Genomic DNA, 121,896 nt, shown 5'->3' on the forward strand with positions numbered 1-121,896 from the left:
GTTAATCTTTGTATTTTTAGTAGAGACAGGGTTTCACCATGTTGACCAGGCTGGTCTCAAACTCCTGACCTCATGATCCACCTGCCTCGGCCTCCCGAAGTGTTGGGATTACATGCATGAGCCACCGTGCCTGTCACATAGAATTTCTATGTTTCCACTTAATGACAATCTTTAACATTGAAAAACACAATTTAAGACATATAGTACTTTAAAATAATACTACTCAGAAAAAAGAGAAAGATGCACACATCAATCTGTTTTAACTTACAGGATCTGCATTTATAAGCCTAAAAGAAATTATACATTTTAAATACAACTCTGGATAATTGCCTTCTTCAATGGGTGCATCACTGAGAAGAAAGTTCTCTTAATACTTTATTCCATTAACAGCTTTTTCCACAAAGACTGGGTTGATCTTTAAAGATGTATTACTTTATTTTTTTATTTTTATTTTTTTTTTTTGAGACAGAGTCCCGCCGTGTCACCCAGGCTGGAGTGCAGTGGCGTGATCTTGGCTCACTGCAACTTCCGCCTCCCAGGTTCATGCCATTCTCCTGCCTCAGCCTCCCAAGTAGCTGGGACTACAGGCACCCGCCACCACACCTGGCTAATTTTTTTTGTATCTTTAGTAGAGACGGGTTTTCACCACACCATGTTAGCCAGGATGGTCTCGATCTCCTGACCTTGTGATCCGCCCGCCTCGGCCTCCCAAAGTGCTGGGATTACAGGCGTGAGCCACTGCGCCCAGCCAAGATGTATTACTTTAAGCAGCAAAGTTCAGCTCAGTGAATGGCCTACTGAAGGGCACACGAGCAAAGTGTTCAGCACTGAGACCCAGAGGCCACTGGTTTCTCTGCAAGGTTCTGTAATTACTGGTGAAGTCCTTGGGCCTGAGCTAGGCTGTCTGTGGTTTGCTTTGCATATACTGGGATGTGAATGGTAATGAAGCATATGGTTAAGGGCTGGCACTATTCTGCAGCCAGACTGCTTGTGTTCAAATACCCAGGTCCCCTACTTACTAGCTTGTGATCTTAAGTGGCCTATTTTAGTTATTTCTGCCTCTGTTGCCTTGCCTATGGATGAGGATAATATTAAAAATATCACTATATCATAAGGTTGTTGTAAGGTGTCAGTGAAGTTAATTCATGTAAAATTCTTCAGGCAATGCCTGATGCATAAAAAAGTGTAATGTAAGTATTAACTGTATTTATAAACGCAGTCAGTGTGAAGATACAAGTGAGAGAAAAATCAAGAAGGAAGTAAGAGCACTGCCGAAAATTGTCTTAGAAAAAATTACAAATGATATGAAAGTCATCTTAGAAAAAATTACAAATGATATGCATGGTTCTAAGTTATGAAGTCTCAGAGGGTTTGTTGGTTTTTTTTTTTTCTTCCTCTTCCATCTGGGTGAAAGTCTCCAAAAAATTTGAATAGAGACTTCTATATCATCATCCAAACTTTCCCATAAACAAAAAATAATCTCCCACAAGGCTGAGATAGAATTTTAAAGAAATAGCAGACACTTGTGAAACATGTTCCCCCATAAAAGTAATGACCAAAACTTGTTCTCAATTTCACGCAGAACCTATTGTGTTAAGAAGTGAATCACTGGGGGACTGAACATCAATTGCTTGCCCGTGTTCAAAATATTTTTTAATCACAGACCGCCAGTGGGAAATGGCACAGAAGAATAAGGAGGCTATCTAATGAATGGGAGGCACAATGGCAAGAGTCTAATTCAGCAGATTTTTCAAAGGCCTTTCCAACAGCTATTATAGCAGTCAAATGAAGGGGAAGGTAACAGCGGATTATTACCTTTCACTCAACACTTTTTCCTCTGCCAAGAATTTTTTAAATGTCACAGGAATATAATTCACATGCTTCACAGATTGTGAACAATTTTCTCTAAACCTTCAACCATGTATCCAGCAGCACCTAAACTCAATATAATCCGAGCACGACAGCAAATGGCCAACACACCATCTGTCCTGCCACTCCAACTCCCCAAGGTATAAATGAGAGGACTCCATGTGGCACTTGACCACAGAGGCAGAAAAACAAATGCTGCTGGGAGTGGTGTGATGTGAACATGCTGTAGCTCTGCCAAAACACGTGAAAAGCTGGGAGCCATAGCACAGAACGAGTGCAGTGGGAAACTCTTCTTGATGGTCATTTTATCAACTTGGCTGACTATAGAAAGGGAAAGATCCTCCTGAACATTGCAGCGCCAGTCATTCACGAGCTGTGAAAGCTTGCTGTATGCCAGGCACTGTGCTAAAAGCTTTACTGCAAGTATTATCTCATTTATCCTATAAACCCTATTTTACACTTAAGAAACTGAGGCACATGCAGGTTAAGTGTTTTACCCAATGTCTCCCATTAGCAATTGTGATACTGCATAATCAACACTCAATATGCACTTGAATGAGTAAGTGAATAAATGAGTGAATGCATTTCAGAGTATCTAGTTTCTCAACATACAAATTCACTAGGTATTCACATATTGCTAGATCTGAAGGGAAAGGACACCATAAAAGGGTGAGGATCTTTGAAAATGACTCAGATTCCTTAACAGAATGGCAAAGAATCATTAATTGCATACTGCAGAGAAACATAGAGACCATCACACACCCTCCTCCTCTTCCTTATCTTTTCTTCTGCTGTTGAATTTCCGATGAATATGTTTAAACTGGCTTTTCACGGTTCTGGGTAACCATTATGACTGTGGTTTTGTTTGGAGCTAGCAGTTTATTGGTCTCCCATAAATGGTGGCAATTCTCTCACAGTAGCAGTCATCTGGTAGGAAGCCAGGCACTCATTTGTTTGTTCATTTATTCTACAAGTACTCATGGACTATCTATCAAATGTCAGGCCCTGAAGATATGGTGGTGAACAAGATTCAGTCCTGCTTTCAGAGTCTTACAATCTAGCAGGAAAGCCCAGTGGTAAACAAATAACTAATTGCCCAAGAGTTAATAAATTACAGTTGACATACATGTTATCACAAAGAGGTACATCACACAGAAAGATGTAACAGTGTTGTCAGCCCAGCCTGGAGGAGTCAAGGAAGGCTTCATTGACATGACATTCAAGCTGAGACCCATGGAAAATGAATGCATGTTTGTTGAGAGGCATGGGGATCAGGTAGCGTTAGGTAAAAATATTCTAAACAGAGCATTTGCAAAGACTTTGAAACAGGAAGGAGCTGGATGCAATATGAGTGTTCATTTTAATTATTAAATAATGAACAAGTGGCTCATGCCTGTAATCCCAGCAGGGGAGGCTGAGGCGGGAGGATCACTTGAACCCAGTAGTTCAAAACCAGTCTAGGTAACATAGGAAGACCTCTTCTCTACAAAAAAATTTTAAAATTAACCAGGCATGGTGGCACTCCCCTGTGGTTCTAGCTACTCAGGAGGCGGAGGTGGGAGGTTTGCTTTAGCCCCAGAGGTCACATTCCAGCCTGGGCGATGGAGCAAGACCCTGTCTCAAAAAAAAAAAAAAAAAAAAAAAAAAATTAACTCTTTATTGATTGGCAATAGAGTAGTATCTTCTGGAAACTGCCATATAAGCTGAGCACTAAAAAATAAGATGCTACAAAACAGACCCCAAAAATGTATTCAAACCCTAAACAATCACCATTGGCAGTGGTATAGAAAATCTTTTGGAATTATTTGCTCTAGAAGCAACCTCTGAAGTATTCATGAATCCACCATGAAGATCCTATGTCCTCTCTCAGCATCTGCCTGCCCCAATCCAGCATAAGATGGCAGAGGGAAAGGGGGAGAAATAGAAAGAATTCTACAGTCTCTGTCTGTTTAAAAAACATTATTTCCAAAACATTCATTTGATGATGATTCTGCTCTTCCAGCAAAGCAAAGCAGGGTGGCAGCTGGCCCACTGCACTTCCCTGGCCCCGCCACCCCACACACTTCCTTCCCTGAATTTCTCCACCCACCTTTAAAGTTAGACGTATGCATTTGCCAAAGTAAACAGAGATGCCTTAAAAAAATATATATATATATATAGGAGGGAAATGCGGAGAAAGGGGATCATAAATCCCTCCAGGACTTCTTGCACTTCGTGATTCACACAGCAAAATCATCTGAATGCCAACCTGACTCCTGTAGCTTTTCAAAACACGTGAAAAACCCGGTTCCCCAGCTTAAGTGGCCTAAAAAGCAGGCCCCCCAACTGATCGCATTCAAGGTGTGTGGTCCAGAAAATCAATCCATTTGGAGGACAAAGCCTACACCTCTTCTTTGCAAGTTCATTTGGTTTCCTCACTCATTGTTTTCTTCAGGTAATGCCTGCAACCTAAGTAGGATTAGTAAATTAAGTAGCCCTTGATAAAGGGAACACAGGAAACATAGGAAGGAGGGAGGGAAGGAGCGGGTAGAGGGAGGTGCCGAAGAGGGAGTTGGGAGGCCTCCTTCATACTGGGACCTTAGGAAGCGATTGATCAAAGCCTTCTGATGCTTCAGGTTCTGGGTAATGCAGCAAAGAGCTAAAATTACTAAATTTTTACTTAGAAATGATTATGAAGCTGAATCACGGGTCACTCAGCATTTTCCTAATTTGGAACCCCTGGAGGCTACTCTGACTAAAACAGTCCCAATTTGGCATGGAAATGAACTAAGAGCCTCCCAGCGCACATGGGCTTTTCAATAATCTCAAACCTTTTTCAAGACGCCAGGCAGGGATTTAACTTTGCCCATCTCTCACACAAAATCACTCACAGTTTATGACTGGCTTTTAAAACTGAATTCTGAAGAAATTATGTACTGATTCAGCTTATTCTGAGTTCTGTTTTGAGTTTTAAAGCAATCCCATTGTTTTAACCAAACAAAAAAGTTTTGACTTCAGCATAATAAATAAGAAAAAAAACCATATAAGCTATAGATTGAATTCTCTTTTCTTCAGAAGATTTCCTCTCTGCCAATAGTTCTTAAAGGAAAATCAGGGCCTCAAGGCTAATGTTCTCATTTTCATTTTGTCCTCACTCAGTTTCCACAAGCACAACCACTACCTTGCCCAATTGCAGGAAACATGGTTTTTTTTGTTTTTTTTTTTTGTTTTTTTGTAAACCGTAGTGTGAATGGTACAATGTGGAATAACTGTTCCAAAAGTATATCAAGGATGGAGGTTGTAGAATATTCTAGAACACTGGCCTTACGTACGTCAGCTTCTACATTTCCACTGTGCTTCTCCCAACCACTCTCTCTCCAAAATAATTCTTTTTGTCACAAAATCCCAGTGCAAGGGAGAAAAAGAGGACTAGGGGAAGCAGGGCTGGGTGAGAAACAGGTTTATTGGAAACACACATTCAAACATCCTTCTGAGCCACTGTTGCCCTGAAGAAGCCTAAAGTCGATTTCCTTTTTGCATCTTCTTAAATTGAAGTATTTTCCACAGAGTGCCATTTCAGCCCCCCTCATTGTGAATACCACACAAAGATTCACATAACTTTTGGAACATATAACTATAGTTCATTTCACGCTTGTAATCTTGAGCTTCTTGCATCAACTTAGTTTCCTGTTGTTTCCCCCAAGCTTTTGCTCTTCACAGAGGGACATCTCTGGGCAGTGGCACAATTTTTGCTGATAAAGTTAAATTGACCCTAGTGATATAGGGCAATTTGAACTGACAAAGAATTCAGACTAGGTAGGATAAGGAAAGGTGCTTGGAAACTAATGACTTAGTTTTTGAATGCTCTGTTCCCAGGCTGTACTTCCGGGAGTATCAAACTTCTAGGACACTTAATATGTTGCTGAGGGTGTGCTACTTCAGCAATGAACTGTTTACTATATAGAGAACAAGAGAAAAAACAAATTTCCCCCAAAAGTGTTGGAGAATGCAAAGATATATTTAATAACATTTGATGGGGGTGGAGAAAGAGCTTTTTTTTCAAGAACTTTTTTTGGCACCACAAAATTAAAGGATTTTCTAACCCTGTCTTCTTTTCGTCTTTCCCAGAGAAGGAAATTGTAAAGGCCAGCCCTTGAAAAATAATATAGCAAAATCTAACTTTATTCCCTTAATCTCTTAATAATGCTGCAGCTGGCCATGATCTATTTAGCATAACACAAAAATAATGCATTTGTACCAAGCAGATTTGAAATGCTTTAAAATAATGAAAGCTATTTACTTGATTGATTAAGTTAAAGTGTTTACATAAAAGTGTCATATTTTGACATCAGTCATACAACACCACATCTGGTACTTCTAATTAAATTGTGTGAAAAAGACTACATTTTTTATTCGGTTGCAACAATATGGCTAATGGGAAGTACAAACGTATTTGTCATGCCCAGAGCCTGGGATCTGCAGTTATGGCATGTGGCTGCTAAAATCCCCAGATTTGGATTTTGCAAAGCTTTCATAGCCTCTAACACATGTTTTGCCTGAACAAAGACTGAAAAACTGAGCTACACCTCTGTGAGTCAACGGTTACTATTTTTCCTATTTTGATTTAAACCTCTCCAAGTGCCATCAGAGAACTAAAATGTAATGAGAACTAGAATAAAGTTGTCTTAAGGAATTGGTGCTCAGAGCCCAGGTAAGGCACTTTGTTTTGTTAAGCTTTAGTCCTGCAGATTAGGAAATAAACTCAAGAAACTTTAATGGGGGAACAGGGGAGTGAAATCCTATTATTCATTCAGAGCAGGAGCTCATTTATATCTTTGGTGAAGTGTAGAACTCATACATACCTCAAAAATGACCTGCTCCTTACTGAAGCACTTGATTTAAACCACGGAGATTTTTTTTCTTCCAAAGTTAGGATGAAATATTTTACATATAGCAAATAAAGGACAAAATGGCTTGGCTAGTTAAGGCATGCTTACTTCACTTTTAATATAGACAAATAATAATTCAAAATCCTCTTTTTATTTTTTTAAGTAAAATTATGTCCATCCCATGTGCAGATTCAATTTACAGACTAAGTACACAACCAAATCTAGCCTCCCTGGGAACCATCCATTCGCTTAAGAAGGTGGAGGAGACACTGCTGTATTTTCTTAAAGAGATTTCTGGCATTTTTTTTCCTCCTTCGTGTCGCCTTAAAGACTACCTTGAGAAATGTTGCCCAGCAGTAAAAGGAAAATGAGTTCAAGCTTCAAAATCAGGAAATTTGGGTAATAAAATGTACGTTATAAAGTCAATGTTGATCGAAAAATAAATCGAGCCCTTTTAAGTAGGTTGTCAGCCATGAGAAGTGAAGACCATCTGACTTCCTATAGAATTATTCAGCCTTCCTCAGGCAAAGGCTGCCTCCAGAAGGCTCGGAAGCTGCAAAAGTCTACGTTGACCCAAGATGGTAAAGCATTTGAACACACATATGGGATATGCACTTATTTACCATGTACTATGTTCAATTTAAAGAAAATAAATGCAAAGGCAGGAACCACGAACAAATAGAGGGTACGATTTTCCATAATTGCAAGGAGACTTAGGTAATGCTCTATGCGGTGTTTGATTTAAAATGTTAAAATATTAACAGAAGTTTTCTACAGCAGAGTGTTCCTATCACAGTGAAATGACTCATAAGAATGCTAAATTCAAACCAGATGGGCACAAACATTAACTGAAAAAAAAATCAGATATTTAGGGGTCAGCATGGGTCTTCATAAAAATGAAGACCTTGTCTGAGTTATTGAAAAATGAACTTTCAGTGATAAAAAAGAAAACAAGAGAAAATAGTAGTGACTTTATTTTAATTATACAAGCCACTGTCAATTAGAAGAGCTAACATTTACAAAACTTTGTATTGCCATTTTAATTTGAAAAAGATGACTATGGTGGTCTTGAGACTTCAGATAAACAGGGATGTCAGTATCTCCTTTATAGCCAGAGTCAGGGACTCATTAGTTCAACTATGTGCCATGCTAATAGTCTACCAGAATCTCCTCGCTTCTCACCGAGAAAGAACCATCATTGAAGATTTGTGTAGTAGAGAAACCTCCAACCATCAATCTGTGGCATAATGCCAGCCTTTGCTCTTCCTTCAACAGACCACAGAGGAAAATTCTCATTCCTGGGTCAGACATCCCACCAAATCTCCTCTGCTCTCTTGTTAAAAATATGTTTTCTTGCATTTCTCCTTTTTTATTTGTTCCTCCAGAGCTTTTTACCATTTGCAGATTGTCTGCAACATGTGCTGGGTTTAAATGTGTACATACCCTACAGAAAGAAAAATATGCGGGCTCAGAATTAATATTGTTTTTGACTTATAGGGAAATTCCAGTTGTGTTTAACTTGGACTGTGGGATCCAGGAACTTTACAGAGAGGAGAAACCAATGTGTTTTGAGCAAAAATGTGTATGGGGAGTTCCCTACTGTTTTGTTGCTGGAATCTTGGACAACACAGAGAAAAATGACAAGCACATAATTTAGTCTGGCAGCCATACCACTCTGTGCTGTGAGCCTGTCAGTTCTTTCTAGCTAAGTAAGTGCTGGCCTGCTTTGGTGCAAGGATGAGAGACCTCCCAGGAACAAGTAGGTACTTCAGGAGATGGTGTTTCGCATTCAGTAGGTGGCCTCTCCTCTCCGGGTCCATGTGAATCGATGCCCCGCGTGGTGTTAGGGGGCACTGTCTGCACTGAGCTGTTTACCTTTTGTATGAAACTTAAAACCACAGACCTAACCATTTGTGGTCACCAGAGATCTTATGGCAGACTTTCTAAGAGCAGTTGTGTTAACTCCAGAATCCTGGCCGGAGTCCAACTAAAGTAATTACATTCTGCCTCCCTAAAATACCCCCTGCAGTTTCAATTGAATACAATAGTCTTAGCCCTCTGTCTCAAAGCTGGGCATGATATTAGGATTCCATGCAGGAACAGCCTGTGATTCCATGCTAAAAGAAGTGATTCCCCAATCCTCACCAAGGTGTAGTGATGCTTAATTAATTAGTGCTCATAAAAGCCTGCGGAGAACCACAGTTTCAAAGTGCTCACAGTATGCAAAGTGGCAGGAATGTTCACATGTTCATCTGTCTGTAAAAGCCAGCAGTCAGTGTGGTCTCAGACTGCCTTCACAGAAGCAGAAATTCAGGACAAGGGAGGTAGGGTTGTGTCCCATTGCCCTCTGGCCTGGAAATATATCTGGAGCAGTGTGCTCAACTCTGGAGATGCACTTAAAAAGGGTACCTCATCTAGGTAGAGCAAGTCCTCAGAGGCCATCAGAATGAGGAAGGATCTAGAAATGATGTCATATGAGGGATGGTTAAAGGAACTTGGGGCGTTTAGCTAAAAAGGAAGGAAGGAAGGAAGGAAGGAAGGAAGGAAGGAAGGAAGGAAGGAAGGAAGGAATCCATTCACCAAGACCAAATTCAAGTCTATCAGATGAAATGCAGTCCTCCAAGGACTCATTTAGTCCTCACTGTCTGTAGCACTAATTTGGACCTTTTCACAGGCTCTTATTGGCTATCTAATTAATTCTGAATGTCTTCTCTCGTTCAACATGTGTCTAAGACTTCCCAGAGCAGGCACCATGCTTGATAGGTCGTATCTGTAGTAGTGGTAAGCAAAGTAAATTCAACTCAGTCCTTTGCAGGAGCTGTTTATTAAGAACCTGTGACATGTGTGCTGGGTGTACAAAGATGACTAAGATAAACCTGCCATCAAGTGTGACTTCTAACTGTATGGCATAAATTATAAAAGAACAGATAAATAAAAGAAAGAAAAAAATCCCACCAAGTTAGAAGGTTCAGGAAAGATTTTTATGAAGGAAGAACATATTTTTTAATAAGTTAACGTGTCAGGGGAAGACATTTTACAGGGAAAGAGCCTTAACCCTTTCTCCACTTAGAAAAAAAAAAGTGCAGCTTTCTGCCAGCACTCATTTAATTTTACATAAACACACTCCTTGAGGCTGAAGAAAATCTGACTGATTTTCAATGTGAAAATAAAATATAAAAACTGTTCTTGGAGTTATTTCTAAACAGAACTAACATCAGAATTGTCTGATTCATTGAAATAGTCTATTTCAGAAAAAAGTCAGATTCATCAAATTAATCTTCAGCTAACAACTGTTTGAGAACAATGTTACCACGTGTAGGAATGTCACATTTTCTAGGATTTGACATTTTCAGCAATCAAGAATTACTTTCTCTTTCTCTCTCTCTATATATATACACACACATAAATATACATATATACACATATATTATATATGCGTATTTATATATTACATATAAACATATATACACAAATATGTATATATTATATATACAATATATACACAAATATGTATATATTATATATACAATATATACACAAATATGTATATATTATATACACAATATATACACAAATATGTATATATTATATATACAATATATACACAAATATGTATATATTATATATACAATATATACACAAATATGTATATATTATATATACAATATATACACAAATATGTATATATTATATATACAATATACACACAAATATGTATATATTATATATACAATATACACACAAATATGTATATATTATATATACAATATACACACAAATATGTATATATTATATATACAATATACACACAAATATGTATATATTATATATACAATATATACACAAATATGTATATATTATATATACAATATACACACAAATATGTATATATTATATATACAATATATACACATAAATATGTATATATTATATATACAATATACACACAAATATGTATATATTATATATACAATATATACACATAAATATGTATATATTATATATACAATATATACACATAAATATGTATATATTATATATACAATATATACACATAAATATGTATATCATATATATACACATAAATATGTATATAATATATATACACATAAATATGTATATAATATATATACACATAAATATGTATATATTATATATACACATAAATATGTATATATTATATATACACATATACACATAAATATGTATATATTATATATACACATATATACACATAAATATGTATACATTATATATACACATATATACACATATGTGTATACATTATATATACACATGTGTGTATACATTATATATACACATGTGTGTATACATTATATATACACATGTGTGTATACATTATATATACACATGTGTGTATACATTATATATACACATGTGTGTATACATTATATATACACATGTGTGTATACATTATATACACATGTGTGTATATATTATATATACATGTGTGTATATATAATATATATAATATATTATATAATATATATAATGCATATATAATATATACACATGTGTATATATTCTATATACACATATATACACACATGTGTATATTATATATACACAGATGTGTATATTATATATACACAGATGTATATGTAATATATACACAGATGTATATGTAATATATACACATATATGTGTATATGTTATACATACATATGTGTATATGTAATATATACACATATGTGAATATGTAATATATACATATATGTCTATATTACATATACACATATGTGTCTATATTATATATACACATATGTGTCTATATTATATATACACATATGTGTCTATATTATATATACACATATGTGTCTATATTATATATACACATATGTATATATTATATATACACATATATGTATATTATATATACACATATATGTATATGTTATATAAACACATATATGTATATGTTATATATACACATATATGTATATGTTATATAAACACATATATGTATTAGATAACTTTGCCACAAAATATCTCACTTTCATTGTTATTATTTTTGCATTGCTCTTATATAGTGACCTTGGAAACAAAAGACATCATTCTATTTATAGCATTCTGGTTTTAGTAATCATACTTTCATTTAAAAAATATAGTAATTTTTGGCCCGGCGTGGTGGCTCATGCCCGTAATCCCAGTACTTTGGGAGGCCGAGGCGGGCTCCCAAAAGTCAGTATATTCCGAATTGACCGTTCCTTCTGTTTTCTTTTCCTTCCCTAACTATATCTTCTATTTCAAGAAACATCTTTACATAATTCACAGAAATTACTCCGTGTTTTCCCACTTTCAGGCCCTTGCACTTACACCCTCTGCCTGTTTGCCTCCTGAATACATATAGATATATACACATATATATACACATATATACATATATATGTATGTGTGTATATATAAAATAAATATATATACATATAAAATAAATATATATACATATATATATATTTTTGGATAGGGAGTTTTGCTCCTGTTGCCCAGGCTGGAGTGCAATGGTGCAATCTGAGCTTACCACAACCTCCGCCTCCCGGATTCAAGTGATTCTCCTGCCTCAGCCTCCCGAGTAGCTGGGATTACAGGCATGAGCCACCACGCCAGGCTTATTTTGTATTTTTAGTAGAGACGGGGTTTCTCCATGTTGGTCAGGCTGGTCTTGAACTCCCGACCTCAGGTGATCCGCCCGCCTCGGCCTCCCAAAGTACTGGGATTACAGGCATGAGCCACTGTGCCTGGCCAAAAATTACTATATTTTTAAAATGAAAATATGATTACTAAAACCAGAATGCTATAAATAGAATGATGTCTTTTGTTTCCAAGGTCACTATACAAGAGCGATGCAAAAATAATAACAATGAAAGTGAGATATTTTGTGGCAAAGTTATCTAAGGCCAAACACTGTGGCCACAAGCTCTGCCAGCAAGTATTCAGGGGGCAAACAGGCAGAGGGTGTAAGTGCAAGGGCCTGAAAGTGGGAAAACACGGAGTAATTTCTGGGAATTATATAAAGATGTTTCTTGAAATAGAGGATATAGTTTGGGAAGGAAAAGAAAACAGAAGGAGAGGTCAATTAGGAATATATTTTGGAGGGCTCTGAGAAATTAGTATTGGCTATGGTTTTAATGTGTCCCCCAAATTTTATATGTCGGAAACGGAATCCCAGAATTCATATGTTGATGGTATTTGGAGGTGGGGCCTTTGGGAGGTAGTTGGGATTAGATAAAGTCCTCAGGGTGGGGCCCCCATGATGGGACTGGAGGCTTTCTAAGAAGAGGAAGAGAGACCCAGGCTGACACTCGGGCTCCTACCCTCTTGCCCTGTGGCGCCTCTGCCGTGCTATGACCCCGCATGAGGCCCTTGCCAGAAGCTGACCACATGCAGCCTCTCAACCTTGGACTGCTCAGCTTCTAGAATTGTAAGGAACAAATTTCTTTTATTTGTAAATTACCCAGCCTCAGGTATTCTGTAATACGAACAGAAAACAAACTGAGATAGTGCATTACTGTTCAGCAAAAAGCAGTTAGCTATTGAAGGGGGAGCTACTGAGATGAGCCCTCCACCTCAGGATGCTGCTGTAGCAGGGCTGTGCCAGGCAGATGAGAGAGCCGAAGGCTGGAGTCCAGGTCATTTCTAGGCTAACCAGGGAGGGGGACTCTGGTGCAAAAGATGTGGGAGTGGGGGCCCCTTTCTCGATATCATAGGTAACCCCATACTGGTTACCAACTTGACTTTCTGTGAGTGGCATAGCTCACCCTCACTACTTTCCCTGCGGCCCACCACCCCCACACTGGCAGGCTAACTGCATGGTACGCCCTGGGGGGAATAGGCTGAGAATTCTGAGCCTCAACTCCACCCAGTCTTGGAAATTCTAGCCCTTTATCTCTTTGCCCCTATAACCTGTATCAGAAGCTTAGATTAATCGCTGAGGGACTGCACCCAGGGAGGGATGGGGTGTTACTGGGGAAACTGGATTTACCCTCTAGTTGCTAGGTCTGGCTCCAAGTTCTAGGTTTCCTCATTCCAAGTTCTAGGACCCTTGATATGAGCCATTCCTCTGGACCCTTTCCTCAGGGAGTTTGGTGAGGAAAGAACATGTTAGCATATCCTTAGAGACTGCTGTGGCCTAAGAATAGAAAAAGAGGAAATCACTGCATTGTGGGGGATTCCAGTCCCTCCACTTCTTGCTTCTCTTGGGCCCAGAGAGAAGCTGTTTTCCTTTACAAACAGTGCAGTGCATACATCCAGGGCATAAGAGTTTTGTTCTTTCCTGCGCTTTGAGGAGACTACAGTGTATTTTGCCTTAAATATATGCCCCAACATTTACCAGCTTCACAGTCTGCATATTTCACTTCTAACACTGAGGTTAAAACAAAAATGAATACAATATTTTTTAGACGTGAATGAAATCAACAAGTTTTGTTTTGTTTTTTAAACTTTTGCCATAAACTGTGACTAGTTTTAATGATTTCACAAATTGCTATCTCTAAATTCTAGGAATGTGTGTTTGAGGCTCCCCTATTTTGAGATTATAGACAGGCCAAAGATACAATCTGAACAAATTTTTTATCAAGATAAGGGATGGGGGCTGGTGACATAGAATAAGGGTGTTTCCAAGAGGGTTCAGGACTGGGAGGGAAAATAATCCAAAGTTGTGACCTGTGTTGGACCAACAGTGAAACAAAAACAGCATAAGCTTCCTCTTAGAGAGTTGTGGGAACCTAGAAGTTCCTCTTATGCGAACACCTTCACTTAACAAGTGAGAAACATTAAAACTGAAAGAGAAATTTTCCTAAGCCCTGTTATAAGAAATAAATGTGTAGGAACAGATTACAAGGCAGTATCTATAGTTTTAAGGGTTGGTTCATCAAGCCTATGTTTTGTTGATCTACTAACTACAAATTTGAATGCGAGAGGGACCAATATATAAAAATCCATTCCTTGTCTGAGTTCTTCAACCTGCAAACACACTCAATGATAACAGAAGAATATCAGGATGTGTCTATTGCAAGCTGTTTGTCTTATTTCAGCCTATTAGCATCCCTGGGAGGACGGCATTATCACCTAGTTGTAAAGATGAGGAAACTTGTTTGGCTAAAGTGACTCAACTTGTAAGATATCAAAGTGTGATGTGTCTGGCTTCCAAGCCTAATGTTTTCAGTTGCAACGTAACTTTTTCTATGTTGATTTCCCATTAGCGCTAGGTCTACATGTGAAAATTTCAGTTCTAATTTCCGTTTTAGGAATGGTTCACACTCTGAATCATGTGAGGTTCCTTACGTGGCTTGCGACCAACTGGCCATTACAGTTAATCCCTCGAATCTCTTCCAGGGTATCACCAAATCATTCTCCAAATAAAATTATTCAAAAATCAAATCCAAGGATAAGAAAAAAGTGAGCAGAGGGGAGTCCATTAAGTTTCATCTTCTTCCAATTAGTTCAACACTCTTCACTTATTTGGCTGTTCCAAAGATATTTTGTCCTGCTTAAAAATAGAGGTGCGGCCAGGCATGGTGGCTCACGCCTGTAATCCCAGCACTTTGGGAGGCTGAGGTGGGCGGATCACGAGGTCAGGAGATCGAGACCTTCCCGGTGAACACTGTGAAACCCGTCTCTACTAAAAACAGAAAAAAATTAGCCGGGTGTGGTGGCGGGTGCCTGTAGTCCCAGCTACTCGGGAGGCTGAGGCAGGAGAATGGCATGAACCTGGGGGGCGGAGCTTGCAGTGAGCGGAGATTGCGCCACTGCACTCCAGCCTGGGCAACAGAGCGAGACTCCATTTCAAAAAAAAAAAAAAAAAAATGAGGTGCAAGGTGCAACAACATTCCATTCAAAAAACAGCTAGCATATCTTCTGGCATTTTTAAAAAAGAAGTTTAACCCAGAAATCCTATAAGATTCTTTTTTTTTTTTTAAATTTTAGACAGAGTCTCCCTCTGTCACCCAGGCTGGAGTGTAGGAGTGTAGTGGCGCTATTTCGGCTTACTGCAACCTCCACCTCCCTGGTTCAAGTGATTCTCCTGCCTCTGCCTTCTGAGTAGCTGGGAGTACAGGTGCATGCCACCACATCTGACAATTTTTTTTTTTGTATTATCAGAAAAGTCAGGGTTTTGCCATGTTGACTAGGCTAGTCTCGAACTCTTAGCCTCAAGTGATCCTCCCACCTCAGCCTCCCAAAGTGCTGGGATTACGGGTGTGAGCCACTCACCCGGCCAATTCTGTAAGATTCTATAAGTTCTCCTGCACTTGCCAGGTGTGGCAACTCATGCCTATAATCCCAGCACTTGGGGAAGCTGAGGCAGAGGCCAGGAGTTCTAGGTTACAGAGAGCTATGATCGTGCCACTGCACTCCAGCCTAGGCAACAGAATGAGACCCTATCTCTATTTTTTAAGAAGGGAGGGTACTGGTTGAGGTGGCTTACACCTGTAATCTCAACGCTTTGGGAGGCCAAGGTGGCAGGATTGCTTGAGGCCAGGAGTTTGACACCAGCCTGGACAACATAGCAAGACCTCGTCTCTGCTAATATATATATATATATTTTTTTTAATTAAATGAGCATGGTGATGTGTGCCAGCTGAGCTTAAGTCCAGGAGTTCAAAACTGCAGTGAACTATGATCATGCCACTGCACACTCCAGCCTGGGCAACAGAACAAGACCCTGTCTCAAAACAAAACAAAACAAAAACAAACAAAAAACCACAAAGTTTTCTGCAGTTGATCATGAGAGGCAAGCTGTCTCTTAAACTGAGAGCAGAAAAGCAATGGCAAGGAATATAGGAAACTTTTCTGATATCTTCAAGGTGGTAGAAATTTTATAGTGGAAAAATACACTGCAATGCATTCTGTAGTTAATGAAACCATTTGTTCTTTAACAAATACTTATTGAGTACTTATGATGGATTAGACACTATCAAACTTGCAATATAGCCTCATAATTGAGATCTGAAATAAATAAAGATTTAGGAACTCTTACCTCACTAACCTGGAAATATGATCTTAGCAGTAAGCTGTATATTTCCATCCAGTGATGATAAAGAAAAAAGGGGAAAAATTTTGTTGTGGAAGCCATACATGTTGATAGTAGTTGCAAGGAATAACAGCACACACTTCTTATGAACTTGAAATAATGCTTCAAGCATTTCTTGCTTTCCACACAAATATATATCCGGCCACAAATGTAAACACTGTCCTCCCACATAGTCCTGGCATTGCAGAAAGAAAGAAGCATGAAACAAGGAGATCTCACCTCATGACCTCTGTATCCCAGCTCACACACGGTAACAGGACTTTCCTGATACATTTTAGTGAAAGTTCAATCAGATATCCTTGAATGATATACATACTTTTAAATACAAAGAAAAGGAAAATACTTTTATGATATTTTAAATTTGATCCTCTAGAAAGAAAATAGATTTCAGTGATTATACTATCACTATTACTATTGCTGTTACTACCTTAGACATAAATAACAGAAAACATTTTTCTTAGAAAAAGTCAGAGGGTTTCTGACACAGAAAGTGAAACACAGATTATTATTATTTTTTATTTTTTTGAGACAGAATCTTGCTCTGTCACCCAGGCTAGACTGCAGTGGTACGATCTTGGCTCACTGCAGCCTTGACCTCCTGGGTTCAAGCGATTCTCGTGCCTCAGTCTCCCGAGTAGCTGCGATTACAGGCATCCGCCACCACACCCAGCTAATTTTTGTCTTTTTAGTAGAGATGGGGTTTCACCATGTTGGCCAAGCTGGTCTCGAACTCCTGTCCTCAGATGATACACCTGCCTTGGCCTCCCAAAGTGCTGGGATCGCAGGCGTAAGCCACCATGCCCGGCCCAGATTAATTAATTTACCTAATCACACAGGTGGTTTCTAAAGGACAAAAGTAAAAACTACATACTATTTTTGGAATTGATACTACTATTTGGGGACACAGCATTCACTTCCAGAAATTTATTCTACAGATATGCTCACATGAGTGTGCAAAGTATACAAGGATGTTCATTGGTGTTAAAACAGAGAAAAATCAGAAATGAGAAACCGAGTGTCCTTCAACAGAGGATTGGTTAAATGAATTATGTTACATCCACAAATGGAAAATGAAAATTTCCTTTAAAAAATGATTTAGGCCAATATGGGATGATATGGAATAACCATAATATATAAGGTCTTTTGACTCTAAGTTTAGTGTTCAATACACTATGTTGTCCATTTTGGTTAAAGTTGGGTCAGGAAAACAGAAGTCACTCTATGGAGGAAGGGCTTTAATGGAGGGAAGTAGAGGCTTACACAAACATTGGTAGGGTTGGGGAACAAAGGTCAGGGAAGCCATCACCCATTATCCCAGTCTGCAAGACTATGTGAGCGGTTCTCAAGAGCTCTTCCGGAGGCTCTCAGCCTGCACTAAAGCAAATGACTCTCAAAAAGCCATTACCAACTACAGCAGCCACTTGCAGGACCAAAGCAGGTAATTAGCAGGAGCTCACCCAGTAGCAACCATAGACCATTCATGTGTGATCAGCCCACACGCTGGCCTGAAAATGCCTCTGGAGAGTAATAGTCTCTCCTCTTCTCCCTTCTAGGTCTCACCATGGATCTCGCACTGGCCCACTCAGGCCCAGAAACAAGTGAAGAGGGAGATTCTTGGAAATGTGTTGCAGAAGAGACTGGGGAAGCTGGGGTGGCAAAGGTGAGGATTTGACCCCAGATAGCCCATCAATTGCCATTTACAATTGAGGTTACCATTGTAACCTCATTTGTAACCATTGTAACCATTGTTACATTTTATTTATTTATTGTAACCATTGTAACCATTACAATGGCAATCTATTGCCATTTACAATAGAAGTTAGCATTAGGATCCTTTGACTGGTGGGCCAAGGCATATTTGAAATATAATTTTACAAGAAAAATTTTAACTTATACCCAATTTCTCTAAAACAGCATCTTTAGGACATGTGCTCAATTCTCTCTTGAAGGTAGAAGTCATCTCTTATTTTCAGAACTGAGAAATCAAAAAGAACTTCTGAGCTTCGAAAAATGTGCTGCCTTTTCTTTGAGTCCTTGCAGTAGAGGGAAGAATCTACAGAAAAGTTTGGCCTTTTGATTACATAATAATAGCATCAGTTAACCCTTCAACTAGTGTAGTGCTTATTTGTGCAAGTGCTGTTGCACCCAAAATGTTTTGTGTAATCCTCCAGCAATCCCTGAAGTAAGTAGTAGCAGCCTCATTTTACAGTTGAGAAAAATCAAGACTGAGAAATTTCCGCAAGATCACGCTGTACTGTTTTGTGGAACCTAGACCTGAAGTCCAGCTCACTCTAAAACCCATGTTCTAATCAACTCAAGGATCCATATCTTCATGAATTGAAAACTCTAAGAATGATGTCCTTTATGAAATATGATTTGTGAGGCTGAGGCAGAGGGAGGAAAATGCCTTATCATGAGTTGAGGCAAGTATTTAATAAACCTTGAGTTTAAATAAAAATGTTGAATCCTTTACAATCCCCTCTAAAATATTTGCACTATTGTTATTTAAGTATTGCCAGTCGTACCAAGTCGCCATTCTTCAACAGTACCATTTGCTTCAAAAGAGGCAAAATTCACAGTGCAGAAGGATGAAACTAATTTTTTTTTCTTAGAGAAAAAGAAACGGAATTTCTCTGAATGTCTTGAGTACATGGTATAAGAGAATGCACTCTGGATGGGAAAAGAATTTTCATTTTCAAGAGGAATTTGATTTTACCCATGGGCGAATAGGTGATTTTATCTGTGCCCTGAGACGTTCTCTTCCACCTCTGCTTTTGCAATATCTCTGCTTTGTTTTTGATGAGGTTAGTTTCCAATGGGTTACAGTTCTTGTACTGTCTACACAAAGCCTATTAAGCTACAGGATTTTTATGAAGATGGTCTTCAGAGCATCAGATGAGTGGCTACTTGATTAAGACAATTTGATTCAAGCATAAGGCAAGTTCAAAGAGGATCAAAACTATTAGTAACCTGGTAAATTAGTAACCTGGTAAAGTCTGGTTCTAAGAGAGCTCCAAGTTCCAAGAAGCTTTCTTAAGTTAACAGCTGTGCTAAGAATAGACCTGGGTCATTGGTTTCCCCTGGTTAGTATACCTACAATGGACCTGATTGAAAGGCTAAGCCTCAGCGAGGTCACTTTGTCCCTTTGATTCTTGATAGCCTATGCCACAGTTTGACCTTCAAAACACTCTAGAATCCCCCCCTTCTTTCTGTCTTCAGATGACAGCCTAAGCTCAACCTCTGTTCTGCCCCTCCTCTTCTTGCACTTTGTCCTATGCTTCATTTCTTCCTAAAAGGAAATGTGATGAATAATATAGTATATAAATCTCTTAGATACAAACGACAGAAACTTACTCAATTTAGCACAGGAAAAAGAAAAGATATTTAACTGGCTCATAAAAGTGATGCCTAATCTATCATCAGACATAGTTGCATCCAGGGACTCTGATAATACCAATTACATTTGTTTTCTCTACGTTTTGACTCTGGTTTTCTCAGTGTTATCTCCATTCTCCCAATTTCTGCCCTCATGTTGGCAAGAGAGCTGCCAGAACTCCATGCTTACAGCCCATCTTCTCAGCAACTTTAGTAGAAAGGGAGTTTTTTTTTTCTTAAAGCTGGTTTGTCAAAAATTATGAAATTGGGTTTACAGATCTGATTGGTTCCATGTCCACACCTAAAGCCAGGCGTGGCCCATCCCCAAAGCCAGGAGCAGAGTCAGCTCCCCACAAACTGCATGGGGTAAGAGTGGAGACAAGAAATTAGGCAGCTGTCATCAGAAAAAGGGGGAATGAACATTGAATGGATAAAACAAAAATGATATGCACTACAAAGATAGGGTCCTCCTTACCCCAGAAGTCAAGTCTTGTGAGGGAGATATATACACAAATAGATAATTACCAATCTTGTGCCATCCTGCAGGTCTTCATATTTCCCAAAGAAGTATATCTGTACAATAAGTATTGCCAAGAGTTTATTTTACTTCACTGCTATTTTTATGAATTGCTGCTGTTTTGAGGGAGAAATACTAAAACTGATTTCTTTGTATCCAATTCCATAAGAAATTCTTTTAATTTTGAAAAAAAAAATCTCATGCCTGACAACTATTTTATTTTTGTGACTTTAGGTCTTTGTTTTTATGCATACATATATTTTTTATAGTTGAAATCTTGGTGGTAAACAACATTTTGCGTTCGATTTTTTAAAAGTTATATAATTATAAAAATCTTTCCTTATTGTTATAAAAACAATCTAATTATCTGATCCAGTGGTGGCATAATATTCTCTTGAGCAAATCTCCTATGGTTTCCTTAACCATCTCCAAATATATGTGGTTTCCAAATATTTACTATTATACAATCCACTGCAGTAAACATCTGTGTATATGCAGGGTTTTTTTCTAAAAAATTACTTCCTTAGATTACATTTCCTAGAGTAGGATTATTGGGACAAAGAGGTAAAATACACAAAAAGAGTTACAAACACGGGATTTGAAATCAGATATCCCTGAGTTCGAATCCCAGCTCAGTAACCTATGTGACCTGAGACATGTCACCGATCCTGCTTTTCTGAATTTCCATATCCTATCTGTAAAATGGGCATGAAGATATCTATTTCTTAAGATTGTTGACAGACGCATGAAGATATCTATTTCTTAAGATTGTTGACAGACTCATATGGAATCATTCATATAAAGTATTTAGCATAGTATATGACACACAGTAAGCACCTCCAATTATAATTATAGTTAATATTGGGGCTGTTGTCCTATGACTCTTGATGACATATTGTGATATTGCTTTCTTAGAAAATTTTACTAATCTACACAGAAATCTACCCAGTATTATCACATTTGTAATGAATGTTTCATTATATTTGTCAATCTTACAATTTACCAATTTCAAATGGTACTACAAGGCATTTTAACTGGAAGTTTTCTGATTACTAAATAAATTAAACTTTCCCCATGTATTTCAAAACCAGTTGTTCTGAACTAAAAGGACACTATCCTTTCAAACCTCAAGAAGAGGGTCACTTAGGATTGGTTGTTCCCAAGATTTTCCTAATCAAAAAATACCCAAAGGATAGGATGTATCTCATCCACAACAGTGACACTTTATGGCAGAGTTTTTTTCACCTGAGGACCATATCCCTTGGATGTCATACTAGAATTGGAAAATACATGGTTTGAATAAGTCTCTCATTTGACTTACCTCATTCAGTTAAGAATCAGTCATCTAAATAAACATACACATTCAACTGTATCAATGGTTTAACATAGAAATATCCACACCTTTTCATCATCCTGGTTTTTCTATCTATGAATGTGAGATTGGACTGTCCATAAGATTGGAGGATTTGAGAAACAGGCAATACAGAGTGGGTGTGTGTGGAGGTCCCCCTCAAATGCGACCTCAGTCATACACTTGCTCTACTTCTTATCAATATAGAGACTCAATTCTACCCTTACCCCTGTAGCTGCAGCAAAAGCCAGCAAGTACTGGGGTGATAGGAGAGTGATGTGGTGCAGTGAGAGACAGAAGGCTCATTAACACTTGCTGACCCAATGATTGGTTTCCCCACCCCTCCCCTGACCCAGTGATAGAAAGGAAATACAACCATGAAGGACCATGGATGGCCCCAACATCAAAAGGCCTCTCTTCACACAGGGTCAGTGTTTTGGGCCCAGGCAGGACAGAGGGCATCATTCAGTAAATAAAAACAAGAAAAACAAAAACAAAAAAACAGTGAAACAAGGGAGAAGTGGGAAGAGAGGCTCCATGGGAAAGGAGAGGCAGAGAGCTAATTTATAAAGAAAAAAACGTAGTGTTGCTATCTTCTTTGCCATTTTCAGCTCAGAAAGAGAAATCAATACTGGATTTCTAAGCCCATAAATTGGCCTTATAATATGGACTTCCCAATACCACTCCCAATACTCACTGAGGGTGGGTAATATGTAGCAGTTTCTGTAGTTCATGCACACCGAAGATCAAACTGAGCAGCCCTTGATATGAAAGTGATGGAGTTATTGCTTTAAACCATGATTCCTGTCTGATAACATAGCAGGAAAGAAGCCTCCTAAACGACTGAGAAGAAATTTACATCCAGTCAAACAGGTTACAGACTGAAGCAGAATAAACTTCACCTGGGAAAGTCAGATAGGCTTCTGGCTGAAGATGGCATTAGCTTCTGCACTCTCCCAAGACTTAACTAAAGCAACAATAAAGAAAAAATTTCAAAGCGGATACCCACAAGTATAAAGAGAAAGAGAAAACAATAATAACAAAATTTTGGAAGCGAGAAAGCTGTTGGACAAATGGAAAGGCATTTGGCAGACTTGAGAGCTAAAACTTAAGCCAACAACTAGGAATGCTGACGAGCATCTTGAATTACGCTGGGGACCCACAAAAGGCTTAAATATTGGTGGCACAACATCTTTGGTAGCAGGGATGAGGATGAGACTGAAAACAGAGCTGTTGGAAATCTGTTTAAGAAGTAATTAATCCCTCAACAGATCTTTCTATTCCACTCCATGCAGTTAATTAATTGCTCTTTTTCCACCCCAGCAGAAGACAGGAGGCTCAATCTCCAGAGAATAAAACAGAGGGTCTCCAGACTGGAGGACACCAGGCTCAGTCAAGTGCAATGATGTTATGTTGAAGACATAGGGAGTAAGAGAGAAGTGACATTCTTTATGTTGAGATTACCCAGATTTCTTCTCCCATTGAGCTTCCAGAACCCTGAAATGTAAGCAAGAGACTGGAAAAGTCTTCTCCAGTTCATGTGATTAGCTTTTGAGAAAAATCCTCAACAAAATGGCCCAGCCGGCTACTAGTCCACACACTCCAAACCACTCCCACATGCACAGAGCTTCCAATCAGCAGGATAAAGTTCAAATTTAATATAAGCAGACAATAAGGATCACTAGACCTTTGAAGAAATCCTCTAATGCAAAAAACAGAGGCCCAAGCAAACAAGGAGAATAAAACAATGCAGGGGAAACAAACTATACAGTAGAAAAAAAAGTCAAAAAGTGCCCTGGAAAGCCTAAGAAAGATAAAACAGTTGTAACACAAGAATAGAAATCTATTAAAAAAAAAAAAAGAATGTTCGGAGAACAAAACAGGGATCTTGTATATTAAAACATAGAATAGCAGACATAAAAACTGAATTGAAGGAATTCAATTACATTTTTTATTAATTTATTTTTTTGAGATGGAGTCTCACTCTGTCGCCTAGGCTGGAGTGCAGTGGCGTGATCTCGGCTCACTGCAAGCTCTGCCTCCCAGGTTCACGCCATTCTCCTGCCTCAGCCTCCCAAGTAGCTGGGATTACAGGTGCCTACCACCATGCCTGGCTAATTTTTTTTTTTTTTTTTGTATTTTTAGTAGAAACGGGGTTTCACTGTGTTAGCCAGGCTGGTCTCGATCTCCTGACCTCATGATCCGCCCGCCTTGGCCTCCCAAAGTGCTGGGATTACAGGCGAAAGCCACCGTGCCCAGCCTCAATTACACTTTTTAAAGGTCAACATTAAGAACATATTTACTATTTGTCATGTCTATTAGGGTAGGGAATACCTTAAATGATTATCTAGTCATTTTGAGACATGCATTAGCAAGTAGGAGTTCATGTGGAAATGCTCTAGATGTGTACGATTACCATTAATATGTGGAGCTTTAAGAAAACTTATAGAGGCCAGGTGCAGTGACTCACACCTGTAATCCCAGCACTTTGGGAGGCCGAGGAGGGTGCATCACCTGAGAGCAGGAGTTCGAGACCAGCCTGGCCAACATGGTGAAACCTTGTCTCTACTGAAAAAAAAAAAAAATACAAAAATACAAAAATTAGCCCCAGGCATGGTGGTACACGCCTGTTATCCCAGCTACTCAGGAGGCTGAGGCAGGAAAATTGCTTTAACCCAGAAGGCAGAGGTTTCAGTGAGCCGAGATCATACCATTGCACTCCAGCCTGGGCAACAGAGTGAGACCCTGTCTCAGGAAAAAAAAAAAAAAGAAAGAAAGAAAGAAAAAGAAAACTTATAGAAACAGTTCATCGAATTTTAGCATTTGAAAGCATGGTTTCATATCACCAAATCTGTACCAAATACTTGGTACTTTACAATCACCACCACTTCATGTCAATTTATTGGAAGACCTACTTGGTAGATTCGATTACTTTTTGGATTTCCTCTCCATTCCACTGATGTTAGGCACAAACAAGTGATTTGTTTTGGTCAATGGAATGTGGGCTGAAGTAACAGGGCACCAGTTCCTAGCTTAGGCTTTAAAAACCATCACTTGTTCCACTCACTTCTCTGGGAGCTTTTGGCTTCTGCCATGGGAAAAACATGCCTCAATTCACTGTTGTTCCTCCTGCTTGGACACTAGAACCAGGCATGATAAGCAGAACTGAATTCCATTTGCATCCTAGCCAACCCATTGACATATGAGAAAAAACTACATGCTTACTGTATGTATTGCAGTTGGTTATCACACAGCAAAAGTAACTAATAAACTTACAGATTTTTCAAGCGTGCTTCCAAATTCTATTTGAAGAAAGGCCTCCCAAATTTCACACTACTTAGAAGCTATATACAGAAAAATATTTAGGCTTTATTTTCCCTTCTATGTGACATTCATATTACTCCTCATTTTTATTTAGTTTTGTTTTTATTTTATAGGTACCATTTTCTGAATTGAGCACATGTTCATACCCATTTTTAGAATCCCATTACTTACCCCTAGAGCATCAGCAATCTTCCAAACGTGGCAGAACTAAGTCACTTAAACCAATCTTTCCACTGATGCAAATTAAAAGAGTGGAAGTATCATCTTAAAAAGCATCAAGAAGCTAACAAAATAGGGTAGTATTATTGGGCCAAAATCAAGTTGAAGACAAGACCCTAGAGAGGTAAGGCTAGCATTCAAAGCTGCTTTGCCCTGAGGGCATTTGTTGATCCATTAGAAACAAGTTTTGAAACTAAACTATGCTTTGAGTGGGCTTCAAAGTTTGACAGGATGAAAGTAAAATCCTGGAGCCTACCAAAGGCAAAGACTCTGATAAACTCTCTCTTACTTTTAGATCAGAGTAAGGATGATGTGGGAGTAACCCAGCCTTCACATGGATATACAGCTAGCATCATCTGGGTAGTTCATGAAACTTCAAGCCTTGAAGGTGTATTATGGTGGTCCCATATTGTTCTTGTTCCCAGGCTCATGGTTGAAACAAAATAACGTACTGTAGAGGAAAATTGATTTGTAGGCATCAAAGAGAGAATTCAAACTAAAGTCTGTATATCTAATATATTTTTCTAAATATGATGCCCAGCACACAGCCAAAAATAACCAGGCACACAAGAAAACAGGGCACTGCAAATGACCACTAAAAGAAATAACAGATAACAGACCCACAAATACCAAAGACATAGAAAGTATCAAATGAGGACCATAAAATAATTATGCTTATTTTTTACAAGGAAATAAAAACCAAGTCAAAATATATCATTGGAGAACTAGAAACTATGAAAAGTGGCAGAGCATATTTGAAAAAAAAATTCTACACATTCAGAAATATAAAAAATCAAGATATTAGACAAATAAAAGGAACTATCTATATCAGATGCAGCAGGGCAGACTATGATATTACCCTTCTTCCAGGTTGACAAATTTCTGCAGCAATAATTCTGGCTGTTAGAAGAGAATTCATATAATTATTTTAATTTTTCTAGCTATTTCTAATAGTTGGTGTACAAGTAAGGCCGCATGAGGGAAAAGCTGTCTATGTGCCAACATGGAATGCACTCTGTTAAGTAGCAATATCTTATCTGACTTTAGTTTGAATCTCTCTCTTTGTCTCTCAAAGAATGAATTATTTCTGTTGACTGGAGTAGAAAGCCAAGTCAAAAAAATACAACAGACATTGATCTGTTCTGTGATTTAAGGCAGTGGCTGGCAAATGTTGAGCAGCCAAATACAATCATTTTAAGGAGCAGTTCCATTATAGGATGCTGGACCACAGTCCCCAATAGCTATTTGTGCCTATAAGGCAATTTGTTTCAGAATGTAGGAGGAATGGATCCAGAAGAAAATTTAGAAGATAACAAAAAGCATATAAGGAAAGTCCAACAATATGTCTCTCTCTTTCTTACTCTTTAAAATAATAATAATAATAATCCAGGCTGGGTGCAGTGGCTAACACCTGTAATCCCCACACTTTGGGAAGCTTGGGTGAGAGGATGGCCTGAGGCCAGGAGTTTGAGACCAGCATGAGCAATATAGCAAGACCCCATCTCTACAATAAAAAAATTAGCCTGCCACATGGTGGTGCACACCTGTAATCCTAGCTACTCAGGAAGCTGAGGTGGGAAGATCACTTGAGTCCAGGAGTTCCAGGTTGTAGTGAGCTATGATCACACCACTGCACTCCAGCCAGGGCAATGCATCAAGACCCTGTCTCAAACAAACAAACAAACAAACAAACCCTTTACTTTTAAATGTTTTTACCAAAGGAAGAATAACCTGTCATTAGTGGACCCTACAAATTAACTCTGGCATATTGGTTTTCTCAGCCTTTGAGGAAAATAACTTCCCTATGATACAAAGCCCTGAATCAGCATCTAGGATGTAAATACTTATGGACTTTTTAAAAAGTGAGCTGTGTTTAGAATATAGTAGGCATTCAATAAATATTTAGTAATATTAATAATATTTCTATGTTCATTACTAACATGCCTTAATCTTTAAGATAGATACAGTTGTCAAACTAAGGCTCAGAGAGGTTAAGCAACTTGCTGAAAATCACACAGGACGTATGGGAGCAACAACTCAAAACCAGCTTGAATACAAGATAGCACTAGACAATAATATTCCTTGTTGAATGAACTGAGGAAACTCCCAGGCTTTCCAATACTTTTAACTCCCCTGTGAGGTGGGGAGAATCAGACTTAGCTTGTTTTTGTCATTTAGCAGCCATTAGGCATATTTTTCTCCCTGTGCTTTCTCCTTTTAAAAGTCTTAAACATTCCTGGGGACACTACAGCAATATATTGGTCTCATGATTAACTGTTTGCTGGAACAATGGCGTGGGCCCTTTTTGTGTATTTCAGGCAATTCCTCAATAGTGTTCATATTTAGTTTTTATGGTTTGCCATTTGAAAGATCTATTTGGAAGTCTGAAAATAAAACTGCTTTTCCCACAGACTAGTTTCTGTTTCCATTTGGCAAACTTTAACACTTCTTTCTCCTCATTTTTGGAATTCAACTGAGGTCAATATGGCTTTGTTTTTGGCCTCCTTTTTACTATTTTCATCCTTGTGCGCCAGGAAGGCCAATGAGCTCATGAAAACATGGCTGCCCCAGGAAAGGATGATACAGACTCCTAAAGCTGAGGACATTTGAATCTGTGTCCCAATGCCATATACAAGGGCACTTTCCCCCATAGGTCAGCACTCCTACTGACACTAGAGACTCCATCGCTGCTAACAACAGGACTTGGGTGAAATCTGTTGACCAGGATTTCACCAGCCTGTCCTTACCTGCCACTCAACTTCTTGAAGGAGTTTCCCAAACCAACTTGCAACTCAAATAATTGAAATTCCCACAGACACCCAACACCTGCTCACCCTCTCTGGACATTCCGAGGACTTCTACTTCCCTTTGATATCCAGTTACCTCAAAGAATGAGTATTTATTTCACCATCTGCAAGATATAACTCTGTGTCAAGTGTCAAAGCTAGCAATGAAATAAACTCTGAATAAATAATGGGAGTCAATATTTGTGATTACAAAGAGATCAGTAAGTCTGTCAGTCGCTGCATACAAAAAGAAAGAGTGCCCTTGAGAAGGGCAAAGAGGCATCCTTGAGGGAGCCCTTGCACCTTCAAAGGGAGCAAAATTACAAGCAAAACACATTCATCCCAGGAAGCTCATCTTGTTCTGCCCACAAGTTGTGTGTGCCTTTAGTTTTGAGTCTTGAGTGTTCCCAGTTTCTCCTCTTATGTGTACCTCTGGAACTTTGCTATCTCTCATTAATATTCTTCTGATTATTGGTCCCCAATTTTGCTTCATGTCTCTCCTTAATGTTCTTCTGATTATTGGTCCTCAGTTTTGCTTCAGTCTCAAATAGTTTTGTCATGCAACTTGAGTCTCTGATCTTCCAATCTGTCCTTTAGTTTTTGTTTGTACTCCACCACATCTTCTTTGACCACTTACCCAGTGAGAAAATATCCACACAGAGACAGTGGAAGGTTTTGTTCAGACTTTCCACTCAAGGCAATGGTTTTTTTTGGTTAAAGGATTGCTTATCTTCCAAATACTATATCTATCACTAAATTCTAAGAGTTATTCCCTACTCTAAAACCTTTAGGTTTGAGTGTGGGCTGGAATCTGAGATAGAGTGGCATTCCTATACTAAACTATATCCATATATCTTCTCATCTTGATCTTGCTGTACGTGTTTGTGTACATAATTCCACATAGATGCATATAGCAAAATAGAAACATTTATTTCAGTTGTTCTTTAAAAACACACAAAGTATCGCACTGCATTTCTCTTTCTTCCTATGAGTGCGTTTCTTTCACAGGGGTATTTAGATAACCAAAAATATTCTCCTGAGTTTTCCTGAGCATTGGTATGACACATAACCACTAAACCTCATATTAAGAAAAAGCTGGCTTAAATAAGAAATTGAAAAATCTGCCTGCAAATAATACTGTAAAAGTTTACAGTCCATCCTAACCATCAAGGATATTTTCCATAACTTTAGGGTTTGATAGTAAAATATATACACACACATATGTATGTTTCTAATAACACAGCACTAAAGTAAAATAAACCTGCTTGTCCAAATACGGTTGCGTTTCAGTCAAAGTTTTGCTTAATGTTTTGAGAAGCGCTTTGGTGAAGATAAATATTCTCAGCCTTAGATTTTATGTCAGATGCTCAGGGTGCCATCTACTGGCCGACTCTGGATTGGGACAGTTTTGTTTTCGGTAGGAACCAAACTCCATGTTGCCACTGATCCACAGCTTCAATGGTGGCCCAATTTTAAGATAATGCCATCTGTGTTGATTTCCTTTTTCAGAGAAGGACATCCAGATTGTTGAGTTTTATTAGAATGAGAAGGCATTTTGTTTTTGAACAGCGATCTTTCTTTCTTCTTTTTTTTTTTTTTTTTTTTGACAGAATCTTGCTCTGTCCCCCAGGCTGGAGTGCAATGGCGTGATCTCTGCTCATGACAACCTCCGCCTCCTGGGTTCAAGCGATTATCCTGCCTCAGCCTCCTGAGTAGTTGGGATTACAGGCGTGTGCCACCATGCCTGGCTAATTTTTGTATTTTTAGTAGAGACCGGGTTTCACCATGTTGGCCAGGCTGGTCTTGAATTCCTGACCTCAGGTGATCCACCCGCCTCAGCCTCCCAAAGTGCTGGGATTACAGGCGTGAGCCACCGAGCCTCGTTGAACAGCGATGTTTCTAATGACACGAGGCCTGAGCTGCGTACTGCCCTGTCACATCAGATTGCTGTGTAACTGCAACCCGATGCCTTGCTCTGTCTGGGACTGTCTGAGTATCAGGTTGAGGATAGGGAGCACGACTGGCCAACTATGTCTTCATGGAAATACCATCCTGGGAGCATACAGCATTCCCAGTAAAGTGATGCCCATGAGAAACGAGGGAAGGGGTTGTGTGTTGGTGCCAACACAGCCATCTCTCTGAAAAAAGAGGCCTCCTTTCTGCCCTGCAGAAGCCAGGAGGTTACTGCAGGCTGCAGAAGATGTGCACCTTCCCAAGAGATTTTTTGGCAAGTTCTCTCTTGAGGTCCCTTCCTGGAGAGCAGGTCCAATGCCTTCCTCCTTCATGATCTGCCCAATGACTGCATGCTCATTTTATGGTATTTTATCTTTCAGAAGCCAAGCTTGTGCCGCCCGGCCCCTTTAATGTTTTCTGTGTCTCAGGTGCAAAAGGGTTCTTGTGGACATTCCACACAACAATAACGAATCCATTTATCATCCTGCCCAGCCCCCTGTGGAGCTGCTCTGAGTTCAGAGCTCCCACCGGCCTTGACGCTTTTGAAGGTGAGTCCACCTCGGCCACAGCCAGAGGGTTTCAGAGCTGCCCCAGTTGTTGTTGAAGCTGGGGACTGAGCAATCATGGCCGTTTTACCCAAGGGGGTTGTCCACAAATCAGGAAGTGTCCTGTATGTCTCTGTGTGGAGACCACCTGATCATACTTCTAAAATCTCTTTTTTATTAAAAAAAATTTATGAAGAAACCATTTTCCAAGAATTAAATTAAATTCCAAACCTGATGTGTATGTTGAGGCTAGAATCCAAGATTCAGAGGAGGATAGAGTCCCTCTTCAACCAAGTATCAAGCTAGCCCCTTTGAAATGCTGTGATTGCCTGAGGTGGCTAAAAAAAGCTTATGTAAAAAAAAAAAAATTGGTAGAAATTGGGAATCAAAGATAATGTCTTCACCCTTTACATCAAACACAGGTTTATTTGTATGTCCTTAAAAATATTCACATGAGCCCAGCACAGTGGCATGCGCCTGTCTTCCCAGATACTTGGGAGGCCGAGGCTGGAGGATCACTTGAGCCCAGGATTTCGAGGGCAGATTGGGCAACATAGCAGGGCCCCTATTCACATGACTTATGCAACAATATCAGAAGCATACTGATCATTTTAACAATTAGTCTCTCTCCCTGAGAAATAAGAATAGAAACTTGGAAAAGACCGTGGTGTTTCCAAGAGCATACAGCATAAAGTCCTGGACCCCAAAGAGAATTTTAAACAACACATTCTACAAGCATAAGTGATTTAAAAAATAAAGGTTGTTCACAAACATTGTTTTATCTTAAAGAGCCAGTCTCACTTCAGTTGGCACAGAAAAGAGACATAGAAAAAAATGGATGTGTCCCGAAAGATTTGATGATGATGAAAACACTGCTACAAACCAACTAATACTTCACATGTCAGTATGGTAGACGGAGGTTTCATTATCCAAAACAAGATGGCGGTTTTTCTGCCTAAGAAATCTGGACTAAGAAGACTTTCAGAAAATGATATGTCTTCAATAATTTAACCAAAAATGAAGGGATACAAAACAGATTTGTGAAGCTCAGAGAAAGAATACAAGATAAAATATTGACATCTTCTGTTGTGTCCATTCAGGATCCAAATCCAGCTCATATAATTTGCAACTATTTGACTGGATAAAGGAACATAATAGAGGTGCGAGTTTTAGCCTGGGGCTTTTAAAGATTATCTTTAAAGTTTTCCAAATAAAGCTAACAATTTGAAAGTACTGTTTTTACTACAAGAAGGAGCCCAGTGATTCTAGAAGAACACCAGAAACATGGCACATCCAGGAAACAAAAAATGCCTCTATTGAGTTAGAACAATGAGCTTATCTGCACAGCACAGAGAAACTAAGGTAATCTATTCAGTGCCTAAACTTCCTGCTATTCCAAGCATTCATTGGTCTTTTTCTAAAGAAAGGTACCACACGTTCTGAATTTCCTGTAACTGATTTCCTGTTATATTCCAAGGATCTGCTGGGATCTAAAGAGTACAGCAAAGGAAAATTAAGGCATGTTGAGTTCAATGAAAGAAAGAAAGGCGTGATGAAGGGAAAGAGAGAAGAAAATATCCAGAGAAGAGAGAGAGGGGAAAAGAGAGAAATCATCAGAGAGACGAGAGGAGGTGAGGGGATGAAGTCAAGAGAGAAAAAGTGGCAGAGAAAGGAAGTTGAAGGAAAGAGGAAGGAAAAAAGGAAGTGAGGAAAAGCCATAAGGGAAAAAAATCAACAGAGAAAAGATAGAGAAAGAGGGAAAGGGACGCAATTTCAAGAGGGAAAAAAATGAAAATGCCAAAGGGCAGGTTGGGAGAGGAAGATTCCTGGAGAGGAATCGAAATAATAAAATCATTATCCAGTCATTGAGAAACTCAGCAGGTCAGAGCTGGAAGGAATATTATAAGACATCTTGTGCAACCCTTCTGAATACAGATTCATAAAAAGAGGCCCAGGGAGGTTAAAAAACAAAATGGAAGCCACATAGATGAATACTGTTTTTGAAAAAAAAAATTCTTAGTAACAAAAGAAATAGGTGCCTTAAAGGCAGCTTTTTTGAAAATTGAATGTCTGACCAGTACCTCCACACCTTGTACTGATGTTGCATGTTAGTCTGAGAGCTGGGAATGGACGCAGGGTATCAGTAAGTGGTCCATATCCTGAAAGAATTCAGAAGCAATTGTTATTCAGCATTGTCTGTATCATTACTTGGCTCGAAATCAACTCCCAGTGCAACTGACAGCTCCATAATCCAAGAGAAGTACAAAAATAAAAGAGCAGTAATAACAAAAATCGAACCTGTCTGGTATTTAGAAGAGAGTAAGAGCTTGAACTCCAGGATTAGGCTGCCTCGCCGTGAAACCTCCCTGAATCACCATCTGGGTGACCTTGCAAAAGCATTTTCTTTACCTCAGTTTCCTAGTCCATAAATTGAGACTTTCTGGCCTCTCTACTATATAATAATAAGTTGGTGCAAAAGCAGTTGAGGTTTTAATATTAGGTTGGTGCAAAAGCAATTGCAATTTTGCATTACTTTTAATGGCAAAAACCACAATTCCTTTTGCACCAACCTAGTAGTATTTGGCACCCAATATTGTTGTGAGAATTAAATAATCTGTGTAGTGTGTGTTTTTTATACTTTTATTTTACATTTGGGGATACACGTGAAGGTCTGTTACATAAATACGTGTCACAGGGGTTTGTCGTGCAGATTATTTCATCACCAAGGTATTAAGCCCAGGATCCAATAGCTATCTTTTCTGCTCCTCTCCCTCCTCCCACCCTCCCACCTCACCTCAAGTAGACTCTAGGTATGTTGTTGCCTTCTTTGTGTTCATAGATTCTTTTTTTCTTTTTCTTTTTCTTTTTTTTTTTTTTTGAGATGGAATCTTGCTCTGTCGCCCAGGCTGGAGTGCAGTGGTGTGATCTCAGCTCACTGTAACCTCTGCCTCCCAGGCTCAAGTGATTCTCCTGCCTCAGCCTCCCAAGTGGCTGGGATTACAGGCGTGTGCCACCACACCTGGCTAATTTTTGTATTTTTAGTACAGATGGGGTTTTGCCATGTTGGCCAGGCTGGTCTTGAGCTCCTGACCTCAGGTGATCCAACTGCCTTGGCCTCCCGAAGTGCTGGCATTACAGGCATGAGCTACTGCACCATGCCAAATTCTTATCATTTAGCTCCCATGTAGTATGTTAAGCACAGTGCCTGGCTCCCCCAAAAAAAATAGTTCCCGAATCTTGTGGCTGGGCATGGTGGCTTACTCCTGTAATCCCAGCACTTTGGGAGGCCAAGACAAGAGGACCAGTTGAGGCCAGGAGTTCGCGACCAGCCTGGGCAACATAGTGAGACCTCGTCTCTACCAAAAAAATAAAAATAAAAATAAGAAAATTAGGCAGAACGATTGCTTGAGCCCAGGAGGTAGAGTGCCACTGCACTCCAGCCTTGGTGACAGAGTGAGACCCTGCCAAAATAAATAAATAAATAAAGTTAAAAAAAAAAAAGGCTAGGGCGTTGGCTCATGCCTGTCATCCAGCACTTTGGGAGGCCAAGGCGGGCAGATCATTTGAGGTCAGGACTTCGAGACCAGCCTGGCCAACATGGTCTCTACTAAAAATATAAAAATTAGCCAGGCATGGTGGCACATGCCTGTAGTCCCAGCTACTCAGGAGGCTGAGGCATGAGAATCGCTTGAACCCGGGAGATGGAGGTTGCAGTGAGCCAAGATCATGCCAGTACAGTCCAGCCTGGATGACAGAGTGAGACTTTGTCTCAAAAATAAATAAATAAATCAATAAATAAAAATTTAGAAAGACGAGAAAAAATTTAAAAAAAAACACAGAAGGGGAAAAAATAGTCAACATATGCCATGTCATCAGGGAAAAAAAAAAAAAGTTTCTGATTCATTGTTATTTGAGCCTCAGCACCTCCCAGGCTGTGTTTAAAGCATTGAATTTACTATGCCATTTTTATAAAATGTTTGGTTATGAAATGTCTTTGACATTTGCTATGAATGAGTAAGATGGGGTAGTTACCAGGCTGGCATCAAGCCACTTGAACCTCTCTCTGAGACAACCTGTCAGTGGGGTTTTCCCAGCACTATTTCCCTATTTTTGAGACCAGTTACCAGCCCTAGTTATGAAGGAGAAAGTTATTTTGGTGTTGGACCTGCTTGGCTCCAGACCCACTGAATGCTATTTGCTTGAAATGAAAACAGAAAGTTTAAACAAATGCAGAACTTATTAACTTACAAACATTCATGTTGATCTGTTGCTTTTACTATTAAAATAGCCTTCTATCCATTTCAGCTGAGGTGCTGATCCCTTGGTGACTGCTTCCCTGGCTTTCATGTCAATTCTGAGTGCTCTTTTATTACAGGAAGTGAAGTAAATCAGTGGGGAGGCTGATTAGAATCCCCGTTAGAGGCAAGTGGATAAAAATGAGGTTAGGGAATGTGAGTGCATCTCTAAATCACTGCACTTGACCAAACAAATTACTTTTAAGTATGCCTTCTCTTCAACCCAGAGCAGCACATAGTGATCCAGGAAAAAAAGAGATTCAAACTCAGAGAGATAAGCAAGAGGCATTGGCTTTTCATATGGATGCTCGCATCCACACACACATGCACATAAGTACAAGAGTGATTTTCTTTAGTTGAAGCGCTATTTTGCCTCTGTAAAACTTCTCCAGATGTCTTAAGTCCGCTTTTCAATAACATTAATTCCTATTTATGGTGTACTTTCTAAAGGCCAGTCACTGGGCTGGGAGTGTTACACATGTAATTTCATTTAATCTTCACAACAAGTCAGTGACATGCAAATTGTTGCCCTTTTATAGATAATGAAACCGAAGCTCAGAGAATAATAATATTAATCATAATAGTTACATTTTTTGAGTACTTATATGTGCTAAGTGGTTTTACATATGCTGCTTCATTGAATCTTTTAAACAATTCTGGGAGATAGATTTGTGTCCCTATTTTAGAGGTGAGGAAAGTGTGGCTTATAATTATTAATAGTTTGCAATAGCTACCACTTACTGCATACTAATTGTGTGCCAGGCACTGTGTCATATCTTTTAAACACAGCACATAATCTTTTGTAATTCTTACAACCTACTAGGATAAATCTTATCCCCTTCACTTTAAAATAAGTAAATGAGGGCAGAGCAAGCCAGACAACTTGCCCAGTATCATTCAACTAAGACAAGAGAGAGCCAGGATTTGAATTAAGAACCGGTGATTTCAAAGCCTGAGGAATCTATGCCAGGCAGTACACCTACTTCATTGCTTTTCTAATTTTGCTTTACTTTTTCTTTATTTATAGGAATCTAAATGGTATAAGGAAAGAATATCCAGCTCTGAAAGACATGGATTCAAACTCTATTTAGAAGGGATCCTGCTGTCCAAATATTGGACAATTTGAACATCAAAATAAGTAATGATAGTAGTAGATTACAACTTATTTTGAATCCACACTGATATGAATGAATGGATGGATGAGCGAATGAGTGAATAAAGCAGAAGAGAAACCTCTTCCTTAAAGTAGAAACCATGCCAAAAAATACAGAAAGAATGATCAAATTAGAAAGCTACCATTTGACAACCACTAAGTTATAATTAATTCTGGCAGAAAACATCAATGAATGCAAAACTAGTTGGTGAATGAAAAGTGAGGAATTAGATTTTGTATAACCTAAAAGTATCTCCCTAGAAAATATTTATTTATTTATTTGTTTGTTGTTGTTGTTTTGGTTTCTTTTATTATTATTATACTTTAAGTTCTAGGGTACATGTGCACAACGTGCAGGTTTGTTACATATGTATACATGTGCCATGTTGGTGTGCTGCACCCATTAACTCATCATTTACATTAGGTATATCTCCTAATGCTATCCCTCCCCACTCCTCCCACCCCACAACAGGTCCCAGTGTGTGATGTTCCCCTTCCTGTCCAATTGTCCTCATTGTTCAATTCCCACCTATGAGTGAGAACATGTGGTGTTTGGTTTTTTGTCCTTGCAATAGTTTGCTGAGAATGATAGTTTCCAGCATCATCCATGTCCCTACAAAGGATATGAACTCATCCTTTCTTATGGCTGCATAGTATTCCATGGTGTATATGTGCCACATTTTCTTAATCCAGTCTACCATTGATGGACATTTGGGCTGGTTCCAAGTCTTTGCTATGGTGAATAGTGCTGCAATAAACATACGTGTGCATGTGTCTTTATAGCAGCATGATTTATAGTCCTTTGGGTATATACCCAGTAATGGGATGGCTGGGGCAAATGGTATTTCTAGTTCTAGATCCTTGAAGAATCGCCACATTGTCTTCCACAATGGTTGAACTAGTTTACAGTCCCACCAACAGTGTAAAAGTGTTCCTATTTCTCCACATCCTCCCCAGCACCTGCTGTTTCCTGACTTTTTAATGATCGCCATTCTAACTGGTGTGAGATGGTATCTCATTGTGGTTTTGATTTGCATGTCTCTAATGGCCAGTGATGATGAACATTTTTTCATGTGTCTGTTGGCTGCATAAATGTCTTCTTTTAAGAAGTGTCTGTTCATATCCTTTGCCCACTTTTTGATGGGGTTGTTTGTTTTTTTCTTGTAAATTTGTTTGAGTTCATTGTAGATTCTGGATATTAGCCTGCCTTGTCAGATGAGTAGATTGCAAAAATTTTCTCCCATTCTGTAGGTTGGCTGTTCACTCTGATGGTAGTTTCTTTTGCTGTGCAGAAGCTCTTTAGTTTAATTAGATCCCGTTTGTCAATTTTGGCTTTTGTTGCCTTTGCTTTTGGTGTTTTAGACACAAAGTCCTTGCCCATGCCTATGTCCTGGATGGTATTGCCTAGGTTTTCTTCTAGGGTTTTTATTGTTTTAGGTCTAACATTTAAGTCTTTAATCCATCTTGAATTAATTTTTGTATAAGGTGTCAGGAAAGGATCCAGTTTCAGCTTTCTACATATGGCTAACCAGTTTTCCCAGCACCATTTGTTAAAAAGGGAATCCTTTCCCCATTGCTTGTTTTTGTCAGGTTTGTCAAAGATCAGATGGTTGTAGATGTGTGGTATTATTTCTGAGGACCCTGTTCCATTGTTCTATATCTCTGTTTTGGTACCAGTACCATGCTGTTTTGGTTACGGTAGCCTTGTAGTATAGTTTGAAGTCAGGTAGCGTGATGCCTCCAGCTTTGTTCTTTTGGCTTAGGATTCTCTTGGCAATGTGGGCTCATTTTTGGCTTCATATGAACTTTAAAGTAGTTTTTTCCAATTCTGTGAAGAAAGTCATTGGTAGCTTGATGGGGATGTCATTGAATCTATAAATTACCTTGGGCAGTATGGCCATTTTCACAATATTGATTCTTCCTATCCATGAGCATGGAATGTTCTTCCATTTGTTTGTGTCCTCTTTTATTTCATTGAGCAGTGGTTTGTAGTTCTCCTTGAAGAGGTCCTTCATATCCCTTGTAAGTTGGATTCCTAGGCATTTTATTCTCTTTGAAGCAATTGTGAATGGGAGTTCACTCATGATTTGGCTCTCTGTTTGTCTGTTATTGGTGTATAAGAATGCTTGTGATTTTTGTACATTGATTTTGTATCCTGAGACTTTGCTGAAGTTGCTTATCAGCTTAAGGAGATTTTGGGCTGAGACGATGGGGTTTTCTAGATATACAATCACATCATCTGCAAACAGGGACAATTTGACTTCCTCTTTTCCTAATTGAATACTCTTTATTTCTTTCTCCTGCCTGATTGCCCTGGCCAGAACTTCCAACACTATGTTGAATAGGAGTGGTGAGAGAGGGCATCCCTGTCTTGTGCCAGTTTTTAAAGGGAATGCTTCCAGTTTTTGCCCATTCAGTATGATATTGGCTGTGGGTTTGTCATAAACAGCTCTTATTATTTTGAGATACGCCCCATCAATACCTAATTTATTGAGAGTTTTTGGCATGAAGGGCCATTGAATTTTGTCAAAGGCCTTTTCTGCATCTATTGAGATAATCATGTGGTTTTTGTCATTGGTTCTGTTTATATGCTGGATTACATTTATTGATTTGCGTATGTTGAACCAGCCTTGCATCCCAGGGATGAAGCCCACTTGATCATGGTGGATAAGCTTCTCGATGTGCTGCTGGATTCGGTTTGCCAGTATTTTATTGCAGATTTTGGCATCGATGTTCATCAGGGATATTGGTCTAAAATTCTCTTTTTTTGTTGTGTCTCTGTCAGGCTTTGGTATCAGGATGATGCTGGCCTCATAAAATGAGTTAGGGAGGATTCCCTCTTTTTCTATTGATTGGAATAGTTTCAGAAAGAATGGTACCAGCTCCTCCTTGTACCTCTGGTAGAATTCGACTGTGAATCCCTCTGGTCCTGGACTTTTTTTGGTTGGTAAGCTATTAATTATTGCCTCAATTTCAGAGCCTGTTATTGGTCTATTCAGAGATTCAACTTCTTCCTGGTTTAGTCTTGGGAGGGTGTATGTGTCGAGGAATTTATCCATTTCTTCTAGATTTTCTAGTTTATTTGTGTAGAGGTGTTTCTAGTATTCTCTGATGGTAGTTTGTATTTCTGTGGGATCGGTGGTGATATCCCCTTTATCATTTTTTATTGCATCTATTTGATTCTTCTCTCTTTTCTTCTTTATTAGTCTTGCTAGTGGTCTATCAATTGTGTTGATCTTTTCTTTTTTTTTGAGACAGAGTCTTGCTCTGTCTCCCAGGCTGGAGTGCAGTGGCACGATCTTGGATCACTGCAAGCTCTGCCTCCCAGGTTCACGCCATTCTCCTGCCTCAGCCTCCTGAGTAGCTGGGACCACAGGCACCCACCACCATGCCCGGCTAATTTTTTGTAGTTTTAGTGGAGACAGGGTTTCACCGTGTTAGCCAGGGTGGTCTTGATCTCCTGACCTTGTGATCTGCCCGCCTCGGCCTCCCAAAGTGCTGGGATTACAGGCATGAGCCACTGTGTCCAGCCTGTGTTGATCTTTTCAAAAAACCAGCTCCTGGATTCAATGATTTTTTGAAGGGTTTTTGTGTCTCTATCTCCTTCAGTTCTGCTCTGATCTCAGTTATTTCTTGCCTTCTGCTAGCTTTTGAATGTGTTTGCTCTTGCTTCTCTAGTTCTTTTAATTGTGATGTTAGGGTGTCAATTTTAGACCTTTCCTGCTTTCTCTTGTGGGCATTTAGTGCTATAAATTTCCCTCTACACACTGCTTTAAATGTGTCCCAGAGATTCTGGTATGTTGTATCTTTGTTCTCATTGGTTTCAAAGAACATCTTTATTTCTGCCTTCATTTCGTTATGTACCCAGTAGTCATTCAGGAGCAGGTTGTTCAGTTTCCATGTAGTTGTGCGGTTTTGAGTGAGTTTCTTAATCCTGAGTTCTATTTTGATTGCACTGTGGTCTGAGAGACAGTTTGTTACAATTTCTGTTCTTTTACATTTGCTGAGGAGGGCTTTACTTCCAACTATGTGGTCAATTTTGGAATAGGTGCGGTGTGGTGCTGAGAATAATGTATATTCTGTTGATTTGGGGTGGAGAGTTCTGTAGATGTCTATTGGTCAACTTGGTGCTGAGCTGAATTCAATTCCTGGATATCCTTTTTAACTTTCTGTCTCGTTGATCTGTCTAATGTGGACAGGGGGTGTTAAAGTCTCCCATTATTATTGTGTGGGAGTCTAAGTCTCTTCGTGGATCTCTAAGGACTTGCTTTATGAATCTGGGTGCTCCTGTATTGGGTGCATATATATTTAGGATAGTTAGCTCTTCTTGTTGAATTGATCTCTTTACCATTATGTAATGGCCTTCTTTGTCCCTTTTGATCTTTGTTGGTTTAAAATCTGTTTTTTCAGAGACTAGGATTGCAACCCCTGCCTTTTTAGTTTTCCATTTGCTTGGTAGATCTTCCTCCATCCCTTTATTTTGAGCCTATGTGTGTCTCTGCACATGAGATGGTCTCCTGAATACAGCACACTGATGGGTCTTGACTCTTTATCCAATTTGCCAGTCTGTATCTTTTAATTGGAGCATTTAGCCCATTTACATTTAAGGTTAATATTGTTATGTGTGAATTTGATCCTGTCATTATGATGTTAGCTGGTTATTTTGCTCATTAGTTGATGCAGTTTCTTCCTAGCATCAATGGTCTTTTCAATTTGGCATGTTTTTGCAGTGGCTGGTACCAGTTGCTCCTTTCCATGTTTAGTGCTTCCTTCAGGAGCTCATGTAGGGCAGGCCTGGTGGTGACAAAATCTCAGAGCATTTGCTTGTCTGTAAAGGATTTTATTTCTCCTTCACTTATGAAGCTTAGTTTGGCTGGATATGAAATTCTGGGTTGAAAATTCTTTTCTTTAAGAATGTTGAATATTGGCCCCCACTATCTTCTGGCTTATAAGGTTTCTGCGAGAGATCCGCTGTTCGTCTGATGGGCTTCTCTTTGTGGGTAACCCGACATTTCTCTCTGGCTGCCCTTAACATTTTTTCCTTCATTTCAACTTTGGTGAATCTGACAATTATGTGTCTTGGAGTTGCTCTTCTCGAGGAGTATCTTTGTGGCGTTCTCTGTATTTCCTGAATTTGAATGTTGCTCTGCCTTGCTAGGTTGGGGAAGTTCTCCTGGATAATATCCTGCAGAGTGTTTTCCAACTTGGTTTCATTCTCCCTGTCACTTTCAGGTACACCAATCAGACGTAGATTTGGTCTTTTCACATAGTCCCATGTTTCTTGGAGGCTTTGTTTGTTTCTTTTTACTCTTTTTCTCTAAACTTCTCTTCTTGCTTCATTTCATTCATTTGATCTTCAGTCACTGATACACTTTCTTCCAGTTGATCAAATCGGCTACTAAAGCTTGTGCATTCAACATGTAGTTCTCATGCCATGATTTTCAGCTCCATCAGGTCATTTAAGGACTTCTCTACACTGGTTATTCTAGTTAGCCATTCGTCTAATCCTTTTTCAAGGTTTTTAGTTTCATTGCGATGGGTTCAAACTTCCTCCTTTAGTTCAGAGTAGTTTGATCATCTGAAGCCTTCTTCTCTCCACTTGTCAAAGTCATTCTCTGTCCAGCTTTGTTCTGTTGCTGGTGAGGAGCTGCATTCCTTTGGAGGGGGAAAGGCACTCTGATTTTTAGAATTTTCAGCTTTTCTGCTCTGTTTTTTTCCCATCTTTGTGGTTTTATCTACTTTTGGTCTTTGATGATGGTGACATACAGATGGGGTTTTGGTGTGGATGTCCTTTCTGTTTGTTAGTTTTCCTTCTAACAGTTAGGACCCTCAGCTGCAGGTCTGTTGGAGTTTGCTGGAGGTCCACTCCAGACCCTGTTTGCCTGGGTATCAGCAGCGGAGGCTGCAGAACAGTGAATATTGCTGAATGGCAAATGTTGCTGCCTGATCTTTCATCTGAAAGTTTCATCTCAGAGGGGTACCCGGCCGTGTGAGGTGTCAGTCTGCCCCTACTGGGGGGTGCCTCCCAGTTAGGCTACTCGGGGGTCAGGGACCCCCTTGAGGAGGCAGTCTGTCCTTTCTCAGATCTCAAACTCCGTGCTGGGAGAACCACTATTCTCTTCAAAACTGTCAGACAGGGACATTTAAGTCTGCAGAGGATTCTGCTGCCTTTTGTTTGGCTATGCCCTGCCCCCAGAGGTGGAGTCTACAGAGGCAGGCAGGCCTCCTTGAGCTGTGGAGGGCTCCACCCAGTTCAAGCTTCCCGGCTGCTTTGTTTACCTACTCAAGCCTCAGCAATGGTGGGCGCCCCTCCCCCAGCCTCACTGCCACCTAGCAGTTTGACCTCAGACTGCTGTGCTAGCAATGAGCAAGGCTCCATGGGCATGGGACCCTCTGAGCTAGGCATGGGATATAATCTCCTGGTGTGCCGTTTGCTAAGACCATTGGAAAAGCACAGTATTAGGGTGGGAGTGACCCGATTTTCCAGGTACCATCTGCCACAGCTTTGCTTGGCTAGGAAAGGGAATTCCCTGACCCCTTATGCTTCCTGGGTGAGGCGATGCCTCGCCCTGCTTTCGCTCACACTTGGTGCACTGCACCCACTGTCCTGCACCCACTGTCTGACAAGCCCCATGAGATGAACCCGGTACCTCAGTTGGAAATGCAGAAATCACCTGTCTTCTGCATCACTCACACTGGGAGCTGTAGACTGGAGCTGTTCCTATTCGGCCATCTTGGAACTGCCCTCCCAATATTTATTAATAACAAGGGGAAAAGTAACTTTACAGTAGAGAGGCCGGAAAGATACACCAGTCTTAATTAAGAGGTGAAGGTTAACACCACCAGTAAGAGGGAAAAAAAATCACATGCCTGTCAGTAAGATGCATTGAAAAGAACACAGCATTCATGATATCTTGTAAAAAAATGTATACCAGGGTCTCATCATGAGAAAACATTAGAAAAGCACAAATCAAGAGACATTCTACAAAATGACAGATGTATAATCTTCAAAAATGTCAAAGTCATGAACAGATTGAGGATCTGTTTCAGTATAAAGGGTGTGGAGACATCACTGAGTGCAACTTGTGTCCCTAGATTGGATTATTTGCTGGAAAAGTTTGAATGAGTTCTCTGAGAAAAAAAAAAAAAAAATATATATATATATATATAGAGAGAGAGAGAGAGCATATATATATAGAGAGAGAGAGAGGGAGAGAGAGAGCATATATATAGCATATATATATAGCATATATATAGCATATATATATATAGCAAATATATATATATATATAAAGACAGAGAGAGTGCTTTGTACCATTCTTGCAACTTCTTGTTAAGTTTAGAACTTGTAAAATTTAAAAAAAAATTTTCTTTTTCTTTTTCTTTTTTTGTAAATCCAACCACTTTCTTCGTGACCTTTGGCAAGTCATTGGACTTCTTTGAGTTTGTTTTGTTTTGTGAAAATAGGAAAATAATTGAGTAGTTTTGTTGAAATGATAAAAATGAGACAGTATATACAAAAACACTTAGCATTTATTAGATGATTAATAAATACTAGTTTCCTTTTTTCTTTTCAACCTGCTTATCTAATACTCTGAACTTGATCTGTGGGTGGCAGGAGGAATAGCATGACATGTTTTGTTTCACAAAGTGAACAAGTGTCAGTGTTAGAAACATTCCAGAAACTTCACACTCAGGGCTTTATTTTGGGTGACCTTTTAATCTGCTTAGGAATTATTTCATAGGTCAGTGTTTTCCAAAATCAGGGTCCATAGATGTATTCTTGGAGGTCCAGAGAGCTCTCTGGAGTTATCTTTGTGTGTTTTCATTTAAACTATAATAAAATTAATATTCTCTTATTAGCATGATCAGATTTAATTGACTGATGTCAGTGTCCATATGTGCAATGTCTTTGAAATTTTCAGAGCCCACATTTACAATTGCCTAAACACCAAATAGTTCTACTTTTATTATCATGGGTGAATGAGAAAAAGAAGTAGACTCTATAAGTTATTGTGCATTTGCACCAAGTGAAGGCCACTGCTAACAAATATGGAATCTTTGCATGACTACAAAAAAGATATGCCTTACCTCTGCCTTTCAAACAAACTGTCTTGCTATAAACAATAAACCTAATAAAGTAGTAAGTTATATGTTGCTTAAAGGTGATAAGTGTTATGAAAAGAGAGAAGGCAGAATAGGTTAAGGAGAATCAGGAGTACTAGAGCAGGACTGGGGAGGGGTGTCAGGTTGCAATATTAAATGTATTGGCCAGAGTTGGTCCCATTAGGAAGGCAACATTCAGCAAAGATTAGCAGGTGAGAGAGATATCTGGGGCAAATATCTGAGAGCAGCAGATACCTAGAGGACAAGTTCTTGAGAAAGAGAAAGCTATGTCACTAAAGCAAGAGTATGGCTGATATGTTTAAGAAACAGCAAGGAGTCCAGAATGGCTGGAGCAGAGTAAGTGAAGAAGAGAACAGCAGGAGATGATTGTCAGAGAAATAAAGTGTAGAAAAATGATAGGGCATTGTAAGGATTTGGGCTTTTAGTTTAGATGGAATGAGGTTTTGAGCAGAAGATAACTGGATATGAATTACATTCCAAAAGGATCGCTCTGAGTAGACAATAGGTCGGCAAAGTAAGAACAAGGAGACCTATTTGGAGGCTATCTTAGTGGTCCAGATGAGAGATGACCATGGCGTAGACAAAGATGGTAATTAGTGAGGATGCTAAAAAGTGGTAAGATGCTGATTCAGTTCTGAAAGTAGAACCAATCACATTTGTCAAGAAATTGTATAAAGATGTGAGAGAAAGAGAAGATTCAATGATGACTCCAAGGATGTTGGCCTAAATGATTGGAGGATGGATTTTCCACTTTGAGAGAAGGCTGTAGGTAGAGCAATTTTGGAAGGGACACACTTGAGTTTGAGACATCTGTTAGACATTCAAGGGGATTTTGCCTCTGGAGCTCAGGAGAGCTGGTCGGAGATGGAACCATGGGTGTCCTCAGTATTTACAGCTATGAGAGTAGTCAATGGAAAGGAATGAGCCCTGGGACTCTCCAATGGTGAGTGCTTGTGGAGAGAAGAAGGAGCCACAAAGGAAATTGAGAGGGAAGCTCCAGTGAGACAGGCAGAAAACCATGAGTGAAGTGTCTTGGAATCCAGATGAAGAGTGGCATTATAAGTCCAACTCTCCACTGGCATAGTTGGAATGTGTCCCTTCCAGTGGGATTAGGTGCCCTTATAAAGAGGCTTGACAGAAGGAGTTCATTCCTTCTTGCACTTCCACCTTCTGCCATGTGAGGACACAGCACTCTTCCCCTCTAGATAATGCAGCCCTCACCAGATACCAGATGCCAGTGCCTTGATTTTGGCTTCCCAGCCTCCAGAAGTGTGAGAAATAAATTTCTAGGATTTATAAATCACCAAGTCCCTATAAATCATCCAGGTATTTTGTTATAGCAGCACAAATGGACTAAGACATTTATTAACCTGTAAGAAGGCTATACATCCATGCCACTTGCCATGCAGCTTCACAGCGCCCTCCCACTGTGGGTGAAGGTACTTTCCCACCCCCGCACTGGGCTTGGGTATGTGACTTGTGTTGGTAGGTATGAATGAAACAGAGGCTTGAAGTGGACTTGCCTTGTTTCTTTTATCTCTTGCATTCCTGGCATTTTCCTTGAAAAGGACATGTCCTGGATAGCTGCTGATTGAGGGAGAATGAAAGACTCATGGGGCACACCTGAACCCAATGTATAGTTTAAACCTATCTGCCCTCATCTAACCAGCAGACCTGTGAGCATAAGAAAGCAATGCTTATTTTTATAAGCCACTGAGTTTGAGCTGATTGTTATAACAATAATAAGCTTGCTGGCTTATTATTATAAGCCACTGAGCTCCTCATGCAACATCATTTCAGTTAACTGTGTCCCCAGTTACACAAGTCCCCCAGAAACACTTATACCACCCAAAGAAAAGGAGAGTCTCCCTACCTTGATCCGACCTGACTTTACTTGATTTAAATAGATGTAACATTTCTTCCACCTGCATGATGTGGCAAAAATTTGTTCCTGCTGATGCATGCGTGTGTGTGTGTGTGTGTGTGTGTGTGTGTGTGTGAATATTTCTCAGTCCACGCCCATGGTCATGCTTTAGAGCCACTAGATTAGATGACCTCTAAGGTTTCTTCCAAATCTAAAATTTCATGATTCTGTATCATCCAGTTCATGCCATTTGTTCACTGCTTCACCTGTATCTCCTCCATTCTGGCAGCTTCTGCTTCAAGTTAATTGGAGGTCATTGTCTGCCCCCTCTGCTTTAGTGTCATTATTTCTGAGATCCTTTGCAACCAGAAAAGGCAAGAGGCCTCCACCCATCCAGAGGTTTGTATCACAGCCTTAAGATAAGAGGGCAAGGGACGAGTACAGAGATGGAGTGCATGTGGTGTGAATAATCCCACGGTGTGGGGAGGAGCAGTAGGAACAGTTGTTGCTGGAGGATACCAACCTTGATCCTAGACTTCCAAATCAAATTGCTGCTTGCAATGGGTTAAGTCAGCTCTGGGAAATAGGGCAAATAGATTTGCCATTTGAATAGAGAGTATACAACAAAGGAAGAAATGTACGTAACTATGTGGAATATTGGAAAGTCTCATCATCATGGATATCCCACTGACATCTTGGAAATTCCTAGACAGGGCCTGTCATTAAATACAGGTGGATATTGGGAGAATAAGTGCTGTGTGCTCTCTCTGTCTGTCTCTGTTTCCGTCTCTCTCTCTCTCTCCTCTCTCTCGCTGTCTCTCTCTCTCTCACACACACACAGACGCGCGCGTGCACGTGCACACACACACATACACAGAGAAGCTTCCTATAACTTCTGGGGAGCATACAAAGTTAATGGGATATAAATTCCATCTTTTAAGGAACTCCTGGGTCCTTTTTTAAAAAAAGAAAATTTTAGAGAGAGTCTCTCTCTGTCTCCCAGGCTGGAGTGCAGTGACGTGATCATAGCTCACTGCAGCCTCAAACTCCTTGATTCAAGCAATCCTCCAATCTCAGCCTCTTGAGTAGCTGGTAGTAAAGGTGTGCACAACCACACCTGGCTAATTTTTTTTTAAATTTTGTAGAGAACCTCGTCCATGATGAGCACTTTTAGAGTTACAATTCATAAGGTGTCAACATAGAAAGCAGACTGGCATTCACATTAGCCATGAAAAGACTCTTTCTATCTAAATAGCTTAAAGTTTACTGGATTAAAAAGGAATTTCCTTCTTTATCTATAGAGATTATAGAATTGCTTCTTTTGTGATTTCCTTCTCTGTCTCTCCCGGAAGGCTGATCTACTCCTACTTGATTCTTACTGATCCAAATCATCCTACTCCAAAGAAGCTGAGTTGAGGTTTAGACAGACCACAGACTCTGTTTTATTGTCTCACTACTATAAAAGAGGGATAAAGATCCAATAAGCACTGCTCACTTTTCTTGAACATCTTGAGACCCTGGTCTCTTTCATTGGTAACCTTTAATTCTGGTTCAAGTGGTGAGAATGTATGTGTGTGCACATGCAAATGCATATGTTAGAAATGAGAATACTTTTTAAAGCACAAAATAAACTTTTCAGAAGCTTACCCGATATTAAGTCACTCTGGGAAGCCATATGCTTATTGCAATTTTGAGGCATTCATTCATCAGCAAGGTTTTGAAGGCTGGCTACACTGAGTGGAATATGGTCATTTAACAATGTAATCTTTGTAAGGGTCATCAATCTCATTTGAATAAATATATCAGTTAAATAGATCAATTTCAGTTAAATAAAATTATGGTACATACATAAGATGGAAAGTATTTCCAACTCTGAAGCTCTTAAAGAGAATTATTTAGCCCACCTCCAAGATATGCTGTTAAGTGAAAAAAGACAGACGCAACAGTGTGTTTCGTGAGCTACCATTTATGTAAGGAAAAAAAGGATATATATGTATATGCTTATATTATAAAAGCCCAAAACGTTTCTGAAAGACTACATAGGAAACTATAACTGTGGTTGCCTGTGGGAGGGTGGCCCCAGACAAGGCATGAAACCAGAGAAATGTATTTGCGACTGTGTATTTGAATTTGTCGTACATGTATATATTTTGCCTATTCAACAACAACAAAAAACTCAAAATAATAAAAAAGAAGTCATCTTTAGTCCTATCTTTAGTAGTTATGTGGTAGAGCACTCTACTGACATGAGGCTGGGCTTTGGGATCAGACAGGTGAAAATTTGGATCCAGGAAGGGCTCCGTGGCTCACGCCTGTAATCCCAGCACCTTGGGAGGTAAGAGGGGAAGATCGCTTGAGCTCAGGAGTTTGAGACCAGCCTGGGCAACATAGTGAGACATCCATCTTTATTTCTATTAAAAAATAATAATAATAAAATAAAATAAAAATAAATAAATAAAAGATTTGAATCCACATGTTAACTGGGAGACTTCCTGGAGGTGCCTTACCTTCTCTGACTACCCATTTACTTCTATGTAAAATGAGGAAAATGATAACCACCTAAAAGGATGGCATCCAGGATTAAGAAAAATAATGAAAGGAAAGACCCAATAGGCACTCAGAAAACTTTATTCCTCTTTCCTCCCTGCATGTAGGAAGGATCCTGGATTGGTTATATGATGTCGTTAGTAATTTTTTTTTTTTTTTTTTTTTGAGACGGAGTTTCACTCTTGTTGCCCAGACTTGAGTGCAATGGCGCCATCTCGGCTCACTGCAACCTCTGCCTCCCAGATTCAAGTGATTCTCCTGTCTCAGCCTCTGAGACAGTAGCTGGGATTACAGGCACATGCTACCATGTCTGGCTAATTTTTTTGTATTTTTAGTAAAGACGGGTTTCATCATATTGGTCAGGCTGGCCTCGAACTCCTGACCTCACGTGATTCGCCCACCCTAGCCTCCCAAATTGCTGGGCGCCCGGCCTGCCCTTAGTAATTTTTAAAGAGTTAATTGATTGCAGCCTGTTTACATTCAAAAATCTTTGATAAGAAGTGCCTCCATGTGCTACAGGAACAGATCCTGGGAGCCGACCTCGGTGCCTCAAAACCAAGATCCCAGCTGAAGCATTGTCTTGGAAGGAAGGTGGGTGTGAAGAAAAAAAGGAAAGAAAGGAAAAAGCAATTTTTTCTCTTTGTCTCAGTGCATGAAATTTCACCATTAAAGTTCTCTCTTTTATATCTTGGTGGCTAGTAAATCCCTAACAGCCCTAATATAGATGATATTTAAACCTCATCTGCTAACACTTTGCAGGGAATTCGTTTAAGCAATTAAAATCTTCCCTTTCCTCAAACACCGCCATCCGTAAAACAGAGAACCGTGAAAGGGAAGGCCGATGGCCCTCTAGTCTAGTCCAAACTGCAACCTGATAAGATTTTAGAAGTCACTCCTTCCTCAAGACCCTTTACTGCCATCTGCTGGAAAAATTTGGTATTAACACACAGATTGCCCTATGACTACAAGACAATGGACCCTCTGGGATTGTGCAACAAACACACCGCTTGCAGAACTGTGAGCAATGCCCCAAAACAAGCTTCACAGTTTTGCCAAGGGCTGGCACTACTGCAGCACAGCCGCCCTTGATCGGTTGCTGTCCCTTCAGGCGTGCGTCCCATGTGAATTCTTTCCTGCCAGGACTTTCCTTGATAACTCTTGTCCATCCATGGTACTAGATGATTATAGCTCCCTTTCTCCAGAACCTCTAGAATGGAATATCTGCAGGGCCCCTTCAGACCATTTCAAAGACCCCTTTAGGTGTCCACGACCTCCCCAGGTGAAAAATTTTTTAAGGAATGTGAATTCATTTTTCCATCATTACTTGAGGCAGCACCATAAATTGTGACAGTGGAGGCCTAATGGAATGCAGCATCGCACGCGAGCCCCATGGATGGGAAACAGACCTGATTAGGTGCCATCAAAACAACACAACTGACCATTGGAAACTCTGCTGAGGTCTCAGGTGCTGAGGAGCAGGAGAGAAGAAGAGAAAGAAGTCCTGTGGGGCTCACACAGCCGGCCAGCCTCTCATCTCAAAGACAGAAACGAGGTTTGGCTTCATTCTTTTCTGCCCACTGATTGCTTTATTTCAAATTACCCTAACTACTTAGCATGGCAAATTAAGTTAAAACCCCCAAAAGTTTGCGGAGAATGTCATCTAATCTGATTAAAAGGAATAGTCCCGTCACAAGCTAGGGAGGAAATGGAAATTACTCTGAGTGCAGTGCTATTAAATAATTTGCATAGACTTGCATATGGTATACATCAGAAAAGCATATGCTCTTTAGATTTAATGAAATAATTTTCCCTTTCTAAAGACTCTTACAGTCTCTGTCCTTCCCTATCTGTCTTTTCCTCTTCCCAGCTGTCTCTTTTTGAATGCTAAAATTATTTCATGAGGAGGGTACATAGCAATGCACAAATTACATGAAATATGTTAATAATCTTCCTGCTGGCAGGGCTGGGAGGCCCTGAAACTGCATTGCCAAACTTCCCAAATGTCCCCCTTGTCAATCTCACATAATTAAAGGCTCCCTTTACAACCTTAAAAGGTTCCGTTTGATTCATTTGGGGCTTCCATTGATGGGGGAAGGGTGGTTAAAACCAATCCTTTGGCTCTACTTTCCCAAATAATGTCTTCCTAACTCTATGCAATAGCATCTAAATCAAAATGAAAATGAAAGGAAAAATTGCCATCATGCCCATGTCATCTACATCAGTTGAGTCTGTGACACTGCCATTGAGGTTGCACACATACAATAATCATCCTTGAAAGATTTTTGTGCCTGCTCTGCTTTTCAGGATTCAAAACCCTTGACAAATGTTAGCTGCTATTAAAGCATCACCCCCATTCTATCAATGGAAACAAGGAAGCCCAGATAGGGGAGTATGATGGGCTAGTGGCTATTGGCCGGGGAAGGGAAGGGGAGGGGAGATGAAATCTAACTATTTTTGTATTCTCTATGGATATTCACTAGTTTTTTAGTAATATTTTAGCAGATCTCATGTTCAGTTGTAATGTAGCCAACAGAGGAATTCTAGTGAATTCCCCAACAAAATTACATTAGGATCAAATGTGATCGTTATAAACACTATCCAGATGTTGGGGATGGACTGGATATAACTCTTTAAGCCCCAAATTACAGTATAATAAATGCAAGCATGGGGATCTGCCAATACATCTGAACTTCGTGTCGGAAACCAGGTCTGACCTTAATTTAACTCTGTAAGGACCTAAGAATTTCCCCACTTGTATAGTTAGGATGCATTCAAACATCTCCAAGTGCCATATTGTCATGAGTTTTATCACTTACTTGAAGCATGACCATATCAGATTCTGGAGTCAAGCCAATCTTAATGCAAGCATTTTATTAACACATTTAGAAAGGAAACAGAATCACAACTAGAAATAACTATTGAGGTTATGAAACAAACCTGTGAAATGAAATACAATATAATATTAAAATCACATTTGTCCTTGGTAAATCTCAGGGAGTTAAGATAGTATAATAAGCACACACTAAAATATTGTACTACGTAAACCAGCAATGCAAATTACTACAGGCCCACAGAGAAAGATATAATTTGGCAAGAAAAAATTTCATCTTCTGCTCCTGAAATCTTTTCATTATGCAGGGTTGTTAGAAATTGATAACTTTGTGTGATAGCTCAAGATCAGGACCGAATATATCATAATTAGAATATCAGTGGTTATAGGGAAGATAAATAGTTCAAATATTCTAGTGTCAAATATTTTAAAATAATAGGCCCTTTGGAAAGCTGGAATCAATAGACTAACCAATTTATTAAGTAGTAAACTATGGGATGACTGCTATCTGTGTGATATCATGTTGGGTAATGCTGGAAGAAACAGAAAGTAAAAAGAAAGATTTTAAGGAGTTCCAAATATGTATCAGGTCCTTTAAGAAATGCATGTTCTTTATCTGATTTTAATGTAGGATGTATCAAACCACAGAATGGTCTCCTCCCTGGAGAAACTTAAAATATAGTGCCAAAGTTATGAAATATACAACCCCCCAAAATTCAGAAGTTAAACCATCAAACAAAATAATAGATGTCATGGCCGAGTGTGGTGGCTCACGCCTGTAATCCCAGCACTTTGGGAGGCCGAGGTGGGCAGATCACCTGAAGTTAGGAGTTCGAGACCAGCCTGACCAACATGGCAAAACCCCATCTCTACTAAAAATACAAAAAAAATTAGCCGGGCTTGGTGCCACATGCCTGTAGTCCCAGCTACTCAGGAGGCTGAGGCAGGAGAATTGCTTGAACCCAGGATCCAGAGGTTGCAGTGAGCTGAGATTGCACCACTGCACTCCAGCTTGGGTGACAGAGCAAGACTCCATCTCAAAAATAATAATAATAATAATAATAATAATAATAATAATAATAATAGATGTCACAAGTCAGCATAAGTAAAGCATTGAGGGTCTCTGTGCATCTCCCACCACCAACTCTCCAAATGAAAAAAGCTATTTGTATCAGTTGAAAAGTATTGAAAACACCTGAAATCTGCTACCAAAAATGTGAATGCTATGTCATAATTGTTTACCAAGAGTTTTTTTAAATCATTCTTTTTTTACAAAAAAAGTAAAAATTTATCATTATCACATTCATACAGCCTGTGAATCTCCCTTTGCTCCTTCCTGCTCCCAGCCCCTTATGTTTTTGTCACTTGTTATATGACATTGAGGTAGACCAACAAAAAAAGAGTTCTCAGAATGGGAAATTTGAGTGAGCTGGCACTGTGGGCCTCAAAATCATCTCAGAGGAATAATCAGAAGAATATATATCTGTCCATTGACAGATAACCTGATACACAATGTGTGATATATGCATACAATGAGATATTCCTTGGCCTTAAAAAGGAATGAAGTACTGATGCATACTACAAGATGGATAATAGAGAACCTTGAAAACGTGATGCTGAGTGAAAGAAGCCAGACACACAAGGACAAATATTCCATGATTCCCTTTATATGAGGTATCTAGAGTAGTCAAATTCAGAGAGAGCAAGCAGAATAGTGGAGACTAGGGGTGGAGGGAGGGGAGAATGGGGGGTAATTGTTTAATGGGTGCAGAGTTTCTGTTTGAAATGATAAAAAATTCTGGAAACAGTAGTGACAGTGGTGATGATTGCACCACGCTGTGAAGGTACTTAATGCCACTGAATTGCACACTTAGAAATCGTTAAAAAGATAAATGTTTATGTTTGTATATTTTACCACAATAAAATATCTACTGTTTTCTCTCAGGAAAAAGCAGTAGAAGCCAAGATGCCCTGGCAGTGACAGCCATGGAGTGTGTGAGGAAAAGAGATTACAGAGCGTAAGTGGCATGGGTTTACCTAAGGCAGTTTCCTCCCAGGGCCGGTCAGTGTGTGTCAAACAAAAGGGACTGTCTAGCTAGAGATCACTTTAGAAGTGTCTGACCCATCTAAAGGCAACAATCTCATCAAAAAAACAAAGCAGAACACTGTACAAAGTCTCTCCAGGGCAAGGGTACCAATTTGTCACTCCTGGTATTAGACATCAATATAATGTTAGACCTGCCAGATTGCAGTGGTTGTGAAATCAACTGGAAGTGAAGAAATGGAAGAGAGTATGCTAAGAAGCTTCAATTTGGTCTTGCAGCCATGGGAAGTTTCCTAGCAGGAGAATGACTTACTGAAAGGAATGTTTTAAAAGGCTTAAATTTTACAACCCTTCAAGGGTACCCCAGACAAGCACTCACTCACTCCTGGAAGGATTACTAATTGTTTCAGCCTTTCAGGAGAGCAGTTTGGCAATACAGATAAGGAGTCTTAAAGAAAAGTTCATACTCTTCTAGAACCCTTCCTCAAGAATATAATCAGATAAGGATTAGACTTACATGTAAGGTCATTAATATTACAGAGAAGTATTTTAATAGCAAAAATAAAAAGTTTTTTCAGAAAAAAATTAAATGTCCAAAAGTAGACAAATAAAAAAATATATAGTTTATCACAAGACAGAATGAGGGAACTTTTCAAACAACACTCTTAAAAAATTTCCAGCAGCATGGGAAAAAAATCCCCATGATATAAAGTTAAGAAAGCAGAATATAAAATTATACAGTATTAAGACAATTATGAAAATATACACAGAGCTACACATTCTCTGGGTGGTTGGATTATGAATTATTTATTTCATTTATACTTTCTTGGGTTTTAAAATTTTCTCCAACATACATGTGTTACTTTTATGAGAAAAAACAACAAAAGTTATGGAAAGAAAAAGAAGTTGACAACCACACAAGATGAATTAGAAGGGAAAGAGTAGAGACAAAAACAAAAAAAATCTGGCCTTTGATGGAGGGCATGGGGGAGGGGGGAAGTTTGTTACTGCTGTTTTGTTTTGTTTCAAGTAAAAGATGTTATACTACCTGTGGAACAAAGAGGCACAGCCACCAATGGGAAAGGATTGGTTATTAACTACGGCAGAAACAGACCTACAGAAAAGATCACTAGTCACACACCATAGCTTTATTTAACAACCCCTCTTTTATAGAAAAGAATACAATTAATTTTGACATTAGTCCAAATGTTATTATTTGTGTGGTTAATTGTCACCTATTTATGGTTTTGAAAAAGATTGGTCTGTGAATACAAAGACTCTTGGGCTCCTGGTCTCTGCCATGAACTACTAACCTCTTGGGGAAATTGGCCTCAGTTTCCTCATCTGTTAAGAAGCACAAGTTAAAATAGATGATCTCTAAAACGTTTTCCAGCCTTAAATGCTATGACTATTTTAGTCCATATTAATTTCCTATTAATGAAACCAACCTGTAAGTGTATTTTCAGCTAGACCACCCACCAAATCAAACTAAATTGGAATGTCTTTACATGTGCCAGTATTCTAGGTGCCATATTAAATTAAAACAGAGTTCTTTCTCCAGCATTTAACATTTTCAAAAATTGTTTGTAGACTTAAGGGAAAAGTGAGTTATGAGATTTGTGAAAAAAGCTCTACAATGGGACAATCTTTTTTTTTTTTTAAGTCCAAAGACTAAAAGAAGCTTAGTTGAGGTGGCAGATGGGGAACACACCTAAACATACAAACAACCTTTTGGTACCACCTGCCTTGCATTGATACAGAGTGAGGGTAAGCTTGTCTATTTTTTTTTTTTTTAATACAACTGCCTTCCAATAAGAAACTTGGAGGGATTCTCCAAATATAAAATGCAACAGGATGGAAACATAAAACCAGATCCAACTCACCTGAATTTTCAAATAAAGAACAAAAGCCTTCATTTAACAAACAGAAAATATTTTATTTTTTTACTTTTCATTTTTCTTTTCAGTAGTGGTACTTCTTGCTATAGAAAATATTTTAAAGCAGCAGTCTGCAAACTTTTTCTTAAAAGGCCAAATTTTAATTTAGGCTTTGCTGATTATACAAGAATCTCTGTCACAACTATTCAGTTCTGCCTTTGTAGCACAAATTATTCACAGACAATTCATGGACATGTGGACATGGCTTTGTGCCAATAAAACTTTTTTACAAAAACAAAGGGCCAGCCCATTTGCATACTATCTTAGTCTATTTTCTGTTGCTATAACAGAATACCTGAGACTGGATAATTTATAAAGAAAAGTGATTTACTTAGCTCAGAGTTCTGGAGGCTGGAAAGTCCAAGATCAGGTTAGCGCATCTGGTGAGGGCCTCTTGCTGCTCCATAGCATGGCAGAAAAGAGGACGGGCAAGTGAGCCTGTGTACAAAGAGGTGGGCTAGCTTTATAACAACCTGCTTTTGCAGTAATTAATCCAGTCTCAGGAGAGGGAAAACTCACTCACTCGAGAATTAACTCAGCCCCTCGAGAACAGCATTAATCCCACTTAATGACCTAGTCACCTTTTCAATGCCCCACATCCCAACACTAGCAAACTGGGGACAAAATTCCCAACACATGAATTCTGAGGGACTCACTCAAACCATAGCACCTACACCTGTTGTAAAGCATTTTTTCAGTTCACATTGAATCCAGTTATTAGAAGATAAGGGTGAAAAGGAAGAGTAAGAAAAACATAATGAGTGGAAAGACTGAGGTGTATGGGAGGAATGAGTGGGAGGGAGATAGAGAGAAAATGCAAGAAGAGTAGTGACTTGAGCCCAAGGAGGAAATTAGAGTTAATACTCACACGGAAGAGGCCAATGCAGAAAGAAAAAAAAAAAAAGAGGGAAATGAAGAGGAAGAAAGAGAAAAAGTGATAAAGAGAAACAGCACAGAAGCATGAAACCTGTTTCTATTATTGTCATTGGGCCACAAAGAAAAATGCTAGGGGTTATTTATAAACAAAAAGCACTTATAACTAAATTTGGTGTTTTTTTTTTTTAATGTTTGACTTGCAGCCTTAAATCTTTTATTGTGCAATGGCTTCTATCTGTAATTCCAGTACTTTGAGAGGCCATGGCAGGAGGATCACTGGAGCCCAGGCACCTTGGGCAACATCGCAAGACTCCGTCTCTACAAAAAAATGAAAAAAATTAGCCAGGTATGGCGTCATGCCCCTGTGGTCCCAGCTAGTCAGGAGGCTGAGGTGGGAGGATCACTTGAGCCTGGGAGGTCAAGACTGTAGAGGGCTGTGATTATGCCACTGCACTCCAGTCTGGGTGACGGAGTGAGCCCCTGTCTCAAAAAAAATCAATCAAGATTTATTTTTTTTAAAAAATTTAAAAACCTATAAGAAAAACAGACTGAAGGAGAAAGGCTAAAAGTAAAGGAATCCAAAGAAAAGAATTTATAACAATTCCTGAAAGGAAAGCACCAAATGGGAGCAGGGGCAGGACACAGTGACAGGCAGGAGAAAACAAAAAGCAAAGGGTCATTTTTCCTGTCCTCTCAGTCTCTGCTTCCTGGAATTCCAGGTGCCAAGTCTGATCTGCAACTTCTAGAAATTTCCTGTTCAAAATGGCCAGTTGACACATGTCCAGCAACGGCTTGGCAGCCATCCCTCCTCAGCCCTCCACTCATCCCAAGCCCAAGTGGTCTCAGCCTACCAGTCACTTGCCTTTCCAGTAATGGCTAAATATCAAATCCCTTCCTGGCACTGTGAGTGTGTACACTGACAAGGGTGGAAAATTAAGCATAGATCCGTTTCCTCATCCATTGGTCACACCTTAGCATTTCCTTTCAAGTAAGAATTACATGGAAAGGACCTCCAGACCTAGGGGTCCTGTAGCACTTTGGTTCTAATGACTAAAGCAGACTCTTCAGTTCTGACCTTGTAAACATCATAACCTGGGGTGTGGGTGTCAGAAAGGAGAAAAAAGGCCTCGGAGCCATTGGGAAGAATTACATTTAAGCCATCTCAATTAAATGGGCATTAATCTCTCTCCCTGCCCCTTCTATTTCTTTCTCGCATGCTCCATTTGTCCTCTAGAGACAACTCAAACGACCTCTTTTCAATCCACACCTGGCTTTAAATAACACTCACATTCAGGAAGTTCTTTTTTACATTTAACCCAAATCCTTTCTGCTAAGTTAATACCTATTTCCTCAGTGGAGATTTGGAACAGCTGGTTCCCATTCTCTTTATGGCAACTCTTCTCAAAGATTCATAGGCTTATAAAGGATGTCCATACCAACCCCACGTAAGGCATACAGCTCCCTTAAGCATTTTCCAATAATATTTTCCTATGCATTTATCAATAATCAATTGCCCAGTCTGTAGAGATCTGACTCATTGAGCAAATTTCTACAGCTCAAGGAAGACAATATCCAGTAACTCAAGGGGCAAAAGGGCCTAAAGGCAATCACTTTTTACTTGAATTATTAAATACCTGCTTTTGTGAAGACACTGCTAATTTGAAGTTTGGGACAGAACAAAGACTAAAACTGAAGCAGAGTGTGTATGTCTAAGGAAGGAAGCATGTGGGAATGACCAATTCTTAGCCAACTGCCTACAGCTCTGCTCAAGAACATTATCTCTTTGTGAGAGCAAGGAGAGGCATTTTAGAATTTTAACAAATAGCACCCAATGTTGGTCTCTCAATAAGATTTGTAACTGTCTTCTCCTGATCACATATCTCAAACCATTTCTTCTCTAAAGCATTAAAAAAAATATATCCAGAATAATACAAAAGATGACTTTTAGGAGCAAACAACATATGTTCTTGAACATCTGTGCTTTTCCCATGCAATTTTTTTTCCATTATTGTCAAGAGAAAACTAGTTTAGTGGAAAGTTTCTCCACAGAGGCACAAGTCTGTAATACTCCCTGTTGATTACATATAAAAGACACAAAATATTACTTTCTTAAAAGCAGCTTCAACCACTGCTGTACAAAGCAGTTCTCTGATGGAACAGATTTATGAAGTAACAGCTGAAAGGTATGCAGATCACAAGATACATGACAAATGTACTTTATTACATGGATCAGAAATACCACATGTACTAACAGTTGCTGTACAATGATACACAACACCCAACTAAGACTATTTAAAGGTTTTGCTGATATTGAAAACTATAAAGACACAATGTGAGAGTAAGAAAGTGTTTCATAAGATAGCATAATGCCAAGACAATTCATCGCTTTAGGATATTAAATACATTCCGCATATTAAAAACTTAATGTATTATAAAGCTATGCCATTCTTTAAATGAAAACTTGAAGGACTTTACTCCATTCATTTTTCTTTACAGGACTATTGCAGTACCATTCATTGTTTAAAGCAGATGTTTATAACATTTTTCCATACTTTAAAGTGGAACTTAATGGAACGAATACCAGACCTAACATTAACAAAATTAAAGAGATTTCATATTTTATTTCCACCAAAAAGATACTTAAGTCTACAGTTATGTAGTACCAAAAAACTATGTAGAGCAAAACAAGCATGATACATTTCAAACATGACAATTTATTACGAGGCATTTTTTTTTGGCTGAAAAGAACTTTAACAGCTTTCAACCCAAATTCCAAGAACAGTTGGCCCTCTGTATCTATGAATTCTGCATTTGGGGCTTCGTCCTGAGATAAAAAATATTCAAAAGAAAACTACAGTTGCATCTGTACTGAACATGTACCGACTTTTTTTCTTATCATTATTCCCTAAATACAGTATAACAACTATTTACATAGCATTTTCATTGTATTATAAGTAATCTAGAGATGATTTAAAGTACAGTCATGCATTGCATGATGACATTTCAGTCAATATAGGCAGTGGTCCCATAAGATTACAGTAGAGCTGAAACATTCCTATGGCCCAGTGACACTGTAGCCATCTTAACATCACAGTGCAATGCATTACTCACGTGTTTGTGGTGATGCTGGTGTAAACAAACCTACTGTGCTGTCAGTCATATAAAGGTATAGCACATACAATTATGTACAGTTCATAATACTTGATAATAATGACTACGGTTTATGGCTTTACTATACTTTTTATTTTAGAGTGTACTCCTTCTACTTAAAGAAAAAGTTGACTGTGAACAGCCTCAGGCAGGTCCTCCAGAAGGTATTGCACAAGAAGGTGTTGCTCTCATAGGAGATGGCAACTCCATGCCTGTTATTGCCCCTGAAGGCCTTGCAGTGGGACAAGCTGTGGAGGTGGAAGACAGTGTAGATGGAGGCTAATGTGTTTGTGTCTTAGTTTTTAACAAAAAAACTTAAGAAGTAAAAAAAGAAATTAAAAAATTAAAAATTGTGGAAATAGAAAAAAGCTTATAAAAATATAAAATATTTGTGTACAGTTGTACAATGTATTTGTGTTTTAAGGTAAGTGTTATGATAAAAGGGTTATACAGTTTAAAAAATTAAAACGTTTATAAGGTAAAAAAGTTACAGGAAGCTAAAGTTAATTTATTATTGAAGAAAGTTTTTTATAAGTTTATGTAGCCTAAGTGCACAGTGTATATAAAGCCTACAGCAGGCCGAGTACAGTGGCTCACGCCTGTAATCGCAGCACTTTGGGAGGCTGAGGCAGGTGGATCACCTGAGGTCAGGAGTTCAAGGCCAGCCTGACCAACATGGAGAAACCTCATCTCTACCAAAAATACAAAATTAGCCGGCCGTGGTGGTGCATGCCTGTAATCCTAGCTAGTCGGGAGGTTGAGGCAGAAGAATTGCTTGAACCCAGGAGGTGGAGGTTGAGGTGAGCTGAGATTGCGCCATTGTACTCCAGCCTGGGCAACAAGAGTGAAACTCCGTCTCAAAAAAAAAAAAAAAAAATATACAGCAGTATACAGTCATGTCTGAGGCCTTCACATTCACTCATGGCTTACTCATTGACTCACCCCAAGCACGAGTCCTCCAAGCACTATTCATAAGTGGTACAGGTGTACCATTTTTTTATCTTTTATACTGTATTTTTACTGTACCTTTTCTATGTTTAGATACACAAATACTTCCCATTGTGATACAATTGCCTACAGTACTCAGTACAGTAACTTGCTTGACCAATTTGTAGCCTAGAAGCAATAGGCTATATCACATAGCCTAAGTGTAGTAGACGATACCCTCTAGATTTGTGTAAGTACAGTCTATGATATTCACACAATGATTAACGATATTACCTAGTGACACACTTCTCAGAACACATCCCAGTCATTTAGTGACATATGACTATATATGGGAGGATGGGCATGGGTTATATGCAAATATTTCACCAGTTTATGTAAGCGATTCGAGCATCTGTGGATTTTGGTATCTGTGAAGATCCTGGCACCAATCCCCGATAGATTCTGAAGGATAACTCTACAGTGTTTGAATCCATTTTGCTACATTCCAACCAAATGCCTGTCCACCTTAGACTGACACCTCAAGGATCCCAAGGTGCCCATTTCAGCTCCCAAAATCTTGGTTAGAAGGCGCTTCCTTAAATCAAATAAAAGTCTGTCTCTCTGTAGCTTTCCATCATAGGTATTCATTCTATACTCTGGGACAGGCGGCTTGCTCACTACTTAGCAGTTGCATGACTTTGGGTAAATTTAGTTAACCTTTCAAACTGTTTTCTCATCTGAAAATAGGGATAATTAAAGTATTGATCCCACAGTGTTTTAAAGATTAAATAATATACATAAAGCATTTAAGAGAGTACGCATTCTCTAAATGTTGGCTGTTGGGTTATTTTTACTGCTTGCCTACCAAATTAAGCTTATTTGGCAACACATTGTATTTTCTCCCCTGCTCTAAAATAACTGCAAAAGACTCTTGGCATTCAACTGCGGAAAATTTAGGGTTTTGTAAGCAGGCCCAAAAGTGGCCCTGGGCCTCCTGGCTACCTGACAGTCCTCTGGAAACAGCAGAGTGACCTTTGACCTGATGTAAGTATTTAACAGTCCCACCTCACCCCTAAACATTTCCTTGTAAAATTGGTATGTGTCTACTGCAACAGTGTTTTTATTAATACATGCAGGCAAATAGAGGGAAAAAGACATATATTTTGTGTTTAGCACAAATTTGAATCACTCTGCCAGATGGCATCAGAAGTTAGTCACTTAACTAGTAAGATTAGCCAACAGCTTAGCATCTGCATTTCTATTGTAGTATTTATAAATTTGGCAATGCCTTAGATTCCTCCCAATTTTATGTTGTGGTCAGCACTTCCCTAAATTACACATTGCTGCCCCTCACCATCACCACCAGTCCATTTCAGATATTTGATTCAAGTCATTTATAGCTATTTTTCTTCTCCAACTCTTAAGCCATATTCCAGAAACACGGATCCAAATTTTGAAAATATCTGAATTTCCTAATAAGCAAATATATACTGCTGCATCCTTATTTGATGTAGCATGTGAATTACATAGTGGGAAGAGATATCTACACTAATGTGACAGTAGAAAATAGGATGTGGTCAAAACCACTACTTGATTCTACCTTAGAGCTTCAACTGCAGTTTGCATTTCTTCTCTGATTAGTACCTTGGGCAACTACTGATCATGGCCTACACCTTCCCCTTTTGGATTGGTCAGCCCATTCCTAATGAAGTGTCACCTGAGGAAATCCAGTCTGCCTTAGGCCTAGAGATTTGAGGAGGGTTCTGTACATCATTATTCTACTTAAACCTGCTCTTTATCTGATCCTGAGCCCACATGAACCCAATCTATCACAGGTTGACCCAAAAATAGGTATTCTATCCTAAAATCACCTTTCTCTCTTAGCAAGAGTTTGCACATCCTTGAGAGGCAGAATGGCATTGTAAGAGTATAGGCTCTAGAGCCACACTGCCTAAATTTGAATCCCAGATTTCAGTTTTAGTTGTATGGCCTGTGTGCCTCAGTTTCCCCATGTGTAAACAGAGATTACATTAGTACCAAACTCAGATAACATTAGTACCAAACTCATGAGATTGCTGGGCAGATTAAATGAGTTAATACTTGAAGCAGTTTTGATCATCTTTAAATTATATTTTGATTTCAGACTTAATTTCTTAAAACACAAAAAGTGTTACATTCAATTCCTAATGTGATTTAGCTCACTCAATCTAATTCCAAAATGATTTGGTGCTTAGCTTGAGCTCCATCTTGTGGCTTTACAGCAATTCTCTGGAAAATGTCAGTCAAAAAGATGACAAATTTCAAAAAAATAAGCTAATTATTTAAAAGATAAAAGGACTATGCTATACTTCTCGATTTGTAATCTTTAAAAATAAAGTGCCAAAGATGTGACCATACCCCTGCACTAATTTTGAAATGCTAGTCTAAATTTCCTGCCAATATTTGGAGGTGGGGAGAATCTTGCTGGTAGTGTTCAGGAACTCAGTGCCTTAGAGGGTACTGACAACACTGTGTCAGTAAACTTCTCTTCAGCAGTCGCCTTTCCAGAGGCCATGTGACACTTGAGAACATGATTCCCAAATATGTTTTCTGGTAATGGTGCTTTGATTTTTGATTTTGTTAACTTTCAAGTTAAATCCTGAATGGACAAACTTCATGACTGGACACAATGAAGTGAAAATCCTAACATCAGAGAGGCTCTGGATGAAAGCTCAAAGCTACTATCAACAGAATCAAATTAGAGGTTATCAGCCACAGAAAACATGAACATAACCCTGGCATTGGTCTCTACCTGACAATGCTGCCAAAATGTAAATAAGTGCCAACTGTGTAATATCACGAATGTAGACTTTTTTTTTTTTTTTTTTTGAGATGGAGTTTCGCTCTTCTTGCTCAGGCTGGAGTGCAATGGTGTGGTCTTGACTCACTGCAACCTCTGCCTCCCAGGTTCAAGCGATTCTCCTTCCTCAGCCTCCCAAGTAGCTGGGATTACAGGCACCTGCCACCATGCCCAGCTAACTTTGTATTTTTAGTAGAGACAGGGTTTCACCATGTTGGTCAGGCTGGTCTCAAACTCCTGACCTCAGGTGATCCATCTGCCTCAGCCTCCCAAATTGTTAGAATTTGGTGCCTGGCCCCCTTTTCCAAAAATCATAAAAAATGTCTACATTAGGCCGGGTGTGGTGGCTCACGCATGTAATCCCACCACTTTGGGAGGCTGGGGCAGGTGGATTACTTGAGTCCAGGAGTTTGAGACCAGCCTGGGCAACATGGCGAAACCCTGTCTCTACAAAAATACAAAAATTAGCTGGGCGTGGTGGCACCCACCTGTAGTCCCAGCTACTGGGGAGGCTGAGGTGGGAGAATCGCTTCAGCCTGGGAGGTGGAGGTTGCAGCGGAGCCACACTTGTGCCAATCACTCCAGCCTGGGTGACAGAGTGAGACCCCATCTCAAAAAAAAAAAAAAAAAAAACATAAATAATTCAGCTACTGTATTTAGGCTGATATTGTCAGTGGCTTAACTGGTTGTTTGCAATTTTTTTTATTTTATGAATAAAAATGTACATATTCACTTTTCCCTCACAAATGCTAGTGTTATTCATACCTACACCAAAGGCAACAAAGATCATGAATGACATCTTTCAATTCATATCTTTCTTAGCTGTTAAGAAATTTTAAGCATTTAAAGTTATCTACCAACTTTTCAATAAACTATTGAGAAAAATAAGAAAAGTCTACTATATTTAAACAATTCCAAGAGTTTACTGGCATCAAATTTTATAAGCTTAAATTTTCTGAAACATTTGGGTCATGTCCTCTTTATTACAATACATGTCCATGTATTGTGCCCCAATTTAGCAGTGTGCCTGGCACAAAGTTTGTGACCTCATGACCAAGTGGCCTTATTCTATTTCACATTTTACTTGAGTTCTCCTGGGAAGTTAACATCTTCTTCTAAACAGATACACAGCTCTCAGCCCTATGAGAGCAGAAATCTTATCTTATTCAATCTGTCCCAAGCATCTGGAAAGTCCCTGGCCCACATACTAGGCACTCAGTAAGTATTTGGTTGTTCCAGTTAACATATGAGATGGTTAATCTGATTATAGTGAAATTCAGAGGGAATGCTAAGTTTAGATTGCTTAACTAAAAGTAAAATAAAAATGAATTTAGCAAACTGTAGTAAGACAGATTTAACTAAAAATCATTTCTCAGAAAACTAGTTTCAAAGAGTAGACGCTAAACAGGTTTCTTTGCTGCTGGAACCCTGTAGGACTATTCTAATCCTAAACTAAAATCTTTTGTAAATCTTCAAGTATGTAGCATTTCCCAAATCGATGTGAACACAATTTATTTTTTTTAACCAAGCATCCAGAGGAAACTGATACTGAAGAACACACTCCGGGGAATGCTGCATGATACTATATTAGGCCACACAATATTAACACTAAAGAACATTAAATCAGTTTCCATGAAAAACCTGAAATGTTCTAATTTCCTAAAAAGCATACTGATTTGTATATGTTAATATTCTACCTAAAATTAAGATAAGAAAACATTTAATTGAAATCTGGTCTTCTCTAGGACTAAAAAACCTTAAGCATACATGAAAGAAAAAAAAATCAGACTTGAAGATCTACACACAAAATATCTTTTATTCTGTGGAATCAAAGCTCCACACAAGTACTTTATAAGATCCATTATTTTTTTTTTTTTTGAGACAGAGTCCTACTCCATTGCCCAGGGTGGAGTGCAGTGGGGCAATCTTGGCTCACTGCAACCTCCATCTCCTGGGTTCAAGCAATTATCCTGCCTCAGCCTCCCGAGTAGCTGGAACTACAGGTGCGCGCCCCCATGCCCGGCTAATTTTGTATTTTTAGTAGAGATGGGGTTTCACTGTATTAGCCAGGCTAGTCTCGAACTGACCTCGTGATCCACCTGCCTCGGCCTCCCAAAGTGCTGGGATTACAGGTGTGAGCCACCATGCCCAGCCCTAATGTAGTATTTTTAAATGATATGATTATACAACAACTTTCTTTAAAATCTAAGTTCACAAAAATTTGTCAGTACATCATCTGTTTTATCTCTATTGACTATAATTACCAGTTGTAAGAACAATTCTAACCATATTAATACCTGACAGAACGTTGAGGCCTGATTATAACTGGATATTGGGTAGCATCCAGTTAAAGTATCAGTAGAGCTTGGATGTATCAAAGAAAATATTTTATTCAAGTTCCCAAAACAAACTTGAGGAGTTATGCTGGGTTTGAATTGAAGAAAAAAGGCCAAGTTAAAATAGGAAAACAAATGGTTTTCATTTGGTGGCAGTTGAAATCAAAGTATACATGTGTATACATTCTAATCCGTCATCTATCCCATGTGGCATTTTCCAAGGTTTTAAGAGTCTACCAGGCCAAACCCTTTGCCACTTTCACTGCTTTTGCTTTGCTTTTCCCCTTTCTTTTCTCTCGCTTTGCCTTCAGCCTTTTTCTTTGCCTTTGGTTCATCCATATTGGGTACTGTCCATGCTGGTCTAGAAGAGTCTTTTTGTTTCTCTTAATATCAGTCTCCATTTTCATGTCATCTGCATAAAAAGATGGAAAAACTATTAACACCATGTATGAAAAAAACCACCCTGTGAAAGCATATTAATGCACTGAGAACATCAGAACATTAGAACTGAAGGTAGACCGAAAATAGAGAAGAAAAAAACTTTATAAAGAATGTTGGCATGACTGTCCTTCCTTAGAATAGTAATGTTAAATAGGAAACATTTAGGATGCATGGCTCTGAGTTAGTACATTAGTAGATATATGGTTCTGAGCACATGTGAGTTACAACAACATTTCTCATATTAAGTGATTCCTTGAGTTCAGTAAGCATACCTACACTTCTAAGGGATACACCTTAGATGTAATGAACTGATTAGGAATGACTGGCCATTTCTTAAGAACTTGAACTAAATTATAATGAACTGAGAACGAACTTCTAATGAACTCGATGGAGTAGTCAGCAGCAGGGTTGTAATGGCAGAGACAGGCACTCAACAGAGAAGACCTGGACACATCCTGGGGCTGGCATACTTTTCCTAGCTAGGTAACACCCAGAGATCCAGCTCTACTGATAGGAGACTTGGCAGGAAGCTCAGTGCAAACATGCTGTGGTACACCTATCACCTTCTCCACTGTGAAGGACATGCTCAGAGTCCCTCACTGGGACCTCCTTATCAGGATACACAAAGTCTTCTATTATCTCGACTACCTGGCATTATATTAGATATTTGCCATTGTTTCCACAGTATCTAGAATAGTGTCTGGTATATAACAGCCACTCAATAACTAGGTGTTGAATGATTATTTTAGGTGCTGTTCTAGTTTATGGGGATATAGTGGTCCATATGAACTCCTAGCCCTCACGGAGTTTACAGTGTTCTGTTGACGGGAGAATAACACAGCAAACAGAAAGAAAACCTCAGCCAGGTATAGTATCTATAGGCATTTGTAGTCTCAGCTATTCGGGAGACTGGGGTGGGAGGATCATTTGAGGCCAGGAGTTCAAGGATGTTGTGGGCTTGGTCACGCCTGTGAACAGCCACTATACTCCAGCCTGGGCAACAAAGTGAGATCCTGTCTCCCCGCAAAAAAAAGAACTGGTAGGCGCTGGTAAGAACATGTTAAGATAATGAGGTTTTTAAGCATGGCAGTGATATAAACTGATTTACCTTCTGAAAAGATCACACTGGTGGATATGTAGAAGATAAATGAGAAGGGAACAAGAGCGGAAGAGAGAAGTAAAAAGGCTCCTATAATAGTACAGGCAAGAGATGACGGCCTTCTGAATCAAGGTGAAAGCAGGAAAAAAATGGATACAGATTTCTAATGTATTTTTGGGACAATCAGTAAGACTTGCTAATGGTTTAGATGTGGGGAATAAAGGAAAGAGGAATCAAGGATGACTACTAGGTTTATGGCTTAAGAAATCAGGCAGGCAGTTGAAAGAGTAGAAATAAGGAAAAACATGAACTTGAGGGTAGAGATGAGAGCCAAATTGATAACAAATAGATTACTAAATGGGGAGACTCCCTCAGTCTCAGTCTCACCACCCTTTAGCTCCTAAAATATCTAAGAATAAGGGCATCCAGAATTCCCCAGGCAGGACATAAGATAATTTCTCTCTGGGGATGATGAGGAAAAAAAAAGACTTAACAGATTCTGATACAGGAGATCTCCGAATAAAACCTCCTGGAGCCATTCCAAATCTTCTATACATCTAGCAGTTGACAGACCCTCTCCCACACCTTGTCTCCCTCCAGCTTCCAATCATCATTGTAGTGCCACACTTTTAAATACAAACAATGACCACTGATCACCAGACATTTGAGAAAAGCTTCTAATATGAAAGAAAGAGACAAAAGTAAAGGAATGGAAGGGCTTGGGAGGGAATTCCAAGAGGAAAGACAGATAATACATACCATAAATAAAAATTTCAAAAGCAAATTGTAATTAATACCCTTAGGAGAAGATATATGCCCATTAAGAACACAGAGTTGATGACTCAAGGGGCATTTACAAAACACAAAGAACACAAAGCTATGAAAAAGGAACAGTAGGCCAGGCGCAGTGGCTCACGCCTGTAATCCCAGCACTTTGGGAGGCCGAGGCGGGTGGATCACGAGGTCAGGAGATCGAGACCATCCTGGCTAACATGGTGAAACCCCGTCTCCACTAAAAATACAAAAAATTAGCCGGGTGTGATCGCAGGCGCCTGTAGTCCCAGCTACTAGGGAGGCTGAGGCAGGAGAATGGCGCGAACCCGGGAGATGGAGCTTGCAGTGAGCCGAGATCATGCCACTGCACTCCAGCCTGGGCGACAGAGTGAGAGTTCATCTCAAAAAAAAAAAGTAAAAAAAAAAAGAAAAACTTTTAGAAATTAAAAATATAAGAGAAAACCAAGTAATAAGAACCAGAATTCAAGGTCAAGGAAATTAGAGGGTATAACAAAATAAATAGAAAACAGGAGAGAAAAGAAAACAGGATCAATCCAAAAGAATCAAGAGTGGATGTGGGCATCTGGTATCTAGAACATATAAAGAACTCTTAACAACCCGATAATAAAAAGACAAACAACGTAATTGAAAAACGAGGCAAAAGACTTGAGTAGACCTTTCTCCAAAAAGATAATACAAATGGTCAATCAGCATATGAAAAAATGTTCAGCCGGGTGTGGTGGCTCACACCTGTAATCCCAGCACTTTGGGAGGCTGAGGCAGGTGGATCACTTGAGGTCAGGAGTTCAAGACCAGCCTGGCCAACATGGTGAAACCCCAACCCTACTAAAAATGCAAAATTCAGCTGGGCATGGTGGCACACGCCTGTATTCCCAGCTACTTGGGAGTCTGAGGCAGGAGAATTGCTTGAACCTGGGAGGCAGAGGTTGTGGTGAGCCGAGATCATGCCACTGCACTCCAGCCTGGGCAACAGTAAGACTCCATCTCAAAAAAAAAAAACAAAAAACAAACAAACAAAAACCAAAAAACACTTCATTCAATGTCATTAGTCATTAGGAAACTTCAAATCAAAATTACAATGAGAATCTATTTCATACCCTCGAAGATGGCTATAATCCGAAAATGGAAAACAAGTATTAGTGAGGATGTGAAGAAACTCAAATACTCAAACACTGCAGGTGGGAATGTAAAATAGTGTGGCTGATGTGGAGAACATTAAAAAGAATTACCATATGACCCAGCAATTCCACTTATCAAACAAAACCTTGTGCACCTGAATGTTCACAGCAGCACTATTCACAACACCCATAAGGGGAAAGAAATCCAAATGCCCAGCAACCGTTGAATGGATATGAAACGTGGTACATGCAATGGACTATTATTTAGCCTTAAAAAGAAAGGAAGTACTGATATATGCTACAATGTGCGTGACCTTCAAAAGCACCATGCTAAGGGAAATAAGCCAGGCACAAAGGTCTCATTATATATGATTCCATTTATAAGAAATATTCAAAACAGGTAAATTCACACATGAAAAGAGCATATTAGTGGTTGCCAGAGGCTGGGGGTAGGAGGAGGAGAGACAGACTTCTTAATGGGTATTAAGTTTCCTTTTAGGGTGAGGAAAGTGTTTTGGAACTAGAGGTGATGGTTGCACAACATGAATGTACTAAATACCACTGAACTGTACACTTTAAAATGGTTAATTTTATGTTATGTGGATTTTGCCTTAACAACAACAAAAAAGAACCAATAGGGAGGGGTGATGTGTGTGTGAGGAAATGAAAACAGCAAGTGAAGGCAAGTGTTTCAAAAAGTTTCAAGGACAGCTGAAATAAAGCAGCAGATTGAGAGAACTTGAGATCAAGGGAGAAATTTTTCTTTCTTTCTTTTGACATTGAACATCCCAGAACACATCTATGCTGTTGGCAATGACCCAGTGGAGGAGACTGATAAGGCAGATGCATGAGTACAACCCCTGAGAATGTTAACGGTGGAGAGGATTCAGAACACAAGTGGAGAAACTGGCCTTGGAGAGAACATTAATAAAAAAGGGAAAACAGACTATACAACATTTGAATTCTTATAGACTTGGGTAGTGGAAAGATGAGGATATTTCTTGGTTGGCCCCTTTTTCTCACAGAAGTTGAAGTAAAATGCTTTTTGTAATTTTTATTCATACAGAGTGGGAGAAGGATGAAATGGGAAGAAGAAAAAGTTAAAAACAGCCATTTTTAAAGGGAAAAAACCCCCTAAGGTTGGGAGATTGAGAAATACTGCTCTTTTCCTTGGGCATAAGACATCAAATACATGTATTTCTATTTTAAAGTCTGGGTATTGCAAATACTTAATTTAGTTTGCTGCCAAATTGGTGCATTAAATGTGCAAAAAGCAGCATTATATATATATCCTCCAACTTCATGATTAAGACACAAAGGTTCCTAGAATCTGTCAAAATGAAATAGTGAAACCCTGTGATTTTCAGGATAATAGTATAAGGGCATAGGACTCATAGAATGGGAATTAGATCTTACAAAGAGTAAAATGAAGACCTATGCTGCCTAGGCCCTGAGTGAACTGTGTACCCTTCCAACCAGAGTATGCCTAGATTTGTCTACTCCTGTAGAACTGTTTATTCCTGAGACATGGAGGCTATTGTATAAGCACCAAAGACCCACTCTAAATAATCCAAAACATATGTATATACATGAACAGGCTTGACAGAATTTTTTTTGTTTTTAAATGAAGCGCAGAGGGGCTGGGCACTGTGGTTCATGCCTGTAACCCAGTGCTTTGGAAGGCTGAGGTGGGAAGAATCCGCTTCAGCTCAGGAATTCAAGGCTGCAGGAAGCTATAATCACACCACTGCACTCTAGCCTAGGTGACAGAGGAAGGAGACCCTGCCTCAAAAAAAAAAAAAAAAAAAGAGAAAGAAAAAGGAGAAGCACACTCACCTTTTTCATCTTTTACCTCACATTGCATTTTCTCTTGGCAATGTTTGGGTTTGGGTACCACCACAGTTGCTATCTCTTGAACATCTTTCATTAAAACATCACCGTCTAGTTTGAGAATACTTTTAAGCCTGCTGGCCTCCTTTGGGGCATTCTTTTTTCTCTTTTCAGCACGCATCTTTCTTTTCCACTTACTCCGTAAGCTTTTAGCCATGTTTTACCTGAAGTTAACAAAAACACACATTCAAAAGCAAATCTTTAATATAAAAAAGAAAACAGGCAAATCCTTAGAAAACCAGGCCAACAGGTATCTCTACAAAACAAGTGAAAAGTAAAACTCTTCAATCTGTTCACTTTTTAGGACTTAACATGCAACTTATATGAAGATCAACATGGTACATACACAGTCACTAAATAACAAGATATCAAATCAAACTTGTGGTCATAAGCAAACTACAAATCAAACCAATTCTGAAAGCACCTTGCATGTCTTTTTTCTTTTTTTTTTTTTGAGACAGAGTCTTGTTCTGTGTCCCAGGCTGGAGTGCAGTGGCGCGATCTCAGCTCACTGCAACCTCCACCTCTCAGGTTCACGCCATTCTCCTGCCTCAGCCTCCCGAGCAGCTGGGACTACAGGCGCCCGCCACCACGCCTGGCTAATTTTTTGTATTTTTAGTAGAGACGGGTTTTCACCGTGTTAGCCAGGATAGTCTCGATCTCCTGACATTGTGATCCGCCCGCCTCGGCCTCCCAAAGTGCTGGGATTACAGGCTTGAGCCACCGCGCCCGGCTGAATTTCTTTACAAAATACAGAAATTTAATTTCCCCAGAATGCAACAGCGTCATCACCTTACATTTATGCAACAGCTTACAAATTACAAATGATTTTTATAAACACTTCACCTCATCTTCATTATCCATCCTCTCAAGCCAACTTAACGACTGTAAACTTATCTATTCCTACTCTTGTTTTCTTTCCACTCAGTTCCGCCCTAAATCCTCCACAAGGTGCTCAGTGTGATCTTTTAAAAAAGCATTCACTGCCTTTCTTCGAGTTCTTTAAAGACCTCCTCCCTCATATATATTCAAGATCTACAAGGTCATTTGTGATCTGTCCCCTGCCTCCTTCAACTCTATTTCATTTCATTCTCCATCCCCATCCCCGCAGGCACCAACTACGTCTGTAAAGAGTCCAAACTATCTCTACGTCAGTGCCTTCATATTTGCTGTCCCTATGCCTGGCAACTGCTCTTCTCAAGGCTTGCTCCTTCATTCGCTACCTCAGAAAGGACTCCTCTGACCTCCGTAAGCTCCCTTCCCTGCTTATTAAGTGTTACAACCTGAAACCATTGTTTTCTGTCACGCCCCCCGACCCTCTCCCCAGACTGTAGACTCCACGAAGGTAGAGGGAAAGGTCTTGTTCACTGCTGAATCGCACACTTTTTGCATACTTGTTGAACGAACCACTAACATTTTTTGAACGCCGGCAATCACAGTCATTCCGCTCCCTTGTCTACATAACTCAACCCTTGCGAGGGGCTAGGAAAGCGGGCGGCAAACAACCTTGAGGGCCGAAGTTAACTTCAGCGGGAGTGAACGACAGGGGTGGGCTCCACTTTATCCAGTGCACTCGGAAGCCGGAGGGCCCCCACCAAAAAGAGCAAGGGGAACCCTCGCCCTCAACAAGGCCTGCATCTCCGGACTGGAGCTCAAGTATAGCCCAGCGAGTGTCAAGAAACGAAATTCTCCAAGGGTGGCGGAATCAAGCCCCAAGTCCCATGTGTCACTGGACCGGTGAGGAACCGAACTCACCTGAGAAACGAACACCCACACCTCACGCTCACGCCGACCGGAAGTCTTTGCACTTCCGTCTTCCGGGCGGAGGCCACCCGGGGCGGACGCATTGCACGCCGGGAGACAAAATGTCTCAAGAAGCCTTGAGAGGCGGGATTTTGGAACCCGGGCGCTGACGAGCTTCCGCCATTGGTGTGATCGCGGACCTAGAAACTTGGTCCGTCCCATACAGGTGTAGAAGTCGGATTTGGAGAATGCTGACGGGTGTCCGGTCAAGGTTAGGCCCCAGGTAGGTCCGCTTTCCGGACGTGGGCAGGGTAGCCCCGAGACTAACCTATGGAGTGAACCTGGCCAGGGGACCCTACTTGTCAGATAGGGAGCTCCGAGCCGACCTTTAGATCTGACCTCAGCGTTTACATGATACTCATGTATTTCCTTAGATCAAGTCAGCCTAGATCAGGTGTTCTTCCAGAGGCCGTATTGAGATCATTTTTATTTGCAGCCTGTGCATTTTCTCATCTCGGGTGATGGCCTCACAGATGTACACATATGTAAAACCGTATCAAACTGCACACTTTAAATATGTGCAACTTATTGCATGTCAGTTATACTCAAAGCGGTTACCAAAAACAGAAAACAAGCTTTTCCTACCCCAGAGAAGAATTTAAAGGGTAAAATGATCAAAGGATTTCAGTTCTATCAATGTTTACCTGTCTGATCACTTACGTATCAGACACAATGCTAAGCCTAGGACGATTGTCTTAGCTCACGAATAACACTTACTGTACAACTATTTCTACTGGCATAGGCTTTGGAACCATATAGGTCTGTGTTGTACTCTTGCTTCCAACACTTGTGAACGATATGGGTGAGTAATTAATGTCATAAGGGCCTGAATTTCCTTGTCCCTAAAGTGAACATAATACAACCTAATTGATGCTGTAAGAGTTCAACAAATGGTACCCTTTTTACATTATAGTTTCAAAAGTATAGCTACACAGTACTATTTGTAAGCAATGTTTCTAGAGATTTACGACATATACCCAAAAAACATGTCTTTAATGATGGCCTGGTAAACTCCTGCTGGTTGCCAGAAAAAGGGGTTCTGAGGCAATCTATGGGTACCTTTTTTCTTTAAATTTGTGTCCTTTATGAAACCATGCATAGTATGGAAATTACTGAATTCAGAATATAGCAAGGTTAAAGAGGCTGAAAAAAACCTAGAACATTTGATATAAAAAAAGGAAGCATGCCTAAGAAACCTGGTTTATTTAAATGAGATTTCGTTCTTATAAAGCAAGTGAATTTCTGTTTTACAAGTTAACCATATACTGTACCTCATCTTTCAAATGAGAAGTTAGCTACCTCACCCAAAAATATAAGTGCACATTGCATTTTAGAGAAAACTTATATTCTGATAGTCCATATTTACTGTATCTTGTTTAACATACCAGGACAAGACTTTTGAATAGGCACTTGGCACCAGAAAAAATAATTTACCTATTATGAAAATGTCATGTTGTTAAAATACCATGCCATGATTTAGCATTACAAGTGCTTTAAACAGCTGAGTAAAACACCCTTTTACTCCTTTTTACTTATGTCCCCTCACCAGTTATATAAAAGCAGTTCTAGAAAAGTGGCCTTAGTATATTTAAAAGTCTAATTCATTCCTTCATTCATGCCTTTGAATATGCACTCTATTATAGGCACTATGCTGAATTTGCAAAGATGAAGGAAACTAAACTACTGTTTTTGGGAAACTTTATCTCCTAATGGACAAACAAGGCTTAAGGGTCCAACTAAACATTGCAGTGGCTCATCACAGAGCTGGAAGGAGCCTATATATAGAACTAGAGGCACAGTGGGTGGCCCTGAATACCTTACAGGAAGCAGACTGATTTTCTCATCCAAAAGGCATGCTACATGATGCAGAACAGTCAGTGGGGCCCCTGCAGTCAGGCCTCTCCCATGGAATCCCTGATCTGCACAATCAGTAAGGAACAGGAAGACTTCTGGGATTCAGATAGTGACCCCATGTTGCCCATTCCCTAGATAATGGGGACTTCAAGACAAAGCTCTAGAAAAATGAAAGGAAAAAGCAAAAAGTATCTAAGTCCTTAGCTGCTCCAAAAAAAAGGCCTGCAGCTGCAGGCTGTTGACCACTAATCCCTGGAAATGCATCAAGTAGACTGAAGCTAGGTCTGAGAAGAAATCAAGGCAGGTGTATACGGCCTACTGCATCTCTTTTCCCAAATTACGTTCAAGAAATACAGAAGTTCTCAGATATTGCTCTTTCCTCATTTTCCTCCTACCTCTTAGCTGTTCTTCCTATGGCCCTTGCACACTGAGTTGCCTGTTGCTCTGTCCAAGTCCTGCTAATTCCATGTTCTTTTTTTTTTTGAGACGGAGTCTCACTTCGTCACCAGGCTGGAGTGCAGTGGCACGATCCTGGCTCACTGCAACCTCTGCCTCCTGGATTCAAGTGATTCTTCTGGCTCAGCCTCCTGAGTAGCTGGGATTACAGGCGTGCGCCAACACGCCCAGCTAATTTTGTATATTTAGTAGAGACGGGGTTTCACCGTGTTAGCCAGGCTGATCTCGAACTCCCAACCTCAGGTGATCTGCCCGCCTCGGTCTCCCAAAGTGCTGGGATTACAGGTATGAGCCACCATGCCCAGCCCTAATTCCACTTTCTATTAATATTTCTGAAGTCTGTGTATTTTCACCTTTACTTAATGCAATGCTTTAAAATGGTCGAGGTATATTCCCTACCTAGAAGAACTCATACTTATACACAGTGGGACACATACACGGACTTACATACCACATAAAATTCATTGACAGAACACAGGAATAAACCAATGGTTGATTTATAAAATGTAATATTTTGTACCAAAGGTTTTCAAACTTCTTGGTCTTGGGATTCCTTTACACGCTTATTATATTGATCTTATCAGAAATTAAAACAATTTTTTTTGGAAAATTTAAGTCATTTAGAAAGGATAAACTTACTACATGTTAACATTTTTATGGAAAATAACTATATTTTCTAAATAAAAAATAATTTAGTGAAAAGAATGGCATTGTTTTACATTTTAAAAATGTCAGATCTACTTTTGCTTATACAGAATCTTTAGTCACAATCAGTCCATTCCACCTTTGAACTGAAAATGGTATTAATAGCGTGCAAAAATGTAAGGGGGCCTCTCCCTCTCCCTCTCCCTCTCCGTCTCCCTCTCCCTCTCCCTCTCCCTCTCCCTCTCACTCTCCCCACGGTCTCCCTCTCATGCGGAGCCGAAGCTGGACTGTACTGCTGCCATCTCGGCTCACTGCAACCTCCCTGCCTGATTCTCCTGCCTCAGCCTGCCGAGTGCCTGCGATTGCAGGCACGCGCCGCCACACCTGACTGGTCTTGGTGGAGACGGGGTTTCGCTGTGTTGGCCGGGCCGGTCTCCAGCCCCTGACCGCGAGTGATCCGCCAGCCTTGGCCTCCCGAGGTGCCAGGATTGCAGACGGAGTCTCGTTCACTCAGTGCTCAATGGTGCCCAGACTGGAGTGCAGTGGCGTGATCTCGGCTCGCTACGGCCTACACCTCCCAGCCGCCTGCCTTGGCCTCCCACGGTGCCGAGATTGCAGCCTCTGCCCGGCCGCCACCCCGTCTGGGAAGTGAGGAGCGTCTCTGCCTGGCTGCCCATCGTCTGGGATGTGAGGAGCCTCTCTGCCTGGCTGCCCAGTCTGGAAAGTGAGGAGCGTCTGCGCCCGGCCGCCATCCCATCTAGGAAGTGAGGAGCGCCTCTTCCCAGCCGCCATCACATCTAGGAAGTGAGGAGCGTCTCTGCCCGGCCGCCCATCGTCTGAGATGTGGGGAGCGCCTCTGCCCCGCCGCCCCATCTGGGATGTGAGGAGTGCCTCTGCCCGGCCGAGACCCCGTCTGGGAGGTGAGGAGCGTCTCTGCCCGGCCGCCCCGTGTGAGAAGTGAGGAGACCCTCTGCCTGGCAACCACCCCGTCTGAGAAGTGAGGAGCCCCTCCGCCCGGCAGCTGCCCCGTCTGAGAAGTGAGGAGCCTCTCCGCCCGGCAGCCACCCCATCTGGGAAGTGAGGAGCGTCTCTGCCCGGCAGCCACCCCGTCCGGGAGGGAGGTGGGGGGGTCAGCCCCTGCCCGGCCAGCCGCCCCATCCGGGAGGGAGGTCGGGGGTCAGCCCCCCGCCCGGCCAGCCGCCCCGTCCGGGAGGTGAGGGGCGCCTCTGCCCGGCCACCCCTACTGGGAAGTGAGGAGCCCCTCAGCCTGGCCAGCTGCCCTGTCCGGGAGGGAGGTGGGGGGGTCAGCCCTCCGCCCGGCCAGCCGCCCCGTCTGGGAGGTGAGGGGCGCCTCTGCCCGGCCGCCCCTACTGGGAAGTGAGGAGCCCCTCTGCCCGGCCAGCCGCCCCGTCCGGGAGGGAGGTGGGGGGGTCAGCCCCCTGCCCAGCCAGCCGCCCTGTCCAGGAGGGAGGTGGGGGGGTCAGCCCTCCGCCCGGCCAGCTGCCCCGTCTGGGAGGTGAGGGGCGCCTCTGCCCGGCCGCCCCTACTGGGAAGTGAGGAGCCCCTTTGCCCGGCCAGCCGCCCAGTCTGGGAGGGAGGTGGGGGGGTCAGCCCCCTGCCCGGCCAGCTGCCCCGTCCGGGAGGTGAGGGGCACCTCTGCCCGGCCGCCCCTACTGGGAAGTGAGGAGCCCCTCTGCCCGGCCAGCTGCCCCGTCTGGGAGGGAGGTGGGGGGGGGTCAGCCCCCCCGCCCGGCCAGCTGCCCCGTCCGGGAGGTGAGGGGCGCCTCTGCCCGGCCGCCCCTACTGGGAAGTGAGGAGCCCCTCTGCCCAGCCACCACCCCGTCTGGGAGGTGTGCCCAACAGCTCATTGAGAACGGGCCATGATGACAATGGCGGTTTTGTGGAATAGAAAAGGGGGAAAGGTGGGGAAAAGATTGAGAAATCGGATGGTTGCTGTGTCTGTGTAGAAAGAAGTAGACATGGGAGACTTTTCATTTTGTTCTGCACTAAGAAAAATTCTTCTGCCTTGGGATCCTGTTGATCTGTGACCTTACCCCCAACCCTGTGCTCTCTGAAACATGTGCTGTGTCCACTCAGGGTTAAATGGATTAAGGGCGGTGCAAGATGTGCTTTGTTAAACAGATGCTTGAAGGCAGCATGCTCGTTAAGAGTCATCACCAATCCCTAATCTCAAGTAATCAGGGACACAAACACTGCGGAAGGCTGCAGGGTCCTCTGCCTAGGAAAACCAGAGACCTTTGTTCACTTGTTTATCTGCTGACCTTCCCTCCACTATTGTCCCATGACCCTGCCAAATCCCCCTCTGTGAGAAACAACCAAGAATTATCAATAAAAAAATAAATTAAAAAAAAAAAAAAAAAAAAAAAAAGAAAATGGTATTAATACCATCAGCTGACATTAATTAAGCACTTAGTTTAGTTTATTTATCTATCTCATTTAATCCTTATAACAGCCCAATAAGCTAGACATCATTATTCCCATTATGAAGATGAGGCAGAAGACCTAAGGAAGGATAAATAATTCGCCAAATGTCACTTAAGCACCTGGTTGGACTGCAATGATTCTAATCTAGATGCTCTTACCCACCATGCTGTTAAACTTGATTGCACTGCATCATACACTTGATAATTCAACAGTTAATGATAATAAAGTCAAATTTACATCTACAAATCATGCAAGCTTAAATTGATACTACAAGTTTATTTCAACTTAATAGCTGGGAAATACTTAGGGGGTGTTATGGGCTGAGTTGTAGTCCCCCCAAAATTCACATGAAGAAATCCTAATCCCAGCACTTCAGAATGTGACTGTATTTGGAGATAGGTTTTGAAAGAGATAATTAAGGAAAAATGAGGTCCTCAGTGTGGGCCCTAATCCAGTATGACTGGTGTCCTCATAAGAAGAAGAAATTTGGGCACAGACAAGTACAGAGGGAAGGCCATTTAAAGACACAGGGAGAAGATGGCCATCTACAAATCAAAGAGAAAGGCCTCAAAGGAAACCAACCCTGCTAACACCTTGATCTTGGACTTTTAGCCTCCAGAACTGTGGGAAAACAAATTTCTTGTTGAAGCCACCCAAGCTGTAGAACTTTGTTATGGCAGCCTAACAAACTAGTACAGTGAGGGAATTTGACAAAATTTCATTGGTTACTGGTACACTGACCTAACATGCTGTGTGGACCAACACAAATGAAACCATAAGACAATACTTCCCAAATATTTTAATTTTGAAATAGATATACTTAATGGCTGATGACCCAGTATCTTTGGTGTCCTCTAACCACATTACCATTCTATAATTTCAAATGAAATCTATACTTTAAAAACAATTAATGTCAAATTTTGTCATAATATCTGACTTTCAGGCCAACTTTTAATGTTAGTACAATTTAAAATAAAAAGTCATTAACATTTTAATGTAATACTGAATAATTCTCTGTGGAATTTATCTTTTACATTTTTTTCCTTTTAAGCAAAAAGAGATTTACAGTTTATAATGGTAAAGACTCTACTACTTCAGAATCAAAGCCAAATCAATATTACTTAATAATTCAGGGAAAATTTAGATAAAATCACTAGACAACGGTAAACTGATATTCTTATCTACTCATAAAATTATTTTTGAATTGCAAACGAACTGCTATGCGTGGCTAATTTAGGAAGAAAAATTTTTTTTTTTTTTTTGAGACTGAGTCTCGCTCTGTCACCAGGCTGGAATGCAGTGGCGTGATCTTGGCTCAATGCAACCTCCACCTCCCAGGTTCAAGCGATTCTCTGGCCTCAGCCTCTTGACTAGCTGGGACTACAGGTGTGTGCCACCACATCCAGCTAATTTTTGTATTTTTAGTAGAGACGGGGTTTCACCATGTTGGCCAGGATGGTCTCAACCTCTTGACCTCGTGATCCACCTGCCTCGGTCTCCCAAAGTGGTGGGATTACAGGCGTGAGCCACTGTGCCCAGCCAGAAAAGCATTTTTAATAGAATTTTGATAGCTCTTAACTGAGATCCTAAATCAAGGATTTAGAAATGAGGTATCATAAAGAATAGTAAGATTTTAAAGCTCTCAAAATTACATATGATACAAATAAAGATTGTAACAGTATTTAATCATTGTTTCAAACTTTATTACTTAATGAAACAGTTTCTATATACTGCTTCCAATTACTTTAATCCTTTTTTCTCATTAAATTTTTTTTGTTGTTCTTCAGTTGAGCTGAGATACTTTTAATTACTTTTTATTAACTGCTTCCAGAAACCGTAACAGGTGCAGGAATAGATTGATGATATCCAAGTAGAGGCTGATGGCAGCTAATACGTACTCTTCAGGTGACAGTTTATGCATCAGTGAGTGTGTGTCATAGATGATGAATCCACAGAAAAGAAGGGCTCCTGCAGCGGCTAAGACCAACTCCATTATCTCACTATAAAAAAAAAACTATAGGGAAGAGATTAAAGAAATATGTTTATATTTGAGAACAGTATTAACAGGACTTAACTTACTTCCTCTAATGATTTACTGCTACATTATACATTTGACAATGGTGTACAACTTTGAATACAAATGTTAAAAGCAGAAAAAGGCAAGGCAAGTCCAAACTTGCCTCTGTTGGATGGAAGGATGAATGAGTGGTTATATTCCATTAAACTAAATTACCCACTTTGAAAAACAGCATTCCACATATAAATTATTTAAAAATATATTTCGTTTTTCACAATTAAATGTGCCACTGGAGCTTGGCAGTTGTAAGCAAGGGCCTCTTTCTATGTAATTTAATTCATTTATTCATTCATCTTTTTTTCAGTCAATAATAAGGACCAACACAAGACCCTGATTTTCTAAAGGGATAATTCTATAATCATTCTATATACAAATGTTCTGGATAATTATAACTAAGTGTCCTATCATAAGAGTATCTCTTATAGCTTTTTGAGGTTATTTATATTGACACAGCCAGAATTATATTTCAAATTAACCATTATAACATAACTTACCTTCAAGAATCCTGACAGGCACAATATCCACAAAAGAGCAAACAGCCTATAAAAATACAATTTTAGTAATTTGCAATATTGTTCCTTACAAAAAAACTTTGTAAACCCATTCAACACTTTCTGAAAAAAACATCCATCTGGATTTTTTGCTGAAGAATAACTAAAATGTAAGAATTTGTAAACATACAATGAATATAATGCCCATCTTGGATCTTTTTTTTAAAGAAATTGAAAGAACAGCTATTTATTCAACATTTGTCTTTATGGTATACAAACCTAGTTAACAGTATAATTTGTGAAGTTTTGGAACATAAAATACAGATAAAAGCAGAAATATCATTACAAGTATTTTAATTCAGAGATCTATAAAAACTTTTAGAAAATATATAAACAAATGAACTAGGATTGCACTTTTAAACCAAGTAATAACAAGTTATTCTGTGAACATGTCTATCGAAGTTCACAATGTACTTTCCATTTTATTCTTATGTATTATGGAACTTAATTGATGGACACATCTGACACTGCTATAATTTTATGAGTTACAATTCAATTGTTATATATAGAGAGTATAAATTATATAAGAAAGGACATCTAAGAAGTCAGTCTTTTGTTATAAAATATGGGACTTATCAGCTGCTTCAGGTCACAGGGAATTACAGAGGCCACATTTATCCTCCTTCCTTAAATAAAACCAGACAAAATATATGAAACAACAGTTCTTGGACACTGGACAGCAAACAGCACAGGACAGGGATTCCTGAGATAAAGGATACAAAGAAAGTGAAGTCTATATTTGCCCCAGCTACAGAGGGTTTCCAGGCCAGCGTGTAGGGATAAGAACCCATACAGTCACTTGCGGTCTCCTTGAGTTGAGCAGACAAGAATTCAGAGGTCAGGGAAGCCAAGGTAGCTAGAATTTGCAGGGCAGAATATCAGAAAGAAGAGAACTATCCACCAAAAGTGAGCACTCTGGTGTATGCACAGGATTCCCCTAGAGTCTGTAGCTACATTCTGATTAATACATGCATGTTAAGGAGGTGACCAAGGCTGGAGAAAGAACCACAATAGAGAAGCAGGCAGAACAATCCTCAGAGTTCACACAGGACTGGGAATAGTTTGCATTCACACAAGCTGGAGTAGAAAGACCTCGTAAGACATGCACTGAGTAGTATGCTGAAGGGTACTGTCTCAGCAGTACCCTTAGGGCCAAATGAGCCCCTAAGCTAAAAGCTGTTCTGGACCTCCTAACAGAGCCTCAAAAGGTTTACTTTCCAAGGAACTTAACTGCATCCTAGGAGAACAATGCCAAATATATTTAAAGTTAATACAACAAAATTCAGCACCCAACCATGTAAAATTTATAATGACCAGCATCCAATAAAAAATTATAAAGGCATGCAAAAGAATGAAGGAAATATGACCCATAACAAGGAGAAGAAACAATCAATAGAAACAAATCCAGAAATGACACAATGATAGAATGCATAGACAATGACATTAAAAATATACTCCCTAGTTCAAGATCGAGGAAAGAATGATCATGAGGAGGAGAGAAATGGAAGATACTATTTTTTTTCAAAAGACACAAATTGAACTGAACTTTAATTGATTAAAAATACAATATATGAAACACAAATATTCTGATTGGAATTAATAGCAGATTAGACACTGAAGAAGATTACTAAATTTGAAAACAGCAATAGAAACTAACCAAAATGAATCGCAGAGAGAAAAAGACAAAGAAAAACAAACAAACAAAAAAAACAGAACAGTGAATTAGGGGACAACATCTAGAAGTCTCACACAGATGTAACTGGAGTCTCAAGCAAAGGAGAAAGAAGGGGAGACAGATAAATGTTTGAAGAAATAATGGCCAAAAATTTCCCAGATTTGAGCTGTGCACAGTGGTGTGTGCCTGTAATCCCAGCTACTCAGGAGGTGGAGGGATCACTTGAACCCAGGAGTTCGAGTCCAGCCTAGGCAACACAGCAAGACCCCATCTCTTAAACAATTTTTTTTTCCAAATTTGAGGAAAACTTTACATTGTCAGATCCAAGAAACAGAAGAAAAGTGGAGGGGGAGGGAACCACACCAAGGAATATTTTAATCAAATTACTGCAAACCAGTGATAAAGAAAAAATGGTAAAAGTAGCTCTGTATGTGTGGAGGAAACATATACAGAGGAATAAATATAAGAAAGATGGCAGACTTCTTGTCAGAAACTACATAAGTCAGAGGACAATGGAATGACATCTTTAAAATACTGAAAGCAAGAAAAAAAACCCAAAACCTAGAATCTTACACCCAGCAAAAATAACTTTCAAAAATAAAGACAAAGGTTTTTTTCAGACACAAAAGATGACCAACAGACAATAAGAAATGTTAAAAAGAAGTCCCTTAGTCAAATGATATTAGGTGGAAATTTAGATTTACATGAAGAGATGAAGAAGAGTAGAAATGGCAAATACATTGGTGAACATAAAAGGACTTCTATTTTTAAAATCCCTTTAAAAGATAATATAATTTTTAGTGCAAAAATAATAATGTATTATGGAGTTTATAACATGTAGAACTAAAAGTTACGGCAACAATGGCACAAAGGTAGGGAAAAGGAGATACAAGGATACATAAAATGGTATATTATTTGAGGATAGACTAATAATTTAAAGTCATATATTATAAAACCTAGAGCAACCTCTAATTAAAAGAACTATAGCTAATAAGCCAATAAAGAAGATAAACACAACCATCTTAATAATCACAATAAATGTAAATGGACTAAATACACTAACTAAAAGCAGAGGTGGTCAGATTAGATTTTTAAAAACCAAGATCCAACTATGATTTCTAAAAAAAAAACCTTGTAAATATAAAGACACAAATACATTAAAAATAAAAGGATAGAAAAACATATACGATGCTAACATGCTAACACAAATTAAGAAGAAAGCTGGGGTTGCTATATTAATAACAAAATAGATTTTAGGGCAATGATATTACTAGAGCTAAAGAAGGTCACTTCATAATGATAAAGGGGTCAGTTCACCAAGAGTACGTAACAATCCTAAATGTTTCTGCATCTAAAAATGAAGTTTAAAATAATATGATGCAAAATTATAGAATTTACATAAGAAATAGACCAATCCATACTTGTAGTTGGAAATTTCAACACCCCTCTCACATTGATAAAACAAGTAGGCAGAAAATTAGTAAGCAAATAGAACACTTAACATTATGAACCAACTTTACCTAATTGACATTTATCAAATCATCCGACAGCAGCAGCAAAATACACATTCTTGTCTAGTGCACAAAGAACATTTACCAAGATACCATTAAAAAATAAATAAATAAATAAATGCAAAAGGACTGAACTCATACAAAATAAGTTCTCTCACAGTAACAGAGTTATTTATTGTAATGCTATTTGGTGAAATGAAGGCATGATGAGAATCTAGTCCTCAGCTGTCTCTCTGAAATGGCCCTAAAATTTCTCAGGATACATCTGGCATACCTAAGTGAGAATGAGGTATCATGCTACCTCACAACATAGATCCTTCAGGACTGAAAGGGACTTAGGATTTGCTTTTTCATTCTTAAAGCCTAGGGAAATTCCAACGTTCCTGCACCATGGGGTATGGGGAAGGTGATATTAAGAACTTACAGCATCCGAGATATTACCCTACTTGCAGGCTAACAAGTTAGCCTGGCACAGTTTCATGGATGCATCAAGCTCCTAGGTCTGAGATAAAGGACAGTTTACAGTAATAACAGTAGTATCAGCATTTTTATGACAGGGCCCAGGTGATGCTAAGAGGGCCACATGACACCTACACACACAGTGGGTTGTGTTACAAGAGAGGAACCTTGAATTTAGGGAAGCAAGTCTTTTTTATAATGGAAAGTAAACATGCTTGCCCTCTGCTCTAGCGAGCACTATTTCTATCTTTCCAGGCTGTTCACTATTGGAAAAAAAAAACCCTTAAAAAGATTGTCTGGAACAAAGAGCAGTCAGCACATCATTCACAAGACATTCAGAAACACGAGACCCATGAAAAATCCTCTCCAATTCTTGTGGGCTTCTAATAAGACATTAGGATAGGGCTGCCAGAGGTCACTGGACATTAATTTACTCTTATTCACTAACTGGACAAGATCCTACATTTGAGCCTGATCAGACACTATTGACAATACATATTAAAACAGATACCTTTTCTCCACTACAACATCCAAGTTGAAATCTGACACACTTAGGCTCCCTGGTTAAGCAGCATGCCCCACCCAGCAACCTAAGTGTACACACACTAAAACAGTTATTTAGGGTCACAGGCTCCATTTGGTAAGTTTCTGGTAAGAAATTCAGCCTAAGACTTGTCAGTTTATGACAGCATTCTCTGTAGATACTGTAACAGGTAAAGATTTGAAAGTCATGTCCTACAAATATTCTGCCTAAGTTGTTAGTTCACTCTACTCTGACTCACATCTCATTAAATATTTAAGCATCAAAGAGAGCAAATTTTCTGAGAATATAGATAAGATATACCATGGACATAGTGCTGATTTTGCTATTCTAACAACTCCATCTAGAAGACTGACAAATCCTACCCTCATCCCTCTCAACAAGAAGCACAGAATAAAAAATAACTTACAAACAGTGATGTACCAGTAAACTGACTTTCTAGGAAAGAAAATGAGCCCTGATTTGTAGTGCTTCTTAATTTCTGTGGTGTACATACATCCTTCATGGCCTACTTTAAACTTCCAGCAGTTTAACAACTGACTTGCAAGATGCCTCATAAGCTGGCACAAGGCAACTCTAGCACACCAATGACCAGTTGCCACAGTTATCATATGTAGTTCTGAGATTTAATTCCTTTTGTGGCAGAATTACCACAGGATAATGATGTTGTAAAAACATCACAGCTTTAAGTCAATCTATGAAGCACTGCCACCATTGCCTGATACTACCATACATCCAAACATTTAACGCACTTCTTCAGTCCCTATTATGTCCCATAAACAGGTCAGAAGGAACAGCCTATAAACTTTTTAGAAAATATTTTCACAGAAAATCTTTTCCCTCGGTCTTTATATCCATTTTGGCACTCAGCTTCCACAACCACTTTGGCTTTGAGGCGTCACAGTAAGTAGTGCCATTAAGTTTTATTTAAAATGCAATAAAGTGCTACTCTTAAGTAGCTGAATCTATGGCATACTGACCAAAGTATAATTATTATTAGGATTTTGCTAGAGAGTCATTACATGGCAATATCCAGTAACTAATAGCAGTAGATGTGATTCAGTGGAGAACTGGGCTGTATACCAAGAGCAGTAGTGAAGTGTTAGGGTTTTAAATAGGTATACTGTAATCAAGTTTCCATTTTTGTATCACCCAACTGCTTGGTGGAAAAGAGGCTGGAAACTGTTAAGACTGGAGAATAGAGAGGCTGGTTGTAGTAATACAGGTAAGAGGCAATTTTGAAAGGGTTCCGTTTCCAGTACTACAGCAAGTAAGAACTATTCCAGACTAATTACTGCCCCTGTCCCACCCCGAAAAACTACTGAAATGATGCATAAAAGAGAAAACAAAGAATACGTTCTTAAAAACATCAAATAACTGTCAAGGTAGAATGGAATTATCAAATCAAAATCTAGGTAAAAGTGGAAACCCAAAGAAGTAATCATAGTACTGTAGCTGAATTTGCCCAACTACAAGAAAAGTCATCAATGCACTAAGCAGGGGTAAATTGCGGGGTGGGGGCAGAGAAGAACCATCCCTGGGAAATTGTCACCACAAGCTATCCCTTTGCTGATTTGTAGTCTAACTGAAGAACACTTGTGTGGTTGGGAAAACATCGTAAGCCATGAATTTAGTTTCAAGTGGACCCAATCCAATAGTTTTCCCAGATGCTAGGCGAAAACCCAAATACTGTATGGAAAAGTGCACCTTCAATCAAGGCCTCAAAGAAATTCAACAAATAGTTTTTCAAGGACAATTACATAGTCAAAAATAACTGAACACTTAAAGAAAGAAAATATCATAAGAATTATCAGAAACAGCAGACACAGACAGACGCACTTCAGAAATATCTGGTCTCAGATCTATATATGATCACTGTAATACCATTTCTATCAATCAATGTAAATTTATTATGAAGAGGCTGAAATATAAGGCAAGTTTACCAGAAAAGGATTTAAGAGAGATGATACTGGAATTAATGAAAGGGAGGGAACAGTTGGAGATTGGGTTGAGAAGAGGAAGTAGAACAAAACTTTCATCATATATGCCACACAAATATGTATGAAACATCCTTCCAAAGAAGGAAAAGAAAATAGAAAATGTTACCTCTCCCTAAATCAAACTCCATTCTAATGAAACTATTTAAGCAGCTCGCGCAATTGTCAGTGTTGGCTGACCAACTATATTTTATCTCAATAGAGACTTCTGGTGTTCTGGATTACCAGAATAAAAGGGGTGGGGGAGGAAAGAAAGTTTAGCAAGAGCAGAGTTTTGTAAATAGTGTTGTAACAGGAAAAAGAAAACGGTTGGGTGACTGTGCCAACAGGAAGCCACTGTGAGCTTAGAAAAGAGTCTATGCATTCCTACCAGGTGAGGGCAATGCTGTACCATAATCCTAATATAAAAAGGATCATTCCGTATATTTGTTTGAGGAAGGATACAGGTTAATCTAGATGGATCAAAAGGTCTTAAAGTTCATGCAGACCCTTTCAATACCTGTACTAATTACAGCGCTTCTTCCAAGAAGACGTGGATGGTCTTGGTAACATTTATGCTAAGACAAAGACTGAAGTAATTTCAGTAAATTCCATAATGTTAATAAAGCATACAAGCTTAAACTCTCTGGAAAGCTTATTTTTTTTTTTAATTCACTTCCCTTTCACTATAGGAGAGAAGCAAATAAGTCAAAGCCACTTTCCATTTCTGTGTATGTTCTAGGAGTAGGACCTGGCCCTAGTACTCAAAGAGATGATCTCTTATTACCCTCCATTTTAAAAGACAGTACCCAAAAATAACAGTGTAGCACATTCCTCAAAACCACCTATAATAATTAAAGACATCTATCTATTATATCCAAGAATATATACAACTTACCCTGCTCCAAATTTGCTGAAATCCTTCTTAGATTGTAGAGTATACACAGTCAAACCAAAAAATACTGTAGTAGTCAGTATGAAAGCTTGCAGAATAATATATACATCATAGAAAGTAACTGTAAAATTAAAACACTGATTAACATGCATATAAACATGCTCAATACAAAACAGCTTTTTCTGGCATTTTATAGAAATGCTTCATTTTCTCCTGTACTTTATGCCAATAAAAACAATTAGAAAAGATTTCTTATCCATCCTTGACTACATGGGTACAGTGAAACCACACCCATAATGCAATTAACAGTCTCCAAAAAATTCATTCATACAAAATCAGAGGTCACATTATTACCAAGTTAATGAAATGACTGGAGAGCTATCACGCCTGTAGCCAGTTTGGAGTTCTACAGGTATGGGAGTGATTCTCAGCCATCTCTGTCCCAGGCACAGTTTACCACCATCTGTGGTGATTGTCCATTATGGTTTAAATATCAATAGGGATGATTCTGGGTCTCCTGCCTGGCTGGGAATTCCTGGACAGTAGCAGCAAATCCAGCAATCATCTAGTTAGTTATACTTGGTTTATCAGCCCAAATCAAGGAAATTGGGAAAGAAAAATATTGGGGCTGTCTGGGGTTGCCTACCATTCACTTACCCTGCAGAGGACAGAAACCAACCACTAACTGCTTTATATCCAAATGTGTATTATCTTGGAGTACATTATTTTGGGGTTTACTGAATATATGCCAAATTCCTTTCTGTAATTTTAGAATAATCATCCATTCAATTATGGCTATTGTAATAAAACTCCTTAACATTTTAATAAATTGCAAAGTTATAACCTCTTGGAGGTTAACTGCTTTGAACCCAAAGCCATTTAAGTAATTTTTAATTTTTCAGGGGAGTAATTATTCATGTTCTTTCTATCATTAAATGCTACATGATTGGAATTTCTCTGTTTATGCCATTACAGGATTAGGAAGGTGAACATGGAAAAGATAAGACATGAAGTCCATTTTGCTTCTTGTCAGTAATTTAAGTATACGATTAGGTTGAAAAGATATTGCAATTACTGAGGAAAATAATGTTCTCAGATTACCTCATCTATGTTTTTCTACCCCCAATTCCAATAATCCTGAAATGAATCTCTCTCCTACATTCTTTATACATAGTAGGGGCTGGAGAAGGGAGAGATGGATTTGATAACCTTAATAGTAAGTAACATTAATAATAAGTAAATATTAATAATACTTCCTTTCTCTGTTAAGAAGCTTCAATCCTATTTATTATTTATTACTATTTATTTATATTGATTCTTTTAAAAAGAGATTACAAAAACATACAGATTAAACAAAACTGGCATAGAAAGGTTAAAAAAACTAATGACAAAGTAGGAAGAGTTAAATATATTAACTATAAGGATAAACAACTTGCTATTATGGAGAGTAATAATTAACTCTGACCTTTTTGGTACTCAAGGTTAACCATTTTGAGACAATCAGAATTTCTATTCTTAATTTACTGAAATTTTTTATTTGAGGCATTACATAGGGTACATCAAGTAATTATAACAGAAACGGCCTTCAAACACATATTTAACATGAAATACAGAGCAGAAATTACCACTGTTTCTTGCAGTGCCATTTGATAAAATATGAGGATATAATGTTAAAGCACAGTTCAGTTTGGCACAGGCCAGTTAAAGGAGTTAAGCTCATACATATGATCAAAGTACGTGGCTCAGAACACATGTTCTCAGTTACTTGATGATAACTTTAAATTAGGGAAAAGATTAGCTATAGTTGTCTTATTTTTCTAAATGGGTAAACAAATGAAATACTGTTCTCCATTCCTTTTATTTTTCTTTTCCACTTCTAAGCTCAGCTGAAATATGTAAACGATAAATATCTAACTTTTGCTTATACTTTAGAAATTATTTGTCCTATGCTATATTTCTGAAATATGATATTCCATGATGTTAAACTTTAGCCCCAAATACCTTTTTACCTGAAAGATCTATCTACATTAAAAAGTTATTATAACATATAGAAATGCAGTTACGGCTTACCAACAACTGCCACAGTCAGAGCTTCCAACAGCGTCTAATGAAAAGAAACTTAAATTAGTGACTGTAAAATTTATACTATCTCATGTACATTTTCTAATTTCTAGCAGCTTAATGTGATCCCATATGAATGATCTCATTTTAGCTTCAAAGCAGCCCTGCGAAGTATATGGGGCAGTTAGTAAACCCACCATAATGAAAATGAGACCTCAGTATATTGAGTGGGAATATTAACATTCTAATTCTGATACTATGACTCTTTAAGCTCTAATCGCATATTTGTAACAGGAAGACTATAAATATAGAACATTCTGTTTTTCTTACTGTGTAATATAAATAAAAATACAATTGCAAAATTATGTGCACATTTATAAAACCTCAATACCTCACACAAACATAGGAAGAATAAAATATTTAGGTAGTACTTTGGTGTGGGAGTCTTGAAAGTGTTTCCCAATATTCATTCTCTCTTTCTTCCCTAATAACAGAATTTTTACCTGGACACATGGCTGTTCAGATTAAACTGCATTTTTTCAGTCTCCTTTGCAACTCTAGGTCTGACTACGTAACGATACTCTAGCCAATTTAATGTGACTAAGATAGGAATTCAACTTCTGGATTGTGCTCTAAAAACAAAGAAAGACTTGCTCTCCCCTTCCTCTTCTCATTTGTTTGTATTAATAACTGGATACTCTGTGGCTATGGAAGTGATCTATCTTATACCATATGATCTATCATATACCACTCTAGGAATGCCTGGACCTTAGCAGAAGCGTGGGCCCTTGTCACCTTCACTAAATTGTCATTCAAATTTTTACATGAAGAGAAATAAACTATCTTGTTTAAGCCATTGTTATTTTGTCACTGTTTAAGTCAAGTCAGAAGTAGCTGAACCCATATCCTAAATAAAAGACTTGGGGATACTGAGCCATGTCCTCTAGCCTCCCTTTCCCCTTAATTACAGTATCTTTATTTTGTCTTATATCCTTACTCTAGATAGATTTTATCAATCATCTGATAGACCATATCACAAAGGCAAAGCCAGAAATAAAGGCAGTGGCTGTATAATCACACTCCTGGTAGAAGCATCCCTGTACTCCACCCTACCTGATATCAGGAAACCATCAGCACCAGAGCAAAAATGGTATTAGAAATTGTACATAGATGTGGAGGCAATGGAACTGCTGTCACATTTTAATGCTTTTAGTAGTGCCAGCAAAAATGGTAGCAAAAGATGATAGAAATTTTTTTCTGGGCTGGGCATGGTGGCTCAGACGTGTAATCCCAGTACTCTGGGAGGCCGAGGCAGGTGGATTGCTTGAGTCCAGGAGTTTGAGACCAGCCTGGGTGACACAGCAAAACCCCCTCTCTACGAAAAACACAAAAAAATTAGCCAAGGATGGTGACATGCGCCTGTAGTCCCAGCTACTTGGGAGGCTGGGAGGTGGGAGGATCGCTTAAGCCCAGGAGGCAGAGGTTGCAGTGAGCCAAGTTCGTGCCACTGCACTCCAGCCTGGGTGACAGAGAGAGACCCTGTCTCAAAAAAAAAAAAAAAAAAAAGAAAGAAAGAAATTTTTTTGGGGGGGGCAGGGCAACATGATTATACTATATTCTTGCTATTTATGACAAGATTTTAGGAAAGAAATCCCATACACATTCAAGTATCTAAGGAAACAGGATGGTATAAATAAGAGTTAAGATAAGACTAGGAAAACATGATAATGTCCCTTTAAAACATATACACACATGCTCCTCGAGTTACAATGGGGTTACATGCCAATACACCCCACTGTAAGTTGAAAATATCGTAAGTAAAAAATGTAGCTCAGAGTGTCTTTGGTTAAAGAATCACCAATGCTTAAAGTCTGAAATTTCGTGGTTGCATATTGCTTTGACACCATCATAAAAGTGGAAAACATTAAGGTGAATGATTCTAAGTTGAGGACTATCTATCTATCTGTCTGTCTGTCTATGTGCATGCATACACACACACACACACTCCTACTAGGGCAAGATAAGATTCACCTCCTTTCTTATCTTGGTGGATCAGGACCAAAAAACTCCTAACGTTAAAGGTCCCTGAGTAATTTAAGGAAATGTATTGTACATACTTATTTGTTAAACCATTTTTAGCTATGGGCATGATGAATAGATTTAACAATCAGTGATTATCTTGCCTATAAGCATTTGGTTGATACTTTTCTAGTGGGACCTCTCCCTGCTGGGCAAAAGTTGAACCACACCCTCTTCCCACACAGAAATCAGTCTTTCTGAGAGGAGGCTACATGTAGATGCGAAGAGGAATTCTATATGGCCGTCTTTTTTTTTATACTTCCTCTTTCCTGAGACATAGCTGACTAGGCCAGGAGTTGGCTCTTACCCAAGGCCTGGCAACCCATATATTGACTAACAGCCTACAATGTGACCTGTGCCAACAACCAAGTGTACCAATCAGATTCTTTCTCTCTCCTTTCTTCCTTCCTTCCTTCCTTTTCCTTTCTTCCTCCCTCCCACCCCCCTTTCTTTTTAAGACAGGGTCTCACTCTGTCACTGAGGCTGGAGGGCAGTGGCGCAATCTCAGCTCACTGCAACCTCCACCTCCCGGTTTAAGTGATCCTCCTGCCTCAGCCTCCCAAGTAGTGGGACTACAAGCACGTGCCATAACATCTGGCTAATTTTTGTATTTTTTGCAGAGACAAGGTCTCACTATGTTGCCCGGGCTGGTCTCGAACTCCTGAACTCAAGCAACATGCCTGCCCCGGCCTCCCAAAGTGCGGGGATCACACAGGCGTGAGCCACCACGCCTGGACCAGATTCTTTCTGACTCAGGAATCTGAACTCAGAGATTGAAGCAATGGCAGTGGGAGCTAAAGTTAAATGACTCTGGGGGCAAACAATGGGTCATATAAAAATTAAAGATAGAAAAAGGGAAAACAATGTATAAGGACAACTGAGGTAGAGAAGAGATGTAATAGAACAAGGGAGAGGGGAACACAAACATTTGTCACTGAATTTCCTATGATATCATCATTTCTGGAATCTTCCTCCAGTTCTCCAGTTCATCTTCTTGAAGAGGATTTGGGTTGGTGGGTTCTCAAGCTCTTACATCCTTAAACTCCTTGTTATTTGCAATAACTTGAGTTAGAATTGACAATCTTGCAAACAAAAGAGCTTAAGATTTAAATGAATAATCTTTCCTATTACTGAAACTTTCAAAGTCATCAGCTTTTCATTTTAACACAAACTCATTATCAGAATTCATAAACTTTTTAGTTTAAAGCATTTTAATCTAATCAATAGCTTTTCCCACTCGTATTTGACTACAAGTATTCTTTTTTTGTTTGTCTGAGATGGGGTCTCACTCTGTCACTCAGGCTGGAGTTTAGTCACGTGATCTCAGCTCACTGCAGCCTCCACCCCGCAACCCCGTTACAGTGATCCTCCCACCTCAGCCTCCCAAGTAGCTGGGACTATAGGTGCACACCACCATGCCCAGCTAATTTCTGTATTTTTTTGTAGAGGTGGGGTCTCACTATGTTGCCCAGGCTGGTCTCAGACTCTCGGACTCCAGCAATCTGCCCACGTCAGCCTTCCAGAGTGCTGGGATTACAGGCATGAGCCACTGCACCCACCCAAGTATTCTTAATATTACTTTGGAATGTTCTGAAGTAAATTTTTAGGTTAGAATCTAGTCATACTGGATGAGAAGAGGCAAAATAATTTTTTAGACAGATAACTTGAGGCTTATCCCCTTATTCTGGTCATATTCTAAACTGAATTTTCATAAGTGGTAGTTTGGGTTTTAATTTTCACAAATATCTCAACATACATGACTTAAAGTTGGGTTCTCCCAACTATAATTTTGAAAAAAGTTACTAATGCACATAATTTGAGCAAAATGGTTCTTTAAAAGATCAGAGTGATAAGATAATAACAAAGAAGAGTTAACAATAAAGAATTTGAATTTTATGAAATTAAAGCCACAACATAATTTTCTCCAAAGAAAATAATAGAATATTAGAGGTAGAAGGTATCACAAGGATTTATCTACTTTAAAATTCTCATTTTACATATGAAAAAACTTAGACACAGAAAGGATAAATGCCTTGCCAAGTGTCACATAATCAGATAGCAGCAAAGCCAGGTCATCTATTCCAATTCAGCATTTTTTCCACTACATACTAATATTTGAAACTAATAAACTGTTAAAAGTTTTAAAAGACTATAAAATTACAATTAATTTCCTAAAGTACTCTAAAAAAAACTCATTAATTTTGTTCTGCCGTTGTTATATATGTATTATATATGCATTTATTTAAAACTCAGGAATAATTGTTAAGGGAATAGAGAAAGTCAGAGTACTCACAAATCCAAAAAGTAGGTACAGGTTAAGGGGATACTTATGTCTGTTTAAAATCAACGCAAAAATCAAACCCAGAGATCCGAGGGCAAACAGCAAAATTAAGGCAGGACTGAAAGACATAATATTAAGTGTTTCAAGTTAAAGAAAAAATAGCATGAGCAGTATTATCAAATTTAATAAAATTTATCTATTTTATATGTTTATGAAAGTACAGGGGAAAAAATCTGGAATGATCCACACCAAACTATCAAATTATTTTATATCTGGAAAATTTGAGGAGTACAAGGTAGAAAGGAGCCTCAAGACAAAGAAAAGAGCCCAAAATGAATGGGGGAAACTTTTTCTTTTTACCATATAAACTTCTATCACATTTGAATAATGTTTGCAATTAGTATACTAATATTATACAATAAAGAAATTTAAAAATAACAACTACTTTCTTAGGATATTTGCCATATGGCTGTAATTTAAATTAAAGAATTTTACCTCACATAGCAAACTAATAGTTCAAGACTCCCCTTTGGTGGGGAGAAGGGAAGGGAGGACAGAAATTCTCTACTTCTATGAAAATATTCATTAGTTCTCCTTTCCTTTAATATAACAAAACTGTATCATGGAAATAATTATGATTCATCCCTGATTAAAGATCAGGGATGAATCATGTGGAGCTCTTTTGAAAACTTCTTGGTGAAATTATGCTAGTCATGAGCCAAAACTAAAATGAACGCACATTTATTTTTCAAGTACTGTCTTAGGCTTTGAGCACAGGGAATATAGTCTAATAAAGTTTTTAAAACTTAAGACTTTTAAAAATGGCATGCAGTAAAAATTCTTAATTTTTACCAAGGGTTTAACCCTAAGAAACTAAAGCTAAAAAGTTCAGAGGTAAATACCATGTTGTGGAGTATTTTTCTTCATCAAAAACAAAACTAATCAGGCTTATAAGAGTAAATGAACCTTTTTTACATTTTAACCTCAAAAGTTAATAGAAAAAAGTGGATTTTGTTTATAATATGCCTTTTTGATCATATGCAATGTCTGAAAATTATTCATTACCATCTCATTACCTTACCTCTCATGTACAAATGTCCGTACAGACTCAAAGTATAAAAAAACTGTTGAAGTCACTGTAGTTAAGAGAACCTGCAGAGAAAGAATGCTGTAGACTTTTCTCAGAAAGGCTAAAAGAGAAAAAAAATTACATTACTATTTTCTTAACCATTTATCATAGAACAGTAAAATCAAATTTCCTCTTTAAAAAATTGTTTTTTACACGTATTCTTTCCTAATTTTCCTCCTAATAATGTAATGTATAACTAAAACTAGACAAGAATACAAAGCTTCCAAAATAATTTAAAAATTGTAAGAGATATCTAAACCTCTCTCCAAAAAGCATGAGCCTAAAAAAAATTAGTGGGCCAAAATGTAAATGTTTTCATCAAAATGAAAAATGTATTAAATGCCTAGTTGTACACAGCAGGATACAACATAGCAAAAGACTAAAAGCAGAACATTTTAAAAGAATGATTATATCTTGAATCTGAAAAGGAGAAATAGAAAGCATATAAACGTTAAGTTTTTTTATGTCTTAATTTCAAAAATAGTAAAACTATTTCCCCCAAATGAAACTTATCCTGAAAAGGCAAGTAATATATAAACTTACTTTCACTCATCTATTATTATTTCTCATTTATAGTACCCCTGCCTCTAGTTTCTATACAATAGAAAATCCTTTCATATTTTGTTATCAATACCCAGAAATCACCTCTAAGGCTTAATGATTCAATGCTTATTATTAAAGTCTTCTGATATACAGTGATACAAATAATACAATGAACTTCCAAGAACTCATTACCACCTTCAGAAATAAAACATTAATAACAGTTCCCACCTTCTCTCTGTGATATCCCTCTCCCTTCACACTTCCGGCTAACTACAAATCATCTTTCAAGATGCAGCCTTTCTCAGTTCCGCATTCTGAATTAGATGTTTCTCCTTCATGTTCCTGAGGAACCCTAAACATACCATTAATCACTTTATAATTGATAAGTCTACTTGTCCTTCACCCCCATTAGACTGTAAAGACCGAAAGCTCCCTAATAATTGGGAAGAAGCCTAATTCATTTCCTTACCCCCACCACTCAGCCTAGTGGATGGCATTGCATAAACAGTCGTTAAATTTTATTTGCTTTTAAATAAACTTTCATTAAATTTATGAAGGGTAAATTTTACTAGTCAGGGAAGAGAAAAAGTATTATTCTGAAATGAAACAGAATAATGGAGCCACTGCTTAGAGGACTGTGCTTAGGCAGGCAATAAAAATCATGTTGAATGACTTTTACCCAACAAAAGAAAATGTGATGTTGTCTCTTGCCTATCATGGCAATGCTCATGGTAGATGAGCATTAGATGGTGGATGTTCCTTTTGAAAAACATTCCTACTAAAGACCTGGCTTTCCAAGGAAGGGTGAAGTGCTTTGATGGCATGTCAGCCAAATATCAAGTTAAAAAAACAAAATCTTTCACAGGAATAAGGGAATTTTCATGAATACTAAGGATTTAATAATCAAAATGCCTAAATATTAAACTTAATTTTTCCCTCTGGCACTCTTTCCAAAATCTAGAGTGAGTTTTTCCTGATGTCCTAAACAGATTTTACTGGGCATATGATTTAACCACTGACTCATAAGAACACTGAGTGTCCATTGTATTTTGGCTTAGAGATAAACAGTTCTCAACTCCACAACAGATCTATGACTTACTTTCTCAAAAAGGCCCTGATGTCTGAATGCTTTGGGAGGTCATTTCTATCTTTTTCATAAAAGCAGAGTAAAGAATATACTACTGGCATGGACAATGTTATTTGGGATATCTTTCTGCAAATTTAATTATTAAACCAAAGGTCAAGCCATTACACCTGCAAGGGATTTTCTGGGCTATGAGAAAAAAAATCATATTCTTTACACTACAGCCTCCATGTCCTGGATTCAAGCCATCCTCTAGACTCAGCCTCCCAAGCAGCTGGGAATACAGGCCCACACCAGGATGGGGTGTGTGTGCACACGTGTGAGAGAGAGAGAGAGAGAGAGAGAGGCAGGGTCTCACTCTGTCACCCAGGCTTAAGTGCAGTGGCATGATCATGATTCACTGCAGCCCCAATCTCCAGGGCTCAAGCAATTCTCCTAACTCAGCCTGCCCAGTAGCTAGTACTACAGGTGCATGCCACTACGCCCAGCTAATTTTTTTGTAGAGATGGGGTTTTACCACATTCCCGGGCTGGTCTTGAACCCCTGGGCTCAAGTGATCCACCCACCTTGGCCTCCCAAAGTGTTGGGATTACAGGCAGGAGCCACCGTGACTGGCCCTGGAATGTATTCTTTACTTTTGATACCCTATTATGTACCTCATATAACTCAAACCCAATCCATATGATATATATTCTCTCAAGCAGTGGAAATTAGTGTTATTTCTTACCATTTTGTAAAACTGATTTACAGTTCAAAACAATGTGCACATTAAGATCTAATGTTTATTTGTATATATGTACACAAGTGCATATGTAATAAAAGACTAGAATAATATACATCCAGGTGTTCGTATACCCTGGGCAGTAGTACTAAGGATAATTTTCATATTCAGTTCTTTACTAATCTGTATTTTTTAGATACCAGCAGTATGTATTACTATTGCAATTAAAAACATTTTAAAGAAACTCGTGCTAAGCCTTTAAGTTCATACTAAAAAATTCTCCTTATGCAGATATTCCAGACCATAACTTTTTCTATACTTTAGTATCATAAGCCAAATCCCAGGCAAAAGCAGTATTGACACCCATTGTGAATAATATAAAAAGTAGCAAAGGACATGCATATACAGCTTTCAGGAAAATATAAAAGATTCAATATGAAAAGAATACTAGTCAAACAGCAAGATTTTCCAATTTTTGTTGAGTCCTGATTTCTTCCCTTCTATTTGACATCTCAAAACTTAACATGGCCAAAACTGGAGCTCTTCATTTATCCAAATTTGCTGTTCTCCCAGTGTTCTCATCGATAACCAGCACCAACATCATCCAAGCCAAAAACATAGAAGTCATCTTTGATTACCCCCTCCCTGTTCCCAATCTATCAGCAACTACTGTAGTTCTACCTTTGAAAGTACAACGTATCTGCCTCTTTTGGTCTCCTCTGTTACCTCCCTAGTCAAAGTGTGCCTAATCTCTCACCTGGACCACTGGAGGAACCTTCTGATTGGTCCCCATGCTTTCACTCTTGTCCCACCTATTTCTCCACACACTCTGTCAAAGTGATTTTTATGTAAAGTAAACCATATCATGTGACTCTGCTTAAATACTTAAATAATCGTTCCACTTAAAATAAAATGTGAAAGATTTTATAGGACCTACAAGGTCCCACATGATGTAGAACCTTTCCAATCTCATCTCAGCACTCTCTCTCTTCCTCACCATGCTTTACCCACATTAGTCACTTTCCCGCTTCAGGGCCTTTGCACTTGCTCTTTCCTCTACTTGGAATGCCCTTATCATTCTTTACATGAAGTAGTGGTTTATGGTAAGTCACAGTTCTTTGACACTCCCTTCAAGTGAGTCCTAACAAAAAGAATGATGCAAAAGTGGCAGGGTGCTACTTCTAAGACCAAGTCATAAAAGGGATTATGGCTTCCTCCTGCTCTTTCTTGGATCATTTCCTCTGGGACAGTGTTTCTCAACCTTGTTTTCATTATTCCCCGCCTAAGTAGCCTTCTAGGTACTTTTTTCCTAATAGCCCCCTCAATAAAATTTTAATGCCACAAATATACTATATATCTGTTGTACCATCGCCCTTTGGAAGGATATACACCATTATAAAATCTTAAGATTTTTTTTAGATCTTTACATCCAACTATCATCTAATGGGGTCAATAGCACCCCATTAAGAATGCATACTCAGGGAAGGCCAGCTATGTTGTGAGGAAACTAAGGGCACCCTATGGAAAAACACATGTGGGAGGAAAGTGAGGTCTCCTGCCAACAGCCAGTGAGAAACTAGGGACTCCTATGAATAGCCCTGTGAGTAGCCTGCCTGGGAGCACATCCTTCACCCCCAGTCAAGCCTCCAGATGACCAGCACTAGCCAATATCTTGACCACAACCTAGGACAAACTCTAAACTAAAACTACCCATATTCCTGACTCTCAGAAACTGAGATAATGTTTATTCTTTTAAACCAATAAGGTTTAGGGTAATTTGTGACACAAACAGAATATATATCTTGGTACTTGGAAGTGGGGCGCTGCCATACCAAACACCTAAAATATGGGAGAGAGCCTTTGGAATCAGGCAATAGATGAAAGCTGGCAGATCTGTGAGATGAAGGCTAAAAGAGCCTTGAAGAAACTGTTTGTAGAAAGTTAATGCCTTTGAGACTCCTGCAGGTGAGGGCTTAAAGGAAAGTGGGTAAAATTCTATGCAAACTGGAGGAAAGAGAATGCTTATATACTCAGAAAAAGTTTAGCAACAGTGTTAGCTATGGTAACATCAAAAGTAGAAAATGTGCTTAATGAAGTAGGTGAACAAACTAAGGAGACTCCCAGAGTGTTGAATGTACCTGCTGGCTTCTTGCTGCTTATACTAAAATAGAAGAGATACACAGCTAAAGGAAGAAATGTCAAAAAGATGGGCCAGGCATGGTGGCTCATGCCTGTAATCCCAGCACTTTGGGAGGCCAAGGTGGGCACATCACGAGGTTAGGAGATCAAGACCATCCTCGCTAACACGGTGAAATCCTGTGCCTACTAAAAGTACAAAAACTTAGCTGGGCGTGGTGGCGGGCGCCTGTAGTCCCAGCTACTCGGGAGGCTGAGGCAGGAGAATGGCATGAACCCGGGAGGCGGAGCTTGCAGTGAGCCGAGATTGCACCACTGCACTCCAGCCTGGGCGACAGAGTGAGACTCCGTCTCACAAAAAAAAAAAAAACAAAAAAATGAAAGGCTTCTGACTCAGGTAATCAAAAAAATACATAAAGAGTATAATTGTAAAATCCTTAGTTAAGACCTCACAAATATCCAAAATTGTGCCTCAAAAAAACATTCAGGCCGGGTGCAGTGGCTCATGCCTGTAATCCCAGCACTTTGGGAGGCCAAGGCGGGCAGATCACGAGGTCAGGAGATCAAGACCATCCTGGCCAACATGGTGAAACCCCGTCTCTACTAAAAATACAAAAATTAGCTGGGTGTGGTGGCATGTGCCTGTAATCCCAGCTACTCGGGCTGAGGCAGGAGAATCGCTTGAACCAGGGAGTCGGAGGGAGTCAGAGCTTGCAGTGAGCGGAGATCACACCACTGCACTGCAGCCTGGTGACAGAGCAAGACTCTGTCTCAAAAAAAAAAAAAAAATTCAAACAATAGGGCTTTTGAGAAGCTTAAGGAAGTTGTCACTCAGCAGTCTCAGCCAAAGATCATGCTAAGACACTTTTGGGTGTGGCTTTTATTGAATGGAATGAAACCCAGTAAGAATCACAAGACACCCACTAAGTTTTCTGAAGAATTATATTGGCAAAAATACCACCTCATATTATCCACCACTGGATGTTGACTATGGCAGTACAGATCATTTGTCTTTTTAGGTTAAAAGTCTTTGAGGGGAGCTGTATTTAAGGAACTACACCTAGGGAGCTACACCCAGTGAGCTTCAACAACACCTGGGGTTGATTTAGATGATGAGATTCTGAACTTTGAGATGATGCTATACTAGGGTATTTTGGAGGATCTTAATCTGCATATAGAAGACAAATAATTTGTGACCAGAGGGAAGACTGTGGTGGTTTAAAATACAGCTACAGATTATTTGGCACTAGCTTCAAAAGGTGGAACCTAAATCCCCTCCCCTTGAGTATGGACTGGACTTAGTGACTTGCTTCTGATTAACAGAATAAGGAAGATGTAATGATGTGTGTGATTCCATGACTAGGTCATAAAAGGCACTGAGGCTTCTTCCTTGTTCTCCCATGGATTGCTTGCTCCAGAGGAAGTCAGCTGCCATGTCATGAGGACACTGAAGCAGCCCTATGGAGAGGTTCATGTGGCAAGGAACTGAGGCCTCCAGTCAGTAGCCATGGGAATGAAATTTCCCAAAAGCAGATCCTCCAGCCCAGTCAAGCCTTCATGTGACTGCAGTCCTGCAGTCATCTTGACTGGAGCCTCCAGTCCAGCATCTTGACTGGAGCCTCATGAGAGACCCTGAGTCAGAACTACCTGGGTAAGACCCTCCCAAATTCCTGACACTCAGAAACTGTGTATAATAAATACTTGCTGTGTTAAGCTACAAAATTTGGGGGCAATTTGTTACAAAGCAATAGACAGCTAATCTGCCTGGCTAGCTCCTTCTCATACAATCCACCCGCCATCTCCCTTAAGAGTTCTTCCTCTGGCCATTCCTTAACTAAAATAGCTGCCACCCTAAACGCTAGTTTCTACTCACACCTGTTTCTTTTCTTCAGCGCTAGAGGGTTATTTATTGCTTACCTCTTTAGGGTCTGTCTTTCCTACTGCCCCATCCAAATGACCACTATGGAGGACTGAGACACTGGTCACCACTAGATCCCTAACATCTAAGACACAGCCTAGTCAAGTTTTGTAAACAAAGGAAAATGCTCACCTTCACTCACATAGCTAAAAGACATAGAAATTAACACATGATTACATTTTTTACCAACCACAAGAGTCAGCAAAGTATGGCCCGTGGGCCAAAGCCAGCCCACTACCTGGTTTTGTAACTGAAGTTTTATTGGGACACAATCACACTCACTTACATATCCTCTACAACTGCTTTTGCACAATGGCAGAGTTGAGGAGCTGCAACAGATATCTTATGGCCCAGAAAGCTGAGTATGTTTCTTACTTGGCCCTTTGTAGAAAATGTTCACCATCCCTGATCTACCAGATTGCCGGAGATGAAAAAATCTGATGATATTCAGTGTGGCTGAGGGTGCAGAAGGTATCCTCATATATTGTTTGCTGAAGGTACAATCTCTCTGGAGAACTGATTAAATCAATCAAATTTAAAATGCACATACTCTTTTGACTCTATCATTTCACTTCCAAAAATTTATAGTAAAGTCATAATGGAGAAATTTACAAAGATATAAAAGGATGTTCCCTGAGGCACTATTTGAAGGAATAAAAAAAAGGTAACAATCATCAAGTGGGGATGGTTAAATAAATTATGGTATATACATACTATGAAACTATGAAAGACTACTGCAGAATAAACTAGCTTAACAGACTATATCACATATATATTACAATAGACTAGTTATATATACTAGTTTAATCAGCACTGTAAAAGTGCTCAAGTAAGAGACTATATTCAGAAATTCATTCTCACATAATTTTTTTTAATTAAAAAGTAAACTTTAATGTCGAAAATGCAAACTTGGGGAGAGCAGAAAGATCACACACAAGGCTGTCACCTCACACTTGGAGGGTTGCACAGCGGCCGAGCAGAGGCGCTCCTCACTTCCCAGACAGGGCGGCGGCCGGGCAGAGGTGCTCCTCACTTGCCACACAGGGCGGCAGCTTGGCAGAGTCGCTCCTCACATTCCAGATGGGGCGGCGGGCGGGCAGAGGTGCTCCTAACATCCCAGACGGTGAGGGGGTGGGGCGGGCAGAGGCGCTGCTCACTTCGCAGACAGGGTGGCGGCCGGGCAGAGGCGCTGCTCACTTCCCAGACCGGGCAGCGGCGGGTCAGAGGCGCTCCTCACATCCCAGTCAGTTGGACGGCCGGGCAGAGGAACTCCTCACTTCCCAGACAGGGCGGCGGCCGGCAGAGGCGTTCCTCACTTGCCCGACGGGCCTTCTCACATAATTTTTTAGTAGCTTCATGATTTGTTGTTTTCCACCAATGAACCTTGACATTTTAGATGTATATTATTCAAAAAGTATCTTTCAGGAAATGTACACATTACAAGCAGCTAATTTGCTTTGTTTTGTTTTGAGACAGAGTCTTGCTCTGTCGCCCAGGGTGGAGTGCAGTGGCGCGATCTCGGCTCACTGCAAGCTCCGCCTCCCAGCTTCAAGTGATTCTCCTGTCTCAGCCTCCTGAGTAGCTGGGATTACAGACACATGCCACCACACCTGGCTGATTTTTTGTATTTAGATAGAGACAGGGTTTCACCGTGTTGCATAGGCTAGTCTCGAACTTACGCAATCTGCTCACCTTGGCCTCCCAAAGTTCTAGAATTACAGGTGTGAGCCACCACACCCAGCCACTTCATTTATTTTTATTTGGTGGAGCATTTTTAACCTTTTAAGTAGTAACGCACCGAAGACAAATGAGAACCGCTTATTTAGTACTGGTGTAGTCAGCTTAAGTTACCAACCTAGTGATAAGGACTCCTAATAAAATGCTCCTGCATAATTTAAATATTTGTGGTGAACAAATACTGAGTATCTGCTATTGCAATCAGCTTTTGTAGTGATGTGAGGGACGTAGAAGTAAATCAAGAATAAAATTAATTCTTTCCTTAAAACAGTCTATAGGCCAGGCACATTAGCTCATGCCTGTAATCACAGCTCTTTGGGAGGCCAACATTGGAGGAGTATTTAAAATAAAATAATTGCTTGACCCTTAAAACCACTTGATATAGTTGGAAGAGCAGCCAACTATGCCTCTTTTACGGATAAGGAATCTAAGAATCAGAAAGGCAAAGTAACCTGCTTCTCTACGTTGCTGTCAACCAAGACTGTGTTTAATTTTCAGACCCTTAAATCCAGGGCTCTTTCTACTACACTGTACTATTCCCCAACATCACTAAAAAAAAAAGGCCATTCTTCTCACTATAATGTATGGCATGCCATTCCCACCTTTCCATGCCTCATCACAAATTCTGTCTCCCCCATCTCCACCCCATGAATTCCCTTCACAAACAGTAGATCTCTCTTGTCTGCAGTTTTGCTTTTCAAGGTTTCAGTTACCCCACAGTCAACTACAGTCTGGAAATATTACCTACAATGAGATATTCTGAGAAAGAGAGACCAATTCATATAACTTTTATTATAGTATATTGTTATATTTGTTCTATCTTATTAATAGCTATTGAATTAACACAACATGGAATGCATTTGCCACAGATAAAGAGGGACAACTGTATGCAAACTCAGCCCTCCACTGGCATTTCACTTCCTTTTACTGCTCTCCTAGATTATTCCAGTTCACACTGTAAAAGTGATTATATGTCATACCCAACTAAATCACAGTCGAGGGGCCGGGGGAAAACTCATTTGGGGTGAATAGCCTGGTTTTACCTAGCAGCTGCTGAAACAATCTGCTGTGACTATCAAAATAGTTGTTTGCCAGTTCCCAAACGCTTCTCTAGTGCCAATGAAGGTTCTTGCAAAGTGATACATAACATTGTTCTTTCTAATAAAATCCCCAACCTTCTCTTTGTTCCTCAGACATACTGCAGACCACCCCAATCTGCACGTATATCCCAAGCTGCAATTTTGTTATTCCCAAACAAAATGTTTAATTTACAGCTTTGTCTCTTTATTTTGTTTTCAACAAAACACTCTTGATTCCTTCCCCAAACTCCCTCCAAACTTGGCGCTTTAGAATTTAATTATGCTGCTATCATAGTTTGGCTAGTGGCCAACCTAACTAATGCCTTAAGAACAGTGACTGTGACTTCCAAAACTTTTATTTATCTCACTGTCTTTACATACATTAGAAAGGGGCTGTCCAAAAAATATTTTTATTTATTAAATGTATGTTAATGGTTCAAATGTTTCCTTAATGGTGGTACCTTGAGTCACCAAGGCCTCTCTAATGAATGCCTTCTATTCACACACCAGATACCACCTCTACTCATTTAACTTGCTGCAATGGCTGCCATATTCTATCCCTATCCTTCCCTGAGGTGACCCATTCTCTGTCTTCCTTATTCCTGGGACTAGCAGGGACTCTTTCTCCTTGGGGTATCTATGAGTTAAATAGTTCTCATGCACTCCTATTTCTTGCAGTACTAGTTCTTAATTACTCTAATATATCACATCGTCACTGTTCATTTTACAGATGGATGGTGTATTAGTCCATTCTCACACTACTATAAAGAACTCCCCGAGACTGGGTAATTTATAAAGGAAGAGGTTTAATTGACTCACATTTCTACAGCGGGGGAAGGCCTCAGGAAACTTACAATCATGGTGGAAGGGGAAGCAAACATGTCCTTCTTCTCATGATGGCAGAAAGGGGAAATGCCAAGCAAAAGGGGGAAAGGGCCCTTATAAAACCATCAGATCTTGTGAGAACTTACTATCACAAGAACAGCATGAAGGTAACTGCCCCTGTGATTAAATTACCTCCCACCTGGTCCCTCCCACAACACGTGGGGATGATGGGAATGACAACTCAAGGTGAGATTTGGATACGGACACAGAGCCAAATCCTATCAGACAGAATCTGAGAATGTCTTATTGGTTTAAGAGACATATACTTTAGAAAGCTGAGCTTCAACACAAATCCTCAAACTCTTCCAAAAAACTGAAGAGGAGGGAACCCTTCAAACTCATTTTATGGAGCCTGCATTACCCTGATACCAAAGCCAAAGACACTACAAGAAAACTGCAGAGCAATGTCCCTGATGAGTACTGATGTGAAAATCCTCGACAAAATACTAGCAAACAGAATTCAACAGCACATTAAAAGGATTATAGATCACCACCAACCAGTATTCCTGGACTGTGAGGATGGTTCAATACATGAAAATTAATCAATGTAATCAGCACATTTACAGAATGTTGGGGGAAAAAGAAACATGATCATCTCAACTGATGCAGAAAAAGCTTTTGACAAAATTCCACAACCTTCATGATAAAAACACTCAATAAAGTAGGAATTGAAAGAAACTACCTCAACATATTAAAGGCCATTTTTCCACGGTAGTAGTTCTATGCAAACCGACCCCCAAATTCCAAGAAAGCTGAGAGGCTGGCAAATCCATTTTCTTAGAAAAAAACATTTAATAGGGACATAAGAACAGAAGCCATCTCTGTGTCTCTGTCTCAGGCAGAGAAAAGATAGTGGATCTACGGGCCATAAATCCCCTGACCTAGGGCTTATATACCAGAGGGAAAGGGTGATTCAGAAGGGATTGTAGGACAACTGAAGGAAGACAACATCAAGGTTGTTTTGACCTAAGGACAGGATTTATGGTAAGTACATGCTCTTATACAAGGAACCACAGATAAATTGGAAATCTTAGAGGGTTTCCTGGAACTGGGGTTAGTCAGAAGTCAACAAGGCAGATTAGCAACCAAGATGGAATTACTTTGGCCTCCACAGCCATATATGAAAAGCCCAGCACTAATGTCTTACTCAGTGGTGAAAAGCTGAAAACTTTTCATCTAAGATCAGGAATAAGACAAGGACGTTTGCTTTTGCCATTTCTATTCAACATAGTACAGGAAGTCCTCGCCAGAACAATTGGGCAAGAAAAAGAAATAAAAGGCATCCATATTGGAAAGAAAGGAGTAAAATTATCTCTGTTCACAAACATGACCTTACATGTAGAAAACCCTAAAGATTCCATAAACTGTTAGAATAAATGAATTCAGCAAAGATTCAAGATACAAAATTAAAATGCAAAATTAGTTACATTTTTATACACTAACAATGAGAAGGTTGGAAAGAAAGTTAAGAAAACAATTCCATTTACAACAGCATCAAAAGGAATAAAATGCTTAGGAATAAACCTAACCAAGAAGACAAATTTGAAAACTACAAAACACTGATGAAAGAAATTAAAGACAAAAATAAATGGAAACACATCCATCATTATACATTGGAAAACCGATGTTCATACTACCCAAAGTAACCTACTTTGGGTAGATTTAATGCAATCCCTATCAAAATCCCAATGGCATCTTTCACAGAAATAGAAAATCCATTCTAAAATGTATATGGAATGTCAGGGGACCCCAAATTGCCAAAACAATATCTAAAAAAAACAACAAAGTTGGAGATCTCACATTCCTGATTTCAAAACTTATTACAAAGCCACAGTAATCAAAACAGTGTGGTACTAACATAAAGACAGAGACATACAGACCAATGGAATACAACAGAGCTCCAATAATAAATCCTGGTATATATGATCCTTTTTTTTTTTTTTTTCAGACACGGTCTCCCTCTGTTGCCTAGGCTGGAGTGCAGTGGCACAATCACAGCTTGCTGCAGCCTCGACCTCCCAGGCTCAAGTGATTCTCCCACCTTGGCCTCCAAAAGTGTTAGGATTACAGGCGTGAACCACTGCACCCAACCTTGTGAATCTTCTTTAGTGGGGTATGTGTTCAAGTCTTTTGCTGTATTTTATTCAGGCTATTTGTCTTCTTATCGTTTAGAGTTCTTTTGTATATTTTGGATAACAGTCCTTTATTAGATATATCTTTTGCAAATATTTTCTCCCAGTATGTAGTCTATCTTATTTTCTTGACTTCTTCACTTTAAAATCAGGTTGTTTTTTGTTATTGAATGGTAGGATTTCCTTATGTATTCTGGATATTAGCCTCTTACAGGATATATCATTTGCAAATATTTTCACCCATTTTATGGGCCTTTTCACTCTGTTGAATGTGTTCTTTGATACACAGAAGTTTTAAATTTTGATGTCATCCATCTATTTTTACTTCTGTTGCCTGTTTTTGGTGTCACGCCCAAGAAATCCATTGCCAAATCCAATGTCCTCCTATGTTTTTATCTAAGAGTTTTATAGTTTTAGGTCTTACATTTAGGACTTCGATCTTTTTTGAGGTAATTTTTGTATACAGTTTAAGGTAAGCATCTAATTTCATTCTTTTGAATGTGGATATTCAATTTTCCCAACACCATTTGTTGAAGAGACTGCCCTTTTCTCATTTGATTGGCTGGGCACAGTGGCTTATGCCTGTAATCCCGGCACTTTCGGAGGCCAAGGTGGGTGGATCACTTGAGCCCACGAGTTTGAGACCAGCCTGACTAACATGACGAAACCTGTCTCTTCTAAAAATATAAAAAATTAGCTAGGCATGGTGGCATGTGCCTGTAGTTCCAGCTACTCAGGAGGCCGAGATGGGAGGATCACTTGAGCCTGGGACATTGAGGCTGCAGTGAGTTGTGACTGTACCACTGCACTCCAGTCTGAGAGACAGAGTGATACTTTGTCTCAAAAAAAAAAAAAAAAAAAAGAAAAAGAAAAAGAAAAAGGAAGAAGAAACACAAATGGCAAATAAGTATATGAAAAGATGCTCAACATTATAAGTCATTAGAGAATTACAAGTTAAAGCAACAAGGAGATGCCACTACACACCTATTAAATGGTCAAAATCTAAAACACTGATATCATCAAATGCTGACGAGTATGTGGAACCAACAAGAACTCTCATTCATTGCTGGTGGAAGTGCAAAATAGTACAGCCACTTTGTAAGACAGCTTGGTGATGTCTTATGAAACTAAACATTCTCTTACTATACAACACGGCAATTGTGCTGCTTGGTATTTACCCAAATGAGTTGAAAACTTATGTCCACACAAAAACCTGCACATGGATGTTTACAAAGCAGCTTTATTGACAAAACTTGGAAGCAGGCAAGATTTCCTTCAGTAGGTGAATGAATAAACTGTAATGCATCCAAACAATGGAATAGTATTCAGCACTAAAGAAAAATGAGCTATCAAGCCATGCAAAGACATGTAGAAAACCTTAAACGCATATTATAAGTGAAAAAGGCCAATTTGAAAGGTTACATGATAATTCCAACTATACAGCATTTGGGAAAAGACAAAACTATGGAGACAATAGAAGATCAGCAGGAAGGGAGGGATGAACAGGCAGAGCACAGAGGAAGGCAGTGAAACTATTCTGTATGATACTATCATGGTGGATACATGTCATTAAACATTTGTCAAACTCATAGAATATACAACACTAAGAGCGAACCTTAACGTAAACCTTGGTCTTGGGTGATAATGAGGTGTCCAGTCTAGGTTCACTGATTGTAACAAACATACCACTCTGGTACAGAACGTTATTAGTGCAAGAGGCTTGGGGAAAAGCAGAAAGGGTATATAAGAACTCTGTTCTTTCTGCTAAATTTTGCTATGAACCTAAAATTGCTTTTAAAAAATTAATTGGGCAAAGGACTTGAATAACATTTCTCCAAGGAAAATGTATAAATGCCCCACACGCATACTTTTAAAATGTGCAACATCATTAAATCATTAGAGAAATGCAAATCAAAACCAAAAGGACATACCACCTCACACTCATTTGATGGCTATTTTCATTTTAAAAAGAAAGAAAAGAACGGAATGTGTTGGCAAGGATGTAGAAAAAGGTGAACCCTTGTGCACTGTTGCTGAGAATGTAAAATGATGTAGCCCCTATCAAAAACAGTATGGCCGTTCCTTAAATAATTAAAAATAGAACTACCACACAATCCAGCAATTCCACTTCTGGGTATATATTCAAAAGAATTAAAGCACGGTCTTGAAGAGGTATGTGCACACCTATATTCATGACAGCACTATTCAAAGTAGTCAAGAGGTAGAAGCAACACAAATGTCCATCAATGGATGAATAAACAAAATTTGGTATATACATACAAAGTACTACTACTGTCTTAAAAAGGAAATTCTGCAGCCAGGTGCAGTGGCTCATGCCTGTAATCCCAGGACTTTGGGAGGCTGAGGTGGGAGGATCGCTTGAGTCCAGGAGTTCAAGATCGGATGGGGCAACATGGAGAAACCCGTCTCTACCAAAAGTACAAAAAAATTAGCCAGGCCTGGTGACCTGCATTTGTAATCCCAACTACTCGAGAGGCTGAGGCGGGAGGATCACCTGAGCCCAGAAGGTAGAGGCTGCAGTGAGCAGTGATCTCACCACTGCACTCCAGCCTCGGTGGCAAAGCGAGACCCTGTCTCAAAAAAAAAAAAAAAGGAAATTCTGACATATGCCACAACATGGATGTATTTGAAGACATTATGCTAATTGAAAAAAGCCAACCACAAAAAAACAAATACTGATTGTATCTAGAGTAGCCAAATTCACAGAGAGAGAAAGTGAAATGGTGGTTCCAGGGACTGGGGGAAGGAAGGAATGGGGAGTTAATAGGTATAGAGTTTCAGTTTTGCAAGATTAAAAAGTTCTGGATATTGGATGGTATATAAGTTTAGTCTAAAGCTATGCCTTTAGATATTTTAAGTTCAGCCTAGGGGTTCTCGGTATATAGTGAACTATAACCTAGTAAACAGGCTGTAACCTACGCTTGAACCAATCACTGAGTTTCAGCCAAAGATGGCCACGTGTTCAAACCATGTTCAAACGGGCAAAAACCAAGCTGTAACCAATCAACTCTTTCTGTACCTCACTTCTATTTTCTGTACCTCACTTTACTTTCTCTCTCCATAAATTTTCTCCCACCAAGCGGCAGGACTCATCACTCTGAACCTTATTCTGGTTCCGGGACCTGCCCAATTCGCAAATCATTCTGTGCTCAAACTCCGTTAGATTTAATGTGTCTAAAGTTTTTCTTTTAACAGTGCACAACCATGTGAATAACTTAACACTACTGAACTATACACTTAAAAATAGTTAAGACGGTAAATTTTATGTTACCTGTATTTTACCACAATTAATTTTTTTTAAAAAAAAGCTGAGTTCACTGGCCAAAATAATTTCAAAATTCAATTCCAAAAATATAAATGCTAGGCACCAAGATTCTTGGTGCATCAGAACTATCTTCATCTTTCCTTTTCCAGAACAAGTTCTAGGCACTAAGATTCTTAGCACATCAGAACTATCTTCATCTTTCCTTTTCCAGAACAAGTTCCAGCTGCCTAAACAGGCTGAAAGTCTGGGGCTGTTTCGGCGATCAAATGACCAAACTAGAGCAGGCAATGGCTTCCACGTAGATGAAGCTGAGCATTTTAAATTCAAAAATTTCTGCCCATTGGCTACTACGTAATAACTTAAAACACAATTTAGACTGACTTAGGAAGCTTCTGTGTTGAGCAACTTCCTCAATAATCCTCAAAGACCTGTTGCATTCTGGGCCCTGCGGAGAGGAAATAGTGCCGTCAGGGAGCTTCCAGCCTAGCACAGGACGGTAAATATAAGCCTGTAACGCGAAACCCCACAGAACAAAAACATCAGGCCGTGGATTCCACTCGTGTGTACGTCAGTCACAGTGATCAACCGACTCATTTCCACGACGTTTCTTTTCACTTCAAGATGCCAAATTCAGGCTGCGGCGGTTTCCATCTGTCCCTTCCTACACCGCGGCGCCCGCTGGGGAGCCGGGGCGCACACAGGACAGCCGCAAGCCTTCTGGGCCTGGCGCCCTCCCACACCCGCTAGGAGGGGAGGAAGCGCCTCCCCGACTCCCTGAGGAGGGCGCCAGTCCTCTGGTACCCGGAGAAGGAGGGCCGGGAGCTCAGTGAGCACTCCCTGTGAGTCCCAGGAGATGGCCGCTCTCCCTCGGAAGCCGGAAGTCGGCTTCTAGAGGCCGAGCAGTGCAGACAAGCGGCTGGGAGGCACTGGAGAGGGGACAACGTACCCATTCGGATGTGCACGGTGGCGGAGGCCACGCTGCTGCCATAGTTGAAGTCGTCCTCGATCGAGGAGCGAGGGTACCGGGGGTCGGGGTCAGCCATGATGGCAACAGCACCCCTACCGGTCCCGGTCCACTAACCGCAACCGCCTCCTCCCCACTTCCGCGAGGAAGAGCCCAGCCCCAGCAAGCCGTGCGGCGTCGGCGGGCGAACACCGAGCGAGTCGATTTTCTCGCTTCAAAAATTCCAGCTGGGCGGAGAAAGCGGGGATGGCTCCGAGTTAGAATGGAAGAGAAAACGGTTTACATTCCCGGCGTCATCTGAAGTGAAACTTTTCTCAACACACTTTTTTTTTTTTTTTTGAGATGGAGTTTCACTCTTGTTGCCCAGGCTGGAGTGCAATGGCACGATCTCGGCTCACCGCAACCTCCGCCTCCCGGGTTCAAGCGGTTCTCCTGCCTCAGCCTCCCGAATAGCTGAGATTACAGGCGCCTGCCACCACGCCAGGCTAATTTTTTTATATTTTTAGCAGAGACGAGGTTTCACCATGTTAGCCAGGATGGTCTCGATCTGCTGACCTCGTGATCCGCCCGCCTCGGCCTCCCAAAGTGCTGAGATTACAGGCGTGAGCCACCGCGCCCAGCCTGAACACACTTTAAGTCCTTTCACCTTGGAGAGTTGCTAAAGTGATAGAACCCATGTCCCAGTCACCCATCCACTCAACAAATACCCATCTCATTCATCCACTTTTTCAATAATCACACCGAGGATGCATTTTTACTTCTATTATTTTAAAATAATAATAATACCTACATTTATTGAGCACTTTCTATAAACCAGGCTTTCTGAATGAAGTAATATTTAATCCTGAAAGGCAAGTAGGAGCCAACCAGAGAAAGAGCAGTGATGTAGGCTGGGCCTCAAGGGACCAACGTCTGCAAAGAGGGAGACGGTGAAGCTCAGCTGGTGTAGGGGACAGGTGGCAAAGAATGAGGCTGGATAGATAAACAAAGGCCAGATCATCCTAGGCCAGAAGTAGAATACATTGAAGAGGGCCATTACCAAAGGCAGAGAAAAGGGGATAAAGTTGTATTACTGTAAGAGAGAGATGATGGTGGCAAATACAATGGATTAGAGTGAATATTCATGATATTGTTGTCATTCCAATATAAAGAGGTGTAGACATACCCAGAGTAGTGTCATCCTAGGGTCCCTTGGAATTGTTTTGATGAGTTTACTCTGATCTACCCACATTGCCCAGTCCTCACCTTAACCACAACACCCGAACACTTAGCAAGTGGAATTCAGAACAGTTGTGGAACAGTCTATTCTAAACTAAATCCTTAAACTTGATGTTCTCAGAAGCCTTTGCCAAAAGAACTAACGTCACTTCCACAATGACAAGAAAAACAAAACAAAACAAAAAAACACTTTATCTTTTATGATTTTACAAACATTTTACAAGCATATCATTTTAATTTGTTTTTGTTGGTTTGTTTTGAGATAGAGTCTCAGTCTGTCACCCAGGCTGGAGTGCGGTGGCTCTATCTCGGCTCACAGCAGCCTTGACCTCCTGAGGTCAGGTGACCACCCCCGGGTAATTTTTTGTATTTTTTGTAGTGACGGAATTTCGCCATGTTGCCCATGCTGGTCTCGAACTTGGGCTCAAGTGATCCCCCTACCTCGACCTCCCAAAGTGCTGAGATCACAGGCGTTAGCCACTGTGTCCGGCCCCTCGTTTTAGTTTAGTTTGTTGAATGGATAGGTGAATGGGATATGGCCTCTATCTCTTTAGTCACTCTCCAGGTGAGAGGACTTAAAAAGCTTGCTGAGAAAAATCTGAGAAAAGTTTTACTTCAGATGACACTGGGAATGTAATCCGTTTTCTCTCCCATCCTAACCCGAAGCCATCCCCTCTTTCTCTGCCCCGCCGTAATAATGGAATTTATTATAGAGGACAAACTGGAGCTAAATTGGGAACCCACCTTTGTATTGACTAAAAACAGCATCAGCAAAGTTTGATCCTTTACCTCTTACCAGTTACAAAAAAAAATAAATTCCAGATAGATTGTGGATATAAATGTGAAAGGCAAAAACAATAAAACTTAAAGAAAATGATACAGGAGAATATGATTTGGAGGAAGGCAAAGATTTCTGAAACCAGATACAAAATAGCACTTAACTTCAAATGAAAAGATTGCCAAATTAAATTATATTAAAATTAGGAATTTCTAGTAATCAAAATATACCATAAGAGAGTGAAAAGGAAGCCATAGAGTAGGGGAAGATATCTGCTATACATATAACCTACCTAAGGCTCCTTTTCAGAATATAAAAACAATTGTTACAAATCCAGACCAAAAAAAGACAGTCAATAGAAAAATAGACAAAAGACTGGAGGCGGGCGCAGTGGCTCATGCCTGTAATCCCAGCACTTTGGGAAGCTGAGGCGGGTGGATCACCTGAGGTCAGGAGTTCGAGACCAGCCTCAACGTGGAGAAATCCCGTCTCTACTAAAAATACAAAATTAGCCAGGCATGGTGGTACATGCCTGTAATCCCAGCTACTCGGGAGGCTGAGGCAGGAGAATTGCTTGAGCCTGGGAGGTGGAGGTTGTGGTGAACCAAGATCGCGCCATTGCACTCTGGCTTGGGCAACAAGAGCGAAACTCCACCTCAAAAACAAAAAAAAAGAAGGAAAAAAGACTGAAACAGGAACCTAACACACACACACACACACAGCCAAGTGGCTAATATATGAAAAGTTGATCAGAGAAATGTAAATAAATGCCAAAATTAGATATCTCTAAGCACCCACCAAATGATTAAAATTAAGAGATTGATAATATCAAGTGTTGGCAAAACTGGATTATCTAGAACTCAAATAAGAGCTGACTTAAAAGGTGTGCAACCTATGCTATTGCACAGAGCCCTGGACTCCGAAGGACTCTGCACTTGGTTTAATGCTCAGCTGTCACCATTTTGAAATACTTAGTAATTTTGCCTTTGAACATGTGTTTTGTAAGTGAAGTCTGAAAGTACAATGGAACATGAACATGAATAGAAGAGGTATGCACAATGTGGATGTCCACTGTTTCCTGCCAATCATTTGCATTTAAGCATTTAGCATGCCCCATGAGCTCAGAATTCTGTTAGACCTGCAATGTTTGGGAGTTAAGCTAGACTCAAAGCTAGTAAAAGATAAGCATGTCACACTTGTGACTTAGTAAAGGGAAGAGAAGAGAAGGCACAGACAGCCCCAAGAGGCCTAGCTTTCCTTACCGAGGAGAACTTACTTTGAATGCAGAAGGAAAGCAATGACGTTTTAAGAAACATGAATGACCAAGGAATCTTTTCACATCCTTTTTTTTTTCTTAATAGGGTCTTGTTCTGTTGCCCAGGTTGGAGGGCAGTGGTGCAATCATAGCTCTCTGCAAACTCCTGGGCTTAAGGGCTCACCCCATCTTAGCATCCTTAGTAGCTAAGACTACAAATGCATGCCACCATGCCCAACTAATTTTTTTTTTCCGAGATGGAGTTTCCCTCTTGTCCAAACTAGAGTGCAATGGCGCAGGTCTCAGCTCACTGCAACCTCCGCCTCCCGGGTTCAAGCAATTCTCCTGCCTCAGCCTCCCAAGTACCTGGGATTATAGGCATCCGCCACCACTCCCGGCTAACTTTTTTGTATTTTTTGTAGAGACTGGGTTTCACCATGTTGGCCAGGCTGGTCTCAAGCTCCTGGCCTCAGGTTATCCGTCCACCTCAGCCTCCCAAGTGCTGGGATTACAGACGTGAGTCACCGTGCCCGGACCTAATTTCTTAAATTTTATGAGACAGGGTCTTGCTGTGTTTCCCAGGCTGGTCTTGAGCTCCTGGCCTCAAGCAATCCTCCAGCCTTGGCCTCACAAAGCTCTGGGATTACAGGCTGTCACATCCTTTTTTTTTTTTTTTTTTTTTTTTTTGAGATAGAGTGTTGCTCTATTGCCCGTCTGGAGTGCAGTGGCGCGATCTCGGCTCACTGCAACCTCCGCCTCCTGGGTTCAAGCGATTCCCCTGCCTCAGCCTCACGAATAGCTGGGACTACAGGCACCCGCCACCATGCCCGGCTAATTTTTTTGTATTTTAGTAGAGACGGAGTTTCACCATATTGGCCAGGATGGTCTTGATCTCCTGACCTCGTGATCTGCCCGCCTCTGTTCCCAAAGTGCTGGGATTACAGGCGTGAGCCGCCGTGCCCAGCCCACATAGTTTTTTACTTGTGTTCTTTCCCTGTAAATGTCAACCACTTACACTCAAAGACACGGAAGGAAAGGGAAAGATATGGCAATCATAGTTCCTTTTCTTTTCAGGTTATCCTTTGCAATAAGCTGAAGGTAGAGAGTGTTGATATAGTTTGCATGTATGAAGAAGTGAAATAAAAATAATTGATTTAATTTTGTGTGAATTTTCCACAGTTCTTATAAGAATGAAATAAATATGTACAAGCTATGAAATACAAATCGTGTCATTTTGGTGATTCCACATATGCATTAAACGCCCTTTTAAATTTGTATTTAAAACTATCATTGCCTCCCTCCTCCCTCGCCCTCACCTTTGGTCTCCCTCTGTTGCCGAGGCTGGACTGTGCTGCTGTGGTCTCGGCTCGCTGCAGCCTCCCTGCCCCAGGCTCCCGTGGTTCTCCTGCCTCGGCCTGCCAAGTGCCTGGGATTGCCGGTGCGCGCCACCACGCCTGACTGGTTTTTGTATTTTTGGAGGAGACGGGGTTTTGCCCTGTTGACCAGGCTGGTCTCCGGCTCCTGACCTCGAGTGGTCTGCCCGCCTCGGCCTCCCGGGGTGCTGGGATTGCAGACGGAGTCTCGCTCACTCAGTGCTCAGTGTTGCCCAAGCTGGAGTGCAGTGGCGTGATCTCCGCTCGCTGCAACCTCCACCTTCCAGCCGCCTGCCTTGGCCTCCCAAAGTGCTAAGATGACAGCCTCTGCCCGGCCGCCACCCCGTCTGGGAACTGGGGAGCATCTCTGCCTGGCCGCCCATCGTCTGGGATGTGGGGAGCCCCTCTGCCCGGCTGCCCCGTCTGGGAAGTGAGGAGCGCCTCTGCCTGGCGGCCCTTCGTCTGGGAGGTGGGGAGCGCCTCTGCCCGGCCGCCCCGTCTGGGAGGTGAGGGGCGTCTATGCCCGGCCGCCCCATCTGGGAGGTGAGGAGCGCCTCTGCCTGGCTGCCCATCGTCTGGGAGGTGAGGAGGGCCTCTGCCCGGCCGCCACCCCTTCTGGGAAGTGAGGTGCGCCTCTGCCTGGCCGGCCGCCCCGTCTGGGAATTGAGGAGCGCCTCTGCCCGGCCGCCTGGTCTGGGAAGTGTACCCAACAGCTCCGAAGAGACAGCCACCATCAAGAACGGGCCATGATGACGATGGCGGTTTTGTCCTAAAGAAAAGGGGGAAATGTGGGGAAAAGAAAGAGAGATCAGATTGTTACCATGTCTGTGTAGAAAGAAGTAGACATAGGAGACACCATTTTGTTCTGTACTAAGAAAAAGTCTTCTGCCTTGGGATGCTGTTAATCTATAACCTTACCCCCAAACCCCTGCTCTCTGAAACACGTGCTGTGTCAACTCAGGGTTAAATGGATTAAGGGCGGTGCAAGATGTGCTTTGTTAAACAGATGCTTGAAGGCCGCATGCTCGTTAAGAGTCATCACCACTCCCTAATCTCAAGTACCCAGGGACACAAACACGGCTGAAGGCCGCAGGGACCTCTGCCTAGGAAAACCAGAGACCTTTATTCACGTGTTTATCTGCTGACCTTCTCTCCACTACTATCCTATGACCCTGCCACATCCCCCTCTATGAGAAACACCCAAGAATGATCAATAAATACTAAAAAAAAAAAAAGAAAAAAAAAGGAAAAAACAAAACAAAACAAAAAAACACAAAATTAGCCAGGTGCAATGGCACATGCCTGTGGTCCCAGCTACTCTGGAGGCTGAGGTAGGAGAATCGCTTGAACTCTGGGGGCGGAGGTTGCCGTGAGCCGAGACCGCACCATTGCACTCCAGCCTGGGCAACAAAAGCGACACTCCGTCTCAAAAAAAAAAAAAAAGAAAAAAAAAGAAAGAAAGAAAAGTAAAGAAAATAATATCCAACTCAGAGTGCCGTAAGGACTAAATGAGCTAATAAATACCAAGAGCTTAATAAAAAAAAAAACTATCATTGCAAAATATAAATATCAATGGCAAAATTTGTGCTAATAATTTTAAATGATTTTTTATTTACTACATTAAATAGCAAATAAAAAACATCATGGCAAGTCAAGAGATTTCAAAAGAAACAAGCTTTAATATTTAAGTATCTTTAATAGGGCTTTTTCCTGCTTTTTGAACAAGAGGTCCAACATTTTTACTTCTTGCTGGGCCCCACAAATTATGTAGATGAAGCAATTCCTTTGGAAAATTGGCAGTATCTACCAAAGTTGAACACACACTGCAAGTTCTATTACTTGGCAGTTCTACTCCTAAGTAGAGTATGTGTCCAATAGAAATGCATGCACAAGTTTACAAAAGACATAACCAAGAATATACATAGCCACATTATTCTTAATAGCTAAAATCTAGAAACAACTCAAATTGTCCACTATTGGAAAAAATGAATAAATTATATTCATATAATCACATACTTTATACAATTAAAATGAACAAATTGACATGTTCATGGATGTAGCTTACAAACATAATGCTAAGCAAAAGAAATCAAATGCAAAGAATATATAGAATAGTATAAAGAATAATGTAAAGCTGAAAAGCAAACAAAAGTAATCTATGGTCTTACATATCAGGAAACTGTTTATCTTTGGGGAGGAGGAAGGCATAATCATCAGGAGGAGGTACTTAGAAGGAATTCCAGGATTTCAGTAATGTTCTGTTTCCTGGCTGATTACATAACTTTCACTTCTTGATAATGAGGCAAGCTGTTTATACTTAGGATTTGTGTATATTTTATACTTAAATTTGTATATTATACTTAAATTTTAAAAATTGTCGTAAAAAAGTGAAAAAGTATTTGCTCCCTCTCAGTTTAGATAAGAAAGCTATCTTATGAAAATAAAGCATTTACTTATAGACATGAAATCCAATAACTCAGTAATCTAATGCTTCTCTATTTCTTTTAAAGCTGCAATTTCAAGGAAAGTGCTTTGTAAATAACATCACTAATCCAAAGGAAATTTTATTGATTTTTAAAGACCTATCTGCATGCTTCCTCTTCCCTCTAACCATCTCTTCATCATTCTCACCTCCTTTTCATTTGTGTTTGCTCTCAAACCCCAAGCTAAAACATCTTCTGGACTATTCTCAAACTATGATTCTGTCCTTATTTCTGGATTGCCAGACAACACAAAACGTTTTTGTTTTTGGCTTTTGGATATTAACCTACATTCAACATTAAAGGTCCTGGAGATGTGAGTTGCAATTATCTTTAAAATTGTTTTATCTTTAAAATTTTATTTACAGCTCAACTTTAGTGGCCAGAGTAGTGGAGATTTGTAAGGCTCGTGGATTACTTAAAAAGAGCAAGGGCATTTACAGCCAAATAAACTAGAACACATTGATGTTCTGGGAGGGTGGAGCATCTGGAAAGGGCATGGAAGCTGCATCCTGGGTGCCCTTTCAGACCTTGCAGCCCTATCTCTTTATCTTGCTGTTCATTTGTGTCCTTTATAATAAAATGGTAATAATAAGCATAGCACTTTCTGGAATCCCGTGAATTGTTCTGGTGAGTTATCCAACTTGGAGGGAATCATGGGGACTCTCAAATTTGTATTTAGCTAGGCAGAGATGCAGATAGCTTAGAGATACCTGAGTCTTGTAGCTGGCATCTGAAGTGGGGGCTGATTCATGGGACTGAGACCTTTACTTGTGGGGTCTGCATTAACTCTGGGTAGTTAGTGTTAGAAATTATGGACCTTGTCCTTAACTTGTGGAATCTGTCAGTAGTGTTAGAATTGGGATGAATTGCAGGACACCCAGTTGGTGTTGGAGAATTGTTGTCAGAACATAGCGTGTAAAGTAGTAACACGGTGCCTAGCAAACGGTGAGTGCTCACTAAATGATAGTTGTAATTATTATTGGCTGAAGGCAAGGTCATCACTTCTTTCATTGATTAGACATTTATTGGGAAGTTACTCTGTGCCAAGCAGCATGCAAGGTACACAGAGATGACTGACTCCTCTGCTACACACCAATGCTCCACAAGCCCACAGGAAAACAATACCAAAAAAAGAGTTCTGATGGAAAGTAGTACTGAATGTTATGGAACCTAGAAGAAATGATTAACTCTGGGGAGATTATAAATGATTTCATGGAGATTATAAAGTGTTTCAGTTACCTAGGGCTGCTGTAACCAGTTACCACAAAGAGTGACTTGAAACAACAGAAGTTTCTTCTCTCACGGTTCTGGAAGCCAGAGTTTGAAATCAAGATGTCTGTGTATGGTTTATTCCTTCTAAAGGCTCTGAGGAAGAATCCGTTCCACACCTCTCCCAGCTTCTGGTGGTTGCCAGCAATCTTTGGAGTTCCTTGGCTGTGGCTGCATCATTCCCATCTCTTCCTCAGTTGTTACATGGCCTTTTCCTCCTCTGTGTCTCCAAGTCCAAATTTCTCTCTTCTTATAAAGTCACTAGTCATTGAATTAGGGGCTACCCTAATCCAATATGAGCTTGTCTTAACTTGATTGCATTTGCAGCATCCCTATTTCCAATTAAGGTCACATTCAGAGGTACTCAGGGTTAGGACTTAAACGTACATTTTGGGGGTAAACAATTCAACCTGCAACACAGAAATGGTGGCTTTTCAATTGAGTAATAAAGGATAAGTAGGGGTTCACCAGGTAAGAGATACTGCAAAACCTCAAACATGAAGTAACAAACAAATTGGAAAAGACCCAGACACATATCAGAAATACTACAGAAGAACAAGATTTGGTGACTTATTAGATATAGGTACCTACTACGAGGTGCTCAGTAAATCCTTCTGAAGATAGTATTAATCAGTCAGTCAAAATTACTCAGAGTTACCTTGGCCCATGTGACCAGAAACAAGGAAGTTGATTTTCTAGGAAACAATCAGTTTGGGACATGATGATTTGAGATGAAAGCAAGAAATCCAAATGAAATTTTTCAATAAATGCAGGAGGTGAGAAGAGAATCTGCAGGGCAGGTTAGGGCTGATGACACAAATATCAAAGTAGTTGACTTAGAGATTGATAGATGAAGAATGAGATTATATGAAACCTCTAAGACAAAATAAGAAGATCAACAAATTCAGCCTATGGGTACATTATACAGGCCAGAAGAAGAGCTAGTTAAGAAAACAGAAGAAACAGTCAGTATGTAGGAAAAAAAAATACTGAGTATCATCATGGAGGACAAAAAAGGCAAAAATTCAAGAACGATGCTATGTAATGAGAGGGTAAATGTGGAATTGTCAGAATGAGTCTTGAGGACATTTGATCTGAAAAATTACTAGGATTTTTAAACCTAAATATGCTGAATATTTGCACATACAGACCTTTGTTATTGTCTTCATTATAAAGGCACCAGATTACATCCAAGCTTTACTCTTCCATAAAATTTCAGAACAATGTAATAAATTCTGTACAAGAAGAACAAGAGGAACAATAACTGCTGTGAAAGACGGGAAGATGTGGATAATGAATGACCAAGTGTTGTTAGGATGTATACTCTGAAACCTGATGATGTAACATCATTTCTTGAAATTATGCACAGAGAGTTTGTTATGGACTGAATGTTTCTAACACCCCCCCAAGCCCTATCACCCAACCCAAATTCTTATGTGGAAGCCCAAACCCCTGGAGTGGCTGTACGTGGAGA

At 39.8% G+C, this 121,896-nt stretch overlaps 2 protein-coding genes, 1 long non-coding RNA gene and 1 pseudogene across 6 annotated transcripts, besides 9 other annotated features; 2 read left to right on the forward strand and 2 right to left on the reverse strand.

The window, feature by feature from the left end:
- RNA5SP362 (RNA, 5S ribosomal pseudogene 362) lies at positions 8,395-8,512 on the forward strand (annotated as a pseudogene).
- Positions 8,828-8,937: an enhancer, noted in NCBI's record as "active region_6610". NCBI's record gives its function as "activates an Ori minimal core promoter by ATAC-STARR-seq in GM12878 lymphoblastoid cells {active_cell/tissue: GM12878}" and the evidence as "EXISTENCE:reporter gene assay evidence [ECO:0000049][PMID:35858748]".
- Positions 49,464-49,965: an enhancer, noted in NCBI's record as "NANOG hESC enhancer chr12:66501070-66501571 (GRCh37/hg19 assembly coordinates)". NCBI's record gives its function as "activates a minimal SCP1, AML or CMV promoter by ChIP-STARR-seq in primed H9 embryonic stem cells {active_cell/tissue: H9 hESC(primed)}" and the evidence as "EXISTENCE:reporter gene assay evidence [ECO:0000049][PMID:30033119]".
- Positions 58,729-72,924, reverse strand: LLPH (LLP homolog, long-term synaptic facilitation factor). The gene is made up of 3 exons (NM_032338.4): positions 72,879-72,924; positions 71,070-71,287; positions 58,729-66,192 (listed from the first exon to the last, which is right to left on the reverse strand). Exons 2-3 carry the CDS (start codon positions 71,278-71,280, stop codon positions 66,014-66,016), a joined length of 390 nt encoding a protein of 129 aa, NP_115714.1. The 5' UTR covers positions 71,281-71,287; positions 72,879-72,924; the 3' UTR covers positions 58,729-66,013.
- Positions 72,648-72,797: an enhancer, noted in NCBI's record as "active region_6611". NCBI's record gives its function as "activates an Ori minimal core promoter by ATAC-STARR-seq in GM12878 lymphoblastoid cells {active_cell/tissue: GM12878}" and the evidence as "EXISTENCE:reporter gene assay evidence [ECO:0000049][PMID:35858748]".
- Positions 72,838-72,947: an enhancer, noted in NCBI's record as "active region_6612". NCBI's record gives its function as "activates an Ori minimal core promoter by ATAC-STARR-seq in GM12878 lymphoblastoid cells {active_cell/tissue: GM12878}" and the evidence as "EXISTENCE:reporter gene assay evidence [ECO:0000049][PMID:35858748]".
- LLPH-DT (LLPH divergent transcript) lies at positions 72,925-76,623 on the forward strand. Its single transcript, NR_125724.1, has 2 exons — positions 72,925-73,149; positions 76,226-76,623. It is a non-coding gene; the product is annotated as an LLPH divergent transcript (long non-coding RNA).
- A 1,396-nt stretch (positions 76,624-78,019) lies between these two features.
- Positions 78,020-112,170, reverse strand: TMBIM4 (transmembrane BAX inhibitor motif containing 4). 4 transcript variants are annotated; one of them, NM_001282606.2, is made up of 8 exons: positions 112,029-112,170; positions 102,339-102,479; positions 95,514-95,622; positions 94,445-94,550; positions 90,082-90,115; positions 88,015-88,132; positions 80,898-80,943; positions 78,020-80,340 (listed from the first exon to the last, which is right to left on the reverse strand). In NM_001282606.2, the coding sequence occupies exons 1-8, from the start codon at positions 112,123-112,125 to the stop codon at positions 80,134-80,136; spliced, it is 858 nt and encodes a 285-aa protein (NP_001269535.1). In that variant the 5' UTR covers positions 112,126-112,170; the 3' UTR covers positions 78,020-80,133. The 4 variants fall into 4 exon arrangements, with proteins under 4 accessions (NP_001269535.1, NP_001269539.1, NP_001269538.1 ...); NM_001282610.2 differs by lacking the exon at positions 102,339-102,479 and having other exon boundaries at positions 95,514-95,584; NM_001282609.2 differs by lacking the exon at positions 102,339-102,479 and having other exon boundaries at positions 80,898-80,908.
- Positions 111,322-111,421: an enhancer, noted in NCBI's record as "active region_6613". NCBI's record gives its function as "activates an Ori minimal core promoter by ATAC-STARR-seq in GM12878 lymphoblastoid cells {active_cell/tissue: GM12878}" and the evidence as "EXISTENCE:reporter gene assay evidence [ECO:0000049][PMID:35858748]".
- Positions 111,904-112,428: an enhancer, noted in NCBI's record as "H3K27ac hESC enhancer chr12:66563510-66564034 (GRCh37/hg19 assembly coordinates)". NCBI's record gives its function as "activates a minimal SCP1, AML or CMV promoter by ChIP-STARR-seq in naive H9 embryonic stem cells {active_cell/tissue: H9 hESC(naive)}" and the evidence as "EXISTENCE:reporter gene assay evidence [ECO:0000049][PMID:30033119]".
- Positions 112,072-112,151: an enhancer, noted in NCBI's record as "active region_6614". NCBI's record gives its function as "activates an Ori minimal core promoter by ATAC-STARR-seq in GM12878 lymphoblastoid cells {active_cell/tissue: GM12878}" and the evidence as "EXISTENCE:reporter gene assay evidence [ECO:0000049][PMID:35858748]".
- Positions 115,150-115,350: a silencer, noted in NCBI's record as "peak1773 fragment used in MPRA reporter construct". NCBI's record gives its function as "represses an SCP1 promoter by STARR-seq MPRAs in K562 erythroleukemia cells {active_cell/tissue: K562}" and the evidence as "EXISTENCE:reporter gene assay evidence [ECO:0000049][PMID:32103011]".
- Positions 116,998-117,200: a silencer, noted in NCBI's record as "fragment chr12:66568604-66568806 (GRCh37/hg19 assembly coordinates)". NCBI's record gives its function as "represses an EF-1alpha promoter that drives an FKBP-Casp9 reporter gene in an ReSE screen in phorbol 12-myristate 13-acetate-treated (for megakaryocytic differentiation) K562 erythroleukemia cells {active_cell/tissue: K562(+PMA)}" and the evidence as "EXISTENCE:reporter gene assay evidence [ECO:0000049][PMID:32094911]".

This window comes from Homo sapiens, chromosome 12, assembly GCF_000001405.40.
Source record: "Homo sapiens chromosome 12, GRCh38.p14 Primary Assembly".
Lineage (NCBI taxonomy): Eukaryota > Metazoa > Chordata > Mammalia > Primates > Hominidae > Homo > Homo sapiens.

Excerpts from the sequence above, each read along its gene's own strand:
- LLPH (NM_032338.4), bottom strand. The coding sequence starts at position 71,280 with ATGGCTAAAAGCTTACGGAGTAAGTGGAAAAGAAAGATGCGTGCTGAA. Across the intron at positions 66,193-71,069 it reads TGAGGTAAAAGATGAAAAAG|ATGACATGAAAATGGAGACT; the intron begins GTGAGTGTGCTT and ends CTTTTTATGCAG.
- TMBIM4 (NM_001282606.2), bottom strand. The coding sequence starts at position 112,125 with ATGGCTGACCCCGACCCCCGGTACCCTCGCTCCTCGATCGAGGACGAC. Across the intron at positions 88,133-90,081 it reads TCTGACTGTGGCAGTTGTTG|TTACTTTCTATGATGTATAT; the intron begins GTAAGCCGTAAC and ends TTAATTTTACAG. Across the intron at positions 80,341-80,897 it reads GCCTGTCAGGATTCTTGAAG|TTTTTTTTTTATAGTGAGAT; the intron begins GTAAGTTATGTT and ends TCTTCCCTATAG.